The sequence below is a fragment of the Triticum aestivum genome, chromosome 7A (genome assembly GCF_018294505.1).
Source record: "Triticum aestivum cultivar Chinese Spring chromosome 7A, IWGSC CS RefSeq v2.1, whole genome shotgun sequence".
NCBI classification, from domain to species: domain Eukaryota; kingdom Viridiplantae; phylum Streptophyta; class Magnoliopsida; order Poales; family Poaceae; genus Triticum; species Triticum aestivum.
The window spans coordinates 158778170-158922348 of record NC_057812.1 but is presented as its reverse complement, the minus strand read 5'-3'; positions in this window follow the sequence as shown (position 1 = coordinate 158922348).

Genomic DNA, 144179 nt, shown 5'->3' with positions numbered 1-144179 from the left:
TTCCCAGTTAAAAAATGTTTTTAAATTCAACAAATGTTCCCCGGTTTAAAAAAAGTATACCAGTTTTCGCAATAAATGTTTACAATTTTTTTAAAATGTGCATGAATTCAACAAATGTTCACAATTTTGTAAAAAATATTCACGATTTGACAAAAACTTAAAAACCATTCAATAATCGAAAATATAACCAAAATAAAAAAAGGAACATGTAAAAAAGAACAACAATAGAAAAAGAACAAAAATGAAAAAAAGAACTAAAATATGAGCGCAATGAAGCTGGATGTGTTTGGAGACAAAGCGACGATGAGATCCTAGATTGCTTTGTGTTACACACCAGATGGTTAAAGATTGAAGGTCAATGGCCGAGGGCGTTGCAGCCACGTGGATGCTACCATCGAGCAGGCGATGCAATTAACGCCTCCTCTGTAGATCGACTCGGTGTTATGCATGTAGTTCCATGAATTCCGATGTCGTGATCCATCAGCTCTAGACACATGTAGGTTGGTATAAAGCCTGCCTTGAAGATCAATAGGGTGGTCGTGAGAGTTGAAGGGGAAGATGGCAACCTCCTTTTCGCCGGGAAGCACCCTGACTCTTCCATTGTCGTTTGCCTTCCCGCTGCCGGCCGTTACGTCCTTCTCATCGGCTTGTAAGGGCTCATTCTAGGTATGGCGGAGCTTGCTATTAGGGCCAAAAACTCGAAAAGCGGGGGAGCCGCGGTGGGTGATCATCGGAGGCGCAGAGGTAGCCACTGCAGTCGGGGTCATTAGGGATCGTGCGTGGAGTTGTGCACTCTTTCTTTTCGATTGTGGCCTTCTGGGTTATGTTAAGACAATAGGCGAGGTGTGTACATGAGGAACTCCTTTTCCCAAAAAAAAATATAAACAAGAAGGAAACGTGTCGGCGAGGTGGCTTATGAACGGGAGGTTGGGAAGGCTTATAGATGCAATGTATGAAAAATAGGCTCGTACGCATCGAGCATCATGCACGCACCATTTGCACGTACGGTCAAAAACAAAGAATATCACGAAAGCGGGACATTGTAAACATTGTGACGTCTTAATAGAGTTTACGAGATTTTGCCTAAAAACCCGCAAAAGCGGGATGAGATCAAGTGACATGAAACAAAGAATATTACCTTATTTTATTAGTAGGTATAGATATATAGATAAAAGAGAACAAAAGCGGGACGAAACCAATATTAACTCCCGTTATTAGTTGGTAGGGGTAGGTACATGTATAGATATGGGTTAATCCAAGAGTTGAAAAAAGTTTGGACTCGCTTGGGCGGAGAACACATTCACTATGGTTTGGTTTATCTTGTAGTTGGAGTTCTTTGGATTGATTTGCTTCGGGTGTTGCACGTTGATAACCCACAAGTATAGGGGATCAGTAATAGCCTCTTTCGATAAGTAAGAGTATCGAACCCAACGAGGAGCTAAAGATAGAACAAATATTCCCTCAAGTTCTATCGACCACCAATACAACTCTACGCACGCTTAATGTTCGCTTTACCTAGAACAAGTATGAAACTATAAGTACTTTGTAGGTGTTTTTGGATAGGTTTGCAAGATAATAAAGAGAGCGTAAATAAAAACTAGGGGCTGTTTAGATGAAGACACAACTAAGTTAGTTTTAGTAGAGAGCTTTTTGTCACGAGAAATTTATTTGTCCCTAGGCAATCGATAACTAGACCGGTAATCATTATTACAATTTTATTTGAGGAAGAGGCATAAGCTAACATATTTTTTCTACTTGGATCATATGCACTTATGATTGGAACTCTAGCAAGCATCCGCAACTACTAAAGGTCAATAAGGTAAAACCCAACCATAGAATTAAAGCATCAAGTCCTCTTTATCCCATACGCAACAACCCCCTTACCCGGGTTTGTGTTTCAGTCACTCACGCAACCCACTATAAGCGAATCATGAACGTATTGCAACACCCTACAGCGGGAATCCCTCACGCTTGGGCGACACGGAGAGCACCATAGGACAGCACCAATAATAAAAACATGCAACTCAAACCAATCATGATCATCAATTAACCCATAGGACAAAACAAATCTACTCAAACATCATAGGATAGCCATACATCATTGGGAAATAATATATAGCATTGAGCACCATGTTTAAGTAGAGAGTACAGCTAGTAAAAGAAGGGTTACACTGCTGCATAGAGGGGGGAAGAGTTGGTGATGATGGCGGTGATGTTGTTGGTGAAGATTGCGATGATGATGATGGCCACGGCAGAGTTCCGGCGCCACCGGAAGAGAAGGGGAGAGGGGGACCCTTCGTCTTCTTCTTCCTTGACCTCCTCCCTAGATGGGAGAAGGGTTTCCCCTCTGGTCCTTGGCCTCCATGGCGTGGGAGGGGCGAGAGCCCCTCCGAGATTGGATTTGTCTCTCTGTTTCTCTCTGTTTCTGCGTTCTCGTATTCTGCCCTTTCACCGTTTCGTATATATATGGAGATCCCTGACTCCGACTGGGTTGAAACCTTCGCCGAGATTTTTTTTCCGAAAATTAGCTTTCTTGCGGCCAAAGTAGAGTAGCAACCGCCTTACGGGGGGGCCCACGAGGGGGGCAGGCGCGCCCCCTGCCTCGTGGCCACCTCGGGCACCGTCTCGCGTTGATTCTTCCTCCCATATTCTCCAAATATTCCAAAAATATTCTCCGTCCGTTTTTGTCCCGTTTGGATTCCGTTTGATATGGGGTTTCTGCGAAACATAAAACATGCAACAAACAAGAATTGGCATTGGGCACTGGATCAATATGTTAGTCCTAAAAATAGTATAAAAAGTTGCCAAAAAGTATATGAAAGTTGTATAATATTGGCATGGAACAATCCAAAATTATAGATACGACGGAGACGTATCAGCATCCCAAGCTTAATTCCTGCTCGTCCTCGAGTAGGTAAATGATAAAAAAGATAATTTTTGATGCGGAATGCTACCTAGCATAATCTTGATCATGTATCTAATCACGGCATGAATATTAAGACACGAGTGATTCAAAGTAATAGTCTATCATTTGACACCAAAACAATAATACTTCAAGCCTACTAATAAAGCAAATCATGTCTTTTCAAAATAACAAGGCCAAAGAAAGTTATCCCTACAAAATCATATAGTCTGGCTATGCTCCATCTTCACCACATAAAATATTCACATAATGCACAACCCCAATGACAAGCCGATCAATTGGTTCATACTTTTTAACGCACTTCAGCTTATTCAACCCTCACGCAATACATGAGTGCAAGCCATGGATATAACACTATAGGTGGAATAGAATATGATGATGGGGGTTATGTGGAGAAGACAAAAAGGGAGAAAGTCTCACATCGACGCGGCTAATCAACAGGCTATGGAGATGCCCATCAATTGATGTCAATGTGAGGAGTAGGGATTGCCATGCAACGGATGAACTAGAGCTATAAGTATATGAAAGCTCAAACTGAAACTAAGTGGGTGTGCATCCAACTTGCTTGCTCATGAAGACCTAGGGCATTTGAGGAAGTCTATCGTTGGAATATACAAGCCAAGTTCTATAATGAAAATTCCCACTAGTATATGAAAGTGATAACCCAAGAGACTCTCTATACGAAGAACATGGTGCTACTCTGAAGCACAAGTGTGGTAAAAGGATAGTAACATTGCCCTCCCTTTTTTTGTGGGCTTCTTTGGCCCCCTTTTTTATTTAGGCTTCTTTGGCCTCTCTTTTTTTATTGGGTCAATGCTCTAATAATGATGATCATCACACTTTTATTTACTTACAACTCGATATTACAACTCGATACTAGAACAAAGATATGACTCTATATGAATGCCTCCGGCGGTGTACTGGGATGTGCAACGATCTAGCGTAGCAATGACATTAAAAAACGGACAAGCCATGAAAATATCATGCTAGCTATCTTACGATCATGCAAAGCAATATGACAATAAATGCTGAGGTCATGTATATGATGATGATGGAAGTTGCATGGCAATATATCTCGGAATGGCTATGGAAATGCCATGATAGGTAGGTATGGTGGCTGTTTTGAGGAAGATATAAGGAGGTTTATGTGTGATAGAGCGTATCGTATCACGGAGTTTGGATGCACCAGCGAAGTTTGCACCAACTCTCGAGGTGAGAAAGAGCAATGCACGATGCCGAAGAGGCTAGCAATGATGGAAGGGTGAGAGTGCGTATAATCCATGGACTCACATTAGTCATAAAAAACTCATATACTTACTGCAAAAGTTTATTAGCCCTCGAAGCAAAGTACTACTACACATGCCCCTAGGGGGATAGATTGGTAGGAAAAGACCATCGCTCGTCCCCGACCGCCACTCATAAGGAAGACAATCAATAAATACCTCATGCTCCGACTTCGTTACATAATGGTTCACCATACATGCATGCTACGGAAATCACAAACCTCAACACAAGTATTTCTACTAATCCACAACTACCCACTAGCATGACTCTAATATCACCATCTTTATATCGCAAAACTATTGCAAGGAATCAAACATATCATATTCAGTGGTCTACAAGTTTTATATAGGATTTTATGACTAACCATGTGAATGACCAGTTCCTGTTATCTCTCTAAATAGATATAAGTGAAACAAGAGAGTTTAATTCTTTCTACAAAAGATATGCCCACGCTCTAACAAATCTAAGTGAAGCAAAAGAGCATTCTACAAATGGCGGTTTTCTAGGTGAAGATAAACAGGCAATCCAAACTTCAAATGATATAAGCGAAGCACATGAAGCATTCTATAAAGCCATACTCAAAAGATATAAGTGAAGTGCAATGAGCATTCTATAAATCAACCAAGGACTACCTCATACCAGCATGGTGCATAAAAGAAAAGTGAAAACTAAAGCAAAAGACGCTCCAAGATTTGCACATATCGCATGAACGAAACGAAAAAACATACTGATACTTGTTGAAGAAAGAGGGGATGCCTTCCGGGGCATCCCCAAGCTTAGACACTTGAGTCTCCTTGAATATTTACTTGGGGTGCCTTGGGCATCCCCAAGCTTGAGCTCTTGCCTCTCTTCCTTCTTCTCACATCGAGACCTTCTCGATCATCGAACACCTCATCCACATAAAACTTCAACAAAAAACTCGGTAAGATCCGTTAGTATAATAAAGCAAATCACTACTCTAAGTACTGTTGCAAACCAATTCATAATTTTTTTGCATTATAGCTACTATAATATAACTTTTCCATGGCTTAATCCACTGATATAAATTGATAGTTTCATCAAAACAAGCAAACTATGCATCAAAAACAGAATCTGTCTAAAACAGAACAGTCTGTAATAATCTGAACATTCACCATACTTCTGATACTTGAAAAATTCTTCCAAAATTAGGAAAAATAAAAATTTGTATAGAAAGACAGTGCAAAAAGAATCAAAACCATTTGACATTCCAGTAAAAAAAATGTAAAATCGCACACTACAGTCAAAGTTTCTGTCCTACACCGTACAAACCAACAAGCATTGTAAACATCCTAAAGGCAAACCTTGGCACATTATTTTTATAATACAATGGAATTGTACAAGGGGATAATTAATGTTGTTGAAAAGTTTTTGTAATCAAGATTCACAAAGTGAAAGGACATGCGGTGCCCCCATGTGTGGTTTTGGTAATTAATGACATTCTCTATGGACTAATGGTTGCATTGAGTTATATTTGAAGGATTTGTCCATAGGCATTTCTTAAAGTCCATGTGTTGGTTTCAAGGTGTTTATGTGTTGACCAAGGTGCTATTAAGGAATTATCCAAAGATTGGTCATGTGAGTGTTGAGCTTATTGCAAGCATGTCTTGAAGAAGAAGATTGTGTGATCATTCATGTTTACCTTCAAGACATCATCCAAACGAAGAGAGTTGGAAAGATTCAAGGTTGGTCAAGACTAAGTCAAGAGTGAATCAAGTTGATCAACTCACAAAGCGTAAAGGATGTACCGAGAGGGATCAAGTGATCCCATGGTATGGTAAGCATTGTCCATTGCACTTTGTGTACTAACCCATGGTCTATGTGAGAGTTCTGTGTGGGGTTAGGTACGTGTCCATGGGTTTGCGTCAAGAGGAAGATATCATACAACCCATGGAAAGGATGACATCAAGTGGTGATCGTCATCAAGATTGCCGTGTGCAAGTTTAGGTGGAGCATCACGAAGAGATCAAGTGCTTCAAGCTTGTCGTCCATTATGGTGACAATGGACTTGTGAAGATGAGCCGAAGAGTGGCTCACCCATAATGGACTATGAGGGAGCAATCTTCTAGTCTTCATTGAGCCAACGCAATCAAGAAAGGTGGTCCAACTTGAGGGAGTCAAGATCGTCATCGTCTAGCTCAAGTGGACCATGTGCAAGGCAAAGGTTTGCCCTTGATAGGTTTTCTATTTTAACGGTCTCATGGTGGTAGTTGGGAGACCGGGTTATAGGATCGTTTGCCATACTATCAAGGGGGCTCTCAAGTTGGTAGCTTGATCATACCGTTAGTAGAGAGCTCAAACCATTGCATCCTTGCATCATGTTTCTTGGTTCTTGTTTGGTTCTCTTTGTGAGTCTTAGAGCTTATGGTCATCTTGATGACAGGCTTGAGTTCATCGAAAACGGAGTTCGCATGCGTCTTCTATGATGTTTTCGGTGTTGGAGGTTTTACCGGTCTTATCCGAGGAAGGGTTCTCACCATTTTCTTATGGTCCTTTTCTTATTTGCTTCTTATTGTTATTTCTATCAAGATTGTGTTAGCCCTTGTCTCTAGCTTTCCAACAAACTTGGTTTCATCGAATTCGGAGTCCGTTTTGCAGAAGTTGTGGTAGTTTTGGTGTTCTCGAAAGGCTGCAGCGGTACTACCTCGGACAGAAGCGGATGTAATTTTTTACTACCGCCCTTGGGAGCGGTACTACCGCGGCTACTTCCGTGGCTACTTCCGCTCCGGACCAAAAACTCGTCCCAAGTCCATCAGAAGTAGGCACACATGTATTTTTTTAGTACCGCTACCCCTAGCGGTAGTACCATGAGGACGAGCGGTAGTACCGCTCTGTGCGGGCTGTGAGTAACGTTTGGATTTTTTTCCCACCTATAAAATGGGGTCTTCTTCCCCAATGAACTTTATCTCTTGCGCTCGTGTTCTTCCCCCATTGTTGACCTTCTTCGAGCTTGCTAACTCTCAATCCCTCCATGGATTCTTGCTAGTTTTTGAGGGAAAAGAGAGAGGAGATCTAGATCCACACTTCCACCAATCACTTTCTCCTCTATGTGAGGGGGAACCCATTGGATCTAGATCTTGGAGTTCTTGGTGTTCTTCCTCTCATTTTGCTCCCTAGCATTAGTTGCTTCGGTGGGATTTGAGAGAGAATGACTTGGGCACTCTGTGTGCCCTTGACATTGCATTTGGTGCATCGGTTTGAGTTCCCCATGGTGATACGTGGAAGTTACAAGTTGAGAAGCTTATTACTCTTGGGTGCTTGGTGCCCTTGAGCTTGTTCCTCTTGGGTGTTTGGGCGTCCTAGACAGTTGGTAGCATTCGGAGCTCAATCATTGTGGTGTAAAGCTCTGGGCAAGCGTCGGGGTCTCCAATTAGGTTGTGGAGATCGCCCCGAGCAATTTGACGGGTACCGGTGACCGCCCCCAAGGGTTGCCAAAGTGTACGGGTTCGGTGACCGCCCCCAAGGGTTGCCATTTGTACGGGTTCGGTGACCGCCCTCAAGGGTCCCTTAGTGGAATCACGACATCTTGCATTGTGCGAGGGCGTGAGGAGATTATGGTGGCCCTAGTGGCTTCTTGGGGAGCATTGTGCCTCCACACCGCTCCAAACGGAGATTAGCATCCACAAGGTTGTGAACTTCGGGATACATCATCGTCTCCACGTGCCTCGGTTATCTCTTACCCAAGCTCTTTACTTATGCACTTTACCTTGTGATAGCCATATTGTTTCTTGTCATATATCTTGCTATCACCTACTCCCTCCGTCCCATAATGTAAGACATTTTCTGACACTAGTGTAGTGTCAAAAAACGTCTTACATTATGGGACGGAGGGAGTAGTAGTTTATCTTGCTTAGCATAAGTTGTTGGTGCACATAGGTGAGCCTAATTGTTGTAGGTTTTGTGCTTGACAAATTAACCGCTAGGTTTATTCCGCATTTGTTCAAGCCTAAACCGTAATTATTTTAAAGCGCCTATTCACCCACCTCTAGGCGACATTCACGATCTTTCACAAAGTTTCTGTGAGCATGAACAAAGTTCAAGGCTAGCTCCCACTTCAACAATGCTCGTCTATCTCACTTTCACTTTTCTTTTTGAAAAGTTTTGGGTTTCCCTCTTTATTTTTTTGTTTTTAAACTTTATAAAAGCACACAACAGAAATAAATGACTCTCTAAAACTTCCGGGTTGTCTCCCTAGCAGCGCTTTCTTTAAAGCCATTAAGCTAGGCATATAGTGCTCAAGTAGTGGATCCACCCGGATCCCAAGGTATATCAAAGCCAATTTTAATTAGCAATGATTTGGCATTTAGTAGTGAGCACAAGGCAACATATATCAGGCAACAACGAAGTCTAACTCTCTTCCTATGCATTGGCATGTCATAAAAGAACAATTCATGCACACAAAGTAAAGGCCAATGCATATTATAAACAGTTTCTTGCAATTTTATCATGTTGGAAACATAGAGAGGTGGAGATGTAGTTCCTATATCATAATAATTGCAAGTAGGAGCAGCAAGCACATGCATATTATATTCATCAAAATCATCATGTGCAACGGTAAAAGGCAACCCATCAATATAATCCTTAATAAAAACAAACTTCTCCGATATAGTGTAGTTGAGAGAATTCAAGAAGATAATAGGACTATCACGCGTGGGTGCAATAGCAACAATTTCATGTTTAACATAAGGAACTATAGCAAGTTCATCTCCATAAGCATAATTCATATTGGCATCTTGGTCACAAGCATAGCAAGCATCATCAAAAAGGGATATTTCAAAAGAATCAACGGGATCATAACAGTTATCATAGCAATCATCCTTCGGTAAGCGCGAAGGGAAATTAAATAATGTATGAGCTGGAGGGTTACTCTCATTAGAAGGTGGGAACGGGTGATCAATCCGCTCTTCCTCCTTTTGTTCTTCGCTCTCCTCCTCATCTTTTTCATCCAATGAGCTCACAGTTTCATCAATTTCTTCTTCCATAGATTCCTGCAAAATATTAGTCTCTTCTTGAACAATGGAGACTTTCTCAATAAATGCATCAATATCAGAATTGAATTCATAATTGGCATAGCAATATTTAAGGATAGCTAATTTTTCAGGTCTATAAACAACATCATAAAGATTTTCAAACTCTTTGAACATAGATTCAATTTCATAAGCACCCATAAAAGCAAGAAATTCTTCTATTTGTTCCACATCATAGTAATCATATATACCTCTAGCATAAGAAGCCAAGGTTTCATTATCATTAAATTCGCATGAAAAGGGAAGGTGTGGAGACTTCATCCGAGAGCAACAAGTATAATCATATCTCAAGCATAGTTGCCTAGCATACCACTTCAACATATGAATTTGATCCCATAATAGTTTCCCTTTTTGAGTCAAGCGATAATCCTTAAAGTATTAACGTTGATCCAACGTGTCTCCCATTACATAATTGAATGGGGTTTTCTCGGGATTATCAAAGTAGTACATAATATCTTTCACATAATGAGCATCGAGGGTTTTAGGAGGTTCCCCATCTCCAGGAGTAGCAAGTACACCTAATTTTTTGGTATTTCATGTTCCATATCCAGAACTAAAGATAAAGAACAACTAAGACCAACAAATAAAAATTACTTAGTGATAAAGCAAACAAGCACACACGAGAATATTCACCCCACGCTATTGATCCCCGGCAACGGTGCCAGAAAAAGGTCTTGATAATCCACAAGTATATGGGATCAGTTATAGCCGCTTTCGATAAGTAAGAGTGTCGAACCCAACGAGGAGCTAAAGGTAGAACAAATATTCCCTCAAGTTCTATCGACCACCGATACAACTCTATGCACGCTTAACGTTCGCTTTACCTAGAACAAGTATGAAACTAGAAGTACTTTGTAGGTGTTTTTGGATAGGTTTGCAAGATAATAAAGAGAGCGTAAATAAAAACTAGGGGCTGTTTAGATGAAGACACAACTAAGTTAGTTTTAGTAGAGAGCTTTTTGTCACGAGAAAGTTATTTGTCCCTAGGCAATCGATAACTAGACCGGTAATCATTATTGCAATTTTATTTAAGGGAGAGACATAAGCTAACATACTTTTTCTACATGGATCATATGCACTTATGATTGGAACTCTAGCAAATATCCGCAGCTACTAAAGATCATTAAGGTAAAACCCAACCATAGAATTAAAGCATCAAGTCCTCTTTATCCCATACGCAACAACCCCCTTACTTGGGTTTGTATTTCAGTCACTCACGCAACCCACTATAAGCGAATCATGAACGTATTGCAACACCCTACAGTGGTGATCCCTCACGCTTGCGTGACACAGAGAGCACCATAGGACAACACCAATAATAAAACATGCAACTCAAACCAATCACGATCATCAATTAACCCATAGGACAAAACAGATCTACTCAAACATCATAAGATAGCCATACATCATTGGGAAATAATATATAGCATTGAGCACCATGTTTAAGTAGAGAGTACAGCTGGTAAAAGAAGGGTTACACCGCTGCATAGAGGGGGGAAGAGTTGGTGATGATGACGGTGATGTTGTGGTGAAGATTGCGGTGATGATGATGGCCACAACAGCGTTTCGGCGCCACCGGAAGAGAAGGGGAGAGGGGGCCCCTTTGTCTTCTTCTTCCTTGACCTCCTCCCTAGATGGGAGAAGGGTTTCCTCTCTGGTCCTTGGCCTTTATGGCGTGGGAGGGGCGAGAGCCCCTCCGAGATTGGATCTGTCTCTCTGTTTCTCTCTGTTTCTGCGTTCTCGTATTCTGCCCTTTCATCGTTTCGTATATATATGGAGATCCCTGACTCCGACTGGGTTGAAACCTTCGCCGATATTTTTTCCCCGAAAATTAGCTTTCTTGCGGCCAAAGTAGAGTAGCAACCGCCTTACGGGGGGCCCACGAGGGGGGCAGGTGCGCCCCCTGCCTCATGGCCACCTCGGGCACCGTCTCACGTTGATTCTTCCTCCCATATTCTCCAAATATTCCAAAAATATTCTCCATCCATTTTTGTCCCGTTCGGATTCCGTTTGATATGGGGTTTCTGCGAAACATAAAACATGCAACAAACAGGAACTGACACTGGGCACTGGATCAATATGTTAGTCCTAAAAATAGTATAAAAAGTTGCCAAAAAGTATATGAAAGTTGTATAATATTGGCATGGAACAATCAAAAATTATAGATACGACGGAGACGTATCACACGTGTCGTCCTATCATCTAGGCTAGTTTTAGTTTGGACGTCGAATGTACCCATAGTAGCTAACTTTTTTAGGGGTTCGAGAGTAACTAGCTAGGTGGTTGCTCAACGACGTGGGCTCAATGTCGCCATCTAGTAGTACTAGCTTCGGCCACTTTTAAACATGGCGTGAGAGACATTCGAAACGGCCCAACGCAAGAGGTAATGACCTGAAGTTAAGTTTAGTCCCATATCGGCTGGGTGAGATGGTTTTGACCAGCTTATAAGGGATGACATGCACCTTTTGTTGAGTAGTGGAGCACATGCATGAAGAGACAACTAACACACGTGCACGTATAGCGCGTGCACTCACATGAATATTCGCGGATTGTACGCGATTGATATGCGACTTGAGACTTTGAAAATTTCAAAGAGGCGTTCAAATAGAACTTTCGGAGAAGAAGCAAAAAGAATGAGAAAATATTTACGCCATTTTCTTAGAGAACTTTGAAAGAGCAAAATAACTAACCAAAGAAGAACATGGTGTTTTCTTTTTGGAATGCAAATAGCATAAGAAACATAAGAAACGACAGCAAGCAAAACAAAAAGAAAAAAGAACACAAAAGAAGGCAATAAAAACCAAACAAACGAAGCGATAAAAACAATTTTTTTTGGTTTCTTGATTTTGAACGAATGAAACAAACAGAAACCAAATACGGATTTACAAATATCATCAAGCAACCATTGATGTTATTAATGTATATGAGAACATGAGTGAAATGTACCGAAATTTTATTATTGATAATTAATATTCCAGTAATTCTGAAACTAATAAACATTAAAATAGGAAGGACGCTAGGAATAACAGCATCCAAGGCTGGATGCCAGTACCAACAACGTCCAAGGCTGGACGCTCTTATAAACAGCGACCACTGTTTGGTTCGACCAGACCCCGCCTGGCTACCTCCGGCCTTCGACTTGTACCCTCAGCCACCTCCACATGATCAAAGCTAGACTCCGTCACCTCTAGTCCACCGAAAATGGCGCTCCAGCAACACACACCCTTCTTTCGCTCACTGTTATCCCTCTTTGCCAATTGCCATTGTCGTGCCTCTCTTGCAATGGTGATCCGTTGAACCCCCTTGCCGCCGGGGCCCCAGCTGTCCAACTCCGGCAGTTATATCCTCCTCAGGAAGGACCACCCCTACCTCTTCCCTATTATGCTCGGAGTCATCTCTAACAACACTGACTACTAACACATCATCATGAGCCCTCTCTCCACCCTTGTCGCTCTCCTACACTAGGCACGCGCAACGGTGTGGGTGGATGTGTTGTGAATTTGTGCGTGAATTTTTGTGCATGTTGCCGTGAACTCAAGTTGTTTTCTATCAAAAAAGGCTCGCACCCCGCTTTATAGATAAAGCAACTATCATACAACTCGATGCATACAACTCGCACCACACCACATACACCCGGGCAAGGACATAACAATGCAAAAAAAAACAGCGATACCACCACAACCCACTCCAAGCTCGCAACAAGAATACGAAGAGAGTTCCGCGAGAAGCTGTCGGAGTGCTCGACAGAGGCGTCACGAAGAAACGATGTTGCGCCCGACGAACCGTGGACTCCAAGACAGTGCCTTTAGGAAGGGTACGACACTAGAGCACCGGCACCGCTGATCCAAAAAGATCATGGTTTTCACCTGGAGCAAACGAAAGGAGGAGAGTAGCCACAACGCCGCCTTCAGGAAGGTAACGACGTCCATGGCTGCCGCCACCGCAGGCCTTGCGCAAGCCATACAATGATTACCCTCTGGCATGCACTCTCTGCCTCCGAGACCACCATTGGTCGCCGAACACCGGACACCATGCCTCCTGCATGCCCATGGCAGGGGGCGCCGTCTGTAGCCCGTGCCGCCATGCCCAGCAGCCCACGCCGCCCGCTAGCCGTCATGCCGCCGCCACGACACCGTTTCTGGCCGCTTCGGTGCACCACCGCGCCCGTTGTCCAATGGGGCGTCCATGCCTGCCCAAACTGGGCCGCGCCCGACCTCCTATGGATGGAACAGAAAACATCCCCGCCGCTGCCTACGCTGATGGGGCGAACATGCCCTCTGGCAACGACTATGGAGGAGGGAGAGGGGGAGGGGGAACCCCAATGACGATGGCTAGGGTTAGCCTCTGGTAGCTCGAGGGAGCGACCCATATGGGAGAGGGGAAAGAGGGGAGGTTTCCTGACTAGCTCACCGCTCGAGTTGTTTTCTTAGTTGCAAAGGAGTGTACCGGAGCACACTGTCCATGGTTGAATCGCTGGAGGCTTTCGCCCTCAAGGCAGCCCAGAAAGCAATTAAGTCACAAGTGTAGAATGCGCAACTAGACTTGCCTGCGACAATTTTGGTAGCTAATGAGTAAGAAATACATACATTCAAGTGTTGTAAGACGATTTTACGTCTAATTTGGCAAAAGCAAATTGTGCTAGAATGGTACAAATGGGTGTTTCAGTGATTAGTTATCGATGCCTTAAAACCATCACAAAATATCTAAAACTCACATATTAAATCTAAAATACTCTTAGTATAGTTAAATAAAAGCACCTGATCGAACCACATAATTGGACGCTGTTTATAATAGCACCCAGCTATGGACGTCATTGACAATAGCGTCCAGCCTGGACGCCGTTGTACATAGCGTCCTTCCTATTTCTCAAATTTTGGCCCACCCATTATCAATTTTCTAATTGTTGCAATACTAATTACTATCAATAAAAAAATCGGTGAAATGTTGGTAAGGAAATATACTTCCCCAAGCTTAGACTTTACACCTAAGTCTAGCTCATTCCTACGGGTGGATATCCTCATGGTCTCCATTGTATCGCGCAAAGGCCATATCTCGCCTTTTGTGAGACAGAGGCTCATCCAGCGCGAGCGGAAGTGGGTGGACATATGTACATGTTTGTGTAGAGTTTTGTGAATGTTTATCGAAACATCCTATGGACTAGTTCAGGCTGGTTTTAGAAGCTTCCGCGTGTTTTTCTGTTATTTCTATTTATGTTTTTTTTTCATTTTTCCGATGTTTGTAAATACAAACATTTTCCATGTACAGTTTTTGTTTCAATTATACATACATACATACATACATACATACATACATACATACATACATACATACATATATATATATATATATATATATATGCACACACACACATCGTATAAATATTTATTTTAAAAATTCTCAAACATATTTTTGTAACACGTGATTTTTTTAGAAAATGTCATAAACATTTTTAAACGATACGAAACATTTTTTACCTTATATATTTTTTCTGAATATGACTGACATTTGTTTTGAAATGCGTGCACATTTTTTTGAATGATACAAAACTTTTTCAAAACAACTATCCAAACTTTTTTCTACATGGTATAAACATTTATTCAAAATGTCGTGAACACATTTTAGATACACGTGTTTTAAAAATATGAAGAACATTTTTGTAAAATCTTGTGTTTTTTTTCACTCAGAAATTTCATGAAAATATTTTTAAAACTCATTAATTTGTTAATATTATTACAACATTTTTCCAATGGTACAAATATTATTCTGAAATTACGCGATTAAATAATCTACAATTAGGGAACCTATATTAAATGATCATAAACACATTTTAAAAATGAAATGAATCAATTTTTGTAATTATTTATTTACCATATTTTAAAATAAAAACAAAACTAAAAGAAGATAATAAAATATAAAAAGCCAAAAAATGACTCGAAAGAAAACTGAACGAAACGAACCCGAGATAGTGGGCCGGTTTACTTACATAGGCTGCCTGACCCAAACCAGTGCAATCTCTTCTTAATAGGGGCGCGAGGCAATCGGCAGCGGGAGAGTCGGGAGCAACTAGTTAACGAGCGCTCCTTCGAGAGCCTCGCAGCGATCAGCGCCACTTGGCGCGCTCTCAGCCATTTGCCACGTGTCGCGCTCTTTGAATAAACGGATCTACGAAAAAAGAGAAAACTCCCAGGTTGCGACAAGTGGCGCGCTGCATGTGCGCCACTTGTCGCGGCCTGGGAAAGTGGAGTTGATGTGGACATGGCCTTTATGGATACAACCGAAAATATTATCCTCATATAAAATAATCAGGTTATTTCTGTTAATAATTATTATATAAATTATTATTTTGTTACTTCCGAATAGGAATACGACACTTTCTTTTATTATATGCAGGATTACGGAAGACATGCACAAACCTTGCGTGAAGATGCGAGGACTAACTGAGCGATGTTCGAGGGAGTCAAACAACACCAATAGACATGCATATGTTCTCAAGTTTCAACATCCATGAGATGCTTATGTCAACCAACGGCAGTATCATAAGTCATTGCATGCATGGCTTCTACCACAACAACCAGCCATCCATCATGCATACTACGTGCACCTTGACAAAGGCACGAGGGTGACACAAGTTGGTTTTTACTTCATGGAGCAAGAGAAGCAACGTGATGGGCCTAAGGATTTTTTTTATTGATATGCTAGTAGTACAACTATGGGCTGACCCATATGTTTGGCCTCTATACGGCCGTCTATCCAAAGTAGCCACGACGTTCGCGAGATCAACAGATAAGGTGGCGGCCGTACTAATAAATAGCTATTCTAGATTAGGGTTTAGACTCGGGTTTTATTGTATTGTTTAGCCATCGCTACAATTTCGCATCTACGAGACATGTATGACTACCGCCTTGTCAGATCCACAGTGGAACCCCAACTTTTCATCTAGTTCGTGTGCTCAGTTTATTATCCGCAATTTCAGTTGCAATTCACATTTGTTCTTGCCGGTTCTTCAGTTGCTTGCAGGAACTCGAATCTCGTTGTTCAGCTTGATCGTGCCTACGGCAAGGTCAATAACCATCGGAGATTGGTTTAGCGATTGTCGAGGCGTATCGTTGGGTACGATATAGCCGGATCGTCAAGGTCAAAATCCACCAAATCGATAATTATCCCTACTCTCATCGAAAGATCGGGCCGCCGTCACATCAATTGGTATCAGTTTTCAGGTTCATCGATGAGAGATTTACAGTTTTATTAGATTAGTTGTTTTCTGTCCCATAAACCCACGAAAAAGCCAAAAAAAAATTAGATTAGTTCATTCATTACACCTACCTTTTTAGCCTTTAGCAATTTTTGCATCGCTTATTTGCGTAGTTGAATTTTTGGTTGCATACATCCTAGAATTAGTGCTGGTTTAGATTAGTTTGAAAGAAAATTGTCTACTAGATCGCACTTGTTTTTGTCCACCATATTTTCTGCCGCAAATTCATCGGTAATCTAGAGGAAGAAAAAAAAAACAAGTTTGCATCGTTTTGCACACGTACAGGCACTGCTCCACAACAGTACTTCGAACCAGGTCAACTTGCGCCTGTGTACGTGCATCCATACACACATCGCGTTTCGCGAGCTGCCAGACATCCCAGCACACACAGTCTGGTCCTTAGCGTGGCTTCACACCAAGCAAGACACAAACCATCAGACATCCAGCCGTGTCAGTCTGTCTCCACGCGCGACACGCCCACCGATTTCCATTAGGCTGTGCCTGTGTATTAGTACTAGTCCACGCTAATCTCCAGACTCAAGTGCTTGTAGCTAGCTCTCGTTGCACCTATCCAGTAGCCTTGCATCTTTTTTATCTCTTGTGACTTAAATTGTGTCTGTGATTTCTGCTAGCAATTGGCCTGTCAAAAAAAGGAAAAAAAAAGAAAAAAAGAAAAAAAAAGGAAAAAGAAGAAAAAAATAGAAAAAAGAAAGAAAAAAAACGTTGCAAAATTCAGGCCGGCTAGTATCTGCTTTGGGCTGTTTGCCATTGAGGATTTTCCTTTTGTTGCTACGCACTTGACACTTCACCATTTATCATCTGTTTCCAGACGTGTACCTCACTTATATTTAGCTATTTAGAGCTCTCAAATTTTCATCGGTTTCCATTCACTTGTTTCAGTATCTGGGCTTAGATTGTTTTATCTCTTACTAGTCGACTGCCAGCACTAGTTAGGAGTTTGAGCAATTATTCAACTTGCACTACTTTTTGCTAAATTGTGCCACTGATATTGTGAGTTGAGGAAACCTTAACCAAGCTCCACTTCCTATATTGTACCTTGTTCGGTCGACTTGGCAATCGCTACATCCAACGTTTGATAACTTTTGACAGCGCCAAAGGCCGACAACCACTGCAGCACGGTAAGAACTGGTAAGAGCTTGGTAATTACTAGAGTGTTGAGAGATTTTTTCCCACCACCTCCGAGTAGTACCATAGGAACATTACACTTGTGATTTTGTTTTTGTATGGTACTAACCATGGCAGATTCTAGAGCGGTCAACGGTTGGGTTGCGTCTATTGTGGGAGATGCATTGCCACATTTTGATACAAATCACTCTTACCCACCACAAAAGGTACAACGACTGTCACATGCTCTACATCATGGTAGAAACACACATCATCAGGTTACTTCTTTGCCAAATTTCGAGGGTAAATATGACCCTGATTCATATATTGATTGGGAAATTGAGGTAGAAGAAATATTTGGTAGCCATGATTTTTCTGAGCATAAGAAACTAAATGATGTCGCTAAAAGCTTTTTCGGTTTTGCTTCAGTTTGGTGGAGGAATTATTGCAGGGAAAATATTTGTAATAAACCTACTACTTGGAAAGCTTTAAAACTCGTTATGCGAAACCGATTTGTTCCTTCATACCATGCTAGTGATTTGCTTAGAAAATTGCAACGTTTAGCACAAGGCAATGACACCGTTGAAGACTATTATCATAATTTATGTATTGCTTTGTTTCGTTGTGGCATCGAAGAATGTGAAGAAGCTACCATGCATAGATTCTTAATGGGATTAAACCATGATGTTTATGATATACTTGTGCACAAAGAATATTATTCCATCAATGATTTGTTCCGTCTTGCTTGTAAAGTTGAACAAAATATTAATAGACACGTACTTGAGATAAAGAAACACACGGTGAAACACCCTACACGAAGTTTTGTTTCGGTTACTTCTTCTCATGCGAAAAATGCTATGGTTGTTGGACCAAATGCAACGAGAGCCACAACACTCCGAGCTTGTGGCATGATGCCACTGACAATACCTACATCTTCTGATATAGCCATCGAAGGTAATAAGAAAGGTATTGAATCTACCCTTCCACATGAGATTGTTCCATGTCATGCTAAATTAAAAGCTTCATGTGTTGAGTTGAATGAAATGCCATCTGTTTTGATCACGCAATTTGTGATGGATAATTGTGTTGCTACATTGGATAACTTGTGTGATCAAACAACCGACACACCCATTGATTTGAGTGCACGCAATGAATTAAAGGCCATTGATATTGAACCATGTGACTTACTAATTAAATCTAGTTTGGATCACGTACAATTATTGGTTAAACCTGATGAAGTATTAGCTAGAATTTCTCATGCTAATTCTTTGTATTATGTTTTATCGAATCCACCTATGTCTTTGTCACATGCGAGAAATAACATAGTTGAAATCACATGTTTGAGTTCCGTGAAAAGTATTGATGCACCTAATCTTACTTTTAACTTGATTGGTGAGGATTGTGTAGACAATGAATTTTTGGTGCATAGAATTTGCATCACATGTGATGATCTTGCTAGCTTGAAAGATAATATTAATAATCCAATGCTTGATCATTTTAATATGACCTCCAACATTGTTGTTGATTACATGTCAAATAGCATATTGCATGATTGCTTATCTACACATGCTAATTTCGATAAACCTAATAGTTATCTACCTATCTTGGGATGGTTTAATGATAAACATTACAAATTGGATGACATAAATATGTGCTTCACTTATATGTGCAAACTAAGTTGTAATACTTCACCTTGGTATATTTCTTGTGCTAATTATTTGGACTTTCATCTCATATCATATGCTAATTACTCATGTATCAAGACATTAATAGTGCAACAACAGAGAGAAGTTAAAATGGATGACTTATAAATATACCACCTATACACCTTGTCTCTTTTGTTAGTCTATTTTCAGATTATCCAAAGCCAAGGACAGCTTTGTTTTCAAGAAAGGGAGAATGATGTGGACATGGCCTTTATGGATACAACCGAAAATATTATCCTCATATAAAATAATCAGGTGATTTCTGTTAATAATTATTATATAAATTATTATTTTGTTACTCCGAATAGGAATACGACACTTTCTTTTATTATATGCAGGATTACAGAAGACATGCACAAACCTTGCGTGAAGATGCAAGGACTAACTGAGCGATGTTCGAGGGAGTCAAACAACACCAATAGACATGCATATGTTCTCAAGTTTCAACATCCATGAGATGCTTATGTCAACCAACGGCAGTATCGTAAGTCGTTGCATGCATGGCTTCTACCACAACAACCAGTCATCCATCATGCATACTACGTGCACCTTGACAAAGGCACGAGGGCGACACACGTTGGTTTTTACTTCATGGAGCAAGAGAAGCAACATGATGGGCCTAAGGATTTTTTTTATTAATACGCTAGTAGTACAACTATGGGTTGACCCATATGTTTGGCCTCTATACGACCGTGTATCCAAAGTAGCCACGGTGTTCGCGAGATCAACAGATAAGGCGGCGGCCGTACTAATAAATAGCTATTCTAGATTAGGGTTTAGACTCGGATTTTATTGTATTGTTTAGCCATCGCTACAATTTCGCATCTACGAGACGTGTAGGACTACCGCCTTGTCAGATCCACAGTGAAACCTCAACTTTTCATCTAGTTCGTGTGCTTAGTTTATTATCCGCAATTTCAGTTGTAATTCACCTTTATTCTTGCCGGTTCTTCGGTTGCTTGCAGGAATTCGAACCTCGTTGTTCAGGTTGATCGTGCCTACGGCAAGGTCAATAACCATCGGAGATTGGTTTAGCGATTGTCGAGGCGTATCGTCGGGTACGGTATAGCCGGATCGTCAAGATCAAAATCCACCAAATCGATAATTATCCCCACTCTCATCGAAAGATCGGGCCGCCGTCACATCAGGAGTGCTCTTTGCAACGAGTACTCCTTAATTAGTGATTTCGGGGAGAGTCAGCGCCTTCGGCGCGCCCACGCTGCTGCGTGGACGGGCCGACCCAACACGCGGGCTTGACCGAAAGGAATAAAACAGAAAAAAACATCGCGTGCTAGAAGAATCGAACAGCAACCACCTATTCTGCAGTACAACAGGTTAACCACTCGACCACTCAAGCAGAACTGCTAGATTGCATCTTTTTCTTCTTTTTATTGTTTCATTTTTCCTTATTTCCTCTTTCCTTTTTCCTTATTTCCACTTTTTTTCCTTTTTCCTTTTTTCCTTCTTTTGTTTTCTATTTCTTCCTTATCTGATGACATTTTTCAAATTTGTAAACTCTTTTCAAATCGATACACTTTTCAAATTCAAGGAAATTTGAAAAAAGTTCATCAGATTTGAAAAAAGATCATAAATTTGAAAAAAAGTTCATCAAGTTTGAAAATGTTCATAAATTTTGAAAAAAGTTCATCGGATTTGATAAAAAGTTAATCACATTTGAAAAAAGTTCATCGATTTTGAAAAAAAAATCATCGAACTTGAAAAATGTTCATCAAAATTGATATCTTTTTTACTGAAATTTAAAAAAGTTTGTCCAATTTGAAAAAAAGTTCATTGAATTTGGAAAAGGGTTCATCAAATTAGAAAAAATTTCATCAATTTTGGAAAAAAATCATAAATTTAAAAAAAGTTCATCGATTTTTTATACAGAAAACCATCAATTTAGAAAAACGAATTTAAAAAACGCACGTTTATAAAGAACAAAAAAGAAAAAAGAAAACCAAATTAAAACCGCCGAGGCAATGACCACGAACCAGGAAAAACCCGGTTTGGAAAGCTTCCCAAAACCAGGGTAGTCCCGCGGCTGTTCGGAACAAAGAAAAACAAATAAGTTATGTATCACTAGTACTCCTTCCGTCCGAAAATACTTGTCATTAAAATGGACAAAAATGATATATCTAAAACTAAAATATATGTAGATACATCCCCTTTTATTCATTTTGATGACAAGTATTTCCGAACAGAGGGAGTAGTTCGATGGCGAAGTGGTTACTGTCCCCGCAAGAAAAAGATGAAGATTTGCTCGCGATTTCGAGTTTTGCTGGGCGCGCACCAGTTTTGGACCTTTTTATTGTAAAGACAGATTTTGTAAAAACTCTATCTGGGCCGGCCCAGCACGAGAGCGCTGCAGGCGCCCGTTAGCAAAATGCTCTATAACTGGCGCCTGCAACCCCAAATATGGTTTGCCATCGGCAGCGTGCACTCCCTTCCCCACGCCCGCCCTTTCGGGCCATCCCTTGTGGGGGCGCCTCGTTTTCATTTGATTTTTTCGACTAATTTTCTTCTTTTTTCTTACTGAAATAATTGAGTAATGTTCATGCATTTCAAAAATGTTCGGGAAAATGTGATCGTGAATTTAAAAAATTGTTCCCCAGTTAAAAAAATGTTTTTTAATTGAACAAAATGTTCCCCGATTCAAAAAAAGTTTACCAGTTCCGCAATAAATGTTCACATTTTTTCTAAAATGTTCATGAATTCAAAAAATGTTTAAAAATTTGTAAAAAATAACCATAATTTAAAGAAAACTTAAAAAACGTTCAATAATAAAAATTATAACCAAAAGCAAAAACGAACATGTATAAAAGAACAACAACAAGAAAAGAACAGAAATGAGAAAAAAGAACTGAAATACAAGCGCAGTGAGGCTGGACGTGTTTGGAGACGCGACAACGATGAGATCCTAGATTGCTTTGTGTTATGCACGAGATGTTTAAAGATTGAAGGTCAATGGCTTAGGGAGTTGCAGCCATGTGGATGCTGTCGTCGAGCAGGCGACACAATTGATGCCTTCTCTGCAGATCGACTCGGTGTTATGCATGTAGTTCCATGAATTCCGACGCCGTGGTCTATCAGCTCTAGACACATGTAGGCTGGTATAGAGCTTGCCTTGAAGATTAATAGGTTGGCCATGAGAGTCGACAAAGGAGAAGATGGCAACCTCCTCTCCGCCGGGGAGCATCCCTACCTCTCTTTCTGTTGCCGCCTGCCTTCTGGCTGCTGGCCGCCACGTCCTTCTCGTCAGCTTGTGAGGGCTCATTCTAGGCATGGTGGAGCGAGCTATTAGGGCCAAAGACTCGAAAAGCGGGGGAGCCAGGGTGGTGATCACCGGAGGCACAGAGGTAGCCGTTGCAGTCGGGGTCATTAAGGATCGTGCGTGGGGTTACCCACTCTCTCTTTCCGATTGTGGACTTGTGGGTTAAGTTAAGACAATAGGCGAGGTGTGTAGGTGAGGAATTCCTTTTCCCAAAGAAAACATAAATGAGAAGGGAGGTGACTTACGAACGAGAGGTTGGGAAGGCTTATAGATGCGATGTATGAAAATAGGCTCGTACACACCAAACACCATGCACAGATCGTTTGCACGCACGGTCAAAACCAAAGAATATCATGAAAGCGGGACAGTGTAAACATTGTGGCATCTTGATAAAGTTCATGGGATGCCTAAAAACCCACAAAAGCGGGATGAAATCAAGTGACACGAAACCAAGAATATCACTTCATTTTTTAGATAAAAAAGAACAAAAGCTGGACAAAACCAAGAATGTTACCTCCCTTCGTTAGTAGGTAGGGCAGGTACAGGTATAGATATGGGTTAATCCAGGAGTTGGAAATAGTTTGGACTCGGTTTGGGCAGAGAATACATTCACTTTGGTTTGGCTTATCTTGTAGCCGAAATTCTTTGGATTGATTTGCTTTGGGTGTTGCACATGTCGTCCTATCATCTATGCTAGTTTTAGTTTGGAGATCGAACTTTCCCACCTTTAAACGTATCCATAGTAGCTAGTTTTTTGTTGAGGGGTTTCAGAGTAGCTAGTTAGGTGGTCACTCAATGACGTGGGCTCAATATTGCTAGCTAGTAGTATTAGCTTTGGCCACCTTTAAACGTGGCGTGGGCTACAAGAGACATTTGAAACGGCTCAACTCAAGAGGTATTGACTAGAAGTTAAGTTTAGTCCCACCTTGACTGGGTGAGGTAGTTTTGACCAGCTTATAAGGGATGGCATCCACCTTTTGTTGAGTAGTAGAGCACATGTATGGAGAGATAACTAACACAAATGCACATATCGCACGTGCACTCGCGTGAATATTCACGGATTATACGCGATTGATATGTGACTTAAGACTTTGAGGGCAACTTTAATTCGTAGGATTGCAAAAACACAGGAATAGAAAAACGTAGGATTGAAATGGCATGTCCATTAGATCCCTATAGGATTTGAGTTTGTTTGATTGTGTCATGGAAAAAGCAAAGGATTTCTTCCAAGAGATTGGAGTGGATGTTAGAATTATTGTGAAATGTAGTACAAATAAATCCTCTGGAAAAAATCCTACAAGATTCAATTCTACGAATCAAACGACCAACGTAGGAAAAATTTCTAAGAATTCTAATCCTTAAAAAATCCTATGGAGATCCTTTGAATCAAAGAGACCCTAAAAGTTTCAAAGAGGCGTTCAAATAGAACTTCCAAAGAAGAAGCAAAAAAGAATAAGGAAATATTTACATTGTTTTCTTAGAGAACTTCGAAAGAGCAAAATAACCAACCAAAGAAGAACACTGTGTTTCTTTTTCTGAATGCAAATAGCACAAGAAACATAATAAACGACAACAAACAAACTAAAAATAAGAAAGAACACTAAAGAAGGCAATAAAAGACCCAACAAAACAAAGCGACAAAATGAGAAATGTTTTTTGGTTTCTTGATTTTGAGTGAATCAAACAAACATAAACCAAATATGGATATACAAATATCATAAAGCAACCATTCATATAATTAATATATATGAGAACACGAGTGAAATGTAGGTAAGGAAATATACTTCCCCAAGCTTAGGCTTTACACCTAAGTTTGGCTCACTCCTACGGATGGAAATCTTCATGGTCTCCATTTTATCACGCCAGAGCTATATCTCAACCCTTTGTGAGACAGAAGCTCGTCTAGCGTGAGCGGAAGTAGATCGACATATATACATGTTTGTGTAAAGTTTTGTGAACGGTTTTTGGAAGCTTCTATGGACTGGTTCAGACCGGTTTTAGAAGCTTCCGCGTGTTTTTTCTGTTATTTCTTTTGTGTTTGATATTTTTTCAGATGTACGTGATGTATGTAAATACGGACATTTTCCGTGTACAATTTTTCTTTCAATTATACGAAGAATTTTGTATACATCTTATAATTTTTATTTAAATTTCACAAACATATTTTTGTAACGCGTGAACATTTTGTAAAATGTCCTGGTCATTTTTTAAATGGTATATTTTTTACATTTTATATTTTCTGAATATGATGGACAGTTGTTTCGAAATACGTGGACATTTTTCTGCATGGTATAAACATTTATTCAAAACGTCATGAACAAATCTTAGAAACACGTGATTAAAAAGTATGAAGAACAGTTTTATAAAATCATGTGATATTTTTTCACTCAAAAATTTCATGAACATATTTTTGAAAATCACGAATTTTGAAATATAGTTACAACATTTTTCTAATGGTACAAATATGATTTAGAAATTATGCGAACAAATATTCCACATTAGGGAACCTATTTTAAATGCGTCCTAAACACATTTTAAAAATGAAGTGAATTAATTTTGTAATATATTTGTTTGAATATTTCTAAATATAATTTTTAAAATAATATAATAAAATAGAGAAAACGAACAAATGACTGAAAATAAAACTGAACGAAACGAACCCGAGATAGTGGGCAGGTCCACTTACAGAGGCTGCCTGACGCAAACCCGTTGGCCCCTTAAGCGCCAGTGCGACCTCTTCTTTCTTATTCGGCGCGCTAGGCGTTCGGCAGCGCGCACTCCCTTCCCCACGCCCGCCCTTTCGGGCCGTCCAAAAATGTGCGGGGCGCCTTGTTTTTCATTTGATTTTTGGCCTAATTTTCTTCTTTTTCTTATTGATATAATTATGCATTTCAGAAGAGTTCCATATTTAATTTGTTTGCGAATTTCGAAAAAAATCTCAACATTATGTTTGAGGATTCAAAATAATGCTGGCATTCATGAATTTGAAAAAAATGCTTGCGAATTCAGAAAAAAATCATTAATTTGTAGAAAGTGTTCAAAGTTTTTTAAATGACCGTGAACGAAAAATATCATCATTTTTTTAAAATATAGCTGATTCAAGAAATGTTTATGAATATGAATAATCTTCATGCATTTAAACAATGTTCGGGCCAAACGTTTTCACAAATTTCAAAAATTATTCCCCAGTTAAAAAATGTTTTTTCATTCAACATATGTTCCCAATTCAAAATAAAGTTTACCAGTTTCGCAATAAATATTCACAATTTTTCTAAAATGTTCATGAATTCAACAATTGTTCAAAAATTTGTAAAAACAGATTCACTATTTGAAAACACTTTAAAAACATTCAATAATCGAAAAATATAAACAAAATAAAATGAACATGTAAAAAAGAACAACAATACAAAAAGAAGATAAATGAGAAAACTAGAACTAAAATATGAGCGCAGTGAAGCTGGACGTGTTTGGAGACGCGATAGCAATGAGATCCTAGATTGCTTTGTGTTACGCACGAGAGGTTTAAAGATTGAAGGTCAATGGCTTAGGAAGTTGCAGCCACGTGGATGTTGCCGTCGAGCAGGCGACGCAGTTGACGCCTTCTCTGTAGATCGACTCGGTGTTATGCATGTAGTTCCACGAATTCCGAAGTCATGGTCCATCAGCTCTAGACACATGTAGGCTGGTATAGAACCTGCCTTGAAAATCAATAGGGTGGTCGCGAGAGTTGAAGGGGAAGATAAGCACCCCTGCCTCTCTTTCCGTTGTCGCCTACCTTCCTGCTGTTGGCCGCCACGTCCTTCTCATCGATTTGTGATTTGCTTTGGGTGTTGCACATGTCGTCCTATCATCTAGGCTAGTTTTAGTTTGCACTTTAAACTTTCTCACCTTTAAACGTATCCAAAGTAGCTAGCTTTTCTTTAGGGGATCCAGAGTAGCTAGCTAGGTGGTCGCTCAACGACGCGTGCTCAATGTCGCTAGGTAGTAGTACTAGTTTTGGCCACCTACACGGCATGGGTTACAAGAGACATCCGGAACGGCCCAACGCAAGAGGTATTGCCCACAAGCTTAGTTTAGTCCCACCTCGGCCGAGTGAGGTGTTTTTTACCAGCTTATAAGGGATGGCATCCACCTTTTGCTAAGTAGTAGAGCACATGCATGATGAGACAACTAACACACATGCACGTATAACGCTTGCGCTTGATTGAATATTTATGGATTTTACATGATTGATATCGACTTGAGACTTTGAAAGTTTCAAAGAGGTGTTCAAATAGAACTTTCCCAAGCTTAGGCTTTTTACCTAAGTTTGGTTCACTCCTATGGGTGAAAATCTTCAAGGTCTCCATTGTATCGCGCTAGGGCTATATCTCGCCCTTTGTGAGACAGAAGCTCGTCTAGCGTCAGCGGAAGTGGGTGGAAATCTTCAAGGTCTCCATTGGTTCACTCCTAAGAATAATTTTTTATACATCTTATAATATTTATTTAAATTTCACAAACATATTTTTGTAACTCGTGAAAATTTTATAAAATGTCATGATCATTTTTTAAACGGTATATTTGTTTACATTATATATTTTTTTGAATATGACGGACATTTGCTTTGAAATGCGTGGACATTTTTCTGCATGGTAAAAAAATTTATTCAAAATTTCATGAACAAATTTTAAAACACATGCTTAAAAAATATGAAGAACAGTTTTGTAAAATCATGTGATATTTTTCACTCAAAATTTCATGAACATATTTTTGAATCTCATGAATTTTGAACTATAGTTACAATTTTTTTCTAATGGTACAAATATTATTCCGAAATTACGCGAACAAATATTCCAAATCAGTGAACTTATTTTAAATGTGTCATAAACACATTTTAAAAATAAAGTAAATTAATTTTGTAATATTTTTCAAATATTTCTAAATATAAATAAAATTAAAAGAAGATAATAAATAGAGAAAAACAAACAAATGACTGAAAAGAAAACTGAACGAACGAACCCGAGACACTGGGCCGGCCACTTACAGAGGCTGCCTGACCCAAACCAGTGCGACCTCTTCTTATTCGGTGCGCTAGGCGATCGGCAGCGCGCACTGCCTTCCCCACGCCGCCCTTTCGGGCTGCCCCATGTGCGGGTCGTCTTGTTTTTCATTTGATTTTTTGGCCTAATTTTCTTCTTTTCTCTTATTGAAATAATTCTACATTTCAGAAGAGCTCCACATTTAATCTGTTTTGTGAGTTTTGTAAAAAAATCCCAACATTAAATGTTTGAGGATTCAAAATAATGTTGGCATTCATGAATTTGAAAGAATGTTTGCGAATTCAGAAGCAATTAATTAATTTGTAGAAAGTGTTCAAAATAATTAAAAAATGCCCATGAATGAAAAATATATCTGATTCAAAAAATGTTTATGAATATGAATAATGTACATGCATTTCAAAAATGTTCGGCAAAACATGTTCATTAATTTCAAAATTGTTCCCCAATTAAAAAAATATTTTTTTAATTCAACAAATGTTCCCGGATTCAAAAAAAGTTCACCAGTTTCGCAATAAAAGTTTACTAGTTTTGCCATAAATGTTCACGAATTTGTAAAAAATATTTGCGATTTAAAAAAACTAAAAAACCGTTGAATAATTGAAAATATAACCAAAATCAAAAGCGAACATGTAAAAAGAACGACAGTAAGAAAAGAACATAAATGAAAAAAAGAACTAAAATATGAACGCAATGAGGCTGGACGTGCTTGGAGATGCGGCAACGATGATATCCTAGATTGCTTTGTGTTACGCACGAGATGGTTAAAGATTGGAGGTCAATGGCTTAGGGAATTGCAGCCACGTGGATGCTGCCGTCGAGCAGGCGTTGACGCCTTCTCTGTAGATTGACTCGGTGTTATGCATGAATTCCGACATCGTGGTCCATCAGCTCTAGACATATGTAGGCTGGTACAGAGCCTGCCTTGAAGATCAATAGGGTTGCCGCGAGAGTAGAAGGGGAAGATTGCAACCTCTGTTCCGCCGGTGAGCACCCCTGCCTCTCTTTCCGTTGCCACCTGCCTTCCCGCTGCCGGCCGCCGCGTCCTTCTCATCGACTTGTGAGGGGTCATTCTAGGTATGGTGGAGCTTGCTTTTAGGGCCAAAGACCCGAAAAGTGGGGGAGCCGGGGTGGGTGATCACCGAGGCGCGAGGTAGCTGTTGCAGTCGAAGTCATTAAGGATCTTGTGTGAAGTTTCCCACTTTCTCTTTTCGACTGTGGCCTTGTGGGTTAGGTTAAGACAATAGGCGAGGTGTATGCGTGAGAAACTCCTTTTCCCAAAGAAAACGGAAACGGGAAGGAAACGTGTCGGTGAGGTGACTTATGGACGGGAGGTAGGCAATGCTTATAGATGCGATGTATGAAAGATAGGCTCGTACACACCGAGCATCATGCATGTATCGTTTGCACGTACAGTCAAAACCAAAGAATATCACCGAAGCGGTACATTGTAAACATTGTGGCGTCTTATTAAAGTTCATGAGATTTTGCCTAAAAAACTGCAAAAGTGGGAGAAGTCAAGTGACATGAAACCAAGAATATTACCTAATTTTATTAGTAGGTATTAGATATATAGATAAAGAAGAATAAAAGCGGGACGAAACCAAGAATACTACCTCCCGTTATTAGTAGGTAGGGGTAGGTATAGGTATAGATACGGGTTAATCCAGGAGATAGTTTGGACGTAGTTGGGTGGAGAACACATTCACTTTGGTCTACTTTATCTTGTAGCTGAATTCTTTGGAGTGATTTGCATTGGGTGTTGCACATGTCATCCTATCATCTAGGTTAGTTTTAGTTTGGACATTGAACTTTCCCACCTTTAAACGTATGTAGAGTAGCTAGCTTTTTTAGGGGTTTCAGAGTAGTTGGCTAGGTGGTCGCTCAATGACGTGCGCTCAATGTCGCTAGCTAGTAGTACTAGCTTTGGCCGCCTTTAAACACGGCGTGGGCTACAAGAAACATCCGAAACGGCCCAATGTAAGAGGTATTGCCAGAAGTTAAATTGTCCCATCTCGGCTGGGTGAGGTGGTTTTGACCAGCTTATAAGGGATGGCATCCATCTTTTGTTGAGTAGTAGAGCACATGCATTGAGAGACAACTAACACACATGCACATATAGCGGCACTCGCATGAATATTCGCGGATTGTACGCGATTGATATGAGACTTGAGACTTTGGACGCTTGGCGCGCCACCACCCGTCTCTCTTGTTTTTATTTTTGCCTTGCTTCTGACAGGCCTACCAGCATCAACTCTGCGGTTTAGAACAATAACATGTGCATATAACTTATAGATATGATCAATCTCATATTTTTTATTTTTATCCTGGTTCTGTCAGGCTTCACTCTTTGTTGGACTCCACTATCGGGGTAGGGATGATTCTGGAGCTGTGCGGGCTATTGTTGGTTAGCTCTTGGATTTGTTGTTTCTATTCATGGCATCTAGATAGCCGACGGTTTGCATGCTGTCCGATGGCACAACGCAATTGCAAGCGTTTTTGTTCTGGGCATGCTTCACTTAAAATGCTACACTTACGGGCTGAATCCTATGGGATTAAGCCTACAGACTCATGTGGTATGCAGCCATGCAGCAGCGGGAGACAATTTCAAAGCGAAAGTTAAGTCTTCCAACTTTGATGACAAGTTTCATGGTTATCATTATTCTTTATAGCATACGTGTCATCATCATAATCATCATAGATAGCAACTTTATTATCATTGTCAATTGAAGCCTCATCCAAAATGGTGGATTCATCACTAAATAAAGTCATGACCTCTCCAAATCCACTTTCATCATTATAATCATCATAAATAGGAGGCATGCAATCATTATAACAAATCCGCACATCAAATCTTGGGGGACTAAAAATATCATCTTCATCAAACATAGCATCACCAAGCTTATGACTTTGCTTATCATTAGCATCATGGATATTCAAAGAATTCATACTAACAACATTGCAATCATGCTCATCATTTATACCAAACATTCTATTGAATTCTTCTTATATCAATTGAGCACAATTTTCCTTTCCATCATTTTCACGAAAGACATTATAAAGATGAATAATATGATGCAACCTCAATTCCATTTTTTGTAGTTTTGTTTTTATAAACCAACTAGTGATAAAACAAGAAACTAAAAGATTCAATTGCAAGATCTAAAGATATAACTTCATGCACTCACCTCCCCAACAACGGCGCCAGAAAAGAGCTTGATGTCTACTACGCAACTTTATTCTTGTAGACACGTGTTGGGCCTCCAAGCGTAGAGTTTTGTAGGACAGTAGCAATTTTCCCTCAAGTGGATGACCTAAGGTTTATCAATCCGTGAGAGGCGTAGGATGAAGATGGTCTCTCTCAAACAACCCTGCAACCAAATAATAAAAAGTCTCTTGTGTCCCCAACACACCAAATACAATGGTAATTTGTAATCTCATAGTCATAGGAACATGCATAAGTTATGAAGAAAGCAATAGCAATAAATTAGACGATCATAGTGCTAAGCTAACGGATGGGTCAAGTCAATCACATCATTCTCTAATGATGTGATCCCGTTGATCAAATGACAACTCATGTCTATGGCTAGGAAACTTAACCATCTTTGATTAACGAGCTAGTCAAGTAGAGGCATACTAGTGACACTCTGTTTGTCTATGTATTCACACATGTACTAAGTTTCCGGTTAATACAATTCTAGCATGAATAATAAACATTTATCATGATATAAGGAAATATAAATAACAACTTTATTATTGCCTTTAGGGCATATTTCCTTCAATTTGACATTAGCTCACTTGATGAATGGAGAACCCAAGCCTATGGGAATGCCAAGTTGTTTAAAGAAAAAGTTAAAAGATGGCATGATAAGCTACAACAGTGTAATGTAGGTGATCATGTTTTGCTATACAACTCTTGTTTAAGATTTTTGTAGGAAAACTTCTCTCTAAATGGGAAGGCCCTTACATTATCGAGGAGGTCTATCGTTCCGGTGCCATACAAATTAACAATGCTGAAGTCACAAATTTGAAGGTGGTAAACGATCAAAGAATCAAACATTAGATCTCAGGTACTCCCATAAATGTTGAGACCAATATAATTGACACCGTAACACCGGAGGAGTACATAAGGGACACTTTCCAGAATGTTTCAGACTCTGAAAAGGAATAGGTATGTGGTACGGTAAGTAAACCGACTCCAAGACGTTTCCACTAGCAAATTTTCTCCGTTTTGGAATATTTAAAAAAATAGGAAAATTAAAAGTAGTCCGAGAGAGACACAAGGCCACCACAAGGGTGGAGGGCATGCCCTACCCCCTGGGCGCGCCTCCCGACCTTGTGGTTGCCTCGTGTGCCTTCCGGACTCTGTTTTCTTGCACGATACTTCTTTTGGTCGGTAAAAATTCATTATATAATCTCCTGAAGGTTTTGACCACGGTACCATGACAAAACCCTCTGTTTTCGTTTGCATTGTTTCTGCAGCAGATTTGGAGCATGATGTCGTCACATGATTCGGAGGGAGAAAGTTACATGGATGACTACATCACAAACCCAAAAGCATATGGGGATGTGGAACATTATGGTTGGACCACGGAGGAAGAAGAAGACTATGATCCAAAAGGGAAGGAGGATACAAGCTCCGATGAAGAGGACGATCCACTACCTCAACCTGGCGATATGCATGTGGAGTTCAAGAAGTACAACCTCCCTAAGGTCCAATCCATCCCACCACGTTTTTCGCATGACAGCAAGGCGGCATTATGCAAAAAGATAATGAAACTCGAGCTCGAGAATGAGAATCCGAGGTAGGAAAATTTTAACCTCAAACGCAAGCTAGAGAAGAAGAATTCAACAACTCCATCATCACCCCCTTCGAAGATATAAAGCTAAATACATGGGTATGGGCACTCCCCTTGGCAACTGCCAAGCTTGGGGGAGTGCCCCGGTATCGTATCACCATCACATCTTTATCTTTATCGTTTTTCTTAGTTCGATCCTTTGGTTATATCTTGATCTAGTAGAGTAAAGTTTTTATATAGTATGATCTAGCCTTGAGTTTTGCTTTATGTTCCCTCTATGTAATCGAGTCCGTGAGTTATATAATAAAGAGTAGTTTTGAGCGAAGGGCTTTGCTTTCTTGCTATGATCTCGAGGGGATTAAATAAAATAAAGAATAAGAAGAAATAAAAAGATAATATATTGATCTTATGGAGAGTAATGACTTCACATATAAAGAGTATGATGAATACAATTTATTGATAGTTGACAAACATAGTTTTGGTCATTGTTGCAATTCATAGGAAGTAATAAAGAAAGAGAGGTTTACATACAAATATACTATCTTGGACATCTTTTGTAATTGTGAGCACTCATTAAAATATGACATGATAAAAAGATGATGTTGGACAAGGAAGACAACATATTGAGTTATGTTTTCTTATATCCGAATAGAAGTTATATTTTTTTGGATCATCCAACATGTTGAGCTTGCCTTTCCCCCTCATGCTAGCCAAATTCTTTGCACCAAGTAGAGATACTACTTGTGCTTCCAAACATCCCTAAACCCAGTTTTGCCATGAGAGTCCACCATACCTACCTATGGATTGAGTAAGATCCTTCAAGTAAGTTGTCATTGGTGCAAGCAATAAAAATTGCTCTCTCTAAATATGTATGATCTATTAGTGTGAAGAAAATAAGCTTTATACAAACTTGTGATATGGAAGAAATAAAAGCGGCAGACTGCATAATAAAGGTCTTTATCATAAGTGGAAATATAAAGTGACATTCTATTGCGCTAAGATTTTATACATCCAACCCTAAAAGCGCATGACAGCCTCTACTTCCCTCTGCGAAGGGCCTATCTTTTACCCTTATGCAAGAGTCATGGTGATCATCACCTTTCCTTTTTATACCTTTTCCTTTGGCAAGCTCTATATGTTGGAGAGAATCGGATATATATATATATATATATATATATATATATGTATATATATATATATATATATATATATCCACTCGGATGTAGGTTTTCATAAAGCATTACTGTTGACATTACCCTTGAGGTAAAAGGTTGGGAGGTGAAACTATAAGCCCCTATCTTTCTCTGTGTCCGATTGAAACTTTGAACCCACAAGTATCGCGTGAGTGTTAGCAATTGTGAAATATTATATGATAGTTGATTATGTGGACTTGCTGAAAAGCTCTTGTAAATTGACTCTTTCCAATGTTATGATAAATTGCAATTGCTTCAATGACTGGGATCATATTTGATAGTTTTCAATAAAGTTTCTGAATCATGCTCTACCTTGTGAGCGAATTGTTACTTTAGCATAAGAAAATTATATGACATTATATGTTGTTGTTCTAAAGATGATCATGATGCCCTCATGTCTGTATTTTACTTTATCGACACCTTTATCTCTAAACATGTGGACATATTTTCGATATCGGCTTTCGCTTAAGGACAAGCGAGGTCTAAGCTTGGGGGAGTTGATACGTCCATTTTGCATCATGTTTTTATATTGATATTTATTGCATTATGGGCTGTTATTACACATTATATCACAATACTTATGCCTATTCTCTCTTATTTTATAAGGTTTACATGACGAGGGAGAATGTCGGCAGCTAGAATTCTGGACTAGAAAATGAGCAAATATTAGAGACCTATTCTGCACAACTCCAAAAGTCCTGAAACTTCACGGAGCACATTTTTGGAATATATAAAAAATATTGAGCGAAGAAAGCACCAGAGGGGGCCACCAGCCAGCCACAAGGGTGGAGGCCGCGCCCTACCCCCCTGCGCGCGCCCGCTGACCTTGTGGGCCTCCTGGCAGGCCTCCGGCGCCCATATTTGGCTATATGGTGTCTTTTACCCTGGAAAAAAAATCAAGAAGAAGCTTTTGGGATGAAGCACCGCCGTCTCGAGGCGGAACCTGGGCAGAACCAATCTAGGGCTTCGGCGGAGCTGTTCTGCCGGGGAAACATCCCTCCGGGAGGGGGAAATCATCGCCATCGTCATCACCAACGATCCTCTCATCAAGAGGGGGTAAATATCCATCAACATATTCACTAACACCATCTCCTCTGAAACCCTAGTTCATCTCTTGTATTCGATCTTGGTCCCAAAACCTAAGATTGGTACCTGTGGGTTGCTAGTAGTGTTGATTACTCCTTGTAGTTGATGCTAGTTGGTTTATCCGGTAGAAGAATATATTTTCAGATCCTTAATGATAATTAATACTCCTCTGATCTTGATTATGATTATGCTTTGTGCGTAGTTACATTTGTTCCTGAGGACATGGGATAAGTCTTGTTATAAGTAATCATGCGAATTTGGTATTCGTTCGATATTTCGATGAGATGTATGTTGTCTCTCCTCTAGAGGTGTTATGTGAACATCGACTACAATGACACTTCACCACTATTTGGGCCCAGGGGAAGGCATTGGGAAGTAATAAGTAGATGATGGGTTGCTAGAGTGACATAAGCTTAAACTCCAGTTTATGCGTTGCTTCGTAAGGGGCTGATTTGGATCCATATGTTTCATGCTATGGTTAGGTTTACCTTAATTCTTCTTTCGTATTTGCGGATGCTTGCAGGGGGGTTAATCATAAGTGGGAGGCTTGTCTAAGAAAGGATAGCACCAAAGCACCGGTCCACCCACATATCAAATTATCAAAGTAACAAACGCGAATCATATGAGCATGATGAAAACTAGCTTGACAACAATTCCCATGTGTCCTTGGAAGTGCTTTTCTTTATACTAACAAAAATGCCCGTGCGTTGCAATGGAATAAAAAAATTGATGTGCTTTGCTGCCAAGCAAACGTCAATTATCATTAATCAGGTTGGCGATGTAAAGAATAAGTTTGATGATGACAAAAATGAAGGTTCAATTAATAATATGATTCTTTGGGGCTAAAACATGGGACATGAATCCTAGCCAACTAATCGAGTAAACAACCTTATATTTAGATTAACGTATTGATAATAAAAATATCGTACACGTAATGTTTATCTTGAGTTATCTTCAGAAAGTAAAAATGTGGTATACTTCGTCCAGCATCCAAGCGTGCATGTTTCTGTCGTGTATGCTAATCGATAAGTCTTATCATATAGATGTTCTACCTTATATGCAATATTCTCAATGTATTCATAAATTAATCTAATTATGCTACTGTAACATCCCCAAATTTTCAATTTGGAATGTTATACATAGGTTATTCATGCATATCATATTTTATTGCATTTTCGTTGGCGATTCTCAAAATTCTAAGCAACTCAAGGACCCGCAGGGAGAGTTGGGGATTTCACGATTTCCATATTTGAATTTTATCAAATATTGAAACAAGGATCACTTTGGTTTTAATTTATTTTCCCTTCGAAAATATTTCATATCAATATATATATATATATATATATATATATATATATATATCAAATATGAGAGGAGATATTGGAGGAAAAATATTAAAATCAAACATTTGATTTTATTCGGATTTTATTGCAATTTTATTTGAATTAGGAAAAATACGTGTTTTTAAAAATTGCATTATAGGCCCAAATAAATGTTCACTCTGTCCGGCATATTTTTAGAGGACGGGGAAAATTTATTTCAGGATTTTTGGAGTCCTTTAGTATTTCTTTTGTTCGTTTTTCTACGACACGTTTAAAAAAAAGTGAACCAACTCCAGGCCGTGTCCGGCTAGGACGCCTAGAACGGCTGGCTTTATAAGCCGAGCCCACGACCCCGAGGCCCATAGAGCCGCCAGCCCTGCCGAAACCCTAGCCCGCCGCAAGCTCCCCCCGCCGCCGTGCCGAGCCGCCGCCTTGCCGCCTTGCCGCGCCGTTGTCGCGTCCCCGCTGCCGCCCTGCCGTCTTGCCGCCCCGCCGCCGGAGCCAGCCGCCGCCACCGCCGACCTCGCCGAGGTAGCCGCCGCCGCCGTGCCGTTCGTCGGTTTTTTTCTCGAAAACCGTTCGGTTTTTTTGAAACCCTAGATCTCGTTTTTTTATTAGATCGAGTTTTCTGTCGGCTTATTTATTTTGCGGACGTTCGTTCGTTCGTTCGTTCGTTTAAACGAACGCCGTTCACCCGTTAGTCACAGACAGCGAACGTTCGTTCTTTAGCCTGTTCGTTAGTTTTCTTTTTCCAGGGTTTTTCGCGATTATTTCCGATCGCGATTTCTGACCTGATTTTCGTTTTACTTTATCTTTTCGCTCGTTTGTCGGAATCAGGCGATTCAAGCGCCTAGATCTTTGTCTCGAAGCCCTCTTTCTGTTTAACCAACTTGAACAAGATTTTGGTACTGTAAAATTTGACTTTAGTCCAGATTAGTAATCAGATCTTGTTTCTTTCGCAGTTTGAGTTTCGTTGCTCCGTTTGATTTGATTCTTTTTGCAAACCGGAGTTCTTAAGTTGAACTTTCTAGTTAGATCTTCTTATTTGAGTTTTACCTATGCATATTTGTTGATTGGTTATGTATGTTATTGTGTGTTTGCAATAGAATTCCAGGAGTGCGAAGCGTGCTACTACGAGTCACTAGGTTTTGCGGATCGTCAGCAAGGCAAGTAACACATTGATCATACTCTTTTATACCTAGTTTTTATGCATTAGTTCCAGTCCTCAAACACTGCATGATTAGGATGTGATTAACTTGTGGGTTTGGGAAGTAGATGATGAGGTAGAACCTATTGCCCTGTTTATTATCAAACCCTGGGAGTTACTTCTACGTTATGCTATTATTGCTATGCTATGCTCGTAGGATTGGGTGAGTGAATCCATGATAGATGTGAGGTTGTTAATTAATGGTTCAACTTAAGGTGGCAACTTTAATACACATCTGGGTGGATTGCTTGTTTGGGCACCTGGGAAATCGAGTGTTGTCCTAGGAGATCCCGGGGATATACCGTGTGATCCTCCTATGGCCCCCCACCCAGGCTCAAACGGATCATAAGATTGTTCATGCTAGAAACTTCCGTGTGCATCCACAATCCATTATGGGCTCTGGCATAGTTGAGTATGTTGTGTGACCTCTTTCAGTGGTGGGCTAGCAGATGTAGAGGGAAAGTAGGTGTAATTGTCCACCGGAGTAAAGAGTTAATGCTTCTGAAAGACTGTGTCTCGGTCATCCGTTTCTCAAACATCATGTAGTGCTAGAAATCCAACGGAGGAGATCGAGTCTTGTGGGGAAAAGTGTGCAAACCTCTGCAGAGTGTACAAACTAATCATGATTAGCCGTGTCCCCGATTATGGACATCTTGAGTATCTAGTACTTGGATTATCCTATTGTATCTCATCACTCTAATTTAATTTGTTGGGTCGATAATTACTTTTAATTAGGATTGAGTTAGAGGTACCTTCTCAATGATGTTTCAACCACCATGATAGTTAAATAAAACTTATTCCTTTGTTGTAGGGAAAAATTGGCTTTTCGCAAAATATATAACCATATAGCCTCCACCAGCCATATATGCATGTAGTGATAGCATTTATCTGTTCATTGCTCTACTGTGTTATATTGCCAGCATATTCCATGTGCTGACCCGTTTTCGGGCTGCAACGTATCATGTTGCAGACTTTTCAGACGAGGAGTAAGGTTCGCTAGGCTGTTGTCATGCACTTAGCTATGCCGTTGGAGTTGATGGACTCACTTCATCTTCCAAGCCTTCCGCTGTTATCGTGTTAGATGGCCTTAAGCCATATTTATTCTAATAAGTTCTCTTTTGAGACATCCGATGTAATAAGTGTGTGATTGCTACTCTGTTATAAATCCTTCGAGTACTGTGTGTGTCAGCATTACCGATCCAGGGATGACACTGAAGCACAGAGACTTGACCGCCTGAGGTCGGGTCGCTACAGCTACAAATAAGCATCAGAATATATGTGTTGTTTGTATAATGTTTTACTTCTTATCCACAACCTATTTTTAAAGTTGTGCAACCATTTTGACGTGTTGTTTCTATTCTAGTTTAAGTTGATATTAGCCAACTATAATATTCTGTCTATCTCCTTTTAGATGATTAACACTAAGTAAAGCTAAGCCTATCATACATAGATTCATTAATGTCTTAAATCATGGTGATAGAATATAACAATTTTTGTAATTACCTTTGTTTAAGAAAGTAAGTTGGTTCACTAAAGTAGGTTACTTTTGTTTACTACATTCTTTTGTTTAAAGAATATGTTTGTACTGTGGTATCCCTAAACATTTGAAATAAGCATGAGTGAGTTAATTAATACCAATACATGCATTGCTAGTATCGTGTTTTTCATGGATACAATTTAGGAAGCAGAAAAATGATGTTGAAGAGTATTGCTTCCTTACGACATTGTAGATCAGATTATCGATGCCTAGTGAAAGTGCATATCATATCACATCAACAGATTCATCATTGTACTGCCATTAGAAAATAAAAATGTTGTGCATGCAGTACTTCCAAAGTGATTTTACATGGATGTAGTTGTTGGTGTTTCTCCATAACATCAATGTTTGGGGCAAAATGGTGTATAAGTTAGTTGCCAAGTTTCTTCATACCACCTCCAACATGTCCTTCTTTAGTGAGATCAGGCATGGCATCCTTTTACTGGTCTGGAAAAACAGTTTCATTGAAATAAACTAAAGCCAGCATTGCGATGACATGTAAATGTCTGTGTTTTGGCGCCCATGATTTATTATGCACTCTATGAGACAATTAATTTTGTATTTACTTCATGGGACATACATGCAACATATATGTTTTCGCCGTGTGTGCCTTAACTTTTGTGTGTGTGTGTGTGTATGTTCGTACACCATTGCCTAATCCTTATCCAGTTGTGGATGATATTTGTCCCTTTTTCAGTTTTCACATCATAGTAGTAGCCAGTTAGTATGAGTTCTTGAAATAGAAATATGTAGCATAAAATCCGACGTGTGCATAGTTCCGAGGAAAAACACATACTAACACCACCACGTGATGGATTTGGAGCTAATTACCACGTACTGGTCCATGAAGAATCTCAACTTCAAGTAAAAACGGGATAAAAAATTGCCAGTCAAATGCGTGCATGCCTAACACGTCGGCTGATTGCTAGAAGAAACTGCCACACTAGCGCTCCAACATCGTGTGGTCCAGAAGAAACCACACGCGCTATGTTTGCTCGTGAATCACTCGTCGAACTCGCACCGCAGGATTAGCAAGGAAGAACCCAGCGCCGCCGACCACACTTCCCCTCTACGCTGGCCACTTCGCCGCTGCCGCCGTGTTTGCCGCTGCGATTGGGGCACCACGGCGGCATCCTCATGGCGTTGTTGGTGGAGCCCCTCTTCGATAGCTGGCTAGGCGACAAAGGCTGCGGGGCCGGTGTGCGGCGGATCCGGCGTGGTCGTTGTCCAGCCCCAGCCGGCGGCGCTTTGCTGCAGGGCTTCGAGCCCAGATCTGACCGGTGGGCCAGGGCGCGGGTGCGCGCCGGCTTGTCTTTGAGATTGTGGTGCTGCTTGGCTCTATGTGCAGTGCAGCTACCGGTGGCGTAACTTTTATTTCATGTTGTATTCATACACCTTTATACAAGTTTTCATACAGCGGCAATTTAGAGATTGTTTTTACATCATAATGAGTTATTACATCACAGGGTGAAAGAACCGCGGATTAGTTTCAAGTGGATGTCCATCCACTTGAAACTAATCCGCGGTTCTTTCACCCAATAATATAATAAATATCATCATCATCATCATCATCATCATCATATCATTAACAACTTATCATCATAATACATCATTGTCATATAACACCTCCTCATGATCATCGTTTTCATCAACGAGACATCACATAGCAAGTTGGACACTAGTCATAATCACAACTACTCCTCATCATCAACTCAACACATTGTACCACATAATAAACATATTGTACCTCATAGGACCTACTACATTCTATTAGGACCTACTATATTCTCTTAGGTAAAATAGCATAAAACAAGATAGCCCCTGACTCTTCATTATGGAGAATGGAGATTATCCTGTCTCCAATTCTTGCCTTTCGCTTAATGTTGCTTCCAAGAACCTACTTACGACTGTCCAAATATTTTTTCCATTCTTTGATTAGCATGTGTTCACCGATTTTAGAAATCCGATATGCACAGGTGAGATCCGTAGGATGACCTGGCTGTATGTTCAAAACATCAAGGCGACCATTCTGATACATCAGATGAGGCACACAATCCATCGGGATTTTCTGTTGAAAAACATAGTAATAACTTCATAGTTAGCAATGATGTACTAGTTTTAGAAGTATGCAAAAGATGCACGGATGTCGTAATAGTAAAAAATCTTACCAGGGTATCTCCATAGAAGTTACCGTGGTTCAACACGTGCACTAGTGGCACATATTCACCATAATTTGGAGGAGTTCGATAATAGGCATTGTAATTCTCAAGATCAGTACAGAAATGTGATCAGATGATTTTTCTCCTTATAAGTTAATTCGGAGCCATCGGTGTAGTGCGTTTTGTCTACCATCTTTCGCACATTGTTTGAAGAATGAAAATAAGCTGTCAACTATTTTGAAATAAACAATATAAATTAGTTAATAACTATGTTTGAGAAACTCACATAGCGGTAGAATCGGAAGCGTATCAACAAGGACCCAAATGTCTATATTGTCTTGCTCGATGTCAGGATCACCAAGATCCATGGTGACAATCATATCGTCATAAAAACCATACATCTTGCAAAGTGGTTCCCAATTTTGGCAACAAAAATGGGTTACGCTATGAGAATTGTACAGATTTACTTCAAAATCCATATCATGATGGGTCCTTAGGTGTATTTTCTTTGTTTGAAATTTTCATGGTCTTCAAAACCCATCCTCTCCAAGACATAGCGTCTTGCATGGCATGGGATAGGCTAGTTGAATTGTAAAAGATGAAAATTACACGTTGACATAGTTGAAGTCGTGCTTAATTATGAAAAAAACACTTGTCGTCAGTGCGTATCATTTCAACATCGAAGGTCTCCTCGAGCTTAATGCTGAAGCGCCGATCTTTGTCCAGATGAGGCCTGTCGCACATACCTCGATCGTCGTGGTACCAGCTGCACTCCCCCGGGAGACTTTCATCGTCCGAGTACGACATTTCCTACGTTCATAATTCAAAGATTAAACTTGTACAATTAAATATATGTACTAAAAAAACTAAATTAGATCATTATTATTCATCATGGGTTGACTATCGGTCTGTTGAGTCTTTTCTTGAAACTCTCAGCTCACGTGGTGTATATATTCGACCGTCGGTGATGGTAGCTTCTCCTTTCGTTCCTGAGTGCATTACACCAAATTGTCTAGCACACGGGAATGAAGGAGAAGCTGCCCCCACGACAACAGTCGGGATTCTTCGTCCTCTCATATATGGTAGAGACTCTCCCTCACTGATTCCTCTCTGACATTTGCGACCGTCGATGATGGTCGTTACGCCTCCTTCCCCTAGTGCATAACAAAGGTCTAGCAGAAGGAGAAGAAGGAGAAACGACCCCCACGACAACAGTCGGGATTCTTCGTCCTCTCATATATGGTGGAGCCTCGACAGACTTAAAGTCAACCCAAAATGTCGTTTAATTATTTTTCGAGAAAATCCAGGCCACCCGATATTTCCAACATATTCTAGCACAAGTCATGCTAGAATTCACAGAAAAATCCGGCATGACCTTTGCTAAAAAGGACATATCGAGCGCCTGAAATTTGTCGGAACGGAAATTAATCAACACTCCGGCAAAAAATAGGCCGCTCGGAGGTGTAACCTGAATATGACCGCCCACTTGGGCAACCATATATCCTATTTGAGCAACACAAGATATACATGTTTTTATCTACATCATATCTTATAGGACTCATATTGACATGGAGATTTGGCTAGTCTCACCTCAAGGTCGGAGGGGGTCGGTGACGGGACGACGGCGGGGATGATGGAGGGGCTCCCTGATTTCTGCAAAAACAAAAACCCTATAAGTTACCACTAATACATCCCGAATAGTATCATATATATAACATCACTAATACAACTAAAACCCTAGCGAACGACGGGTATCGACGACAAGGATGCGGGATAGGCATCGTCGACGTCGATGCGGGAATAATTGATTAAACTAAAAAAAAATAACAACAAATGTGACATGTTCAACCAGTTCTATTAATTCAACTAGTTCTTACTAAATATAAACTTACTATAAATAGAAATCAACTAGTTCTTTCTAAAAATAAACTACTTCAACTAGTTATATTAATTTTCTTACTAAAAATACATTAGTTCTATTAATTCAACTAGTTCTTACTAAAACTAAACTAGTTCAACTAGTTTATTAAATTTACTTACTAATTATTTTAAACACTTACTAAAAACAGTAAAAAAACTACATTATACAATAGTAAAAAACTACAGTGAAAAACAGAAAAAAAGAGATGGAGGGAGGAGGGGAAGGGAGGAGGAAGGAGAGAGGAGGAGGGGGAGGAGGCCGGTGGGATCGGAGGAGGGAGGGGGCGGCCGGAGAAGGAGGAGGGAGGGGGCGGGGGGTGGAGGGCAGGGGGCGGCCGGAGGAGGAGGAGGGAGGGGGCGACTGGAGGAGGAGGAGGGAGAGGGGTGGTGGGAGGAGGGCGGCCGGAGGAGAAGGAGGGGGAGGGAGTACCTCGACGAGGAGCAGCGGGGTGGCGGCGGACGACGTACAGGTTCGGCGCGGGCGAGAGCGAGTGAGAGAGAGCGTGAGAGGGTGAACAGCTCCAGGATAAGGTAAGTAAGTAGTAGCGCGTTTCAGAGAAACGTGCTACTGCTATGGGCCATAGCAGTAGCGCTGGTCATTGGTACACGCTACTGCTAAGTGGGGCTAGCCATCGGCGCCCTGTACAAATATAGCAGCAGCGCGGTTTCGCAGAACGCACTGCTGCTAAAGTAGTAGCAGTGGCGCGGTCTATTTAAAAATGCTACTACTAATTAGCAGTAGCACCCTGTTTTGTCCAGCGCTACTGCTAAGATGCTGTGTATAAGGTTTTCCCTAGTAGTGTGCTCTTCCTGCTCCTGCTTTCTTTGACTTTCAGGCAAAAGGGAGATATGCTATAACCAGGGAGGAGGCGAACGAGTATGAGAGGAGGTCGGAGGCAGCTTGCCTCCAAGCTGCAGCTCATTGGGCAATAGCCGCTGCATCTCAGTACGACCCCAGCTACAACTTTGGATATCCGCGAGGCCAGCCATGGCCATAAATCAACTTAGGCCAAAAGCCTAAGCTTGGGGGAGTACGTATTTCTCACTGACATTACATTCATGTTTGCACACTCATTCTAGTTGTCGGTGCTCATACTTTTTCATTGTACTATCCATGCTAGTTTACTTTCCTTTTTCTTGCTTTTTTCTTGTGTGCTTGAATAAACCTTAAGAAAAACAAAAACAAAATTAGTTGTAGCTTTTAGCTAGTTTACTTTTCATGCCTGTAGTAGTAATAATTAAAAGAAAACCCAAAAAGATTTCTCGTTCTTCTTTTGTTTGTTGGGAGCTTTCCCGTGTAAATAGTTTTAATTCCTTTCTTTGGGGGTTGAGAGGAGAAGACCATGATGAAAATGTGAAGTGGTTCTCATATGCATTATTGTAGATTTAACCAAGAGCCCATATTACCTTGTCTTCTCCTGTGTATTAAATGCTTGCAGATTCTAGCTTAGTCCAATGCATGTGCACTATTATTATTATCCACATCGTTCGGTCATGCAAGTGAAAGGCAATAATGACGATTTATGATGGACTGACTGAGATGAGAGAAGCTGGTATGAACTTGACCTCTCTTGTTTTTGTAAATATAATTAGTTCACCGTTCCTGATTCAGCCTATTATGAATGAAACATGTTTGCAATGAAAATTAGAGATCATAACTGCTCATGACATGCTTAATTACCTAGGAGTTTATAATGGTTTACCTTGTGTGCCAACGTGCTATTAAAATGATTGTGATGTGGTATGATAGGGTGGTATCCTCCTTTGAACGATTCGAGTGACTTGACTTGGCACATGTTTTCACATGTAGTTGAAACAAAATCAACATAGCCTCCACGATATTTATGTTCATGGTGAATTATATCCTACTCATGCTTGCACTCAGTGTTGATTAATTTTAATGCATGTTCATGACTGTTGTCGCTCTCTAGTTGGTCACTTCCCAGTCTTTTTCTAGCCTTCACTTGTACTAAGCGGGAATACTGCTTATGCATCCACTTCCATAAACCCCAAAGTTATTCCATATGAGTCCACCATACCTTCCTATATGCGTTATCTACCTACCGTTCCAAGTAAATTTGTATGTGCCAAACTCTAAACCTTCAAATGAAATTCTATTTTGTATGCTCGAATAACTCATGTATCAACTAGGGATGTCTGTATTTTCCATGCTAGGCGGGTTATTCTCAAGAGGAGTGGACTCCGCTCCTCACTCACCAGAAAATGGCTGGTCACCGGGATGCCTAGTCCCATGCTCAAATTAAATCAAAATAATTGCAAACAAAACTTCCCCAGGACTGTTGTTAGTTGGAGGCACCCGTTGTTTCGGGCCAGCCATGGATTGATGCTTGTTGGTGGTGGGGAAGTATAAACTTTACCATTCTGTTTGGGAACCGCCTATAATGTGTGTAGCATGGAAGATATCGAGATCTCTCGGTTGTTATGTTGACAATGAAAGCATGCCACTTGGAATATTATTTATCTCTGTTTCAAAAATCGAGCTCTGGCACATCTATAAATCCCTGCTTCCCTCTGCGAAGGGCCTATCTATTTACTTTTATGTTGAGTCATCATCCTCTTATTAAAAAGCACCAATTGGAGAGCACCACTGTCATTTACATCCATTACTATTAATTTATATTGAGCATGAGTATGAATGGATCTCTTTTACCATGATTACAATGTTTAGTCAGTCCTTGATCTTCAAAGGTGCTCTGCATTTATGTTTTGCGGTCTCAGAAAGGGCTAGCGAGATACCATCTTGTTATATCATTTTATGATTGTTTTGAGAAAGAGTTGTCATCCGAGATTTATTATTATTGCTCGCTAGTTGATTATGCCATTGATATGAGTAAATATGAGACCTAAGTGTTATTGTGAATATGGTTAGTTCATAATCTTTGCTGAAATCTTGAATGCTGGCTTTACATATTTACAACAACAAGAGCAAACAGAGTTTGTAAAAGTTTTTATTTATCACTTTCAGTTTGTCAACTAAATTGCTTGAGGACAAGCAAAGGTTTAAGCTTGGTGGAGTTGATACTTCTCCATCGTATCTACTTTGCAAAACACTTTTGCCCTTGTTTTGGACTCTAACTTGCATGATTTGAATGGAACTAACCCGGACTGACGTTGTTTTCAGCAGAATTGCCATGGTGTTATTTTTGTGCAGAAATAAAAGTTCTCGGAATGACCTGAAACTTCACGGAGAATATTCTTGGAATATATAAAAAATACTGGCGAAAGAATCAAGGACAGGGGGCCCACACCCTGTCCACGAGGGTGGGGGTGCGCCCCCCTGCCTCGTGGGCCCCCTGGTGCTCCACCGACCTCAACTCCAACTCTATATATTCACGTTCGGGGAGAAAAAAATCAGAGAGAAGGATTCATCACATTTTACGATACGGAGCCGCCGCCAAGCCCTAATCTCTCTTGGGAGGGCTGATCTAGAGTCCGTTCGGGGCTCCGGAGAGGGGAATCCGTCGCCGTCATCATCATCAACCTTCCTCCATCACCAATTTCATGATGCTCACCGTCGTGCGTGAGTAATTCCATCGTAGGCTTGCTGGACGGTGATGGGTTGGGTGAGATTTATCATGTAATCGAGTTAGTTTTGTTAGGATTTGGTCCCTAGTATCCACTATGTTCTGAGATTGATGTTGCTATGACTTTGCTATGCTTAATGCTTGTCACTAGGGCCCGAGTGCCATGATTTCAGATCTGAACCTATTATGTTTTCATGAATATATGTGAGTTCTTGACCCTATCTTGCAAGTCTATAGTCACCGATTATGTGTTATGATTCAGCAACCCCGAAGTGACAATAATCGGGACCACTCCTGGTGATGACCGTAGTTTGAGGAGTCCATGTATTCACTAAGTGTTAATGCTTTGGTCCGGTACTCTATTAAAAGGATGCCTTAATATCACTTAGTTTCCAATAGGACCCCGCTGCCACGGGAGGGTAGGACAAAAGATGTCATGCAAGTTCTTTTCCATAAGCACGTATGACTATATTCGGAATACATGCCTACATTACATTGATGAACTGGAGCTAGTTCTGTGTCACCCTATGTTATAACTATTGCATGAGGTATCGCATCCGACATAATTATCCATCACTGATCCAATGCCTACGAGCTTTTCACGTATTGATCTTTGCTTAGTTACTGTTACCTTTGCCACCGTTACCGTTACTTCCATACTACTTTGCTGCAGATATTAAGTTATCCAGGTGTGGTTGAATTGACAACTCAACTGCTAATACTTGAGAATATTCTTTGGCTCCCCTGTGTCGAATCAATAAATTTAGGTTGAATACTCTACCCCCGAAAACTATTGCGATCCCCTATACTTGTGGGCTATCAGTGACCGCGCCCGCTCGCATGAGCGGTCGTATGGCATGGAAACCAATGGTTCTCATCCACCTGAACAAACTTTGTAAAGCCTCACAATAGAGTCATCTTCATCATCAACCCTAGTTACTATCATTTCCCATCTCCATCTCCACCATAGTTCTTCCTCCTCTAATCATACTCGTAATCGTGTATCACACACGGCATCCAATGTAAGACATATTATCAATCAATCTACCTTCATGATGTCTGTGTTCTTCGTGTGATCTGATCTCCATGTGTGAGTAGTCCGGTAAGGTAAGGGTTGAGGAAATATCCTTGCAACCCGATATATTTGTTGGAGGAATCGATGGAAGTGCTTTGAATTAACGTCATGTATGTGTGAAATAGAATTGTTCTGTAGTTTTCGCTTGTTTCATTCACGTTCTTCATCCCCGCAGGTACCCAGGATCATGGAGAACGTGTTGGGAAACATAGTAGAGAATAAAAAAATAATCATACGATCACCAAGGAACAATATGAAGATGCATTAACGGTTAGGATAATGATCGTTACTGACTCCGAGTGGCAGCAGAAGTAGATGAGTTGGTGTATATCGTACTTGGAGTCCCTCGAACCATAGATGAATGATCCTGTGAACCACCCATGGAGGATCCCTCAAACGGAAGAACGAAAGCATGGCCTCTCTACTTGATTGCAAGCGTATGGTCTTCATGGTCCATCCAGAGCTAATCATCATTAGAGAATTAGAGGGAGGATATTAGAACCACACTGGGCTTCTAATTATGAGGATTAGAGGATCTATGTCAAGCTCTAATTGATCAACTAGGACCAACTAGAACTAGAGAACTAGAGGAGGCTCCAAAACTTGCATGTCCAAATAGTGCAAAAGCCTCTAGTATATATAGGTTGGAGGGAGAGGATGGGCACCACACAAGGAGGGGAGGAGCCCCTCCTTGGTGTGCCGTCCTAGGAGAGGGAGGAGTCCCTCCCCTAGTCCAATTCGGCCACCCCACTTGGAAAAGTGGGCGCCTCCCCTACACGGGTCCTTGTCGCCAAATTCTCCTTCCACCACTTGGCCTTTTTAGGCCTATTGATATTAAATTAAATATAAAAGCCTCATAATAATTACTAGAGCCTTTTGTTATTAAATAGGGATTTTTATTTTTGTGCCCCTGGTTCCTTAGCCCTACTCATTTTTTTGAAATATTTAGCTCTACTCATTCATCCCCACTCTGTTAACTTTTGCTCACTTTTCCCCACTCCCTTGCCCGAAACCCTCATAACTAGTTATAGCAGACGTTGCCGTTGGGTCAATGCCTTTGACCGTTAGCTGACGAGTGGGGCCGCCTATATGTGGGAGCATGCAAGACCGCAGTCGTGGGGTAGCACGGGTCCATGGACATGCCCGGAACGTCCCATCATATAAAGAGGGCAACCACCTCCATCGCCCCTACCATTTCCCCCCAAATCAACTCGTTGCCGCATCGTCTTCCTCTGCACGCCGTCGTCGTCTCGCTCTCCTCCACTGGCTCCACCGCACCGTCTCGCTCTCCCCCACCGCATTCTCTTCCTCACCTTCATTGCCTCCATCTGTCAGATGGCCGACGCTCGTGGCGACACCGGCGCAGCGGCCAGAGATGTGGTGGAGCTACAAGGTCAGGGCGCGGTGAACGGGGATGTCGGTGGCGTCCACGGTGGTGCGGGGAAACTCGCAACCATTGTGGATGTGGCGGGCTCCGCCTCATCGCTGCAGAAGGTGACGGCGTCGAGCGGCACAGTCCATCCCGATGCCCCCGTTGCGCCGCCTGCCGTGGAGGAGCAGGTATTTGCACTGGGCACCCATTTGCACTTGCTTAGCTTGTAGAGTTAGTTCGATTGTGATTCATACAGTAGTTCAGATGGTTAGAGTAGTTGCTTTGACGGATGGGCTAGGGTTTTTTTGTATGGGTTGGGGGATGGGGGTTTTTGGACTAGGGGTTGTTGGATAAATTGGTTGCAAAAATTCTAGCTAGATGTTGTGAACTATGATTTTAGGTGCTGCAATGATTGGGGTTTTTAGATTTGGATAAATTCGTTGCAAAAATGCTAGATGTTGTGAATAGATTGGGTTTTTTAAGGGATTTTTGTATTCGTGCCCCTAGTTGGGTCATGCTGGACTGATTTGCCCCTATTTTTTCAACAATTGTGGTTTTTCCCATCTCACTTCACTCGCCTTGTGTTTTTGCCCTTCCGGTGCGGTTCCGACCAGTGAGCAGTCGCTACGTGGCGAACCATGATTGGTTGGAACTGCCCCGAAAGGGCAAAAAACACAAGGCGAGTGAAGTGAGCTGGGCAAAACCACAATTGTTGAAAAAATAGGGGCAAATCAGTCGAGCATGACCCAACTAGGGGCACGAATACAATTGTTCCTTTTTTTAATGCTATGATGCTTATTAGATTTGTTTTTAGTGCTCACAGATTAGGGTTTTTAATGCTACTCAAGTTATTTGCTTCAAGTTATATTAGCTATGTTGTTCACAATATGTCCACATTATGTAGTTATATTAGCTCTGTTGTTCAATGTGTGTGCATGACAATGGAAAATGCAAATAGGATCATAGTATATTAGCCCTAAGATCAAGTGTGCATATCTAAATTTCAATATGTAGTTATATTAGCTATGTTGTTCAAATGACAATGGAAAATGCAAATAGGATCATAGTATATTAGCCCTATGATCAAAATGTCATATGTGCATATCTAAATTTTCAATTGGCTTATGTATTTACTAGTGATGGATGTAATTGTATATTCAGGAGGATGATTGTTGGGGGAAGAGGAGGAAGATAGACTATACTTTCGGCGACCCGTACGATCCAGCGTATGGTGACGATGAAGAGTATGAGGTAAGCCTACTTGAAATTTAGATTGTTCATTTAGTTTGTTTGACATGGTGTATTCCCATGAATCTATAATGTACTAATGTAATTCATTCGTGTGTGCAGTATGTCTCTGGGGAAGATGTGGATGTGGACCGCGGCAACTTCGCCTCCTTCAAAGAGAAGGAAGAGGAGAAGATCAGGGTGAAGGGCGTGGATTACTACTACAAGAGCAGGACCAAAACTTGGCGCTGCCCCTACTGCACCACCAAGCCAAAGCCAAAGTCCGGCCGCTTCGTTCACCTTCTAGCTCATGCAGAATATGTGGCCATCCACGGCGAGGACTACAAGATCATGGGGCAGCATGCTTCCCTAGCCAAAGTCTTGTCTCCCCTTCCCTGATGTTATGATGTCATGATGTGTTTTAAGTACTTTAGGTTGTTTGCTGAACTATGTGGGTGAACTATGTTTGTGAACAGGATGTGGGTTATCTTTTGGTGGTTGGAAGAATTTTATATGCATGTGGCTATCTATGTTGGGTATTTTTGTTTTTTAAATTTATCTGCTATGATTTGTTTCAGTGTTTTGAAAGTTCAGGTGCTGCAATGATCACACATATGCTGTAATCCATCATTTTATCAAGGGTTTCCTTTTATCAAATATTCCAATAACAGAGCAAAAAACAACATTTTAATGAAGATGTGTTATCAACTATCTATGTTTGTGTAGGAGATCATGTGTGCAAAATTTGAGGTGATTTAGAGGAGGTCAAAGAAATTTGAATTTGAGAAATGTGCTCCAAATAAGCTCCCAGGCTAGGGTAAACAGCCCATTTGTAATCAAGTTTTTTTGGACCTACTCTAAATGAGCCAAATGTTCCCTTTTTATTAACACCTATTCAATCTATATAGTGTAGATTCGAAGTCTCACTATTTTTTGAATTAATCTTCATATTTTTTTGAAATAAAGGTTTGGTGATTTTTTTGATTTTTTTAAAATTTTCAAAAACAGAAGGTAACCCTACCTCATCTCCTTGAACTCTATGAAATCTTGTAGGTGATAGCTCATATGTGTGAAGGTTTTCTCATGAAAATGACCATAGGACAAGTTTATGATTCTTGGTTGGTAACATGTCACATAAGATTTAATATAAAAACTATTAAAAACACGTTTTGAAATATGAAAATGGAAAACTAACTTCAGATCCTTCTTATTCACTTTAAAATAAAGCTTTAGTGATTTTTTGTTTTCTTTTTAATTTTTCAAAAATAGAAGGTAACACCACCTCCTCTCCTTGAACTCTATGAAATCATGTACATGATAGCTCATATGTGTGAAGGTTTTCTCATGAAAATGACCATAGATCAAGTTTATGATTTTTGGTTGGTAACATGTCACATAAGACAACATTGTGATCAGGTTTTATATTTTTTGATTTTTTTTAAATTAATGGTGCTCATTTGACCTCGATCGTGCCAGCTAGGGTTTTTTCATGAAAATGACCATAGACCATGTTTAGTATTTTTCCTTGTTAGTTTGTCTTATAAAACGACGAACGGCAAAGTTATGCTCAGTCAAAGCCTTCGAAACCCCGTTGACCAGCTCAAAACCCCTCTAAACCCCGCGGGGTTTCGCCTAACCCTAGCTCCCAACGCCAGCCGTCCGATCATACCCTCGCGCCAAGCGACAGCCCTCAGATCTGGCCTTCTAGAAGGAACTACGTGGACTGGCTGTGTGCAGGCTCCGCACCATTGGATCACAAGGATGGCTCCGCATCGTTGGATCGTGGGGCGATCCACGAGAGGCGATCCTATTGGTTGTGCTCGGCTGCTCGCCCACCACCGACCCCGCAAAAAAAAACGTTGTTATTGGGCCCAAAAGGAAACCAAGCTCTAGTTGGGCCGTCGAATTGCATCGTTTTTACATTGTTTGCTTTGTTTTTTGTGAACGTGCTCGCTCTGTATTTTTGCATCGTTTTTTGCATCGTTTGCTCTATTTTTTATGAACGTCCTGGCTCTGTATTTTTGCATCGTTTTTTGCATCGTTTGCTCTGTTTTTTGCACCGTTCTTTTTGTTCTATACAAATGCAAAATGACCAAATTTATAAGGGCTAAATTTATTTTTATCATGCAAAATGGCCACAAACTATCAAAAAATGGGTCATTTTGCAATGGCCACAAGCCCTCTATCTCTTTTTATCATGCAAAATGACCAAATGTTTAAGGGCCAAATTTATTTTTATCATTCAAAATGGCCACAAGCTCTTAAAAAATTGTCTCTTTTTGTTCATATAATATAGGGTTTGACCACGGATTCCCACGCGTGCAATTAGCTTTTTTTTCTTCTTCTTTTCAAACCACCGTTTCCCACGCATGTACACTCCCAATGCTGCGGTGGGTTTGAAAACGGGCTACTAACTTCACATTTGACCCCATTATTGCCACTTCCAAATAACACGTAGCACTACGGCTATTTAAGCCACCCTCTGCCTCTGCCATCCCTCATCCATATGCCCTTCTTGCTCTTCGACCCCTTCTCTGTCTTCTGCACATCCCTCAGCCATGTAGTACACCGGACCAACCTACCGCTTCCCACCCACCGTGCCATAGAGGCTCTACCCTACCGGCATGTACGTTGATTGCACACTACGTGTGTGGGCGATATCAAGGCTGAGGACCGCAAGGAACTTCACCGAGTTCTTCCTCACGTCCGGCTACCACCACCTCCTGAGGGGATATCCAACGATGTTTCGCGTCGAGGAGGTCATCGAAAACCGGGTGGTGGTTGCTCTTCTTGCCCACTTCACCAACACATTCGACGCCTTCTACCTCCTCGGTCGGGTGTTTTGGTGTGGCTCCGAGTTTATTGCTTTCACCACCCACAACAGGTTCACGGAGTACAACAACATCTTCCCCACCACAACGCGCATGCACACTCTTCCATACCCCATCCACAACACCCCGGAGGAGCAGTGAAAAGGGCGCCCGGAGGAGGAGCGAGGTGGAGAAGGCGGCGGCTAGGGTTCTAAATCCTCTATCTTTTTTAGTCTATGTTATGTTAAGTTGTAATTGAACTACGTTGGAGTTGCTATGAGCTTGTTAGCCCTTTTCTTAAATTCTATTATTAAGTTTTCTATCTATTCTATTATTAAGTTCTTCCTAGTTTGAGCTATGTGATCGTATTATGGGCTTGTTGGCCCTATCTACATATTGGGACTGCATATTTGTTGATTATTTTCTTAGAGAGCTCGGCTTGTTAGTAGGGTTCCCTTGTTAGTAACCACCTAGCTAGTGCATGCAAGCAAGCTTTGTTAGTAGGGATGAATGAGTACAACTAAGCAAGGGAGTGGCTCTTTTTTTACACAAGCCACAAATATATATGTAGCCACCTAGCTAGAAGAGAGAAACCAGCGGCAGTGACCGTTGCTGCATCCGTGGCGGCTGGCGTGCAAGAAAGCTGCTCGGTCAGTGCATCATGGTGGACGCATCGGCGCATGCAGGCTCGGTCGGCACATGCAGGCTCGGTCGGCACATGCAGGCTCGGTCGGTGCATCATGGGATCGTGGCATCGGCACATGCGGGCTCGATCGACGCATGTAGGCAGGGTTTGCTGGGTGCATGCATAGCAGGCTTCTGTCCTGGCGGTGCGCGTAGACGTTTAATGCAAGGGACGGCCCAACGAAACCACGACCCAATGGTCGAACAACAACACCACCCAACACGGCCCCACTTGTCAGGTCAAACGGACAACACAGTCCAGCATGGCCCCACTAGTCAGAGTTAACGATCAAGCCTTTGACCCGACGGCAACGTCCGTTGTGCCCAGTTATGAGGGTTTCTGGCAAGGGAGTGGGGAAAATTGAGCAAAAGTTAAGAGCGGGGGATGAATGAGTAGAGATAAGGAACCAGGGGCACAGATGTAAAAAAACCCTATTAAATAACACCACCAGAAACATTTTCCACCTATATACTATTTATCGGTAATACCCGATATTGCCCGATAAACTCTGAAACCCTTCCAGTCCCTCTCGAAACTATTTCGAATATTAATGAGATAATTCCACAAATAAATCCTCGATACTCTCATCCTACTAACACTCAGCAAATCGTGATTACCTTAAGCTTGCAACCTCGTAGGTTCAGCAAAACATAGACATGAACGAAACCCCTTCGATTACATGAATGACATTCGTGTGAACCTTTGGTTATCATGTGATGTTCCCTTTGCTTTACGTTAATTTACGAAACACGAGGTGAGATGTGTCGGTATCCTCTTGAGTCATACACATGCTAACTATACTGGTCTCCTCGTTTTTGGCTAAGTTCTTCTTTCTCGTTGACATGTTCTGGCATCCCCGTGACGCTGTCACTTGTGTCTGGCCAGACGATGATGGTTGTTGTCACACTGATAGGGCCCTAAAAATATCTCTCCATCATCGGAGGAGCAAATTCTACTCTCGAGCTATCGAGTCCCTTATCAAACTTCCCGATAAACCCTTAAGTTGTCGTTATGATCACCGTGTTACATATGACGTTTGAGCAACCCCAAAGCTCATCATACGGTAAGAAGTGACTATGATACTCATGGTCTAAGGAACAAAAACACACATTAACACTCCATGTTATAATAATGGACTTGTGACGATATCATCTCAAAGTTTAACAAACAAGTTTGAGTCGATTCAATATGCTTGTTTTTCTAACGTCACACTCTCAATGTTATTTTAGAACTATCGTTACACTTAACGATGTCCTAAGATCCAGGAAACATGGTCACTAACAACACTACAGCCAGTCTTAGAGGCGGGACTGGGAATCTTATTTTACTATTTATCGTTCTACATGTGCATATGAGTTTTCGACTAAATCGAATATTCTAGGATAATAACATTTATCGTTGGGGAACATTGCATGGAAAAACAAAAACAAAAATCTACGCACACGCGAGATCTATCCATGGAGATGCATAGCTCCGAGAGGGGAGAGTATGTCTATGTACCCTTGTAGACCGTTAAGCGGAAGCGTTTATCAATGCGGTTGATGTAGTCGTACACCTTCATGATCTGCCTGATCAAGTACAGAACGTACGACACCTCCGCGTTCAACACATGTTTAGCTCGATGACGTCCTCGCCTTCTTGATCCAGCAAGATGGGCGAAGTAGTTGATGAGTTTCGGCAGCACGATGACATGGTGACGGTGGTGATGCAACTATCTTCGCAGGGCTTCGCCGAGCACTACGGAAATATGACTGAGGATGAACTAGAGGGAGAGGGGCGCCGCACACGGCTAGGGAATCGTGGTGTGTGTTGCCCCTCTCCCTCTACACATATATATAGGTGGGGGGAGGAGGCAGCCAGGGTGCGCCCCAAGGGTGGCCGTCGGCCCCCTTGGGCGCCTGCCGTATGGTGCCCCCCTTACCTTCCTAGGGGGTGGAGGAGAAGGCGGGAGGGGGGCCGGCTGCTCCTTGCCTTAGCCCCCCTTCCTTCCCTATAGGGCCGGCGGCTAGGGAGAGGGCGCGCCAGCCCCTTGTGGGCTGGTGTGTTCCCCACCTTGGCCCATTAGGCCCATATACTGCCTGTAGGTCTCCTGGAATCCCTTTTGGTGACACAACGAATACCCGGTGCATTCCGAAACCTTTCCGGAGACCAAATACTATCGTCCTATATATCGATCTTTACCTTCGGAGCATTCCGGAGGTCCTCGTCATGTTCGTGATCTCATCCGGGACTCCGAACAACATTCGCTCACCAAATCACATAACTCATATTATACTATATCGTCAACGAACGTTAAGCGTGCGGACCCTATGAGTTCGAGAATGATGTAGACATGACCGAGATACCTCTCCGGTCAATAACCAATAGCGGGACCTGGATGTCCATATTGGTTCCTACATATTCTACTGAAGGAAATATGCCCCAGAGGCAATTATAACGTTATTTATTTATTTCCTTATTTCGTGACAAATGTTTATTATTCATGCTAGAATTGTATTAACCGGAAACATAATACTTGTGTGAATACATAGACAAACAGAGTGTCACTAGTATGCCTCTACTTGACTAGCTCGTTGATCAAAGATGGTTATGTTTTCTAGCCATAGACATGAGTTGTCATTTGATTATCGGGATCACATCATTAGGAGAATGATGTGATTGACTTGACCCATTCCGTTAGCTTAGCACTTGATCATTTAGTATTCTGCTATTGCTTTCTTCATGACTTATACATGTTCTTATGACTATGAGATTATGCAACTCCCGTTTACTGGAGGAACACTTTGTGTGCTACCAAACATCACAACGTAACTGAGTGATTATAAAGGTGCTCTATAGGTGTCTCCAAAGGTACTTGTTGGGTTGGCATATTTCGAGATTAGGATTTTTCACTCCGATCATCGGAGAGGTATCTCTGGGCCCACTCGGTAATGCACATAACTATAAGCCTTGCAAGAATTGCAACTAATGAGTTAGTTGCGGGATGATGTATTACGGAACGAGTAAAGAGACTTGCCGGCAACGAGATTGAACTAGGTATTGAGATACCGACAATCGAATCTCGGGCAAGTAACATACTGATGACAAAGGGAACAACGTATTTTGTTATGCGGCTTGACCGATAACGATCTTCATAGAATATGTAGAAGCCAATATGAGCATCCAGGTTCCGCTATTGGTTATTGACCGGAGACGTGTCTCGGTCATGTCTACATAGTTCTCGAACCCGTAGGGTCCGCACGCTTAAAGTTAGATGATGATCAGTATTATGAGTTTTGTGTTTTGATGTACCAAATGTAGTTCGGATTCCCGGATATGATCACAAACATAATGAGGAGTCTCGAAATGGTCGAGACATAAAGATTGATATATTGGAAGCCTATATTTGGATATCGGAAGTGTTCCGGGTGAACTCCCGGTCTATTCTCCGTTCTAGAAGTTTTAGGATACGTGGGTATATATGGGTGAAAAAAGTACGTCGGTGGAGCTTCGAGGGCCCCACGAGGTAGGGGGGCGCGCCTTAGGGGGGTGGGCGCGCCCCCACCCTCGTGGCCACCTCCGTCCTTTCCTGACGTGGGGTCCAAGTCCATCCGGTAGCTTTCCTTCCAAAAATAACTTCTCCAGTTGATTTTGTTCCGTTTCGACTCCGTTTGATATTCCTTTTCTTCGAAACACTGAAATAGGCAAAAAAACAGCAAATCTGGGCTGGGCCTCCGGTTAATAGGTTAGTCCCAAAAGTAATATAAAAGTGGAAAATAAATCTAAAGCCCAATATTGCCCAAAACAGTAGATAATATAGCATGGAGCAATAAAAAATTATAGATACGTTGGAGACGTATCAAGCATCCCCAAGCTTAATTCCTGCTCGTCCTCGAGTAGGTAAATGATAAAAAAAATTATTTTTGATGTGGAATGCTAGTTGGCATAATTTCAATGTAATTCTTCTTACTTGTGATATGAATATTCAGATCCGAAAGATTCAAGACAAAAGTTCATATTGACATAAAAATAATAATACTTCAAGCATACTAACTAAGCAATTATGTCCTCTCAAAATAACATGGCCAAAGAAAGTTCATCCCTACAAAATAATATAGTTTAGTCATGCTCCATTTTCGTCACACAAAAATGCTCTCATCATGCACAACCCCGATGACAAGCCAAGCAATTGTTTCATACTTTAATAATCTCAAACCTATAAACTTTCACGCAATATATGAGCGTGAGCCATGGATATAGCACAATGGGTGGAATAGAATATGATAATGGGGGTTATGTGGAGAAGACAAAAAAGGAGAAGATCTCACATCAACGAGGCTAATCAATGGGATATGGAGATGCCCATCGATTGATGTTAATGCAAGGAGTAGGGATTGCCATGCAACGGATGCACTAGAGCTATAAATGTATGAAAGCTCAACAAAAGAAACTAAGTGGGTGTGCATCCAACTTGCTTGCTCACAAAGACCTAGGGCACTTGAGGAGGCCCATCGTTGGAATATACAAGCCAAGTTCTATAATGAAAAATTCCCACTAGTACATGAAAATGACAAAACAAGAGACTCTCTATCATGAAGATTATGGTGCTACTTTGAAGCACAAGTGTGGAAAAAGGATAGTAGCATTGCCCCTTCTTATTTTTTATTATTTATTTATTTTTTGGGCCTTCCTTTTTTTCTGTTTGGCCTTTCTCTTTTTTTTCTTTTCCTTTTTTGGGACAATGCTCTATTAAATGATGATCATCACACTTCTTTCTATTTACAACTCAATGATTACAACTCTATACTAGAACAAAGTATGACTCTATATGAATGCCTCCGGCGGTGTACCGGGATATGCGATGAACCAAGAGTGACATTTATGAAATAATTATGAACGGTGGCTTTGCCACAAATACTATGTCAACTACATGATCATGCTAAGCAATATGACAATGATGAATATGTCATGATGAACGGAATGGTGGAAAGTTGCATGGCAATATATCTCGGAATGGCTATGGAAATGCCATAATAGGTAGGTATGGTGGCTGTTTTGAGGAAGATATAAGGAGGTTTATGTGTGAAAGAGCGTATCATATCACGGGGTTTGGATGCACCGGCGAAGTTTGCACCAACTCTCAATGTGAGAAAGGGCAATGCACGGTACCGAAGAGGCTAGCAATGATGGAAGGGTGAGAGTGCGTATAATCCATGGACTCAACATTAGTCATAAAGAACTCACATACTTATTGCAAAAATCTACAAGCCATCAAAAACCAAAGCACTACGCGCATGCTCCTAGGGGGATAGATTGGTAGGAAAAGACCATCGCTCATCCCCAACCGTCACTCATAAGGAGGACAATCAAATAACACCTCATGTTTCAAATTTGTTACATCATGTTTACCATACGTGCATGCTACGGGACTTGCAAACTTCAACACAAGAATTTCTCAAATTCACAACTACTCAACTAGCACGAATTTGATATTATCACCTCCATATCTCAAAACAATTATCAAGCATCAAACTTTTCTTTGTATTCAACGCACTCAAAAGAAGGTTTTACAAATCTCGAATACCAAGCATATTAAGATTTTTAAGCAGATTACCATGCTATTTAAGACTCTCAAAATGATCTAAGTGAAGAATGAGAGTTCATCTATTTCTTCAAAATAAAACTACCACCATGCTCTAAAAGATATAAGTGAAGCACTAGAGCAAATGACAAACTACTCCGAAAGATATAAGTGAAGATCAATGAGTAGTCGGATAATTATGCAACTATGTGAAGACTCTCTAACATTTAAGAATTTCAGATCTTGGTGCTTTATTCAAACAGCAAGCAAAGCTAAAGAAAATAAAATGATGCTCCAAGCAAAACACATATCATGTGGTGAATAAAAATATAGCTCCAAGTAAAGTTACCGATGAACGAAGACGAAAGAGGGGATGCCATCCGGGGCATCCCCAAGATTAGGTTCTTGGTTATCCTTGAATATTACCTTGGGGTGCCTTGGGCATCCCCAATCTTAGGCTCTTGCCACTCCTTATTCCATAGTCCATCGAATCTTTACCCAAAACTTGAAAACTTCACAACACAAAACTTAACAGAAAATCTCGTGAGCTCCGTTAGCGAAAGAAAACAAAACACCACTTCAAGGTACTGTAATGAACTAATTATTTATTTATATTGGTGTTAAACCTACTGTATTACAACTTCTCTATGGTTTATAAACTATTTTACTAGCCATTGAGTCATCAAAATAAGCAAACAACACACGAAAAACAGAATCTGTCAAAAACAGAACAGTCTGTAGTAATCTGTAACTAACGCAAACTTCTGGAACTCCAAAAACTAAGCCAAAATAGGAAGACCTAGGAAATTTGTTTATTGATCAGCAGCAATTGGAATCACTATTTTATCACGTTCTGGTAATTTTTAACAATTGTTTTCGTGAACAGAAAGTTTCTGGAAATTACAGCAAGATCAAATAACTATCATCCAAGAAGATCCTATAGGTTTAACTTGGCACAAACACTAATTAAAACATAAAACCACATCTAAACAGAAGGTATATGGATTATTTATTACTAAACAGAACCAAAAAGCAAGAAACTAAAATAAAATTGGGTTGCCTCCCAACAAGCGCTAACGTTTAATGCCCCTAGCTAGGCATGATGATTTCAATGATGCTCACATAAGAGATAAGAATTGAAACATAAAGGGAGCATCATGAAGAATATGAATAGCACATTTAAGTCTAACCCACTTTCTATGAATAGGGATTTTGTGAGCAAACAACTTATGGGAACAATAATCAACTAGCATAGGAAGGCAAAACAAGCATAACTTTGAAACTTTAAGCACATAGAGAGGAAACCTGGTATTATTGCAATTCCTACAAGCATATATTCCTCCCTCATAATAATTTTCAGTAGCATCATGAATGAATTCAACAATATAACCAGCACCTAAAGCATTTCTTTTCATGATCTACAAGCATAGAAAATTTACTACTCTGCATATAAGCAAAATTCTTCTCATTCGGGATAGTGGGAGTATCATAAGAGACTTGAATACTATAGATTGTTTCCACATTAAAAGAGTAGTGCTCAGAAAAAGGGTAATCATAATCATGACAAGTTTTATAAATATAATCATCACTACTTTTTATAGCATAAGTTTTATCACAATAATCATCATAAGTAGCAACTTTGTTCTCTTCATAATCAATTGAAACCTCTTCTGAAATAGTGGATACATCACTAAATAAAGTCATGACCTTTCCAAATCCACTTTCATAAATATTATAAGATTCAACATCCTCCAAAATAGTGGGATCATTACTTCCTAAAGTTTACACTCTTCCAAACCCACTTTCATAAATATGGATAGCAATTATCATATTCCTCCAAGCAAGTGCCAAAAAGATTTTCAAGATCATAAGGGGTATCATTATCTTCCCAATCATAATCATCACAACAAGCAATAGGCATAACGAGATCATCATCAAGTGCATCATCTTCCACAATTACTTTTGATTCATTTTCATGAGGCACAACAATAATAGGAGCAACATTATTTGGGAGAGATATCTTTTTACCTCTCTTCCTTTTCCTTTTCTTCTTCTTCACCACATCATGTGTGGGTTCAATCTTCTTTTTGGAGCTCCTTATTGATGAGATTGGTTGAAGAGAGGGCTCCTCCTCGTTACTTGATTCATCATAGGAAATAATAGGAGGATATTGGGAAGTCTCTTCCCTTTCATTAGTATTCTCTTCATCCTCTATTTGTTTTCTTTTCTTTATGTAGTTGGCAATATAAGGATTTTCAATGCAATTCACCGCACAATACATATAAATTTCTTCTAGATTAAAATGAAGAACTTTATCAAGGGCAAATTTTGGAATATCCTTAGTTATACGTTTCAGTTCTTCATAACCCAAGAGCAAACTAAGTTCATTATGATGTGCAAGGGAAATCAAGTCATCACAATTTTTGGACACGATACGACCATGAAACAATTGGCATTGGGTACTGAAATGATCATGTTCATTGCAAAGTTCACAAGTATGGCTAAGAAAAAATAAATTTTCAGCACAAGCATCTAGCCTTTCTTGCAACCATTTAGTTTCTAAGTACTTATGCCTCTTGCAGTATCTATCTTCCCTATTTGGTGTGTACTTGCAAACCCAATGCACTCCACAAAAATTGACATGTTTATAGGAGACATTTTCATCATAACTAGTGCAACATCATTAGTACTATGGATATTCAAGGAGTTCATACTAACAACATTGCAATCATGCTCATCATTTAAAGATTTAGTGCCAAACATTTTAATGCATTCTTCTTCTAACACTTTGGCACAATTTTCCTTTCCATCATACTCATGAAAGATATTAAAAAGATGAAGCATATGAGGCAAACTCAATTCCATTTTTTTGTAGTTTTCTTTTATAAACTAAACTAGTGCTAAAACAAGAAACAAAAAGATTCGATTGCAAGATCTAAAGATATACCTTCAAGAACTCACCTCCCCGGCAACGGCGCCAGAAAAGAGCTTAGTTGACGGGGTGTGAGTGCCGCTTACCTAGCCTCCCCAACAACGGCGCCCGAAAAGAGCTTGATGTCTACTACACAACCTTCTTCTTGTAGACGTTGTTGGGCCTCCAAGTGCAGAGGTTTGTAGGACAGTAGCAAATTTCCCTCAAGTGGATGACCTAAGGTTTATCAATCCGTGGGAGGTGTAGGATGAAGATGGTCTCTCTCAAACAACCCTGCAACCAAATAACAAAGAGTCTCTTGTGTCCCCAACACACCCAATACAATGGTAAATTGTATAGGTGCACTAGTTCGGCGAAGAGATGGTGATACAAGTGCAATATGGATGATAGATATATGTTTTTGTAATCTTAAAATATAAAAACAGCAAGGTAACTAATGATAAAAGTGAGCGTAAACGGTATTGCAATGCTAGGAAACAAGGCCTAGGGTTCATATTTTCACTAGTGTAAGTTCTCTCAACAATAATAACATAATTGGATCATATAACTATCCCTCAACATGCAACAAAGAGTCACTCCAAAGTCACTAATAGCTGAGAACAAACGAAGAGATTATCGTAGGGTACGAAACCACCTCAAAGTTATTCTTTCCAATCAATCCATTGGGCTATTCCTATAACTGTCACAAACTGCCCTAGAGTTCGTACTAGAATAACACCTTAAGACACAAATCAACCAAAACCCTAATGTCACCTAGATACTCCAATGTCACCTCAAGTATCCGTGGGTATGATTATACAATATGCATCACACAATCTCAGATTCATCTATTCAACCAACACATAGAACCTCAAAGAGTGCCCCAAAGTTTCTATCGGAGAATCACGACGAAAACGTGTGCCAACCCCTATGCATAGGTTCATGGGCGGAACCCGCAAGTTGATCACCAAAACATACATCAAGTGGATCACGTGATATCCCATTGTCACCACAGATACGCATGGCAAGACATACATCAAGTGTTCTCAAATCATTAAAGACTCAATCCAATAAGATAACTTCAAAGGGAAGACTCAATCCATTACAAGAGAGTAGAGGGGGAGAAGAAACATAAGATCCAACTATAATAGCAAAGCTCGCGATACATCAAGATCATGCCAAATCAAGAACACGAGAGAGAGAGAGAGATAAACCACATAACTACTGGTACATACCCTCAGCCCCGAGGGTGAACTACTCCCTCCTCATCATGGAGAGCGCTGGGATGATGAAGATGGCCACCGGTGAGGGTTCCCCCCTCCAGCAGGGTGCCGGAACAGGGTCCTGATTGACTTTTGGTGGCTACAGAGGCTTGCGGCGGCGGAACTCCCGATCTATTCTCCATTCTGAAAGTTTTAGGATACATGGGTATATATGGGTGAAAAAAGTACGTCGGTGGAGTTTCGGGGGCCTCACGAGGTAGGGGGCGCGCGGCCCCCACCCTCGTGGCCACCTCCTTTCTTTCCTGACGTGGGGTCCAAGTCCATCCGGTAGCTTTCCTTCCAAAAATAACTTCTCCAGTTGATTTCGTTCCGTTTCGACTCCATTTGATATTCCTTTTCTTCAAAACACTAAAATAGGCAAAAAAACAGCAAATCTGGGCTGGGCCTCCGGTTAATAGGTTAGTCCCAAAAGTAATATAAAAGTGGAAAATAAAGCCCAATATTGCCCAAAACAGTAGATAATATAGCATGGAGCAATAAAAAATTATAGATACGTTGGAGACGTATCAAAGCTCTGCTGGATCGGAGTTCGCGGGACGTCATCGAGCTGAACGTGTGCTGAACTCATAGGTGCCGTACGTTCGGTGCTTGGATCGGTCGGATCGTGAAGACGTACGACTACATCAACCGCGTTGTGCTAACGCTTCCGCTTTTGGTCTATGAGGGTACGTGGACACACTCTCTCCTCTCATTGCTATGCATCACCATGATCCTGTGTGTGCGTAGGAAAATCTTTGAAATTACTACGTTCCCTAACAGTGGCATCCAAGCCAGGTTTTATGGATAGATGTTATATGTACGAGTAGAACACAAGTGAGTTGTGGGCGATACAAGTCATACTGCTTACCAGCATGTCATACTTTGGTTCGGCGGTATTGTTGGATGAAGCGGCCCGGACCGACATTACGCATACGCTTATGGGAGACTGGTTCTACCGACGTGCTTTGCACATAGGTGGCTGGCGGGTGTTAGTTTCTCCAACTTTAGTTGAACCGAGTGTGGCTATGCCCGGTCCTTGAGAAGGTTAAAACAACACTAACTTGACGAACTATCATTGTGGGTTTGATGCGTAGGTAAGAACGATTCTTGCTAAGCCCGTAGCAGCCACGTAAAACTTGCAACAACAAAGTAGAGGACGTCTAACTTGTTTTTGCAGGGCATGTTTGTGATGTGATATGGTCAAGGCATGATGCTAAATTTTATTGTATGAGATGATCATGTTTTGTAACCGAGTTATCGGCAACTGGCAGGAGCCATATGGTTGTCGCTTTATTGTATGCAATGCAATTGCCTTGTAATGCTTTACTTTATCACTAAGCAGTAGCGATAGTCGTAGAAGCATAAGTTGGCGAGACGACAATGATGCTACGATGGAGATCAAGGTGTCGCGCCGGTGACGATGGTGATCATGACGGTGCTTCGGAGATGGAGATCACAAGAACAAGATGATGATGGCCATATCATATCACTTATATTGATTGCATGTGATGTTTATCTTTTATGCATCTTATTTTGCTTAGATCGATGGTAGCATTATAAGATGATCTCTCACTAAATTTCAAGGTATAAGTGTTCACTACAAAAAAAACACTTCCGTGATGATACGTGTTTGTCACAGTAGGTCGCATTTTTTGTCATGCATGTACATCCATGACGATTTTATGACAGAATCAAGATAATCATACCTGTGCTGTCGTAGAAGTGTTCCATGACATTACCAAAATTATCATCACGGAAGTGTCCACTTCCATGACGATAAATCGCGCGTCACAGAAGTGCTTTCGTCAAGGGTGACCGACACGTGGTATCCACCGTAACGGAACACCGTTAAGCTATCGGGTCGGATTTTGGATCCGATAACCCGTTAATAGCCCTGACCAATGGGAAATTTCCACGTGTAAAATTCTGATTGGCCGAAGGGAACACCTGTCAGCTCGTTAGTGGGCCAGATGTCGCCCCTCCATTGGAGGAGACATGCCTATGATACGTCGACACGTGGCTGGGCCCAACAGAGGCCCATATAGGTTAAAAAGGCCGGCCCAGTCAAAGGCCCGTAGAACTTAATCAGGTACTAGTGGGACAGCCCAATAACGACATGCTTAATAAAGGTCCATTTACGGCCCGAAGCCAGATCTGGCCCGTTAATTGTTTGCCCAATATTTGGGCCCATTTACGGCCCGAAGCCAGATCTGGCCCGTTAATTGTTCGCCCAATATTTGGACCCATTTGCGACCCGAAGCCAGATCTGGCCCGTTACTTGTTCGCCGAATATTTGGGCCCAACTACAACCCAGTGACTTTCGGCCTGTTAGAGGCCTGATGTAGACATGGGCCCATTTCAGCCCGGTGTGACTTTCGGCCTGGGAATGGCCCGTGCTGCCCATGGGCCATATATGGTCCGACAGGACATCGGGCCCACTAACGGCCCGTGCTAAAGGTGGCAACAGTTAAGCCCAACGTGACTTTGGGCCTGTTAAAGGCCTGTCGTGTAATTCGGCCCGTTGATGCCTGTGCTAAGCTTTCGGCCTCTTAAAGGCCCATGATATCAGTGGGCCAACTAAGGTCCGAGATATGTTTCGGCCTGGTAACGGCCCATGAGCTAACTGGGCCCAAAATGGCCCGGTCTACATTTCGGCCTGCTGAAGCCCCGTCGACGACTAGTGAAAATTGAGGCCCAACATGCATTTTGGCCTGCTAAAGGCCCGTGGTTTCATCTTGGCCGTAACAGGCCAGTACAATATTCATCCTGTTAATGGCCCAACGCTACCTGGGCCAAACTAAGCGCTAGGTCGACAAAAGGCCCAACTAAAATATAGGCCGGTGTAAGTTTGGGCCTAGCGCAATGTGTGAAGGCCCCAATCATTCGGGCCCAAGAAAGACGCAGGCCGGCCCAATTGTGGCCCGCTAAAAACCTGGGCCGTTAGAGTTGAATGTTTCGGTCCGATCGACTACATCTGATTTTTTTTCAGATAGCGAATGATGACAGTAACTAGTAGGAATTAAGAACAAACCTACTCTATACAATAAAGAAATTATGGCATAGTAACTAAGAATAAACCTACACTATACAATAAAGGATTTAAGGTATATTACATCCACTGGGCATCGAAGTTTGCCACCAATGATCATAAAGCGCAACGAAGAAGCAGATTACAAAAACTGGGCACCATTGCAGCGTAACAAAATAATACTGGACCGAGACCACTTCCAAGACAGTTCAAGAAAGGTTAGCCTTGCGGGGGAACTGCTGCGCAAGCTGCTGAGCAAGGCTGTGAGACGGCCTAGCATGTCGGCCATAGCTTCCAGGTGTAGCTGTTTAGCGATGAGGTTCTCATTGGTGTTCTCCGCAATCTTTCGTAGAGATAGGACTTCAAGTCGAAGTTGAGTTGTAGAATGCCTTTCTGCTAGAACTTGGGACTGAAGAAGTCGAACTGATTCAGACAATGAATTCTGTGAGCTTGTCTGACTGTTAGTATCAAGTAACTTGAACACTGCATCAAGACAAGACTTTGGGGTTGTCTCGCTATCTTCAAGATGTTTTGCCTTCTTTGCTGCAATATATGTTGGGTTTGTCTCACAGCCTTCAGCAGACTTGTGCATGCCATCAGGCATATCACCCTGAAACAAAGCAGAGAGATGACAGGTTTTGCACGTGTATAAACAAAGATGATAACTGTTCTGTCAATTCTATCCAATTTCAAATTAGAAAATAAAGAGTAAGTTCAAAATATCAATAGCATAATTTGGCATTGTTCATAATGCGGGAAGCTTCACCACACTACTGGATTACCATGTCAACATAACAAGCATAGATGAAGGGCAAAGAAAATCATTGTATCTATTTTGGATAATGTGCATGGCATGTTGTTCATATCATTAGCCACATCAGTAAGATAAAACAGGAGATGACAAGGTGCCCACACTGGGCTGCTTCACCACACACTGGATTATAGATCCACAAAAACAAGCATACATATAGGGAGTATTAAGTAATGTGCATGGTATGAATAAGGAATTTGGTTTTACAAGTAAAACTTAGAACTTATGGTTCTTACGAACATGCATTTTGATAGAAACAGCAAACTAAACAGCAGTAAATGATAGGGAGTATGAGCAAATTAAACATCAGTTGAGGGTAAAGGCTTTAGAAGGACTAACTTACATCAACAGTTAACACCGGCTTTATAATGCCCTTCTCCATGTCAAGGGAAGGATAACTCAAGAATTTCAGCACAAAATCTTCTTCATAAGCATTGCCTGTACTCTACATTTTGTAGAGAGTAATTATAGATATGATAATACTGGAAGGGATAGAGGATAATGAAGATAAGATGCAGATTGATGCTACATAATCAACTACCAATCCCTAGAAGTACAAGCGTTATAGGACAAAATGTACTGACAAGAGCAATGGGCTACACTTCTGCACTGGCATTGTCTGTGTATTCTACTTGTTGGTAAGACTAAATATAGATCTGATCTTTTTTAGTAAATGGTGGGCGAGGGAGATAAGATGCAGAATGCTACAAAATGAACCAATCCCTCTTCCCATAATACAAGAGTGTTTTGAACACTGGTGTACTGTACAAAACGTTCTTATATTATGGGACGGAGGGAGTAGCTGTTAATGTAAGTACAGTGATAGACCACGTCCAGTCCTTACAAGAGGACTGCAGAGCTAAACCTCTTCAAAAGCATTGGGTTGATTCTAAATTTATGTAAGAGTCCATACGGATCTTATAATGTCCACCAAATGGACGATTACGAGGCTAACATGTGCAGTGATGCTACATAATCAAACAGCTATGAAAGTAAGTATGGTCATACAGGTCAAGAGGTACTCACAAGAGCAATGTAGTGTGCAGTATAGTTGCAAGATTCTGTGGTCCCTTGAGAACGAATGTTCTTCTGCTAACAATTTTCGTACAAGTGAGACATTAAGGCAAATGCAGAAATGTAGTTCAAATTGTGATGTGATATCATAGACAGTACCTTACGCTGCAGCCGAGACCAATGTGTAACAAGATTATTCCAGTCACCATCGGATAAATGTAGCACCAGAGACTTTATAGAAATTTTGTTCAGAGGCTTGCCATCGAAGTGCGCTTGCCTCAGGTAGGAACGATACTTCATCAACGAGTGCTTGAAAAGTGCAACCAACCCTTGCTCGTCATCACAATCCAGTTTGCTCCTCGCCTATTTAAAAGAATGAAATCTTGTGTCTTCTGTCAGCAGAAACATATGCAGTAATGACCATGAATAACATTAGTACATTACTTACGCGTAAGTTGCGGAGGAAGACTGGAAATTGTTCTGTGTCTGCGGTATAATATTTCCATGAAGGAAAGATGCACACAAAGTTCCTGACAACAACATAAGCTTCGTCTTCTAAACTGGGAAGAAATGGAACAGGGGTCCTATTTGCTGCAATTGGGGCTCTCTCTGGTTCGAAAAGGGATTTGGCAACTGGATTTGGTGTACTCTTTGCTGGAATGGGGTTTTGCATCGTACAGTTGGTGCTATGTCAACTGGCATAATCATACTGTTTGCTGCAGTTGGGGTCTGCTGAGTTGGGGCATCAGAAATGACCAGTGTAGTAGGGCTAGAGTCTGCTAGAGTTGGGGTATTTTGTGGGTCAGGTGATATTGCAACTACACCTAATGGGCTATTTGATTTATCAGGTGCCACTACCTTTTCCAAATACTTTGCTTGTGCTCCTCCACGATCAGCAATCGCCCTCTTCCTTTTGAACGTCTGATACACAAGAACAACATTTGAATGGATAAATATGGTATGATGACAGATGGAATATGTACTGAAAATGGATAGGCAGGGCGTATTCACATACACGATGTGTAAACTAAGCTAATGGCAGTTCAACAAAGTAGAAGCAATGCAAAGCATCAGTTGCAAGATATGTGCGAGCAATGTAACCTTGGAAAGTTAGAGCAAGTACCTTGATGGGTGAATAAGATAGGGCATCTTCCTCTGACTCCTCCACTAGGGAGCTACATTGACTTAGGTCTCCCTCTAGCTCAGAATCACTGTTAGGATCATATTCTGAGCATGAATCTGTAGGTGGAGAGCATTTGCATTGCATTGCATCCAGACTTGATTTCAGTCCCTTAATGCCAAGTTTGACAGCCATGGCATTGTTCTGCTTTATTCTTTTCATGCGCGCAAGCTCATAATCATTATGATGCTGTTCAGAATCTGAGATTCATGAAAACATAAAAAGTAGTCAGATTATCTATGGAATGCATTGCGGATTCAACTCGGAGAGTGTCTCCCTATAAACCCCTGCATATGCAAAGTTCACCTCCCCAACCGTGCTGACCAGACCACACACAGAAATACAAACCCCTTATGTCTCTATAACAGGCAGGCACACATTTCAAAACTGAAGTAGGAACATTAGAATCATATGAAATTCGTATTTGAACAAATAAACTAAGCAATTATGAGTGGCGTAATGTTTAGCTTCAAGGGTGGAGTGTTGGTAGTGCGACACAAAGCAAGTAGGCAGATTGTATTCCATGTAAAAGATCGAAACCTATGTAAAAGCTGGAAATGACACTTTCTTTCTATACAATGCAGTGTTCGTTACCCACACATGATGGAAGAGATCACATAGAGAAATACTATTCACTCATGTCTACGGTTCCAGTATTTAGAAACAGGGTGGTCCACCCTAAAAGAATATTGACAACAAATATGACAAGGCAAGCATAGATGTAGTGAATCAATCATTTACTTGTGAGCTTACTAGGACAAGTATGCAGAATTGTAACTGCAGTAAGAGACCGTCCAAAATCTGAATGAAGAAGTTTGTCTAGCACTTATTGTTTGCAACTAATCGACGTGAATAATTGGATATTATATCGAATGAGTAAGAAAGACAAGTAAAATTGTCAACAAACCTGGCTTGCAGTAGTAATCTGGGTCAATGTCACTACGACCAACAATCCAAAATGACTAGTTTCTGTTCCGAGGGCCGGAATTTTGAAAACCCTGTGAACTTTAGAGGTACTAAAGATTACCGAAATACATCTGAACCATTAAGTGTAGGTAGCACTGAGCACACAACAAACCCTAATGACAGTCCTGCCTAATGAGTAATGAATCAATTAGAAAATGGGTGATGAGGAGTGGCTGCTGAGTGTTGAGGACGTATCTCAGGATAAATCGGGTTGGCTTGGTGGGTGCTGCACGCCTGAGCCCTGAACGGACTGGGAAGGTAGGCACGGCGGCGCGCCCGGGCAGCGGTGACGCTGTTGGGCGAGCGGCTCCTGGCCTCCTGTTAGTCCGGCGTCTCCTCCTAGAGTCATGCCGTCCGGGGACGGCAAGTCGCCGGTGAGGCAGGCGGCTGGGGGCGAGTAGAGATCGGAAGCGCGCAGCAGAACAGAGGGGAATCGGGGCCTGGGACGACCCAAAATCCCAGGGTGGGCCGGCCCACCGTGGGCACCCTGTAGAGATACACACCCGAGCGGCGAACATGCATTTTCGAAACTAATTTAGGAACATTTAGCTGACCAATTAAACAACTCTGTTTTAATAATATCAGATTCGTATTTGAACAACTAAGCTTGTTTAGCTTGATGGGTGGAGCAGTGTTATTATGACACGAAGCACGTATTCTGATCGTATAGTGATCATAAAAGGGGGAAACTCTAAGCATATTTTTTTAGCAAAAGAGGGTTTCCCCTCCGATTTCTATTAAAGAAACCACCACAGAACCAACATGATCAATTAAACCCTAAGCATGATCAATTAAACCGTATTATGGCTGTGCCATGGCAGATTTGAAGCCGCAAACCAGAGAAATGATATTTAGCATCCATTGTTTGCTTCGAACTAAGAACTAAATTCTAAGAGCTGAAAAGAAAGTAGAGTAACCAAGTTAAGATCTATTTTCTGGTTGAGATCAAAAAGTTGAGGAGATATGAAGTACCACCTCTCTTGCGGCGCCGTGTAGGCATCGGGGGTGCGATGGCTGTCGGTGGCGTTGAAGCAGATCTGCGACGGTAGACGGGTGCATCGGGGGATAAGTCCCGTTGCGGTGGAAGAGAAGGTCGTGTGAGCGGCCCCAGCAAAGAGGACGACAACACCGATGAAGCGAGAATACGCGATGCAAGGCTATTGGTCCGTCACCATGGATGAGAAACGTCCATCTCTAGCAGTGGACGATGCGGTCTTGGTAGGCGCTCCGGCATGGTGGAGGACGGTGGCGATGGATGTGGTGGAGGACGGCGGCGATGGATGGGGTGGCGGACGGAGGCTGGTGTGGGGATGGGGTGTTCTAGCGCGGACGGTGTATGAATGGGAAAATGGAGGGAGAGGTATGGGGAACCATGTTTTTGGGACGCGCCTGTCTGAAATATGGGGAAGTTATGAACTTAGCCCCCGTTTAAAATTTGGACGTCTCGTCGGTTGGGGATAGGACGGTAATCTCGCATCTCGCCAATATTTGCCCAGAGCGATTTCGGGCGAGGAGAGGGTGGTTGGCGCCCATGGTTGGCGCCCACGGTGTATGAACAAGGCTGACAGGTAGGGCGGTTGTGTCACGTCTGAGTGAAGTTACAAACCTGCCCCTATTGAAAATATTTGCCTACATCGATTTCGGCCGAGTCGAGTTTGTTTTGCCGCCCACCGTGTATGAATGGGGAATGGAGGGAGAAACAGAGGTCTTTCGGACGAGCTTGAATCAAATGAGTTTTGCCGCCCATGTTTGACGCCCACCGTGTCGGAATGGGCTCAGAGGCGGTCGTGTCACGTCTAATTGAAGTTACTAACCTACCCCTATTTAGAGCAGTGGAAATCGGGCCGATGGATTGTCCGTGTAATGGGTAGACAGTAATTTCCATCTCCCAAACACTTGGCTTCGGGCAGCCGACGTGGGAGTGGACATTTTGCTGCTTCTTTCGAATTTTGGGACAATAAGCATCCACGTTTACCCTGGCAACTAAATTCGAATCCATTTTGTATTCCTATATGAATCTTTATAAACCATTCTATGTGTTTTTATATATCTTCTAAAGGACGACAAAGATGTATTCCACTGTCATATATGAATATGATTTACAAATGCTGATACTCAAATTCAAAAACTAGAATCCAGTTTAAGGTGAATTCGAATATTTGGAACACTTCATGTCCAACTCAAATATCACACACAGCATAATGTGTACTCCCATTTAGATATGTACACAAGCGATGTATCAAGATTCAAATACTGAGTCAATCAACCAAGAATGTATAGAACTAACAGACATATAAACACTTATAGAGTATATGGATCAATAATATGAACTAACATACATAAGCCAGGCCATTGTACATTTTTTGGCTACAATAGCATCCTTTTTTAGCCATCATCTTGGCCCTTTCCGATGCGTGCCACTTATGGTCCATCTATACTACTACTATTGCTGAATGCACATTCAGCCCGATTGGCATATTTGTAGGTCTGGCACAGCAATCCAAATGAAATGTCTCCGAGTCTTATCAATTAATACAGACTTGTGCTCAAATAAAATTACAAACAAACAAAAAACAATTATTACATGATCTCTAAAACAAATGGTTTGATTGATTACATGAACAGACAACACAAAGGTTATTCAACTATGGAAAGAACATTTCACCTATGATTTACCAAGTAGGAATTTAATTTCCTTTTTTCCTTCAGGACCTTAACAATCTGGTCAGTCTCAGCTTGCTTCGTTTTGAAATCCACCAAATATTTAATGGTTGTCTTGAGTACTGCTTGTGATTGTGCTGTTTGCTTCCTCAACATGTCAACTTCATCTCTAAGTGCAGAAGCAGAATCTCTTTCTACCACTAGTTTAGCCTCTAGAGCATCAGCAGTTGGCAATTCATAATGCACGATTGGGCCGGTGCCACTGCTGTGGGATGATGCAACGTCCATGGGGACCTCGCTCTTTGATCTTGGGCTAACCTGTTTTGCCATTAAAGTTCCGATTGGATTCAGAAAAGTTGAAGTTAGCAAAACATCTCAACTGGGAGTTATAACAGCAAACCAGTTAAACAAACAAGGAATTAAAGAGTTTCAATTGGATGCTGAAAAGTAGTTATTAACATCATTGTAACCCGCTGTTGCAGCAGCAAAGCAGTTAAACAAACAAGTAGATATTTAAGTTAAGGCAAACAGGTAATTCTTAACAGTAAGTATCAAACACATAGATAGGCGCAGTCTACAATATGATTAACAGGCTGTGCCATTATGTAATCAGTAGCAAACTAAATTAAGCCAAGCAACGTAATTGAACAATTTTGCAATAAGTGGCTAACTAAAATTCCGAGAAGCAGGTAACTGAACTTACGCTAGTTCTTTGTACAGGCACACTGCAACTTCTTTTTCGCTTACAAGGTTGTACGAAGGAGTCCATGGCATCAATTGCTTGGATACGCAGTCCCAATACTTCTTTCTTCCCACACTGCATGGGTAAGTCGAATGGTTAATCTGGTAAGATGGTGCGTCCTTGATATGTTATATGAGGACGTGTAGTCAGACTAGTTGTAGCCAAACACATCACACTGGCTTTTACTGTATATTTCATGCGATTACTTTTGGCATATCGAGATCTAAGCAATCTACAATAGGATGAAAAGACTGGCATCCTTCACATTATTGGCGAACTCAGTTCATAGAAACAAGCAATTCAACCATTCTGTGGGTAAATCAAAAGCGCCACTGGAATATTTTTCACTATCCAATCATACACGCAAAAAGGGGCGACGCCACCATAGGGGCTGGTATGGGCGGCCGCCTCAGGTGGCTGGAAAGTGTGCACCTAGTTTGAGTCGTCCAGGTTGGCCCATGCTAGTTTTGTTCGTCCCAACGCACGAGCAGGCAATGTAAAAAATGAAGAAAAATGTTTCAATTTGGATGGGCCAATAACATAAGTGCAAGGCAGGCCCTATAGCAGGCTCGCGGCCCAAACGAGCGCCTCCCATATCGATCGACAGCAGGAAAAATCCCAATTCATTCGCTCCAGCCTCCAGTCTGGTTCGCTCCTAACCTAGCCGCCGCTGGACAGACCGACACAACACTTCCTCGCGCCCTCGTTGGAGGGCGGTCGCCGGGCTTCAAGCGAACGGAAGGACAAGAAGATGAAGATCCAACCCTGGGTGTAGCCTGCGTGGGAGGCAGCGGCGGCAGCACGGGCATGGCATCGAGCTTGCGCAAACGGACAGTCGCAGCTTGCAAGAGTAGCATGCGCAACGAGCAGGTACATCACATCCCTGATTATATCTAATTCAACTCTTCAATTTCTGGCCAATAGTTAAACCTGACGGTGTTGTAAAACTGCTTGTATGTAGGGAATCTATGAGAAAATGAAACCAATTTCTACTTATTTTATAACTCCCCCAATCAATACTGAACTGACTGAATCTGATGTATCTAATCAAGTTTCCGGTGCAAACATACAAGCTCATGTTGTTCTTGAGCCTGAAGTGTCTAATGAACAGACTGCTAATGAAGGATTTGATGCAAACATTTTACATGCTCCTGGTGATGAACATATAGTGTCTAATGAGGGATCTAATGCAAGCATTTTGCAAGCTCATTGAAGGATTTAGTGTCTAATGATGATCTACTATGTTGAGAGAGACAGAGATTTGCAGGCATTGATGACAAGCAAATTATAGTGCATTTTCATAGCTTGAGGAAACGTCGAGGCCATCTACCAGAAAGTCCCCGTATCATGACAACATAGCATAAATACTTTTCTAATCTGTTGTTTGAAACTATTGGCATACTTGTGCAGGATAGATATATTGATATGCAGTTTGCGCACTGGTTATACGTGCAATTACACTTCGATATTTTCAGCCAGAGAACGAATAATTCAAGCAGGTACAGACCATGTTTGTAGTCCTTGTACACCATGTTGCATTTTGTGTTTTTGGTGCTTGCATCATTTAGTGTTTATAATCTGAACTACTTTGGATCATTAGCTGGTTTTCAAAGTGCATGTAGCTTCACATTTCTCAAGTTATGTTGATTTCCGGAGTGCAAGTGCCTTCGTATTTTTTAAGTTAAATGTTCGCCCCTGGTAACTTGAATTCGTGGATCAGCCACTGCACACAAATCATACACGAATGCCAGTACGAATTAAATGAAATGCAGGGACTTACGCTAGCTCGTTGTACAGGCTCACTGCAGCTCTGCTTGCGCTTGGGATGTTCCATGTACAAGTCCATGTTACCACTTGCTTGGATGTGCAGGCCTTGTGCTCCTTGCATCCCCCTCTGCATTTTTGACACGGCGAATGGTTGATCAAATAAGAGGAATCGACCTTGATGTTGTACCGGAGGACAGATACTTACAAGGTTATACGGGTGTGCAGGATGTGTACCAGATCCCGTAGCGCCGTCATGCTTCGCTAAAAAATGGATTTGCTTGTTTCAGATGATATCTCCAGAAGAAATAAGAGTTAAAGTCAGAGTTGCATAGGCGTGTAAGCTAAGAGAGCAGTGAAAGGATATCCAAACATCGTCGGAACAGTGCACAAGGGAGTGATGTGTGGATACCTAGTTCGGGCCGGCGTTTGGGCATGCTCACCTAGCTAGAGTGTGGGTCACTTTAGAGCCATTGAGGGTGATGCGCTGGCGTTGGCTGGCCGTGCACGGATGCAGATCTTGAGTGGCAGCGGAGCGCTACGATGCGGTGGACGAGACCGTTGGTGAAGCCCCAACGGCCTCGGGGGGCGGAGGTGCGACGATGTGCTCGGTGAAGTAGCCCCGGTGAGCTGGGAGACGGCGTCGGTGAAGCGCACCTGATGCGGTGGAACTCGGTGTCTATGAGGCACGTCGGTTGCGGCGGCCGACGTTGTCGGTGGACCACCCGATGCGGTGGACGAGGGCGTAGATGAGGTAGCCGTGCGGGGAGCGCGACCGTCGTCTTCGTCGTCGTCGTCCGACACAGAGGTGGGGAACGGTGGGGAAAGAGACGAGACGAGGGGCGATTCGAGGGTTGGCGGCGAATTAGGGATTTGAGCAATCTGGGCGCGGAAGGGGACGGTGGAGAAGAGAGATTTTGCAGGGCTGGAATTGGGGCCGCCAGATATTTCAATCCGAAACGTGGAAGCGCGAACTTATATTGTCGTCGTCCTTTTTTTGGGGGGGAGGGGGGTGGGTGGCTGGGTGCTACGCGTCCGTCCGACACACGCGACCACCCCGACAGGACTATGCTTCGGTGCCTTAAGGCACCTGCCTTTGTGTCCATGACATGTGGGCCCAACAGGTGGCTGGCCCACATGTCAGTGACCCAAAGGCAGTTGCCTTTAAGGCACCGAAGCAGCGTCCACCCCGACACGACCCTGGTCTGCCTGGTGCGCCTACATTTGAGAATGCAAACGAATCTTCTTTCATTTGCAAACGAATCTGTATGTATTACCATGCCCGTGTTTTCCTTGCAATAATTAGTCATTCGAAACGAGATACTCCATCCGTTCACTTTTGTAAGTCGTTTCAGACAACTTAAAATGAACTGTTTTGCACATTGTCTGAAATGTCTTCAAGGTCTTATAAAAGTGAACAGAGGGAGTACTATAAATTAATTAATGAGGAGTTATTTGAAAAAAATCGAAACGGTACCCACGCTAACGTGGATTAGAGTGTGTGTCACATAATTAGTTATTTGAATTAGAGTGTGTGTCACGTAGTTAGTTATTTGAATTAGAGTGTGTGTCACGTAGCGATCTCCAATTCTAACGTGGATTTCGCATTTCACTGTATCCACGCTACTTTTTTAATACAAATTCATATGTATATGATGAACACCATGGTAGTGAGAAAACTTTTGGATGGATTCAAACATATGACCTACAAAATAGCACAACAAACTGAGTCAATGTCAACTTTTCGAAACTTAGTATGGCACGAATTCGAAATAATTACCCGTATGCCTGGTCCTCGGTTCAAATCTTACAATGTACACCGAATTGAAACATCGATATTAAGTCTCGTACTATGTACATTCAAATGTTGTTTTTAGCCCCCCCCCCCCCCGCACAAACGCTACATACTTCCTGTATCGGTCAATCTTCCTCTCCTAACCACCTTAGGAAGCTATCGGTTTCCAACACACGTTCATTCTTTCTCTCCATGTTTCGATCTCTAAGTCTCTCAACTACACAACCCCTTTTTCCACTCTGTTACCAAATGTATTTACCTCACACACCCGCCATTGCACCCCATGCCGAGCTCTCTCTCTCCCCCCTCTCCCTCTCACCCTCTCGCGCTAAATACATGCATTGCCTATCTAGCCCCCCAACCTCTCGTGCGCACGCACGCACGTTGTATATCTAGGTCACTCCCTCGAGACTGTCTCACTCTTTCTTCCGCACGGCGGGCCACACTCGCTCAATCTCGCTCTCTTTATCTGAGTCTCGTTTAACCTCGTTTTCTTTCACACACAAATGATATATCTCCCTGTTCGGGCCTCGATCGACACACTCTATACTCTCTCACGCAGATTGTCTATCTAGGTCAGTCCATCCAAGCCGCCGCCACTCTTTCGACCTCATGGTGGGCCACGCTCACTCAATCTCTCTCTCTCTCTCCGTATGTCTCGATTGACCTCGCTCTTTCTCGGACAAAAACGATATATCACCATGTTTGAGCCCAATTCGACCTATTCACATTGTATACTCTCTCACGCACATCGTCTATCTAGGTCACTCTCTCCAACCCGTCTCACTCTTTCGATCGCACGGCGACCCTATGTGATCGGTTGACCTTGCTTCCTCCCACGCACAAAATATATCTACACGTCTGTGACTGGATCATCTCTCAAGCTCTATCTTACAGCCCTCACCCTTGCCAAAAAGCTCAATCGGACAATATCTCTCCAGAGCATATATATTTGTTCAATGAATGTCGGACCACACTCACTTTGTCTCTCTATCTATATGTCTCTCGATTGACCTCGCTTTCTCACACCGTATCTTCCACGCGTTGAAGCTACTACCTCTCCATCCCTCGCAAAGCCGGAGCTATTTACATTGCGAGGGGCACTCCAACCTTGGATTAATTTGTGTAGGCATTTATTCCGGTCGGTTTAGATTATATTTTCGTAGCATTCGGCCCACAACTACTCCAAACACCGTTGCAACCCACGCAACTCCCCTAGTTGATTTCCCTCTGGCTCGGTCATCGCTCTCTCGCACGTCCTTTCTCGCCTTCAACGTCGCACCATGGTATTATTGAAAAAACTATGTTGTTCTCTTTAATTATTATAAATAAGCTACAAAACTACACACCGATAGTCCACTTGGAATGGAACAAATTTCGACCCACAAATTAAAGTGCTACAAACTACACACCGAGGGGCCCACATGTCATGAAACAAATTTGGACCCATATACAAATTAAAAAATAAAGGACGAGGATCGAACATGCGACCGGGCCTTCAAGCCGCACGTCAATAGGCAACATACGTAGAATAGCAATGTTTGTTGTACCCCCTTTGTTCACATAATGTTTTTATATTACCACAGCCTAATTAATGGATAACATGTAATATTATTTTTAGTACTATTCGCCTTCACTTACTGGTGGGTTCCATGTGTGCTCTCTCTCTCTCCTCCCCTTCTGCGTTTAGACGCACGGGCAAACAGGAAGAACTCGCGGGCGATGTTGCCGTTGACCATATCTGGACGCGTTCACAAGTCACGGCACCAGTTTCACGTACTAGCAGCACTAGTCAGTGTGTACGTGCAATGCACGTTAATTTGGAAGTATATTAAGTGCATGCGGATATTAACTACTAGGATATTATTTGCGTGTTGTCATGTGATTAGCACTATTTTTGGCATGAAATTAACTGCACGCTAAACGTGTTGAGCGCTCGACATTGAAGCAGTCTAGGTCGTTGGATGACAAGGAATACATGTGGCTTGATGACGTTTTATATTTAATTTGATACGGCTCTAGCAGAACATTCAATCGATCAAACCATACATTTCGTTCAGTCTGACTCCGACTTTAAATTATACGACGATCGATATAAAATAAACGGAAATGATAAACGTTCGGATTTTAAGCATGGCAATCCGAACGTTTTTCATGGCAAATTTAGATTACGCGGCGGCGGCGGGGCGTCTCGCGGTGGGAAGCGGCTCCTCTGCCGTGCTCTGTGTGTCGTCGGGCCACTGACCGACGGCGACGGCGGCGTCTTGCGCCGTTGTTGGCGTACTCCTGGACGTTGGCCTAGCTTCAAGGAAGGCCAAAATGTTCTGGACTTCGGAGCGAGTCAACTGGCGGGAGGAGGCGACTGGCGTTGGTGCAAGGAAGCGGTCGACGGCGGCCATCCATGCCGCTGAGGGGGGCACTGGCACCCGCGCGGGGACAGGCGCTGTCAACGGCGCGGCGGAGACATTCGTGTGCACGGGCACCGGCACGGGCGCGCACGTCAGTGCACGCGCAGGCGCATGCGCTGGCAGGTGCACGGGCACCGGCACGGGCGTGCGCGTCAGTGCACGCGCAGGCGCATGCGCTGGCAGGTGCACGGGCGCGTGAAAGTCGGCGGGGACCTCGTGGAACCCCGTGGGATCAAGCTCGGCGACAATGTGCGGCTCCCAGCCCATCAATGCCACGGGGATGGGCGCTGGCGCAGTCGGGGCGACGGGAGCCGGAACGGGAGCGGGGACAGGCGCGGCGTCTTCCCGCAAGGCCAGTTCAAGCTCGTCCCAAAGCGCCTTATGTTCTTGAGACTCCGGCTGGGTGTCTTCCTCAGGAAACTGGAACACTAAGGGCAGACCATCGTGATGCGGCATGGCGTACGTTTAGGTCAGGCTAGTTGGAGGTAGACGACAGGAGAATCGGAGAGGAAGAGAGAGGATTGTAGCGATACCGGGTAGTGCGGGGTTGATTTTAAACTGCGGCGCCGGCGACATTAAAAGTGGGAGCAGTTGGGACGACGGTGGGCGGCGGAGCCTGGTCAAAGGGCTCGCCTCCCGGTGAGCCTGCACAGCGGTCTGCTCGCACGCCTCCCTGACAGCCGGCGCAGCGGTCTGCTCGCACGCCTCCCGTCGACTCACACGCTTGCTCGGACGGCACCTGCCGATGAGAAGCGGGGACTCGTGGCGGCACGTAAACGCCCACGGTTTCAATAGTGAAAGCGTTCGCCTTAACGTGACAGGTCTTTGTTCCAAAATACCTTGGCTCTTCATTTGTGCAACTTGTCATAAGCAGCTTGTCTCAAATTGAAGAAAAAACTTACGAAGTAATATTTGTGCCATATCACGTGACCATGCTTAGTTTCAAGAATTTATGCTCACTTTTGGATTTTCTGAAATTTAAGATCCAGGATTCGAAACAATATCATAACCTGCATCATGCAATAAATTTTCAAGCCGTACATCTGTCCTGTTGTATTTCTTAAGAAAGGATTTGGTCAAATATTTTGCTTAGTTAGACTTCAGACAAGTTATATATGCAGAGTAAAAGGATAATCCCTCCGTACCAGTGCATTGCCTGATATATTAACTCAAGTACTAGACACAAACAAATAGGCTCAATTATGTGCTCATCCTGGTGTAGTAGTAGTAGTACTAGGCAATGTAGTTGACGGGTGACCTTGACGAGCGGCGACCGAGGGAATTGAACCGTGCTCGACACGGTAGGCAACGTTGTCTAGTTACTAAAGCATCCCTCTGTTGTTCATCGGTAGTCATTATGGACCGGGGACATGAGGGGAATTTCCTAGGGATGGAATTCTGGCCGCCAGATATTTCGACTTGAAACGCTGAGGCTCGACTGGTTGGGGTTTCCTAATGTGCGTACCACGCACGCCACCGAAGGACACGGGCCTGGTTTTTTTAGGATCAACACGAGCCAAGGTCTGGCTGGTACGCCGTTGGGCCCTACCATTCGAGAATACGAAAGGAACCTTTTAAATTGCTGAACGAATCTATGTGTATTACAATACCCGCATTTTCCTTGCAAATACTAATCTCAACGTGGTAATTGATTTATGACGAGTTGCTGAATTAGAGTGAGTTTGTGATATAGTGATCTCAATGTGGATTTCACATTTCATGGTATCCCTAGTAAGTTTTCCAATGCAAATTCAAATTTAAAATATGAAAAATATGGAGGTGAGAAAACTTTGTATGTATCAAGCATATGACCACACACACACATGAACACAACAATCCAATAAGTATAGTGCATCTATTTTTCCAAACCATGCATGTATGACTCGAATTCAAAAATACTCCTTCTATTCCTAAATATTAGTATTTTAGAGAGTTCAACAAGTGACTACACACGGAGCAAAATGAGTGAATCTAGACTCTAAAATATGTCTATATACATCCGTATGTGCCAGTCCATTTGAAGCCTTTAAAAGGACTAATATTTAGGAACAAAGGGAGTAAAATGTAAGACATCCATGGTCCTCAGTTCAATATTTAAAATGAACATGAAACTGAAACATGAATATTAAGTCTAGTACTACAGTACATGCAAATGTTGTGTTTAGGCGGAGCCATGATTGTCGGGGGTCAACCCCTCGACCTTAGATAAAATTGTGGAGCTTTGTTTAGGGTTGTTTAGATTATATTTGTCCCCACCCTCCCAACCACCGATTGGTTGTGCACCCCCACCCCTCCTCCCCGGGAGAATATCATGTGCCCCCATACCTTAGATGCTATATGCCGATACGAGTTGCTTGGAGCTTGTAGATCTAAGATATAGCAACTCACATGATGTGTCTTAATATTTTTGCAGGAAACCTTGATGAGTTTGAGAATTGCACACAATTTGTACAAAAACTACTTAGATGCCCTTTGATCCCATATCCAACGACCTCGAAGCTCGTATCACCGTAGCATCTAAGATGAAGGAGGACATCATATTCTCCTGTATATAAGAATATCATGTGCTACCACACCTTAGATGCTTTGGTGATACAAGCTCTTCGGAGGCGTTGGATTTGTGACCCAACACCTCCTCGGTGGTTCGAATGGTTTTTTGCAGAAAAGCCCCAAAAGAGTTCGGCCAGTGCTTACAAGCACAAAGACTGCTCAGATGCCATTGGTTCTCAGATCAAATGACCTCCAAGCTCGTATCACCGTAGCATCCAAGCTGCGATAGCACCTTATGTTTTCTCGCACGGGAGAGTATGAGGTGCTCCCGCACCATAGATTCTATGGTGATACGAGTTCACTGAGATCTAACGGCCCACAGTAGGAGGTTTGAATGTTTTTGCAATATACGGCTGATAGAGTTTGGGAAATGCGCAGAAAGTACAAGTACTATGCATGTGCCATCTGATCACTGATCATACGACCTAGATGCTCATATCACCGTAGCGGGTAATTAAGCTACGGGGAGCACCTAATATGAGCACCGGGGAGCCGTTGGATCGAAGATGCAGCGGCACACACGAGGCCTGAATGTTTTATTTGCAAAAAAACCTTTGGAGAGTTTGGAAATTGCGCATAATTACAAAGACTACTCCCAAGCCATTGGATCTCACTTCCAACGGTGTAAAAACTCGTATCACCATAGTATCTAAGCTGCGGGGTGGATGTGATATTCTATGCCGCTGTCATTTTTGTTCGTAAACGTGCAAAATACGTGTAACTCGTGCCGTTACTTTTCTAACCGCGCAAAGTGTTTGTTCAAGAAAACCATCCTACACTGAAATATCGGAACAACACACGGGGGTCCCACTTGTCATTAATCAAATTTGGACCTAAAACTAACAAATCTCAAATACGAGATTCGAACTGGCAACCTGGACTACAAAGCGTAAGTCGATAGCCTGAAAAAATGAACGGTTGTTGGCTTTGTCCCATAACTTGATTTTATACAGTACTTGCGTTGAGTAGAGTAGAGGTAGTGCCTCATCAACACGTGCATGACCGTTGTCTCACTTACTGGTGGGTCCCAGGTCTGTGATCTCAATCTCTCTTCTCTCCATCGTCTAACCTTTGCACGGGCACACACGAAGAGCGGCGCTAGCTTGCCGTGGTGTTATTACAACTAAAAAAAGATTGGAAAATAGAAGAATCGCCTAGAACAAGAGACGTTGTGGCTGGTCGAGACGGAGCTAACCACATCTATCCTCCGTGCCATGTTTGCATGATGAAGCCGTGTGGCTAGTGGAGTGTTTTCGACCGACTGGCTGGGTCCCGAGGTCGAACCATAGGTACTACGTCTGATACAGTATATTTTTACACGCACATATTTCCTCCGTGCCGAGACGTGGCACACCCTACTGCGCGGTTTTGGGGTCCTCCCAGGTGGTGCACGCATATATTCTTCCTGATGTGGGACGCCCTACCGTGCGTTTTCTAGGTCCTCCTCGGTCGTAGCACCGAAGCAAGTAAATGAGTCGTCAAATCACGAAAGACCACCTTTCCCGCCGAGTACATCAGTGAAGCACGGTGGCTAGCTAGTTGGGCTAGTTCGACCAATTAGCTAGGCCGCCGCCACATTTGTTTTTTCACCCCTTTTTTATCTACTTGCCGGCAAGTAAATTTAAATATCCACCGCAGCGTTGCTCTGGTGTTTGGGTGCGGCAGGATTTTTAATTTTTTGATTGACGGGAGCAGGCGCAACAGCAATTAGTCATGATGACTCCGCCTGTAAAAACCCACTGCTCCCTGATGTGAGAAGTCATCGACTGGTGTTTTACTGTGGTGAAAACCAAAAGATTCCCCGCTCCCTCCGCCTCCCGTAGATTGCATTGCCTTTCAGCCGTTTCGCCCCCTTTGCTTCCTCTCCCCATTGCTTCTACCTGGTGCCATGGCGGCGCAGCAGATCACGGAGTCCGAGGTGAGGCGCCTGACACAGGAGCTCCATGCCAAGGATGCGGAGCTCAGGGCCAAGGACGTGGAGCTCCATGAGCTCAAGGAGGAGAGGAGTGCCATGCTCCTCCGTTATGTGTGGGAGTTCACGGAGCTTCAAAAGTAGCAGGCGTCCACCACAAAGATGCTCGCAGCGTCGGCGGCGTTGCTGCAGAAAGCGGGAGATACGATAGGCCGTTACGGGAGCCGGCTGGAGCACGAGCGGGCCGATCGTGCCGAGGTCCAGGATCGCCTCAGCCACTTGGTGAACCAAGTTGCCACGCACGTGTTGCGGCTGCGTGATGCCTACCGTCGTGCCAGCGCGACGATGCCGGCCGTCGGGCTAAACCCGTTCGACCACCCGGTCGACTTCAACGAGCTGCGGCTTCCTGACCTGGTCTCCTTCTTCACCTATATCTCCGAGGAGCTGAGCTGTCTCCGCGCGATGGTGGGGGCTGAGCTGGACAAGGAGGGGTTGCGGGCTGCCGTCGCCATTGCCGGGCGAATCCTTTCAGGGCTCTGTCACCGGAATCCATTCGTGCCATTGGACGCCGTCTTTGACGAGCTGGCTCCCGTCGACCGGGAGCGGGCTCTGCGGGCAGTTGCACCCTGCATCACCAACGTCGTGCGCCTCGAGAAGCAGAGGGACTTCGGTGGTGTTTAGGCGCCCTCTGCATGGGCATGTCCATGTCTCGGCGCAACATGACCGTTGGATCAAACTCAGACGGTGCAGATCAGTCACTGTAGCACAAAGCGTGTGGGTGTGTTTGGTTGCATTCTCATCTCAATATAGTTGTTTCCTCTTCGTGTATTTTTGTCAACCTACTAGTGTGGACTCATGCACCCTTCATGCACTCTGCCAAACACCCAAAAGTGGGTCGAGAAGGGAACTTTTGCTCCCATCCCGTGCACCCTTCATACACCCTGCCTAACACTATTCGTGCTTCATATGGTTCATGTTTCATGGAGTACTGTAGCACCGTACTCTCCGTGCGCTGTGGACCTAGTTCTGTTAACATTGATCTCACCGTTCATTCTCGACCGGACAGTCGAAAAAGCGGTACTATGTTACATATAGGAGTAGTTGACATGCGCACAACATCATTTGTTATCGTCATATCTTACTACACTAGCAACAAGATTGTGTAGTACTGACGTATGAACCACTGCACATGCCTAGTAGTAGGAGCACTGTGTATGTTCAAGTGGCTGCCGTGTTTCGCACTCCTCCATTGTAAGAGTGGAAACGCTTGCTGTAATCATTTTTTTCTTCAGAAAAACAGTGGACACGCTCTACCGTGCGGATCCTCCTCCAGCCATGCACTAAATTACTCACTTTCGCCGACGTGTGGGACAGCCAGCACCTGGGTCCACCAGCCATGCACTAAATTACTCCGTAGTAGAGTGACGGTAGACTACCCCGATCGAACCGCCGCAGTAATGCCCAATGAGCCGTCAAATCACAAAACCCCCTCCTTTCCAGCAGTAAGTTGGACGGACGAAGCAACCATCATTTCACTCTTCTCTCTCAGCTTCCTCTCTTGAAGAAAACCCCCACTCGCTTCGCTTCTCCCTCATCTCGTTCCTCCTTTCACTCTTCTCTCTCAGCTTCCTCTCTGGATGGACGCCGGAGCACCGGCCGACGTGATGTCTATGGCTCTGGCCAAAACCGTCGAGGCTCATGGTACGAAGAAGCGCAAGCACCCCGCCGAGACTACCGCAGACAAGCTCAAAGCCATCGCCCTGTCCAAGCCCCCCTCTCCGGGATCCCTCATTAAGCAAGTCCAGGTAATGTCTCTTGTTGACGATCTTTTTCTCGATCTTGATCGTGTTTTTTCATCTAACACGCAGTACTAGTACTGGTAGTACAACTTTCTGGGTGATCTTGCATGTGATTTTAGTGTGCCAAATGACGGTTCTAAATTCCTCTTTTGACCAAAACATGCGAGAGGTTGACACTGATTTCTTATAGATTACTTTCAACTACTCCCTCTGTCCCAAATTTCTTGTCTTAGATTTGTCTAGATACGGATGTATCTAATACTAAAATGTGACTTGATACATCCGTATCTAGACAAATCTAAGACAAGAATTTTGGGACGGAGGGAGTACTTTATGAACATCAATGCTACCTTTTAAGAGGGTATATTTGCCTCAGTAACTTGTGTTATGGATATTGCATGTAATCCCTCTGCTCTCATGCCTTTGAAGACATGTTCTAGTGTCTTTGTTCACTCATTTCTGTGTGTATATGTAGTCATATATGGAGTATAATATCGAAAATCATCTTATATTTCTGAACGGAGGTAGTAATAAAATATGGTTTCTGTTTGAATTAGAACCAGGTCCGCGGTGGAGATGAAGTTCTCAAAGTCATGCCGTGTGAACTGGAAGACCTGATGATGAGTTCTACTGCTGAACTATCCAGCTGTTGTGTCCTTGTCGCCACGTGTCCTGAACTAGTGTTTTCCTGTAGCATTGTTGTCAGGCGTGTTCTCGAGGCTGTACTTGACCACAACAATTTCCTGGCTGTGCCTTCGATTACGAAGGGTGTGGTTCTTGTAAAGCTTCCCAACAAATCTGATGCGGCCTGTCTTCATCATCATGTTTATGAGTGGAAAGACCACTCTGTTAGGTTCTCCAAGGTTGACAAGATGGTGATGGTGCATGTAGACATCTCACACGAAGTCCATGGCCTAGTCAGTTATGCGGGGTTCATCCCGTAGGTCGGTGGCAAGAAATAGTCTGCAGAGTTTAGTTAGTGCAACTTTGCTTGTCTGTAGTAAGTACTATTGTTCAGTACTTGATTTGTGTTTGTGAACCCTGTATTGTTTATTAGTACTGCCGCTTTTGGTGTGTGAACGGTCCTATGTAATGTCTATGTTAATGTCTGTCCACTCAATTCAGTCTGTATATTTTGAAGTATCCAGATCATATTTTTTGTGAGGACGGTTTATCAATTATGGTTACACTCCAATATCTGTATGCATTGCAGGGTTTATCGCACCCACCAGGATTTCCAGTCCCATGGATGTTCGGTCCATACGATTTGTCACGACCTTTGGACTGTCCTGCTTGTGGGAGTAGGCGGGGCCCCTGCATGCCACGCGTAGTTGGACGATCAATATTCTGTTTAGTACTTCAACATAGTGATTTCCTGGTAAGGATTCACTCGTGTCACATCAAGTAAATCTTATTGATTTACTGTCTAAATCTTATTGATTCAATGTCATGTTTTCTTTCTTTTCCTGCAATTTTACAATGCAGGTTTTGCCATGTGACATTCATCACAGAATAAACCGTTTGGTTTGCTCTACGATGGCTATTTTTGCAGGTTTCACTTCTTATGTCGTGTCAGTAACGAAGGCACTGTCCATCACTTATATTACTGGAAAAATTGGATCAGTCTGTTATCTGAGTACAAGCTGAATCCCTATGATGAACTGCAGTTTGGTTTAACAAAAACGCCACAATTAGTCTTTCTCGCGTTTAAAAGAAATGAAGAAAAAAACTGGATCACAGTCACGGATCCTAGTCAAGTTAGAAAGCTGATCATAGCATACCATACACGAGCACCGCTATCTCGCACAGATCGAGCACCGACAGTTGCTCTAGCACTGACAGCGGCAACAGCTCAGTCTGATCCAGCTGAGGATTGGGCACCGACCGCGTCAGTGGATCAGTCTGATCTACCGGAGGATCGGGCATCGACACCGACACCTGCTCCGACACCGGCACCAGCTCTACAAGGAGCACCATCTCCGGCAGCAGCAACGGCTTCAACACCTGCACCAACACTTGCACTTGCATCTGCTCCGGCCCATGCAGTTGCACCGGCAACATACTGGGCTGCAGTTCGCACTTCATATACCAAAGTCCTTACAAAAACCGACATGTCCACCTTCTTGGTAAGCATTGGCCGCCCAAGTGCTTCGTTCTTTTTTCTTTCCTTGTTGTTTCACATGATTCACTGTGTTGATCTAACTGTTTGGGTATGTCTTCTTGTTTGCAAATAGAGAATTCCTAGAGCAACGAGGGAGTCGTTCAACAATCCGGGCGACCGTGGCCAAGTTTCTCTTACCACGCGCAGCCTTGGTGTGAATGAACCTGCTCAATATACCGTAAGTACAAAGGATGGTCGCATGATGATTGATGCTAAAGGATGGTCAAGGTTCAAATCTAAATCATATCTTGCGGTAGGGGATGATGTCAAAATCGAACTTTCTCGGCAAGGAGAGCTGGTCCAAATCAACTTTGAAATTCTTCAGTAGCAGCACGCAACTGCCGAACTGATCTATCCTCCGAGAGATTTTGATGTAATAATCTGGCATGGTGAAACAAGTGTCCTGTGTGTATAAGTAGTACGACAGTATTATTTATCACATGGTATATCGTTGATAGAATTGCAACTCTGATTGCTGGTTAGGAACTGTCGTTCGATTTCATTCCAACAGCTGTCGTGCTTTATTCAATTTTGTGTATTCGCCTTGCGACAGCATCTAAAACCAGCGCCGTACCGATCGCTTGCAATATGAAAAGCGCTGAGGTAGAACACATGGGCCCCCAAACATGCAGGGTCGGCCTGCGGCCCAAAGTCCAGAACCGTGAGCCTATCTGAGTATTATATTCTCAGCTGAACCCCCATAAAAAAGCTGAACCCCCATAATGCTCGTGCGTTGCAGAGGGAGTATATTTCTCGGCAAGGTGAGCCTGTGATATAAAAGATTTGTATATTTCTTTACAGAGGGAGTATCTCTCTGTCAAAAATATATTTATGTGTAACTAGTTACTCCTGTCTTTCTACTTCCTTTCGCTGATATGTGGGGCAACCGGCAACGGGGTCCACGTGCCATATGCACAAATTAGAGTGCACAACTTCATGGTAGACACACCCCGGTCGTAGCGCCGCAGTAATGCCCAATGAGCCGTCAAATCACAACCCCCCTTTCCAGCTTTAGCAGTAAGCTGGACGGACGAAGCGGCAATATTTCACTGGGCCTGAATCCCCTTCTCCCTCGTCTGCTTGTTCAGAGAAAACCCCCTCTCGGCGATTGCATAGGGTTTTCTCATGGAGAACCAGGTACGAATTCTTCATCCATCCCCGATAAATCCAAGTCCCTTGGTCGCAGGTAATCCTAGGATGGCAGCCGCCGCCGTTGATGCATTTTTCTTCCTACTGAATCTAGTGTGTTTCATTTGCAGTGCCCAAAGTGCGAGTACCCTACAGGTTTCTGCGCCCTCGGCGAGACGCCACACTTGTTCCTTCTCATCCTAACACAACATTTTGAAACGCGCACAGTATGTTCCTAGAATCCTCTTTTCTATCCGGGAGGGTGGGTTTTTTTGAACATGCTGTGTTCTCATATTATTTTTCCTGCAGTGTATTATTTGCTCTGCCAGAACACATGTACTCAAGATGCTCGGCCTTGCCATAACTGAATACACTAGTTTAATGGTCACAGTGAAGACAAGCCATGGATATAAGTTCCGAGTTGGGTTCATGAACCAAGAAGATCGCTGCTTTTTTATGGCCGAACTTGGATAAACTTTCTCAAGTGTTACGGACTGAAAGTTAGCGCACGAATGTTGATGGAAATAGCAGAACCCGGTCTCATCTTCACTGCGATCTTCCACCCCGACGTCATTCCAATTGTTCATCCATGTTAGTTTTGTATCTGGTTCTTGCTTGTTGCCTCGATTACTTCTTAATCCACCTATTCTGTCTAACTAATCACAATTTAACTTTAGAAGTAGCAACGAATCTCTCACGAAGATGCTACTTCTAACTAATATTTTCTTATAATTGGTGGCACGTGTAGGTTTTTTCAGAGTTAAGCAGTCTGCTCGTTTGTTACTCTGTAATAACTTGGCTGTTACTAATGGCACTGAAGTTGACTGGATCGACATCCACAAGTTCCTACACTTTATTGATCGTCTTGAGGTCCTTGTGGGGCGTTTCAATGGTGGAAGGCCACGTGGGATATGTGTGCCACTGCTGCACTCGTTGAATAGGTCCAACTGTGTCGAGAAACTTATGGTACGAGCTGTTTTCTGTTATATATGTTGTTCATAAACTATTGCTTATACACAGTTTTACAGCTGTGATCTTCTTGAAACAGGAACTGCCGAGTTCTATTGTTCCTATACAGATGCCTGACCATAGTCGGGTCAGACTTGCGCTTGGTCACAACATGATGTTTATGTCGACCTACTCAATTCCCCTTGGAGGTGAAAAGATACTTATTCATGGGTAGTCTCAAATAATGAAGGCCCGTCCATCTTGGAGAATAGGACAGAAGATTATGTTCATGATTTTCCATGGCTCTAAAGCGAATATCCTGTTTATTGACCACGTTGCGAGATGAAGCCGCTTTTAGAAGGTTGTGGATGCGCGGGGTGGCGCCTGGGCCTTGTCCTGGGGCTTGGCGGCCTCACCCTTGGTTAACTGTAGGCAAAGTAGCACTGTTCGAGGCGTGCTTTGTACGGTTGAACCTGTATAAGTACTCATATTGCTTTCAGCTTTGGTTGTTAAGTGCCCTGCTGGTTTTAGTTAAGGTTGTTAAGTACTCCTGCTGCTTTTACAGTCTGTCGTGTTTCTTCAGTACTGTCTTCCTCCAGCCGCCAAAACCAAACCAACGCCGACGGGGCCGCCTACTTCCGCCTCCCACGGCTGGCTGCGCCTCAGCGCACGCATCGCCGCCCACCGTCTCCTAAATCGTTAACGCCGACGTCCTCTGCGCGCTTTGGTGCGCTCGCCGCGGCGCCGCCCTCTCGCGTTGTCAACATGGTCAACAAACAACAGGAATCGGCAGAAGTACATGGAGAGGATGACAGTAGGGGCCCACCACGTCAGCGTATGGAAAAATAAAATGCTTCCTCCTAGTGTTTTCCTAACATCTGGGACCCACGACATTGTGAGCGTATATAGTCAATAGACAAGAGAACAGCACAAGATCGGCTGACACCTGGGACGTAGCTACTCGAGCAGTATTTTTTTTGTTTGGTATTGTTGAGACGGAGCAGGGTTTGAACTGGGCTGTGGCCCGTCTAGCCCAGGCTTATATTTTATGTTCACCATGTGACCAGCCCAGCTATTTTTTCTTTGTGAAAATGAGCCCAGTTTATTTTTTCTGAAGAATACCCAATCCAGGCCTACTTATTTTTCTATGCCCTGATGGGCTGAAACTCTTTCAAGACGCCTGCAAATCTTGAAAGTAATATGAAATGGGTTGTAAATATAAAAACAGATGACAAATTGGCAATTACTTTATAATTTCTGAACTTTTTCACATTTTCAGATTCCTATTTCACTGGGCATTAACCTAATTTAAATATATCTTCAAAGTACTTTAAATCTGGCTCGACATTTCGGTATTAAAAATAGTTTGGAACCCACAGAAATATGCGAAATTGGCCCTGGCCAACCAAAAAAAACGACTGCAATAAATTGCATAAGAAGTTACCATGAGCTATATATAAATTATTAAAAAAAGAGGGAGTTGTTTGACTTGTGGGCCTGTTTAGTTGACATGTATGCAAGATTTTTTAGTTATTATATACGTCAACAAACGATTCTAGCAGACGTAACCGTTGGATGTCAATCCAACGGCCGTCATGTTTCTTCAATCTCTGATCTTCTTGCTCCAGCGGCCAAAGCAGCGCCGGCGGGACCACCAGAAGATCAAGCCTGAGAGTCGATCTAGCACTATGCATTTTCTAGGAACTTTTTGGTAACTTGTTGCCAAAGGGGGAGAAAAATGTATAGATCATAGGCTTAGAGAGAGAGAGTGTGTGTTGCCTTTATTCTCTCTTGCTTTATTTGGTGGTTTTTCAAACTTTGTTTGCTTTTGGTTAAGATATTATGATATGCTTGTGAGACATTGATGATCATGTGTTTGATCATAAGCTACACTTATGCATGCTTGATATTATCCTATCTATCTTATGTGATCATTCACTTTTCTTGGTGATGAGTGCATGTATTCAATTCTTATCATTTTGAGCGCTCCACCAAGATGTATGTGACATGGAAGAGTAACCTATGATTCTAACTCTTTGTGCATTTGCAGTCCAAAGCAAATTTTAAAATATGCACAAATTTAGGGGGAGCTCTTGCTTTTCACATACTTCTCAAAGCGATGATGTTCTAAAATCTTATTATCATTTATCGAAGCTTTGATCTATATGTTGTCATCAATTACCAAAAAGGGGGAGATTGAAAGTGCAACTATCCCTAGGTGGTTTTGGTAATTCATAACAACATATAGCTCATTGAGCTAATGCTATTCCAAGATGAATATTTCAAGAAAGCTCAATGATTGGCATGGCATGGATGATGAAAGTGGATCCCTCAAAATGCTAAGGACAAAGGATTGGCTCAAGCTCAAAAGCTCAAGACTCTTCATTTTATATTTTAGTGATCCAAGATCACATTGAGTCTTTAGGAAAAGCCAATACTATCAAGGAGGGATGAGGTGTTGCTTAATGAGCCTCTTGCTTCATGTGCTTAGTGATATGCTCCAAAACCCTCAACTACTTTCCCACATCCAAACTTGACCTAAACCCAAAGCCAAACTCGGATCTACCGATTCTTTCAATCCGGCGCCACCGAGTTTCACATGTCATAACCACTGCCAAACCCTAAGCAAATTGGTTCTACCGATAGGGATCTCGGTCTCACCGAGATGGGATTGCAATTTCTTTGTTTCCTTTTTGTAACTTTTCGGTCTCACCGAAAGAGCGGATCGGTCCCACCGAGATTGCAATGTAAACTCTTTGTTTCCTTTTTGTAACATTTCGGTCTCATCGAAAGAGCAAATCGGTCCCACCGAGTTTACCTGACCAACTCTCTGGTTAGCTTATTACCAAATCGGTCTCACCGAGTTTGTGTAATCGGTCTCACCGAGATTACGTTATGCCCTAACCCTAACCATATCGGTCCTACCGAGTTGCATGTCAGTCCCACCGAAAATCACTAACGGTCACTAGGTTTACTAAATCGGTCTGACCGAGTTTGTTGATTCGGTCCCACCGAGATTGGTAAATTGTGTGTAACGGTTAGATTTTGTGTGGAGGCTATATATACCCCTCCACCTCCTCTTCACTCGTGGAGAGAGCCATCAGAACACATCTACACTTCCAACTCACATGTTCTGAGAAAGAACCACCTACCCTTGTGTTGAGCTCAAGATATTCCATTCCTACCATATGAATCTTGATCTCTAGCCTTCCCCAAGTTGCTTTGCACTCAAATCTTCTTTCCACCAGATCCAAATCCTATGAGAGAGAGTTGAGTGTTGGGGAGACTATCATTTGAAGCACAAGAGCAAGGAGTTCATCATCAACACACCATTTGTTACTTCTTGGAGAGTGGTGTCTCCTAGATTGGCTAGGTGTCACTTGGGAGCCTCCGACAAGATTGTGGAGTTGAACCAAGGAGTTTGTAAGGGCAAGGAGATCACCTACTTTGTGAAGATCTACCACTAGTGAGGCAAGTCCTTCGTGGGCGACGACCATGGTGGGATAGACAAGGTTGCTTCTTCGTGGACCCTTCGTGGGTGGAGCCCTCCGTGGACTCGCGCAACCGTTACCCTTCGTGGGTTGAAGTCTCCATCAAAGTGGATGTAGGATAACACCACCTATCCGAACCACGCCAAAAACATCCGTGTCTCCAATTGCGTTTGAATTCTCCAAACCCTTCCCTTTACATTCTTGCAAGTTGCATGCTTTACTTTCCGCTGCCTATATACTCTTTGCATGCTTGCTTGAATTGTGTGATGATTGCTTGACTTGTCCTAAAGTAGCTAAAATCTGCCAAACTATAAAATTGGGAAAAGGTTAAGTTTTTATTGGTCAAGTAGTCTAATCACCCCCCCTCTAGATATCTTCAAGGTCCTACAAGTGGTATCAGAGCTTTGGTCTCCCTTTGCTTTGATTTCCATAGCTTTTGGTGGTCATAGCCTTGGTTTCACAACCTAGGAGAGTATGGCGTCTAGCGAGGGAAATTATCACCGTAGAGGTCCTTACTTTGATGGTACTAATTTTGCTAGTTGGAAGCATAAGATGAAAATGCATATTCTCGGACATAACCCCGCCGTTTGGGCTATTGTGTGTGTTGGTTTGCAAGGTGACTTCTTTGATGGGAAAGAACCAAACCGTGAAGCTACCGCGGAAGAGTTGAAGATGCTGCAATACAACGCTCAAGCTTGTGATATTCTCTTCAGCGGATTGTGCCCCGAAGAATTCAACAAAATCAGCCGTCTTGAGAATGCAAAGGAAATTTGGGATACTTTGATTGATATGCACGAAGGTACCGACTCCGTCAAGGAATCCAAATTGGATGTGCTTCAAAGTCAACTTGACAAGTTCAAAATGAAGGATGGTGAAGGTGTCGCTGAAATGTACTCTAGGCTTGCTCTCATCACAAATGAGATTGCCGGCTTAGGGAGTGAAGAGATGACCGATAGATTCATCATCAAGAAGATCCTAAGAGCCTTGGATGGAAAATATGATACCGTGTGCACATTGATCCAAATGATGCCCAATTACAAAGATCTCAAGCCAACGGAGGTCATTGGAAGAATTGTTGCTCATGAGATGTCACTCAAGGATAAAGAGGAACTTCACAACAAATCAAGTGGAGCTTATAAAGCCTCATGTGAAGCCCCCACATCATCAAGTGAGAAACAAACCTTCAATGAAGAATTGAGCTTAATGGTGAAGAACTTCAACAAGTTCTACAAGAGTAGAAGCAAAGATAGAAGCTCCAAGTCAAGGTCCTACAATGACAAAAGATCTTCTAGTCGAGAGCGAGACTGCTACAATTGTGGAAGACTCGGACACTACTCCAATGAGTGTACGACACCCTACAAAAGAAGAGAAGATTCTCCAAAAAGAAGAAGCAAAAGAGAAGAATCACCATCTAGAGAGAGAAGGAGTAGAGATGATCGTTATGAACGAAGATACTCACGGAGAAGCAAGGATTCGGAAAGAAAGGAAAAGTCATCAAGGAGCTACACAAAACGAAGACATCAAGCTCATGTTGGTGAATGGGTATCCGGCTCCGACTCCGACAACCACTTCGAGAGAAGTTATCACTCTGATTCTGAATATACTCAAGATGAAGGTGTTGCCGGTCTAGCACTTGTGTCAACCGACTCCTATCACATATTTGACTCACTAAATGAAGGAGTTGGAAGATGCTTCATGGCCAAAGGTCCTAAGGTAACACACCCCGAGTATGTTGATTTCAATAGTGATGAAGATGACTTGTTAGGTGATGATGATTTACTTGTTGACAACTCTAGTGATGAATACTATGATGAAACGTCAATTAATCATGCTAATCAAGATAAAACAAATGACAATGATAAGGAGAAGATTGAGGCTCTAACTAAAGAACTAAACACTCTTAAGTTAGCTCATGAAACTATCTTCGAAGATCATCGAGAACTTTTAAGGGCTCATGAGAAGTTACGCTTTGAAAAGCTCAATCTTGAGCAAGAGCATGAGTTCTTAAAAGCAATCAATGATGATCTCCGCAAGAAAAGTTCTTCTTACATTGCCAAGCGTTTACTCTTATCCACTTACATGCCTCAAGTCAAATCTAGTAACAATAACAAGAAAGATTGTTCCTCTAGTAGTAACAATGATCATACTAAATCCAATATTGTTGCTTCTAGTAGTTCTCTTGATTCCACTAATGATTCTCTTAGCCAAGTTACACTTGAGCAAGAAAATAGCTTATTGAAGGGAATTATAGAGAAAGGAGTCTACAAGAGCCTTGCCGGAAGTAAGCAATTCGAGGAAATTGTACGCAAGCAAGGAAGGCACCGGAAGAATCAAGGTGTTGGTTTTGAACGAAAGTTCAACGCCAATGGAGTTGAGTGGGAAGAAGATCAATACCCCAAGACGAAGTTTGTTCCTCAACAAGAGAAGTATGATCCTACTTCCTTCAAGGGAACACAAGCTCAAGATGATCTTCCACCACAAGACTACAAGCAAAAAGGCAAGGACAAGCTTCAAGAGGAAATTGATGCATTTGAAGAAGCTCCTAAGACCTTAGTCAAGTGGATTCCCAAGACTACTTCAAGTTCCACTTCATCAAGTACGACTACAACTCCAAGGATTCCCATCAAGATGGTGTGGATCCAAAAGAAGAAGAACTAGAGAGTTCTTGAGGGTGACTCCGCCAACATACTTCACTCTTATCATTTTGGCAAGAACAAGTGCAATCAACTTCCACATCTTGCACTAGTTCAAGGAGTCACAAACCCTCGTGTTGGTAAGTCAAGGGACAAGGTAACCTAAAAAGCTTTCATAGACATCATCTTGTGTGTGCATCACTCTATGTCTATGGATATCCTTGTTTGTTCCTTGTGGGACTAACCCGTGTAGGTATTGAAAGTGCAATTCACTCCAATGGATAGCTCCAAGTGATCTACATCAACATTGAGCATCCACATCTTCAACATCTACATGAAGTCATCATCGACAAAACCCAAGGTTAGTTCATCCCTCTTAGGGGGGGTATCACATCTAGGGGGAGCTTTACTCTAAGACTTGAGCTAAAGCAACTCTAATGATGTGAACACAACAATGCTTTATGTAAAAGTGGTAACCCCACTTGTGCTTAAACGATGAGTATGACCTATGATCAAATGTTCTCATTTGACTCCTATGTCAATATACTCATATATAGATGACCTAGTCATCACAAATTGCTTGACAGATGCTAGAATTGGTTGTGCATGCTTTGCCACATATTTCAATTGCCATTTTATTGTGTGAGCATGTTGGTTGCATATTTTACTCATTCGAGGACATCCACTTGTTGTTTTGATTGATTGGTTTTCTTTTCTCTTGCCAAGTGGATGGACAAGAATGCCTAAGAACCTCCTCTAGCTATCTATGCTTTTCTCGTCTCAAACTCTATTCATGCTACATCATAAAATTTGATCAAGTCAGATTCGAACCACTCTGTGTGAGGAGCACTCGGAGTCCCCGATTCGTCATAGACTTAAACTTCCAAAACTTCTTTGTGATTCTCGATCTGACCGATATCTCCTTTTCGGTCTTACCGAGATCATCAAGTCGATCTATGTTTTCGATCTCGGTGCAACCGATTTGAACCATTTGGTTCACACCGAGTTGCAATAATTGTATACAGTTTTGCATCTCGGTGCCACCGAGTTGTTCCACTCGGTCACACCGACAGGGTCGGGCTATATATAGACACGGGCAAAAAATTGGAAATTTCTCCGAACTCCTTCGCCCGCGCGATAGCTCGCTCTGCCTACGTGGTCTCGGGATCGTCTTCTCGCCGCCAGCCACCTCCAGTCGCTGGTCTCCATCGCCGTCAACGGAATTCAACCCCGCCGTTGCCGCCGTAGCGAGTCTCCGCCGAACTAGGGTATGGACTCGATCTTTGTGCTATTCCCCATCTGATTCCTAGCACATTGTGATCTTATTGATTCTAGCCACGATTGAAACACTCCTATCCAGTCAATGCAATTCGTAGAATAGGTTTGATTTGAAAATTTTAGGGTTAGGTTTCCGCCGAAACCATCTCGGACCCACCGAGTTGAAAAACTCGGTCCCACCAATTTGGCTCATGCCATTGCACAAGTGAGACTCGGTCTGACCGAGAATTACTAATCGGTGTGACCGATTTTGGAACTTTGTGAAACCCTAACAGTCTCGGTGCCACCGAACTGTGACTCGGTCTGACCGAGTTCACTAGTTTGGGTTCCAAAACTATTTCGGTATCACCGAGTTTAAAAATCGGTAGATCCGAAATGATTTTTGTGGGAAACTAAAACTAAGATTTTGAATCATTCTTTTGCAAAAATCTCTGCATTTTGTGATGCTCATCTACTCTACCTCATCTATAAACTCTTCACAGGGTTAGCAGTCAGTTTTTACATCATGTCTGATCAGAGTGACAGCCAGAACATGTCAGAAGAGAAAGTGCACATGAGTGAGGGCACTAGTCCCTCCAGTTCTTTAGATGAAGGCAGCAGGAGCACCCCTAGCAATTTGCCAAAAGCTGCCACCAGACAAAGAAAGAAGAGAACCTCAGACTCAGAGGATGAGGATTATGTGGCAGAGGAAGAGGAAGCTACTTCCAAGAAAGTAGTGCTCAAGAAGGAGTATGGCTCAGCATAGAGCACAAAGCCAGGCTTGAAAGTCAAAAGGCCAGCAGGTAGGCAGCCTATGCCAAAGGCCAGAGCTTCAACTCAGATTCCTGAAAAGCCTGCACCCAAAGGGCCAGTTGCTGCTGAAGGGAAGAAGGAAAGGAAAAGGGGCAGATGGTGCAAGAAAGTTGATCCAATGGCTGAGTTTGAAAAGCATTCTTCTAAAGAAGATGAAGAAGAAGAGGTTGCTGAACCAGCACCTAACGCACCAAAGCTTATGGGTGATGCTATAAAATCAGGGGCTACTGCATCCAAGCCCAAAGAAGCACCCAAAGCTACCTCCAAGGCCAAGTCAGCTCCAAAGAGAAATACAAGGAGCATACCAGCTGCTGAAAAGAACAAGGCCCCAGTGCCTGACATTGCTGAAGAAGAAGAAGGTCAAGTTCTGAGAAAGCTTAAGCCCAAGATTCCAGACCACAATGATGCTCATCCTGTGGCTGAGAACATGAAAATCAGAAAAGACTCAGGGTTAAGAAAGTGGAGAGAAGCAGATCCATATGCTTCAAGGAGAAGAACTGCTGTTGACTACAGGTTCCACACAAAGGAACAACATGACTTCTAATAGACAGTTTTGCTTGATAAGAAGCCTATCGTTTGTGACATGAGGTGGGTCGACTGGACCTACATCAAGGACAATGAGCAGCACTATCCTGGAGTGCAAGACAGCTTCAAGGGTTGTGGAGTTGCTGACTTTGTTGGGCAGAAGCTCACAAAGTGGAATGAAGAGCTGATCATGCAATTATACTCCACAGCACACTTCTACCCAGATGGAAGGATAACATGGATGTCTGAAGGTACAAGGTACCAATCAACTGTTGAGGAATGGGCAAAATTGATCAATGCCCCAGAGGAAAATGAAGATGACTTGGATGTCTATGCCAAGAAAAAGATGGATCATAACTCAATGGCAAATATGTACAAGGAGATTCCAGTAGATGATCTTGACACTCACCAGCTTGGGTCCGTAAAACACTTGTTGTCAGGACTGCCTACGATCAACTGGATCCTTAGGCACACACTCTTGCCCAAGTCTAGAGATCACAGAATGATCAGAGGTCATGCCATTAACTTGCTACATATATTTGATGTGCCTCAGAAATTCAAGGTCATGAGCCTCATAGTAGAGACTATCAAGAGGACTGCAGCAGATCAGAAGAGGAGCTGTGGTTATGCCCCTCAGATCCAAGTGTTGATTAACTCAAAGATGGGCACAGACACATACTTGTTGGACAAGGAACACTTGCCTATTCATCTAGATTTCAAGGACAATCAAGTTGTGATGAATGAGAATGAACCATCATCAGCTCAAGCTCAAGCAAAGAAGGAGAAGGCAAGGAAGGAGAAAGCTGCCAAGATGCCAACTCAAGAGGAGGCATCTGAGTATTTCTTGAAAACCAAGCAGGAGCAGCTTAGTTACTTGATTGCATCTACACTGAGGATTGAGAAAGGACTGGCCACCCTCACTCAGAATCAGGAGAGCTTAGAGAGAATCGTGGAACAAAAGTTCTATGACTTGGATGTAAAAGTAACAGAGATTCAGTCTGAAGTGGAGCAACTTCAAGATGACATGCAGGAGAGGAAAGGGAAGACTACAACTGATGCATTTGCTAGAGTGCCACGAGCTCAGAGGTCAACTGCAGTGCCAGTTCCTAACACCAGAGCCACCACCTCAGCCCCAGCTACAGCACCAACTCAACCAGCTCCAGCATTCACCTCAGCTCCAGCTCCAACCACTTCTACAGAAGCCTTCATCCTTGGAGTGATCTAGACTCCACCACCACCAGAAGATCAAGCCTGAGAGTCGATCTAGCACTATGCATTTTCTAGGAACTTTTTGGTAACTTGTTGCCAAAGGGGGAGAAAAATGTATAGATCATAGGCTTCGAGAGAGAGAGAGTGTGTTGCCTTTATTCTCTCTTGCTTTATTTGGTGGTTTTTCAAACTTTATTTGCTTTTGGTTGAGATACTATGATATGCTTGTGAGACATTGATGATCATGTGTTTGATCATAAGCTACACTTATGCATGCTTGATATTATCCTATCTATCTTATGTGATCATTCACTTTTCTTGGTGATGAGTGCATGTATTCAATTCTTATCATTTTGAGCGCTCCACCAAGATGTATGTGACATGGAAGAGTAACCTATGATTCTAACTCTTTGTGCATTTGCAGTCCAAAGCAAATTTTAAAACATGCACAAATTTAGGGGGAGCTCTTGCTTTTCACATACTTCTCAAAGCGACGATGTTCTAAAATCTTATTATCATTTATCGAAGCTTTGATCTATATGTTGTCATCAATTACCAAAAAGGGGGAGATTGAAAGTGCAACTATCCCTAGGTGGTTTTGGTAATTTATAACAACATATAGCTCATTGAGCTAATGCTATTCCAAGATGATTATTTCCGGAAAGCTCAATGATTGGGATGGCATGGATGATGAAAGTGGATCCCTCAAAATGCTAAGGACAAAGGATTGGCTCAAGCTCAAAAGCTCAAGACTCTTCATTTTATATTTTAGTGATCCAAGATCACATTGAGTCTTTAGGAAAAGCCAATACTATCAAGGAGGGATGAGGTGTTGCTTAATGAGCCTCTTGCTTCATGTGCTTAGTGATATGCTCCAAAACCCTCAGCTACTTTCCCACATCCACACTTGACCTAAACCCAAAGCCAAACTCGGATCTACCGATTCTTTCAATCCGGCGCCACCGAGTTTCACATGTCATAACCACTGCCAAACCCTAAGCAAATTGGTTCTACCGATAGGGATCTCGGTCTCACCGAGATGGGATTGCAATTTCTCTGTTTCCTTTTCGTAACTTTTCGGTCTCACCGAAAGAGCGGATCGGTCCCACCGAGATTGCAATGTAAACTCTCTGTTTCCTTTTTGTAACATTTCGGTCTCACCGAAAGAGCAAATCGGTCCCACCGAGTTTACCTGACCAACTCTCTGGTTAGCTTATTACCAAATCGGTCTCACTGAGTTTGTGTAATCGGTCTCACCGAGATTACGTTATGCCCTAACCCTAACCATATCGGTCCTACCGAGTTGCATGTCAGTCCCACCAAAAATCACTAACGGTCACTAGGTTTACTAAGTCGGTCCGACCGAGTTTGTTGATTCGGTCCCACCGAGATTGGTAAATTGTGTGTAACGGTTAGATTTTGTGTGGAGGCTATATATACCCCTCCACCTCCTCTTCACTCGTGGAGAGAGCCATCAGAACACATCTACACTTCCAACTCACATGTTCTGAGAAAGAACCACCTACCCTTGTGTTGAGCTCAAGATATTCCATTCCTACCATATGAATCTTGATCTCTAGCCTTCCCCAAGTTGCTTTCCACTCAAATCTTCTTTCCACCAGATCCAAATCCTATGAGAGAGAGTTGAGTGTTGGGGAGACTATCATTTGAAGCACAAGAGCAAGGAATTCATCATCAACACACCATTTGTTACTTCTTGGAGAGTGGTGTCTCCTAGATTGGCTAGGTGTCACTTGGGAGCCTCCGACAAGATTGTGGAGTTGAACCAAGGAGTTTGTAAGGGCAAGGAGATCGCCTACTTCGTGAAGATCTACCGCTAGTGAGGCAAGTCCTTCGTGGGCGACGGCCATGGTGGGATAGACAAGGTTGCTTCTTCGTGGACCCTTCGTGGGTGGAGCCCTCCGTGGACTCGTGCAACCGTTACCCTTCGTGGGTTGAAGTCTCCATCAACGTGGATGTAGGATAGCACCACCTATCCGAACCACGCCAAAAACATCTGTGTCTCCAATTGCATTTGAATTCTCCAAACCCTTCCCTTTACATTCTTGCAAGTTGCATGCTTTACTTTCCGCTGCCTATATACTCTTTGCATGCTTGCTTGAATTGTGTGATGATTGCTTGACTTGTCCTAAAGTAGCTAAAATCTGCCAAACTATAAAATTGGGAAAAGGTTAAGTTTTTATTGGTCAAGTAGTCTAATCACCGCCCCCCTCTAGACATACTTCAAGGTCCTACAACTGGCCAGGGCATCCCTCTACTCACCCACACCCCCTGTTATTCTGCGGCGACGGCAGCCTCACACTGCAGCCGAACCGGTGAACCCTCATACTCCTCTCCGCGCGGGCTTCTACTGCTGCGTCTTCCCTGGCTCCGCGTCGTCCACTTCCTAGGCCTCGCCATCATCCACTGCCGTGGTGCTCTCGGCGCGGCATGGTCAATGTGGTCAACGACCGACTTCCATCGGAAGAGTATTGTACGTGGAGAGGCTGATAGCTGGGTCCACGGCAGCCGCAAGGAAGTGCCTCCTTATTATGCGGAAAATAATTATTCCTCCACCTGACAGCAGGGACCCACCGGACGGGCCACTAGTATTTCGCGAAAAAAACGTTTCCCCCTGACTACTGGGACCCACAGTACGGGCCACCGTATTTTGTGAAAAAAACATTCCCCCCGCTGTCAGCTCGGACCCACCGGAAGTGCCTCCTTATTACGCACAAAAAAAATACCCCCATGCTAGCTGGGACCCACCTTGGTGGGAGGCTGACTTGTGGGCCTACTAAGTTGACTGGGACGGAGGCCTTTGTCAACTTTATCAATATATGAACGATTGTAGCTCCAGTGACTGTACGATGTCCATCCAACGGCCGTAGTGCTTCTTCAACCTCTGGTCTTCTTGCTCCAGCCGCCCAAAGCAGCGCCGGTCGTGCCGCCTGCTCCTGCTGCCCGTGGCCGGCTGTGATGCCGCAGAGGCCTCACCGCCCCTACTACTCCCACCGCTGGCCAGGCCATCCCTCTACGCACCCACACCCCCTGTTATTCTGCGGCGACGACAGCCTCACACCGTAGCCGAACGAGTGAACCCTCATACTCCTCTACACGTGGGCACCCACTGCCACGTCTTCCCTGGCTCCACGTCGTCCCCTTCCTAGGCCTCGCCGTCGTCCACCGCCCTAGTGCTCTCGGCGCGGCGTGGTCAATGTGGTCAAGGAATGGCTTCCATCGGACATGGACTATACATGGAGAGGCTGACAGCTGGGTCCACGGCCGCAGCAAGGAAGTGCCTCCTTATTACGCGCAAAATAATTATTCCTCCACCTGACAGTGGGGACCCACTGGACGGGCCATCGTATTTCACGAAATTTTTTCCCCCTGACTGTTGGGACCCACCAGCTAAATCTTCACACGCAAGGAAGTGTGTCCGAAAAAAGAAACGATTCGCCCCCTGACTGCTGGGACCCACCAGCTACATCTTCGCACGCAAGGAAGTGCGTTCGAAAAAAATGATTCGCCCCCCTGACTGTTGGGACCCACCAGCTACATCTTCGCACGCAAGGAAGTGCGTCCGGGACAAAAATAACAAAACGATTCCCCCTGAGGGAGTCCTGGATTAGGGGGTATCCAGATAGCCGGACTGTTGGACTATGAAGATACAAGATTGAAGACTTCGTCCCGTGTCCGGATAGGACTTTCCTTGGCGTGGAAGGCAAGCTTGGCAATACGGATATGTAGATCTCCTTCCTTGTAACCGACTCTGTGTAACCCTAGCCCCCTCCGGTGTCTATATAAACCGGAGGGTTTAGTCCGTAGTACCAAGAACAACAACAATCATACCATAGGCTAGCTTCTAGGGTTTAGCCTCTCCGATCTCACGGTAGATCAACTCTTGTAATACCCATATCATCAATATTAATCAAGCAGGAGTAGGGTTTTACCTCCATCGAGAGGGCCCCCGCAAACAAAGCGTCTACGCGGATGACGAAGAAATTCGCTGCCCACCCACCACCCACTTAGTAGCCACTGTCGATGATTTGACCGACATGCTCGACTCCGAAGACATCGACGGTATGGACGACGATGCAGTAGACGAACAGGAACCACTGCCCACAGGGCACTGGATAGCCACCTCATCCTATGATGTATACATGGTGGACACACCCAAAGAAAATGACGACGAGGACGCAACGAAGGATCGTTCCCTTGAAAAGCAGTCAAAGCGGCGGCATAAGAGCCACCCCAAACCCCGCCTCGACAGAAAAAGCGGGCTTATAGGCCCAGCAATAGAGCAGGGTGAGCCAGTGGACGATGAAAACGGCATTGAACAACCGTCCGACGATGGCAACACGGAGAATCGAACCGAACAAACCGTCTCCGGCGAAGATAACAGTCCAGAAGACATCACGCCGGATATGCTCCTGGAGCAGAAGAGCCTCCATAAAAGGCTCGTCGCCACTGCGCAGAGCCTGAAAAAGCAGAAGCAGAAGCTCAATACTGCAGAAGATGCACTCCGAATCAGATGGAGTAAAGTACTCAACACCGCAGATAAGTACGGCGGCAGCCGCCACACGAAGAGCTACCCGAAGCGAAGGCTACTACCGGAATTCGATGAGGAGGCCTTAGAGCCCCCACAATCAAAAAACAAAACAGCCATCCGGTCGGATAGGCGACCTCATGGCCAACATAGAGCGGTAAACGACACCGCACACAAGCCAGTACGCGATCCACACGAGAACTCGCACCAAAAGGATGGCCCAACTAGATCCATCTACGGGCCAAGAAAGCGCGCTCAAACACGCAATGCAATACAACAAAATTCCGAACACCATGGCACACCCAAGTACAGGGGTGCCGCACACCCCCTGTGTTTCACCGATGAGGTGCTGGACCATGAATTTCCAGAGGGATTCAAACCCGTAAACATAGAGGCATATGACGGAATGACAGACCCTGGGGTCTGGATTGAGGACTATATCCTCCATATCCACATGGCTAGAGGAGACGATCTCCACGCCATCAAGTACTTACCCCTCAAGCTCAAAGGGCCAGCCCGGCATTGGCTTAAAGGCCTTTCCGAAAACACCATTGGAAGTTGGGAAGAGCTCAAGGACGCTTTTCGGGCAAATTTTCAAGGGACCTATGTCCGACCACCGGATGCAGACGATTTAAGTCATATAACTCAACAGCCCGGAGAGTCAGCCCGAAAACTTTGGAACATGGTTCTTACTAAGAAGAATCAAATAGTAGACTGTCCGGACGCCGAAGCCTTAGCAGCTTTCAAACACAGCGTTCGAGACGAATGGCTCGCCAGACACCTCGGCCAAGAAAAGCCGAGAACAATGGCTGAATTAACAAGCCTCATGACCCGCTTTTGCGCGGGCGAGGACAGCTGGTTAGCCCGATGTAGCACTAGCGACCCAAGTACATCCGAAGTCAGGGACGGAAACAGGAAGCCACGACGCAGCACAAACAAGCGCCGGAATAAAGAAGACAACCCGAAGAGCATGGCGGTAAACGCCGGATTCAAAAGCTCTCAGCGGGGTCAGCAAAAGTTGCCTCTCAAAGGCAATAGGGACGAACTGTCCAGCCTAAACAAGATTCTAGACAAGATATGTCAAATCCACAGCACCCCTGATAAACCTGCAAATCATACCCATAGAGAATGTTGGGTCTTCAAGCAATCCGGCAAACTCAACGCCGAACACAAGGGGCTGGATACACCAAGCGAAGACGATGATGAACCCCGCAAACAAAGCACTGGGGAACAGAAGAAATTCCCACCAGAAGTCAAAACAGTAAACGTGTTACACGTGACAAAGGGGAGAAACAAAGCGGCACCCATAGAGATATGTGCCCCAGGGCCTATCACAACAGAGTTCCGCCACTGGTCGTCCACACCGATCACCTTCGACCATCGGGATTACTCTGCAAGTATCCGACACGCAGGATGGGCTGCCTTGGTGTTAGACCCGATAGTTGACGGATACCACTTTACACGAGTTCCGATGGACGGCGGCAGTAGTTTAAACCGGATATATCAGGACACAGTCCGAAAAATGGGGATGGACCCAACAAAAATTAGCCATAGCAATACTTCCCTTAAAGGAGTAACGCCAGGCCCAGAAGCCCATTGCACGGGCTCCCTCCTACTAGAGGTTATATTCGGCTTCCCCGATAACTTCCGTAGCGAAAAGCTAACCTTCCACATCGCTCCGTTTAAAAGTGGTTATCAAGCACTACTGGGACGCGAAGCTTTCGCTCGCTTTAATGCAATACCGCATTATGCGTCTCTCATGCTTAAGATGCCCGGTCCACGTGGCATCATTTCAGTAAAGGGAAATATTGAGCGCTCCTTGCACGCGGAAGACTGTGCGGCTGCCTTGGCAGCCACACACTAAACGGCCTCACCAACCAGAGCATCTAACAGGTCGTTAAGACCGCGGACACGGCTAGACGAGTCCGGCATAACAATATAATTGATAAAGGTTTGATGACTATACAAGGGGCTCCGCGGATGTAAACAAGCGACAATAAGGCTCAATTTTACCCATCTTGAATTATACTTTGTTTATTTAGTATAACATACATTTTGCATGACTACTTTTTCAACTAAGTTCCTCTCTTCTACATATGACCATCGTGCTACACCCATCCAGGATACGGCACAACAGAGACACAGGCGCAGACGTGCAGCAGGGACCCATTCCAAGGATTCTTTTTAGATTAAGACCCTGCGTAAACCTTTTTTACTGTCTCTTGTTGATACACATCCCCCGGATTCTCAGCACAACTGAGAAGGAGGCTGGCGCCTTGGCATGTGGCCACGTCAGAATATTGCACGTACCTGGACACCAGGGGCTTATTACAAAGGGCACTGTTCAGCCCGTTTAAAATCACAAAGACCGAATACCTTAGGGAGTGTTCGGCGTCGTGAGTTTCGCCTTATATGCATCAGCTCCGAATCATGTCTTTGGTCAAATGTGGGTTTGCCCGGCTCCTGTGTTTTGCTGCCTTACGTTCCGCTCTATTGGCTAAGCCGGCACCAGGAGAACTACTGCGATTGTGCCCCGGTTCAGCCAGGCGAGCACCTCAGTAGAGAAAGCCGAAAACTGACTATCATGATATAGCGTGAGACTGGTCAACCACTCGATGACCTAGCGGAATCTTCGGGATTCCTCCGCCTTAACAAAGGGCCGCTTCCCGGCCAGGCATGTACGTGCCCCGAATTCGGATGAGCGTGGAGCCACCAGGGGCTATATAGTAGCCCCACTGTCAAACTCCTATGGCTAAGTGAAAGTGATAAAGCATTATAGTCCGATTGCCTAGTTTGCTGCGCTATCACCTCCTTAATGGACCAAGACGTTGGATCAAGTGTGAATACGCGTCTTCTGCGAACACCCCCGCATTATATGCGTGGGGGCTGAAGCCGATGACTGCCATCTTTCAGGTTATATACATATATACATAAACGGCCGCACAGGAGGTATTATAATTCTTGCAGGCACAAGTATAAAATAGCCTTTACATTTCAGCAAAACATTGTTTTCAATGGGAATACATGTCATTAGAACATAATATTCTTCGAGCACTGCGCCTCTATTGAACGAGCGCCCTCAAGAACTTCTTGAAAGTAGTGCTCGGCAGGTACCCGGCTTTCGTCTGAATCTTGGGCTGCAACAACGGTGGCCTCCATCTCCGCCCAGTATGTCTTCACACGGGCAAGGGCCATCCGCGCACCCTCTACGCATGCCGACCTCTTCATCGCGTTGATATGTGGCACTGCACCAAGGAACTGCTGCACCAAGCTAAAATAACTGTTCGACTTTGGTCTTTCCGGCCATAGATGATCCGCGACATACCTCATGGCAAGTCCGGACAGCCTATTCAGCTCAGCCCATTCGGCCAGCCGATCAGTCAATGGAAGCGGACGCTCTGGATCGTTAAATTGTGACCAGAACAACTTTTCCACCTCGCAATCTTTTTGATCTCGGAAGTGGTCGGCCGCATCATCCGCACTCGCTGCTGAATCCAGATATTCGTCCGCAGAACTCCACAGCCGGTCCAAAGGAGCATATTTAGGATCTCTGAACTTCATCCGCAGCATAAAAGACTTCCCAGCCGCGATATCTCCGGCTTGACGCAGCTCCTCCTTCATCGCTCTCATTACAGAGCGAGTATCCTTGGCTGCCATCGTGGCCTTCTCCAGGTTTGTCCTCTTCGCTTGATCTTCCTTTTCAAGAAGCTTGCAACGGTCAGCGGCGTTCTTCAATTCCACAGCCATCTTGGCCATTTCCTCCTTGCTTTGGCAGTGAGCAGCCTGTTCGGCTTTCAACTCCTCGATTGCCTTTAGGGCAGCCGCATCGCTTTTTCTAGCTCGTTCCTTGGCTCTGGCAAGTTCTGCCCGCAGGTTCTCCACGGCCGCAGCTCCATCTGCATTAAACACACATGTTATAGATACTGGCATCATGCTCCTCTTACCATGTGTCTCCGGAGAAATCACATACCTTGTGCCTCGTCAAGCCGCTTGTTGACAAGCACGATGTTGGCATCTGCCACCTCAAGTTGCCGCTTTAACTTAGCAAATTTAGCAGTCTGGCTGGCCACCGGACACTTCGCCACCTGCACATGAAGGCGGCAAAATTATACCTGGGACTATGATCCTCTGCGTGCCGTCGTCTACGACAACACCCAGAGTGTCAGGGGCTACTATCTATACAGGGCGCATCTTAAACATATGCGGTACTGTCAAAAAGGTGCATCACTTCGCGTACCTCAAAACCCGTCAGTAGACTCATGACAGCTTCATGCAACCCGCTTTCTGCGGACGAAATCCTTTCAACTACCGTACCCATTAACGTGCGGTGCTCCTCTGAGATAACTGCTCGCCCTAGCAGATCCCTCAGCACGTCTGACCGCACACCAGGCGGTGCCGAACTCTTTTGATTGCTCTTTTCAAAAGCCGGATTCTGAGGGCTTCGGGTGGCCATATGACTACCTTCTGGCCTTGCCGGATCAGGAGAAACCCTCCGCAACGACACTTCGGGGTCGCCCGCCCCATGAGGCGGTATGGCAGGGGGAGGCGTTCTGCTCTCTATCATCTCCAAAAGAAGACCCCCCGAAGACGAGCTCTGCTGGGAAGGGCTAAGATCCGAACTGCAAAGATAAAGGCTTCGGTTATTTTCCTCAAAGGTAAAGCAAGGTTCTCTCTCATTATTAAGTACCCTTTACTTACAACTCGGTAGAGGGCTGATCCCCTTGAGGGCATAGTGCGGCCGGGGTATCCCCCGGTGCAGGACCCTCTGGCGAAGATTTCTTCCCCCGTTTTGAGACCATTGTCTCCGGGTCCTCAGAGGCGGTCCTCTTCTTTCCCTAGGGAGAGGAAGTTTCGATTCCCCCCTTCCGGCTAACCTCCTCCTCAGAGGCGGTAGCTTCCTTGTTTCCCCCTTTATCTTCTGCCGAAGGCGCTGGATAAGGCACGATCTCCAGCATCCTGGTTAACACAGGGTCTGGTGAGGTCTCAGGGAGGGGGGTCGGACACCTGATCAACTTTTCCTTCGCTATCCACTCCTGGTTAGAGAGTGGCTTTTTTAAAGGGCGATGTTGCGATAAATAAGCAGATGGAGTGTTCAGATGCGGGGCTACTTACTTGAGTATCCGGACGATTGCAGCTCAGACCTGCATCCTCAATGGAATCCTGACACATTGCTTGTGGTCCGAAGAACAATTTATACATCTCCACGGGCGTCATGCCAAGGAAATGTTGAAGAGCTCGCAGTCCCTCGGGGTTAAACTCCCACAGGCGGAGGGGGTGACATTTGCAGGGCAGGACTCGGCGAAGTAACATAACTTGCATCACCATGACCAGACTGACATTTCTCTCTAGGAGATCTCGGATGCGGCTCTGCAATACGGGCACATCCTTTACTGGCCCCCAGTCTAGCCCCTTGTTGACCCATGATGTTAGTCGTGGCGGGGGACCCGAGTGAAAGACGGGTGGAGCCACCCACTTGGTACCCCTGGGAGCCGTGATATAAAACCACTCCTTTTGCCATAGGCTGGGCTCCTCCTGGAAAGAGCCCTCGGGCCATGGGGCGTCAGCATTTTTGCTTATTGTAGCGCCTCCACACTCTGCGTGCTGCCCCTCGATCATCTTCGGCTCCACTTTGAAGGTCTTGAGCCACAGTCCGAAGTGAGGGGTAATGCGGAGGAAAGCTTCGCACACGGCGATGAACGATGAGATGTGGAGGATAGACTCTGGAGCTAAGTCGTGGAAGTCCAGCCCATAATATAACATGATCCCCCTCACGAAGGGATCCGGCGCGAAGCCTAGCCCTTGGAGGAAGTGAGATACGAACACGACGCTCTCACCGGGCTTAGGAGTGGGAATAACCTGCCCTTGAGCAGGCAGCCTATGCAGGATTTCGCCGGTCAAGTACCTGGCCTCCCTTAGCTTTATTATGTCTTCCTCCGTGACGGAGGAAGGCATCCATCAACCTTGAAGGTTGGATCCGGACATAATCGAAGGTCCGAAGCGCCTAAATCTGAAGCTTCGGGTGTCGGAACTCGAGGCGGGAGGCGGATTCGATTGAGATCGAAAGAAAAGAGTAAGGCCTTGGTCTCTTTATAAAGAGGTTGAATACCGAGAGCCCTCCTTATGACCGTTTGGGACTTACCTTCGATCGAGGGGACATACCAACGGGCACGATTGGGTTACCCGCATCCGCGTTGATGAGAATCCCGTAAATAAAGGGGACACAATCTCTGCTTTGACAAGACGTGCCAAGGAAACCACCTCGCGAAACACGCTGAGGTGGGGTGTAAAAAACGATTCGACTAAAGGCTTGGCTATGGTGTGGTGTCACGCTACGGAATACGTCAGCAGATTAGACTTGTGAAAATATTATTCTCTCTACGGTGGTATGTGGAACTTGTTTTGCAGAGCCGGACACGATCCTCGTGCTCAAAATCTTCTATGAAGTATTCGGAGGAGGAACCCGCCTTGCAATGCTGAAGACAATATGCGCGCCGGACTCATCGTCATTGAAGCCTGGTTCAGGGGATACTGAGGGAGTCCTGGATTAGGGGGTATCCGGATAGCCGGACTATAACCTTTGGCCGGACTATTGGACTATGAAGATACAAGATTGAAGACTTCGTCTCGTGTCCGGCTAGGACTTTCCTTGGCATGGAAGGCAAGCTTGGCAATACGGATATGTAGATCTCCTTCCTTGTAACTGACTCTGTGTAACCCTAGCCCCCTCTGGTGTCTATATAAACCGGAGGGTTTAGTCCGTAGGACCAAGAACAACAACAATCATACCATAGGCTAGCTTCTAGGGTTTAGCCTCTCCGATCTCGCGGTAGATCAACTCTTGTAATACCCATATCATCAATATTAATCAAGCAAGAGTAGGGTTTTACCTCCATCGAGAGGGCCCGAACCTGGGTAAAAACATAATTTCCCTTGTCTCCTGTTACCATCCGCCTAGACGCACAGTTCGGGACCCCCTACCTGAGATCCACCGGTTTTGACACCGACATCCCCCCTGATTGCTGGGACCCAGCAGCTACACCTTCGCACGCAAGGAAGTGCGTCCGGGCAAAAAAATTGATTTGCCCCCCTGACTGCTGGGACCCACCAGCTACATCTTCGCAGGCAAGGAAGTGCCTGACAGTCGGGACCCACCTAGTCGAAGCGTACGTAGCGTTGTCATTCTGGTCGCGAACGTGTACGTACATATATACTAGTCGATGTAGAGGCGCGCACGTGTCGTAGTAGAGGCGCGTACGTGTCGTAGTAGAGGCGCGCATGTAGCATGTACATGTATGTACAGCGGCCAGGGTGCAAGAAAGAAAATACAGCCACGTACGTACATACGGGCAGGGTCTCAAATGCCTACTCGCGCATACGTATGGCCAGGGCTCGTGTACATGGCTGGGTCGGAACGGAGAAACAACGCTGTCATCGTGTTCATGGGGAGGCAACGGAATGCGTCGTGTTCATGGGAAGGCAACGAAATGCGTCGTGTTCATGGGGAGGCAACAGAATGTGTCGTGTTCATTGGGAGGCAACGGAACGTGTGGGAGCCAACTGGCTGGGTCGGACCAGAATGCGTGGTCGTGTTCATCGGGAGGGCTTGGACGGAACAGGCGATGGAAACGAGGCCTGGCGTACCGCAAAACGGAGGAAACGGCCTTGTGTTCAACCGACCATGTTCGAAACGGGATCCTGTTCATCGGGAGGGGTCTGGCGTACCACAAAACGGAGGAAACGGACCTCCTATGGTCGAAATGGGGGTCCTGTTGATCGGGAGGGGTGGTGTACCACAAACGGATGAAACAGACCTCCTACGGTCGAAACGGGGGTCCTGTTGATCGGGAGGGGTGTGGCGTACCGCAAAACGGACGAAACGGACCTCCTACGGTCGAAACGGGGGTCGTGTTCATCGGGAGGGGTGTGGCGTACCGCAAAACGAGACTCCACGGGATACTGTTCATCTCCACCATCGACCTCCTCCAGCCTCCACGGGCTCCTATTCATCCAGCCTCCACCGCGCGCTACTCCACCGGCTACTATTCAACCACTCCTCCACGGGCACCCCTCCACCTTCTACTGTTCATCCAGCCCTACACACCACGGGGTCCTGTTCAACCACCCCTCCACGGGCACCCCTCCATCGTCTACTGTTCATCCAGCCCTCCACACCATGGGGTCCTATTCATCCAGAGGCAACGCCACCGCTCACTGTTCATCCAACCCCCCTGCAACACACACTGTTCATCCAATCGATCGGCTTCAGTTAGCAGCAGTAGCGAAGGAATCGCTCGATCGGGTTCAGTTAATAGCCATCGATCGATCGCTCGGGTTCAGTAATGCGTAGCCTGCAGTGCAATCGCTCGGGTTCAGTTAGAGCCAACGCCTTGCACACACGCGCGTACGTGTACGAGAGAAACACGCATCGCTCGGCCCCCGACCTCCCACCGAAACCGGGAACTCCCCGAAATTTTCCTCGCCCTCGCTTCTACCACAGTTTTTTCCGTCATAGACGTCCCAAAGAATGTCATGCAGCTGCGTCTCCGGCCCGCCCAGGACGAAAAGCCCATTTTCTGTCATGATTTTTTGTCATAGAAGTAGGAGCCCACCACATCTATGATGATACCGGGTTTTGTCACAATTATTGTCATAGAAGTGTCATATGCATGACAGAAAAAAATTTCGTTCGGCCCAAAATGTCACAGATGTGTCTTTTTTTGTAGTGGTTCTCCCTGAGTATGCACCATTGTGAAAGTTCTTCGTGCTGAGACACCATGTGATGATCGGGTGTGATAGGCTCTACATTCAAATACAACGGGTGCAAAACAGTTGCACACGCGAATACTCAGGTTAAACTTGACAAGCATAGCATATGCAGATATGGCCTCGGAACACTGAGACCGAAAGGTCGAGCGTGAATCATATAGTAGATATGATCAACATAGTGATGTTCACCATTGAAACTACTCCATCTCACGTGATGATCGGACATGGTTTAGTTGATTTGGATCACGTGATCACTTAGATGATTAGAGGAATGTCTATCTAAGTGGGAGTTCTTAAGTAATATGATTAATTGAACTTAAATTTATCATGAACTTAGTACCTGATAGTATTTTGCTTGTCTATGTTGATTGTAGATAGATGGCCCGTGTTGTTGTTCCGTTGAATTTTAATGCGTTCCTTGAGAAAGCAAAGTTGAAAGATGATGGTAGCAATTACACGGACTGGGTCCTTAACTTGAGGATTATCCTCATTGCTGCATGCTACCTCTTGAGCACTGCGTTGGATTTCCCCGAAGAGGAGAGGATGATGCAGCAAAGTAGCGTAAGTATTTCCCTCAGTTTTGAGAACCAAGGTATCAATCCAGTAGGAGGCTACGCGCAAGTCCCTCGTACCTACACAAAACAATAGCTCAACGCAACCAACGTGATTAGGGGTTGTCAATCCCTTCACGTTCACTTACGAGAGTGAGATATGATAGAGATGATAGATAATATTTTTGGTATTTTTGGTATAGAGATGCAAAGTGAAAAGTAATAGGCAAAGTAAAAACCAAAGCAATAATAAAGTGACGGAGATTGATATGATGAGAAAGACCCGGGGGCCATAGGTTTCACTAGTGGCTTCTCTCAAGAGCATAAGTATTTTACGGTGGGTGAACAAATTACTGTTGAGCAATTGACAGAATTGAGCATAGTTATGAGAATATCTAGGTATGATCATGTATGTAGGCATCACGTCCGAGACAAGTAGACCGACTCCTGCCTGCATCTACTACTGTTACTCCACTCATCGACCACTATCCAGCATGCATCTAGAGTATTAAGTTAAAAACAGAGTAATGCCTTAAGCAAGATGACATGATGTAGAGGGATAGTTTCATGCAATATGATAAAAAACCCATCTTGTTATCCTCGATGGCAACAATACAATACGTGCCTTGCTGCCCCTTCTATCACTGGGAAAGGACACCGCAAGATTGAACCCAAAGATAAACACTTCTCCCATGGCAAGAAAAACCAATCTAGTAGGCCAAACCAAACTGATAATTCAAAGAGACTTGCAAAGATAACCAATCATACATAAAAGAATTCAGAGATGATTCAAATATTATTCATACATAGACTTGATCATAAACCCACAATTCATCGGTCTCAACAAACACACCGCAAAAAGAAGATTACATCGGATAGATCTCCACAAGAGAGGGGGAGAACATTGTATTGAGATCCAAAAAGAGAGAAGAATCCATCTAGCTAATAACTATGGACCCGAAGGTCTGAGGTAAACTACTCACACTTCATCGGAGAGGCTATGATGATGTAGAAGCCCTTCGTGATGACGGCCCTCTCCGGCGGAGCTCCGGAACAGTCCCCAAGATGGGATCTCGTGGATATAGAAAGTTGCGGCGGTGGAATTAGGTTTTTGGCTCCGTTTCTGATCATTTGGGGGTACGTAGGTATATATAGGAGGAAGGAGTACGTTGGCGGAGCAACAGGGGGCCCACGAGGCAGGGGGGCGTGCCCTAGGGGGGCGCCCCCCACCCTCGTGACTGCCTCTTTTGTTCCTTGGCGTAGGGTCCAAGTCTCCTGGATCACGTTCGGTGAGAAAATCACGTTCCCAAAGGTTTCATTCCGTTTGGACTCCGTTTGATATTCCGTTTCTTCAAAATACTGAAATAGGCAAAAAACAACAATTCTGGGCTGGGCCTCCAGTTAATAGGTTAGTCCCAAAAATAATATAGAAGTGGAAAATAAAGCCCAATATATTCCAAAACAATAGATAATATAGCATGGAGCAATAAAAAATTATAGATACGTTGGAGACGTATCAGGCATCCCCAAGCTTAATTCCTGCTCGTCCTCGAGTAGGTAAATGATAAAAAGAGAATTTTTGATGTGGAGTGCTACTTGGCATAATCTCAATGCAAATCTTCTTAATTTTGGTATGAATATTCAGATCCAAAAGATTCAAGACAAAAGTTCATATTGACATAAAAAATAATAATACTTCAAGCATACTAACAAAGCAATTATGTCTTCTCAAAATAACATGGCCAAAGAAAGTTATCCCTACAAAATCATATAGTTTGGCTATGCTCTATCTTCACCACACAAAGTATTTAAATCATGCACAACCCCTATGACAAGCCAAGCAATTGTTTCATACTTTAACATTTTCAAAAAAAATCCGATCTTCACGCAATACATGAGCGTGAGCCATGGACATAGCACTATATGTGGAATAGAATGGTGGTTGTCGAGAAGACAAAAAAGGGAAGATAGTCTCACATCAACTAGGCGTATCAACGGGCTATGGAGATGCCCATCAATAGATATCAATGTGAGTGAGTAGGGATTACCACGCAACGGATGCACTAGAGCTATAAGTATGTGAAAGCTCAACAAAAGAAACTAAGTGGGTGTGCATCCAACTCGCTTGCTCACGAAGACCTAGGGCAATTTGAGGAAGCCCATCATTGGAATATACAAGCCAAGTTCTATAATGAAAACTTCCCACTAGTATATGAAAGTGACAAAATGAGAGACTCTCTATCATGAAGATCATGGTGCTACTTTGAAGCACAAGTGTGGTGAAAGGATAGTAACATTGTCCCATCTCTCTTTTTCTCTCATTTTTTATTTGGGCCTTTTTTTATGGCCTATTTTTTTATTTTTTTTATTTTTCGTCCAGAGTCTCATCCCGACTTGTGGGGGAATCATAGTCTCCATCATCCTTTCCTCACTTGGGACAATGCTCTAAAAATGACGATCATCACACTTTTATTTTTCTTACAACTCAACAATTACAACTCAATACTTAGAACAAAATATGACTCTATATGAATGCCTCCGGCGGTGTACCGGGATATGCAATGAATCAAGAGTGATATGTATGAAAGAATTATGAACGGTGGCTTTGCCACAAATACGATGTCAACTACATGATCATGCTAGCAATATGACAATGATGGATCGTGTCATAATAAACGAAATGGTGGCAAGTTGCATGGCAATATATCTTCGAATGGCTATGGAAATGCCATGATAGGTAGGTATGGTGGCTGTTTTGAGGAAGGTATATGGTGGGTGTATGATACTGGCGAAAAGTGTGGGGTATTTGAGAGGCTAGCAATGGTGGAAGGATGGGAAAAAGTGCATATAATCCATGGACTCAACATTAGTCATAAAGAACTCATATACTTATTGCAAAAATCTAGAAGTTATTAAAGCACGCATGCTCCTAGGGGGATAGATTGGTAGGAAAAGACTATCGCTCGTCCCCGACCGCCACTCATAAGGAAGACAATCAATAAATAAATCATGCTCCGACTTCATCACATAACAGTTCACCATACGTGCATGCTATGGGAATCTCAAACTTTAACACAAGTATTTCTCAAATTCACAACTACTCAACTAGCATGACTCTAATATCACCATCTTCATATCTCAAAACAATTATCAAGCATCAATCTTTTCTTAGTATTCAACACACTCAAAAGAAAGTTTCACAAATCTTGAATACCAAGCATATTATTATTAAGCAATTACCATGCTATTAAAGACTCTCAAAATAATCTAAGTGAAGCATGAGAGATCAATAGTTTCTTTAAAACAAATCCACCACCGTTCTCTAAAATATATTAGTGAAGCACATAGAGCAAAATTATAAGGCTCAAAAGATATAAGTGAAGCACATAGAGCAAGCTACATAGCTCAAAAGATATAAGTGAAGCACATAGAGTATTCTATCAAATTCCAATTCATGTATGGATCTCTCAAAAGGTGTGTACAGCAAGGATGATTGTGGCACACTAACAAACAAAGACACAAATAATACAAGACTCTCCAAGCAAAACACATATCATGTGGTGAATAAAAATATAGCTCCAAGTAAAATTACCGATGGAAGTAGACGAAAGAGGGGGTGCCTTCCAGGGCATCCCCAAGCTTTGACTTTTTGGTGTCCTTGGATTATCTTGGGGGTGCCATGGTCATCCCAAAGCTTAGGCTTTTTCCACTCCTTGTTCCATAATCCATCAAAAGATTTCACCCAAAACTTAAAAACTTCACAACACAAAACTCAATAGAAATCTCGTGAGCTCCGTTAGAGAAAGAAAACAAAAGACCACTTCAAGGTACTGTAATAAACTCATTCTTTATTTATATTGGTGTTAAACCTACTGTATTCCAACTTCTCTATGGATTATAAACTATTTTACTAGCCATAGATTCATCAAAATAAGCAAACAACACACGAAAAACAGAATCTGTCAAAAACAGAACAGTCTGTAGTAATCTGTAACTAACGCAAACTTCTGGAACACAAAAACTTCTAATAAAATAGGAAGACCTAGACAATTTGTTTATTGATCAGCAGCAATTGGAATCAGTATTTTATCACGTTCTGGTGATTTTTAACAATTCAGGCACTGAGCGTAAAGTTTCTGGAAATTACAGCAAGATCAAATAACTAACATCCAAGAAGATCCTATAGGTCTAACTTGGCACAAACACTAATTAAAACACAAAACCACATCTAAACATAAGGTAGATGGATTATTTATTCCTAAACAGAAACAAAAACAAAAAACAAAAATAAAATTGGGTTGCCTCCCAACAAGCGCTATCGTTTAACACCCCTAGCTAGGCATTGATAATTCTAACGATGCTCACATAAAAGATAAGAATTGAAGCGCAAAGAGAGCATCATGAAACACATGACAAACACATCTAAGTCTAACATACTTCCTATGCATAGGCATCTTATAGGCAAACAAACGATCATAGCAAGCAAAAACTAGCATATGCAAGGAAGAGGAAAGAAACAATAGCAATCTCGACATGACGAGAGGTAATTTAGTAACATGAAAATTTCTCCAACCATATTTTCCTCTCTCATAATAATTACATGTAGGATCATAAGAAAATTCAACAATATAGCTATCACAAAACATATTCTTAACACAATTCACATGCATGCAAAGTTGACACTCTTCCAAAATAGTGGGATTAACATTAACTAAAGTCATGACCTCTCCAAACCCACTTTTATCAAAAATTTCATGAGATTGAACATTCTCCAAATATGTGGGATATAAAGTTGACACTCTTCCAAGCCCACTTTCATATTATTGCAAACAATATTATCAATCTCATATTCATCATGGGGATTAAATAAATTTTCAGGATCATAAGAAGAATCACCCCAATCATGATCATTGCAACAAGTAGTAGACATAGCAAAATTAGCATCCCCAAGCTTAGGGTTTTGCATATTATTAGCACAATTGACATCAAGAGAACTTATAGTAAAATCATTGCGATCATGCTTTTCATCGAAGGAACTATCAAGTGTGGGTGCAATAGCAACGATCCCATGTTTAACATAAGGAACTATAGCAAATTCATCTTCACAAATATTGGCATCATGGCCACAAGAATAGCAAGCATCATGTTCATCAAGGGATATTTCAACCAAATCACCGAAATCATCATTATCTATAGATTCATGCATATCATTATTTTCTTCCAAAGCAACGGTCATTCTTTCAATAAATTCTTGGACATAGACATTATGAGCAAGGTTTTCATTGCAATATTTAAGTATGACGGAATTTTCAGATTTGTTGAGAGTAAAATCGTACTTTTCAATCAAAGAAGCAACTTCATGAGCACCCTTAAAAATGACAATTTCTTCAATTTGTTCGATATCATAGTAACTATAAACACCCTTTGCATAAGAAGATAAGATTTCATTATCATTAAACTCACATAGGTAGGGAAGGTGTTTTTAGGGTTCTTAGAGCAACAAGTAAAATCACAAATTTCACAAAGATTCCAAGCATAACATAGCAATCTGTTTATTTGACTCCATAAGAGTTTCCCTTTTTCGTATAAATGGTGACACACAAAATGAGCATGCTCATCTAAAGATTTCCCATCAACTAGGCTAGTTGGGGTTTCAGCACGAGCGCATAAGGATCGAAGATGATCCAAGTAGAACACTTTAAGTGGATCCATATCAATAGATTTTTAGCAAGCAAAGATGCAAGCAAATAGAAGGCACATGGAAACACAAACAAAAGGACATATGGGAAGAAGGCGAAGAAAAGGCAAATAAAACAACAAGGGTGAAGTGGGGGAGAGGAAAACGAGAGGCAAATGACAACTAATGTAATGCGAGAGATAGGGATTGTGATGGGTACTTGGTATGTTGACTTTTGTGCAGACTCCCCGGCAACGGCGCCAGAAATTCTTCTTGCTACCTCTTGAGCACTGCGTTGGATTTCCCCGAAGAGGAGAGGATGATGCAGCAAAGTAGCGTAAGTATTTCCCTCAATTTTGAGAACCAAGGTATCAATCCAGTAGGAGGCTACGCGCGAGTCCCTCGTACCTACACAAAACAATAGCTCAACGCAACCAACGCGATTAGGGGTTGTCAATCCCTTCACGGTCACTTACGAGAGTGAGATCTGATAGAGATGATAGATAATATTTTTGGTATTTTTGGTATAGGGATGCAAAGTGAAAAGTAAAAAGCAAAGTAAAAAAAGCAAAGCAATAATAAAGTGATGGAGATTGATATGATGAGAATAGACCCGGGGGCCATAGGTTTCACTAGTGGCTTCTCTCAAGAGCATAAGTATTTTACGGTGGGTGAACAAATTACTGTTGAGCAATTGACAGAATTGAGCATAGTTATGAGAATATCTAGGTATGATCATGTATATAGACATCACGTCTGAGACAAGTAGACCGACACCTGCCTGCATCTACTACTATTACTCCACTCATCGACTGCTATCCAGCATGCATCTAGAGTATTAAGTTAAAATAGAGTAACGCCTTAAGCAAGATGGCATGATGTAGAGGGATAGTTTCATGCAATATGATAAAAACCCCATCTTGTTATCCTCGATGGCAACAATACAATATGTGCTTTGCTGCCCCTTCTGTCACTGGGAAAGGACACCGCAAGATTGAACCCAATGCTAAACACTTCTCCCATGGCAAGAAAAACCAATCTAGTAGGCCAAACCAAACTGATAATTCGAAGAGACTTGCAAAGATAACCAATCATACATAATAGAATTCAGAGAAGATTCAAATATTATTCATAGATAGACTTGATCATAAACCCACAATTCATTGATCTCAACAAACACACCGCAGAAAGAAGATTACATCGAATAGATCTCCACAAGAGAGGGGGAGAACATTGTATTGAGATCCAAAAAGAGAGAAGAAGCCATCTAGCTAATAACTATGGACCCGAAGGTCTGAGGTAAACTACTCACACTTCATCGGAGAGGCTATGATGATGTAGAAGCCCTCCGTGATGACGGCCCTCTCCGGCGGAGCTCCGGAACAGGCCCCAAGATGGGATCTCATGGATACAGAAAGTTGCGGCGGTGGAATTAGGTTTTTGGCTCCTTCTCTGATCGTTTGGGGGTACATAGGTATATATAGGAGGAAGGAGTACGTCGGTGGAGCAATAGGGGGCCCACGAGGCAGGGGGCGCGCCCTAGGGGGGGGCGCCCCCCACCCTCGTGACCGCCTCTTTTGTTCCTTGGCGTAGGATCCAAGTTTCCTGGATCATGTTCGGTGAGAAAATCACGTTCCCGAAGGTTTCATTCCGTTTGGACTCCATTTGATATTCCGTTTCTTTGAAATACTGAAATAGGCAAAAAAACAGCAATTCTGGGCTGGCCTCCGGTTAATAGGTTAGTCCCAAAAATAATATAAAAGTGGAAAATAAAGCCCAATATAGTCCAAAACAGTAGATAATATAGCATGGAGCAATCAAAAATTATAGATACGTTGGGGACGTATCACTACACAGAAGAATTACGTCCTGGAAGCACGGCTAGGTGCTAGACCTACTGCAGGAGCAACACCAGATGTTATGAACGTCTGGCAGAGCAAAGCTGATGACTACTCGATAGTTCAGTGTGCCATGCTTTACGTCTTAGAACCGGGACTTCAATGACGTTTTGAACGTCATGGAGTATATGAGATGTTCCAGGAGTTGAAGTTAATATTTCAAGCAAATGCCCGGATTAAGAGATTTGAAGTCTCCAATAAGTTCTACAGCTGCAAGATGGAGGAGAATAGTTCTGTCAGTGAGCATATACTCAGAATGTCTGGGTATAACAATCACTTGATTCAACTGGGAGTTAATCTTCCAGATGATAGCGTCATTGACATAATTCTTCAATCACTGCCACCAAGCTACAAGAGCTTCGTGCTGAACTATAATATGAAAGGGATGGATAAGACAATTCCCGAGCTCTTCGCAATGCTAAAGGCTGTGGAGGTAGAAATCAAGAAGGAGCATCAAGTGTTGATGGTCAACAAGACCACCAGTTTTAAGAAAAGGGCAAAGGGAAGAAGAAGGGGAACTTCAACAAGAACGGCAAGCAAGTTGCTGCTCAGGTGAAGAAGCCCAAGTTTGGACCTAAGCCTGATACTGAGTGCTTCTACTTCAAAAAGGACTGGTCACTGGAAGCGAAACTACCCCAAATAATTGGCGGATAAGAAGGATGGAAAAGTGAACAAAAGTATATTTGATATACATGTTATTGATGTGTACTTTACTAGTGTTTATAGCAACCCCTCGGTACTTGATACTGGTTCAGTTGATAAAGAGTAGTAACTCGAAACGGGAGTTGCATAATGAACAGAAACTAGTTAAGGATGAAGTGACGATGTGTATTGGAAGTGATTCCAAGATTGATATGATCATCATCGCACACTCCCTATACTTTCGGGATTAGTGTTGAACCTAAATAAGTGTTAGTTGGTGTTTGCGTTGAGCATGAATATGATTTGATCATGTTTATTGCAATACGGTTATTCATTTAAGTTAGAGAATAATTGTTGTTCTGTTTACATTAATAAAACCTTATATGGTTACACACCCAATGAAAATGGTTCGTTGGATCTGGATCGTAGTGATACACATATTCATAATATTGAAGCCAAAAGATGCAAAATTAATAATGATAGTGCAACTTATTTGTGGAACTGCCGTTTAGGTCATATTGGTGTAAAGCGCATGAAGAAACTCCATGCCGATGGGCTTTTGGAATCACTTGATTACGAATCACTTGATGCTTGCGAACCATGCCTCTTGGGCAAGATGACTAAAACGCCGTTCTCCGGAACGATGGAGAGAGCAACAGATTTGTTGGAAATCATACATACTGATGTATGTGGTCCGATGAATATTGAGGCTCATGGTAGGTGTCGGGGATATACCCCGCGGCGTAAACCGGCCGGAAGTTAACCCGGCCGGACTTGGCAGTTTATCTGAAGACCCCGCTGACACTTGGCGAGTTACTAGCGACCCACCCTAACCTGGCGGTTTACAAGCAACCCGCCTGGTCATTATGACTCACTGGTAACCCGGCGGGCGGGTCATACGGATGACAAGGCCCAAGGCCCAGAAGGCCGATTCATACTATGGTGGGCCGGTTTAAGAGGAAAGGCATGAGGAATATTTACCTTACAAGGAGTTAAGACCAGGACTTGTATCTAGTTTGTATTAGAGATAGACTAGTCCTAATCCTAATAGGACTCCACATGTAACCCGCCCCTTCAACATATATAAGGAGGGGCAGGGCTCCCCAAAGGGGGAAAGCGAAAAACAAGAAGAAACAATCTTAGGGCTAGACACAAAGAGGAGAGCCGGTTTACGGCGACTCCCTCATGAGCATAATGAGACCTAGCCTCAAACATCATGTAGGGTTATTACCGGATGATGTTTCCCAGGGCCCGAAGCTGTCTAAATCCCTGTCTTTTGTTGCGTTTATCGATTCCACTCAACCCCTCTCAAGCTACCACATAGAAGCGTTGGCCTTACGACTAAGTCCTTACCCTAGGACATCTGTCGTGACAAATCCGCGACAGTTGGCACCCACCGTGGGGCCTGCGCACGGTGGTGTTGAGTTCTTGGAGGGCGCTATCCTAGGGATCAAGAAGTTCTGGTCGGTTTGTCGGAGAGTTCCAGCCAGCTCGCCGAAAAAAGTTCCATCAGGCTCATCGAAAGGTTCCGCTGGTTCGTCGGAAAGTTCCGTCCGGATCATTGGAAAGTTCTGACCGTCTCGATGCAAGGTTCTGTCTGAATTACCAAAAAGTTCCGACCGTCTCGACGAAAGGTTCTGTCTGAATCATCAAAAAGCTCCGATCGCCTCAACAAAAAGTTCGCTCCAAATCGTCGAAGGGTTCCAGCCGCATCACCGAAAGGTTCTGTCCGAGTCGTCAAAGAGTTCCGACTTAGGCTACATAAAAGTTCCGGATTATCAAATACTTCCGGATTAGCAAAACGTTCCGGCTGGGTTATCAAGAGGTTCCGGTTCAAAAGTTTCGGATTATCAAAAGTTCCGGCCGGATGATCAAGAGGTTCCGGTTCAAAAGTTCCGGATTATCAAAAGTTCCGGCCAGATGATCAAGAGGTTCTGGTTCAAAAGTTCCGGATTATCAAGAAGTTCTGGTTCCAGAAATTCCGGCTCAAAAAGTACCGACCGGGTTATGTGGAGAACTCAGGAACTAGAAGACGCAGAACCAATCAACTATTTTGTCAAAAAACAAAAGCAGCACTATGCATTATCCAGCGCCAGCATTCGGCAAAAAATACCAGGTGCTATCCTTTCTGTGTATTTTATCAACACATATTAAATTCTTTGAGAACAATTACTCCGGTCTGTGGTATTTTTTCGCAGGACCATTATTTGTTAAAAAGGGTGTCGCAAGGGGGTGCGCCAATATTTATTTATTTTGCATTAGCGCTTGCCCGTGCCGTGCTTCTAGACGGATACGTGAGCAAGTCGCCGCCCCGGTCTACATCCACTAGCCAGGACTGCACCTGTGATTGACTCGCCCGTCCGCTTTCGCGGCCGATTCACGCGTCCACACCGGCTTACAACACAGAAGGGCAACTTGCTCGTCTGCACCGGCTTATAACGCCGCGGCCGGTTCATTCGTTTGCGCCCGCGGCCGACTCGCCCGTGGTGATCATCAACTCCGCGGTGAATAAACTCCGGTTTAACGTATCAGGTGATATCCATCCGGTTTACTTTTATCAATATTTATTAATTTTTTGAAAACAACCACTCTGCCCTATAGTATTGTTATATACAGCCGTCACCCCTGCGGTCCGGCTTACAAACGCGGAGGACAACTTGCTCGTCCGCACCGGCTTACAAACGCCGTGGCCGGTTTATCTGTCTGCTCCTGCGGCCGATTTACCCGTGAGGGATTTCAGTTTCACCTAGTGATTATCAACTTCATGGCGGATTATTTTCGGCGTAAACACATCAGGTGATATCCATCTAAAATATATTTTAGCACATATTATTTTTTGTCAAAGAACAGTTTACCTTTGCCTTGGTCTGCAATATTGTTTATGCAGGACAATTGTTCACTGCAAAAGCTATGGCTATGTCATGGGTGTATAAACTCGCGCCACCATTATAAATGCGCTAAGTATCTTATCGTGCCATCAAGCTCGATGAATATAGGTGCAAACCGCCATTCCGCAGACCGGTTTACATCAATATGACATGGCTAATTCGCCCGTCCACACCGGTTTACAACGCCATGGCCGACTCATCTGTCTGTGCCGCCTCTGAAGCTGCGGTCATCTTGGCTGTCCTTCTGTCGTGGCCTGGTCTACATCAACATACCGGGCCACACCTGTCTGCATGAGCTGTTTATTAAGTATGAGCAAGTCAGCTTGGGTAGCCCGGTTTTCTTTCAACAAAATGGAGGCAAATTATCATATACTATGAACCGCCGTCTGCACTGGATGGCTCAATGGACATGCGCACAAGTCGCCATCACTACAGCTTGGTTAAGCTTCAAACAGCCAGTTGGAAGGGACCGTTGGCCGAGTTGCTGACACGGCTCATACGGGATAATTTATAACCCACCGTAGTCACCTCAACCTTCTGTGGATATACATCGTGCTATCAACACCAATGATATACAAGTTATGCCGGTTTATATCACGGTCAAAAATGGAGAATCTCAAGCCAACTCCTTGAGTCACCTTGAGACTCGGGGGCTATGATGACATGATTAAGCAAATCTTGCCAGTTTCAAGAAAATTTAAGGACCCAGGACGATGGAGGGAAAAGATAACCCGGTCCCGGAGGCTACTGTTATATGGATGAAAATTTAAAGGTTGTCAGAAAATTTCCGGCTTAGAAATATATAACAGTTACAAAATCCCGGCTTAATGAAGAAGTTCCGGGTCATCAGAAAGGATTCCGGTTTAGAATCTGGTTCCAGGGAAATATGTTCTCCCGCAAAGCTCTGAAGCTCTCAAATCCGGTTTAAGAAATTCCGATTCAAAAAGGAATTAACTTCTCACAAGTTTGAGTTTAAAGGCCGTCAGAAAATTTCCGGCTTAAAATGAAGATTCCAGTTTAAAATCTGGTTCAAGGGAAAGATGTCTCCCATGAATCTTTGAAGCTCTCAACATCCAGTTCAAGAAGGGTTTATCTCTTGCAAAAAGTTAAAGGGTGCCAAAGAGGACCTGCTGCCATGATGCGCGGTTCAAACATGGGTATCATGCATTATTGGCTTATCATATTATTGATCACTTGGGGGCTTGGTCGTATCCGAACCATAGCTACACCTCTTGATCGGCTCAATGCCACAGCATCACTTGGGGGCTTTGGTCGTATCCGAACCATAGTCACGCCTCTTGATCGGCGCAATGCCACAGCATCACTTGGGGACTTGGTCAAGTCTGAACCATAGTCACGCCTCTTGATCGGCCTAGTGCCACAACATCACTTGGGGGCTTTGGTCGAACTTGAACCATCGCTACACCTCTTGATCGGCGTAATGCCAATGCATCATTTGGGGACCTGGCTGACCTGAACCATAGCTACGCCTTTTCTGGGGCATGGTCTTGTCCGACCATGGTAATGCCACTTGATCAGCCCAAAGCCTCATTTGCAAATGGTTTTATCTTTGCCTTTGCTTGAATTATGTTCTTCTTTGCTAAAGACCTTTTTTGTTACGTTTTTAAACCAACATTATTAAACTGGTTCAACTCTCAATTACAAATTGATAGAACACGGTCAAATCATAATCCGGAGACTATCAGCCCGGTCTGGTTTGACTACAAGTCACCAGTATTATATATGGTTAATCCGGTGTTTATCACAACCCGGTACGGTTTTATCATAAACCGGCACAGTATGAAAGGAGTTATCATTACTCAAGATTGGGGTTATCACTCTTACTACAAAAAGTTGGTAAACCAACGATGTGATTCAATGTCATAGGTATATTTCCTATTTGATTATTCTTAAGTGCAGCCTTGGTTATCGACCCAGGTTATATGTTGGGCATTATGACCCGTCTGGCGGTAAACCGCTAGGACACTTTAAACTTGTTGTATGCAGAAACAGGTTGAATAAAGCATGATTATAAGTCACTGATGTTTATTAAACCGGCCTGGCTTTCGATTATATGTTGCCAGTATGATGATAAATTATCCGGTGTTTATTAAACCGACCTGGCTTTAAGACGATAAATCACTAGTATATGATGAGAAATTATCCGGTGTTTATTAAACCGGCCTGGCTTTGGACTATAAGTCGCCAGTATATATTTGGATTGCGCCATTGGAATCATGCGCTTATAAATCATTGGGTTATATTATTCAAATAGCCAAACTTGGCTGAATTTTCATTATGATGTTGAATGAATAAGGTTTTCATACCGGATTATATTATCTTGAATAGCCAACATGGCTGGATTTTATTATGGTTATTAATAACCGGTATTATTGAGATTTTCAAAGTCGCTTTAGCGCAATGGCTATTTTTTTCATGGGATATGATTTATTCTACAATGGAAGGAATAGTCCCGTGTCGCTGCAGGCTTACGACCCGGCACTTGGGGGCTACGTTATTCAAGTTGAGATTATATCAAATATGCAAGTCTCATGTCACTGCAAGCAGGCACCATGACACTTGGGGGCTAATGCACAGTCATTTTTTATCATCTTACTAAAGACCCGACTCATCATATCATAATGAGACGGCCCTTGGGGGCTACCAATTGCTCCTGTCAAACATTCAAGGTATACAAGCCTTAATCCATTATATTAAAGGGTTTATTGCTCGGTTGGTAAAGCACAAAGCTCTTAACCTTGTGGACGTGGGTTCAAGCCCTATGATGGAAGCTACATTATGAGATGTTATTTTCATTGAAGTATATATCAAGTCCCGGTTCAGTATTATCTTACTAAGTCGGCCCTTGGGGGCTACACATCACTGCTCAAGTCTACATGATCAGATTTATAAAATCCCTGCTCATTATTGCATAATAAACCGACACTTGGGGGCTACATATATGGAGTATTCAGTTTTTACTAGTGACTAAGATGAACAACATGGATTTCTTCAAAGTGGCAGTAATTATATGGAAATAAGTCTTAAGCCATCACTTTGTTCTGCTCAAGACTTGGGGGCTACAAGTAATATGGATATAAGGGAGAAAAATCTTCAGATTCTCAGTTTTGAGCAAACCAGATTGACCCGGCATCACCAACAATTATTGACCCGGCATCACCAATCATTATGACCCGGTGTCTGCAACAATCTTGAACCGGCATTGGCAAAAATTATGAACCGGCGTTGGAAACAATCATGACCCGAAATTATCAGTGTTTATAACCCGACAATTTTGGTAATATTAAACCGGCAAGTTTTACATCTTCAAACCTGCTGAATATCAGATGAGTATTTCAAGACCCATATTTCTTAAACCGGCGCTTTGGAAACCGACTCAAGTGGATTATTCTTCACAATATTTCTCTATGAGAAACCAACGTCAGCAAATTGAGTATGAAGCTGGCTTATTGACCTGGATTTTCTAGAAGGAAATGGCAAGGAATTAAGGATGATCAGATGCCGGTTTACAAGAATTCTTAACCCGGAGCATAATCTATCAAATTTGTTCTTGTATTTGTTTTACAGGATCAGTTTAACATGGATAAATCCAAATTAAACTAGGGGCTAATATCGGGGATATACCCCGCGGCGTAAACCGGCCGAAAGTTAACCCGACCGGACTTGGCGGTTTATCTGAAGACCCCGCTGACACTTGGCGAGTTACTGGCGACCCGCCCTGACCTGGCGGTTTACAAGCAACCCGCCTGGTCATTATGACTCACTGGTAACCCGGCGGGCGGGTCAGACGGATGACAAGGCCCAAGGCCCAGAAGGCCGATTCATACTATGGTGGGCCGGTTTAAGAGGAAAGGCATGAGGAATATTTACCTTAGAAGGAGTTAAGACCAGGACTTGTATCCAGTTTGTATTAGAGATAGACTAGTCCTAATCCTAATAGGACTCCACATGTAACCCGCCCCTTCAACATATATAAGGAGGGGCAGGGCTCCCCAAAGGGGGGAAGCGAAAAACAAGAAGAAACAATCTTTGGGCTAGACACAAAGAGGAGAGCCGGTTTACGGCGACTCCCTCATGAGCATAATGAGACCTAGCCTCAAACAGCATGTAGGGTTGTTACCGGATGATGTTTCCCGGGGCCCGAAGCTGTCTAAATCCCTGTCTTTTGTTGCGTTTCTCGATTCCACTCAACCCCTCTCAAGCTACCACATAGAAGCGTTGGCCTCACGACTAAGTCCTTACCCTAGGACATCTGTCGTGACAAATCCGCGACAGTAGGTATCGTTATTTTCTGACCTTCACAGATGATTTGAGCAGATATGGGTATATCTACTTGATGAACATAAAGTCTGAAACATTTGAAAAGTTCATATAATTTCAGAGTGTGAAGTGGAAAATCATCGTAACAAGAAAATAAAGTTTCTATGATTTGATCATGGAGGAGAATATTTGAGTTACGAGTTTGGTCTTCATTTGAAACAATGCGGAATAGTTTCGCAACTCACGCCACCTAGAACACCACCGCGTAATGGTGTGTCCGGACGTCATAACCGTACTTTATTAGATATGGTGCGATCTATGATGTTTCTTACCAATCTACCACTATCGTTTTGGGGTTATGTATTAGAGACAGGTGCATTCACGTTAAAAAGGGCACCATCTAAATCCGTTGAGATGACACCTTATGAGCTGTGGTTTGGCAAGAAACCAAAGTTGTTGTTTCTTAAAGTTTGGGGTTGCGATGCTTATGTGAAGAAGTTTCAACATGATAAGCTTGAACCCAAATCGGAGAAATGCGTCTTCATAGGATACCCAAAGGAGACTATTGGGTATATCTTCTATCAAAGATCCGAAGGCAAATTCGTTGCTAAGAATGGACCCTTTCTAGAGAAGGAGTTTCTCTTGAAAGAAGTGAGTAGGAGGAAAGTAGAACTTGATGAGGTAACTGTACCTGATCCCTTATTGGAAAGTAGTTCATCATAGAAATCGGTTCCTGTGATACCTACACAAATTAGTGAGGAAGCTAATGATAATGATCATGAAATTCAGATCAAGTTAATACCGAACCTCATAGGTCAACCAGAGTAAGATCCGCACCAGAGTGGTATGGTAATCCTGTTCTAGAGGTCATGTTACTTTACCATGATGAACCTACGAACTATGAGGAAGCGATGATGAGCCCAGATTCCGCAAAATGGCTTGAGGCCATGAAATCTGAGATGGGATCCATGTATGAGAACAAAGTATGGACTTTGATTGACTTGCCCGATGATTGGTGAGCCATTCAGATTAAATGGATCCTCAAGAGGAAGACAGACGCTAATAGTATTGTTACTATCTACAAAGCTAAAATTGTCGCAAAAAGGTTTTCGACAAGTTCAAGGTGTTGACTACGATGAGAGTTTCTCATTCGTATCTATGCTTAAGTCTGTCCGAATCATGTTAGCAATTGCCGCATTTTCTAAAATCTAGCAAATGGATAAACAAAACTGCATTCCTTAATGGATTTATTAAAGAAGAGTTGTACATGATGCAACAAGAAGGTTTTGTCAATCCTAAAGGTGCTAACAAAATATGCAAGCTCCAGCGATCCATCTATGGACTAGGGCAAGCATCTCGGAGTTGGAATATATGCTTTGATAAATTGATCAAAGCATATAGTTTTATACAGACTTGAGGTGAAGCCTGTATTTACAAGAAAGTGAGTGGGAGCACTGCAACATTTCTGATAAGTATATGTGAATGACATATTGTTGATCGGAAATAATGTAGAATTATTCCACAAAGCATAAAGGAGTGTTTGAAATGAGTTTTTTCAAAGAAAGACCTCGGTGAAGCTGCTTACAAATTGAGCATCAAGATCTATAGAGATAGATCAATACACTTGATAAGTTTTTTTCAATGAGTACATACCTTGACAAGATTTTGAAGTAGTTCAAAATAGAACAGTCAAAGAAAGAGTTCTTGCCTGTGTTACAAGGTGTGAAATTGAGTAAGACTCAAAGCCCGACCACGGCAGAAGATAGAAAGAGAATGAAAGTCATTTCCTATGCCTCAGCCATAGGTTCTATAAAGTATGCCATGCTGTGTACCAGATCTATTGTATACTCTACACTGATTTTAGCAAGGGAGTACAATAGTGATCAAGGAATAGATCACTGAACAACGGTCAAAATTATCCTTAGTGGAATAAGGATATGTTTCTCGATTAAGGAGGTGACAAAAGGTTCGTCGTCAAGGGTTACGTCGATGCAAGTTTTGGCACTGATCCAGATGACTCTAAGTCTCAATCTGGATACATATTGAAAGTGGGAGCTATTAGCTAGAGTAGCTCCGTGCAGAGCATTGTAGACATAGAAATTTGCAAAATACTTACGGATCTGAATGTGACAGACCCGTTGACTAAAATTATCTCATAAGCAAAACATGATCACACCTTAATACTCTTTGGGTGTTAATCACATAGCGATGCGAACTAGATTACTGACTCTAGTAAACACTTTGGGTGTTGGTCACATGTCGATGTGAACTATGGGTGTTAACCACATAAAGATGTGAACCATTGATGTTAAATCACATGGCGATGTGAACTAGATTATTGACTCTAGTGCAAGTGGGAGACTGAAGGAAATATGCCCTAGAGGCAATAATTAAGTTATTATTTATTTCCTTATTTCATGATAAATGTTTATTATTCATGCTATAATTGTATTAACCGGAAACATAATACTTGTGTGAATACATAGACAAACAGAGTGTCACTAGTATGCCTCTACTTGACTAGCTCGTTGATCAAAGATGGTTATGTTTCCTAGCCATAGACATGAGTTGTCATTTGATTAACGGGATCACAACATTAGGAGAATGATGTGATTGACTTGACCCATTCCGTTAGCTCAGCACTTGATCATTTAGTATTCTGCTATTGCTTTCTTCATGACTTATACATGTTCCTATGACTATGAGATTATGCAACTCCCGTTTACCGGAGGAACACTTTGTGTGCTACCAAACATCACAAGTAACTGGGTGATTATAAAGGTGCTCTACAGGTGTCTCCAAAGGTACTTGTTGGGTTGGCATATTTCGAGATTAGGATTTGTCACTCCGATCATCGGAGAGGTATCTCTGGGCCCACTCGGTAATGCACATCACTATAAGCCTTGCAAGCATTGCAACTAATGAGTTACTTGCAGGATGATGTATTACGGAACGAGTAAAGAGACTTGCTGGTAACGAGATTGAACTAGGTAATGAGATACCGATGATCGGATCTCGGGAAAGTAACATACCGATGACAAAGGGAACAACGTATGTTGTTATGCGGTTTGACCGATAAAGATCTTGTAGAATATGTAGGAGCCAATATGAGCATCCAGGTTCCGCTATTGTTTATTGACCGAAGACGTGTCTCGGTCATGTCTACATAGTTTTCGAACCCGTAGGGTCCGCACGCTTAAAGTTAGTTGACGATCGGTATTATGAGTTTTGTGTTTTGATGTACCAAAGGTAGTTCAGAGTCCCGGATATGATCACGGACATAACGAGGAGTCTCGAAATGGTCGAGACATAAAGATTGATATATCGGAAGTCTATATTTGGATATCGGAAGTATTCCGGGTGAAACCGGGATTTTAGCGGACTACCGGGGTTACCGGAACCCCCCCCATGGAAATAATGGGCCTATTGGGCCTTAGTGGAGAAGAGGAGGGGCGTCTAGGGCTGGTCGCGCCCCCCTCCCCCTCTAGTCCGAATTGGACAAGGGGGGAGGGCGGCGCCCCCTTTCCTTCCCCCTCTCTCCTTCCCTTCCTTTCCCCCTCCTACTCCAACTAGGAAAAGAGGGAGTCCTTCTCCCGATGGGAGTAGGACTCCTCCCTGGCGCGCCCTCCTCCTGGCCGGCCTCCTCCTCCCCTTGCTCCTTTATATACGGGGGCAGGGGGCACCTCTAGACACACAAGTTGATCTGTTGATCTCTCCCAGCCGTGTGCGGTGCCCCCTCCACCATATTCCACCTCGGTCATATCATAGTAGTGCTTAGGCAAAGCGCTGCGTCGGTAGCAACATCATCACCATCACCACGCCGTCGTGCTGACTGAACTCTCCCGTGAAGCTCTGCTGGATCGGAGTTCGCGGGACGTCATCGAGCTGAACGTGTGCTTGGATCGGTCGGATCGTGAAGACGTACGACTACATCAACCGCGTTGTGCTAACGCTTCCGCTTTCGGTCTACGAGGGTACGTGGACACACTCTCCCCTCTCGTTGCTATGCATCACCATGATCCTGTGTGTGCGTAGGAAAATCTTTGAAATTACTATGTTCCCCAACATCTACGAGGATCTTTATTGGTCGAACTTTATGACAACATACGTAATTCCCTTTGTCTGTCGGTACGTTACTTGCCCGAGATTCGACCGTCGGTGTCAGGACCCCGATTCCAAGTCACATCGATCTAGCCGGTAACACCTCATATCACTTTGCGGCCTCACGCACGGTATTCCCACGGGTGTCGCCTTACCATGGCCCGGGACCGTTTGCGCCTTTTGGCTCACGTATATGATAGTGTCGCTAGCATCCATATGACAGAGAACCCGGGCCGACATGGCTAGTCGTGAACCCAAAGTGGCACTAACCTGTGGGGACATGCATACATGAATCAACCTCGAGCATGTCGGTCAGTAGCGTGTGAATCCGGGCTGTAGCACTGGGCTAACAGGACTCCGGGAACCCGGGCTGTAGCAGGCTAGGCAGGACTCCGGATGTCACCACGTGACATTTCCCCGAAGGGACAGACACAGGAACAAAGTGAAACACATGCCTGCCAGTCAAGTGTCCTGAGCAGTAGTGCTGGGCTAGCAGGACTCCGGTGAACCGGGCTGTAGCGGACTACTATGGCTCAAGGAGGCACTAGACTAGATTTCCCCATAAGAGAGGCTGCCAAGGATAAACAACTTGATTGTCGGATCCCACACATAGCAAGCATTTCAATCATACACACAATATGCTCGATATGTGTAAATACAACATGGCATCACAACATAACTCTACGACTCCAATATTTATTCATTAGGCTCCGAGGAGCGAGATATTACAAACATGAGTCTCATGACCCAACATTCAGAGCATACAAGTCAAAACACATGCGGAAGCTTAACATGTCTGAGTACAGACATCTACAAATGAAAAAGGCTGAGAAGCCTGACTATCTACCAGATCCTGCCAAGGGCACAAGATCGTAGCTGAGGTATCAAGCTAAACGTCGAAGTCCACGCGGGACTACTAGCGAGACTGACGTCTCTCTGCAAAAACATAAAATTGGGAAACGTGAGTACAAATGTACCCAGCAAGACTTACATCAGAACTAACTACATATGCATCAGTATCAATAAAGGGGGTGGTGGAGTTTGACTGCAGCAAGCCAGCTTTGACTCAGTGGCTAACCTAAACTATGACTGCAAGTAACTCTTTTGAGGTGGCGCACACGAGTCCACATATTCACCATATCAATACACCACTATGGATCCACTTCCGTCTCCCTACGAGAAGGCCATCCATAGCACTCACCCTTATCTTGCGAGTTTTAGAGTATCCACTTTCACTTGTCTATGAACTGTTATAGGCAACCCAGAAGTCCTTTACCGCAGACACGGCTATTCGAATAGATCAAATTAACCCTGCAGGGGTGTACTTCTTCACACACTCTCTCACCACTTATCGCCGTTTACACGACCTGTACTCGGCAACCTTCAAGCGGAAGCCTAGCGAGGGTGTCGGCCACAGCCTACCTAAACACTCAAGTCTCTAGTCCAGGTTTATCGCCTATTCAGGTTCCATCCGCAGGGAGTCCGGCCGATGTTTCCACATACGGCCCCGAACGATGTGTACAGGGTTCCGAGACACCAAACGAGCGGCCGGCATGCCCGGCCACGTGCCTACCGCAACACAGCCCACCCCTACGGTCAGCGCTGCGTGCGGCCCCCAGCATACTACAAACACCAGAAACTACTTTGCAACTCCTGGACAGAGGACAAGGGTGATCAAGAAGCCGAGAGGGTCCATTGGTTTCGGGCCCAATGCATGGTAGTAACTGTTTCATGGATCACAAACACAGAACTCAGTTCCTGAGGACGGCTTCAATGAGACAACCCACCATGTACTCCTACATGGCCTCTCACCGCTACCTTTACCAAATCGTGTTCACACACTTAGCTCACACACAGTAGGACATGTTTACACACCTCCAATTCATCCCCGATGAATAAGACCTGACTCAACTCTAAGCAGTAGCAGGCATGACAAGCAAGCATGAATGAGTAGGTACATCAGGGCTCAAACAACTCCTACTCATGCTAGTGGGTTTCATCTATTTACTGTGGCAATGACAGGTCATGCAGAGGATAAGGGGTTCAACTACCGCAACATGTAACAGTTGAATCGTTATTGTCCTAATGCAGTAAAAGAGAGCAGGAGCAAGAGAGTGGGTTTGTATCAGAATGAAGGCAATAAAGACCCAACAAAACGAAGCGAAAAAATGAGAAATATTTTTTGGTTTCTTGATTTTGAGTGAATGAAACAAACATAAACCAAATATGGATATACAAATATCAGCAAGCAACCATTCATGTAATTAATATATATGAGAACACGAGTGAAATGTAGGTAAGAAAATATACTTCCCCAAGCTTACGCTTTACACCTAAGTTTGGCTCACTCCTACAGGTGGAAATCTTCATGGTATCCATTTTATCGCGCCAGAGCTATATCTCACCCTTTGTGAGACAGAAGCTCGTCTAGCGTGAGCGGAAGTGGATCGACATATATACATGTTTGTGTAAAGTTTTGTGAACGGTTTTCGGAAGCTTCTATGGACTGGTTCAGACCGGTTTTAGAAGCTTCCGCGTGTTTTTTCTGTTATTTCTTTTTGTGTTTGATATTTTTTTCAGATGTACGTGATGTATGTAAATACGGACATTTTCCGTGTACAAATTTTCTTTCAATTATACGAAGAATTTTGTATACATCTTATAATTTTTATTTAAATTTCATAAACATATTTTTGTAACGCGTGAACATTTTGTAAAATGTCCTGGTCATTTTTTAAATGGTATATTTATTTACATTTTATATTTTCTGAATATGATGGACAGTTGTTTCGAAATACGTGGACATTTTTCTGCATGGTATAAACATTTATTCAAAACGTCATGAACAAATCTTAGAAACACGTGATTAAAAAGTATGAAGAACAGTTTTATAAAATCATGTGATATTTTTTCACTCAAAAATTTCATGAACATATTTTTGAAAATCACGAATTTTGAAATATAGTTACAACATTTTTCTAATGGTACAAATATTATATAGAAATTACATGAACAAATATTCCACATTAGGGAACCTATTTTAAATGCGTCCTAAACACATTTTAAAAATGAAGTGAATTAATTTTTGTAATATATTTGTTTGGAATATTTCTAAATATAATTTTTAAAAGAATATAATAAAATAGAGAAAACGAACAAATGACTGAAAATAAAACTGAACGAAACGAACTCGAGATAGTGGGCAGGTCCACTTACAGAGGCTGCCTGACGCAAACCCTGTTTGGCCCCTTAAGCGCCAGTGCGACCTCTTCTTTCTTATTCGGCGCGCTAGGCGTTCGGCAGCGCACACTCCCTTCCCCACGCCCGCCCTTTCGGGCCGTCCCATGTGCGGGGCGCCTTGTTTTTCATTTGATTTTTGAGCCTAATTTTCTTCTTTTTTCTTATTGATATAATTATGCTTTCAGAAGAGTTCTATATTTAATTTGTTTGGCGAATTTCGAAAAAAATCTCAACATTATGTTTGAGGATTCAAAATAATGCTGGCATTCATGAATTTGAAAAAATGCTTGCGAATTCAGAAAAAAATCATTAATTTGTAGAAAGTGTTCAAAGTTTTTTAAATGACCGTGAACGAAAAATATCATCATTTTTTTTAAAATATAGCTGATCCAAGAAATGTTTATGAATATGAATAATCTTCATGCATTTAAACAATGTTCGGCCAAACGTTTTCACAAATTTCAAAAATTATTCCCCAGTTAAAAAATGTTTTTTCATTCAACATATGTTCCCAATTCAAAAATAAAGTTTACCAGTTTCGCAATAAATATTCACAATTTTTCTAAAATGTTCATGAATTCAACAATTGTTCAAAAATTTGTAAAAACAGATTCACTATTTGAAAACACTTTAAAAACATTCAATAATAAAAAATATAAGCAAAATAAAAATGAACATGTAAAAAAGAACAACAATACAAAAAGAAGATAAATGAGAAAACTAGAACTAAAATATGAGCGCAGTGAAGCTGGACGTGTTTGGAGACGCGATAGCGATGAGATCCTAGATTGCTTTGTGTTACGCACGAGAGGGTTAAAGATTGAAGGTCAATGGCTTAGGGAGTTGCAGCCACGTGGATGTTGCCGTCGAGTAGGCGACGCAGTTGACGCCTTCTCTGTAGATCGACTCGGTGTTATGCATGTAGTTCCACGAATTCCGAAGTTGTGGTCCATCAGCTCTAGACACATGTAGGCTGGTATAGAACCTGCCTTGAAAATCAATAGGGTGGTCGTGAGAGTTGAAGGGGAAGATAAGCACCCCTGCCTCTCTTTCCGTTGCCGCCTACCTTCCCGCTGTTGGCCGCCACGTCCTTCTCATCGATTTGTGATTTGCTTTGGGTGTTGCACATGTCGTCCTATCATCTAGGCTAGTTTTAGTTTGCACTTTGAACTTTCCCACCTTTAAACGTATCCAAAGTAGCTAGCTTTTCTTTAGGGGATCCAGAGTAGCTAGCTAGGTGGTCGCTCAACGACGCATGCTCAATGTCGCTAGGTAGTAGTACTAGTTTTGGCCACCTACACGGCATGGGCTACAAGAGACATCCGGAACGGCCCAACGCAAGAGGTATTGCCCACAAGCTTAGTTTAGCCCCACCTCGGCCGAGTGAGGTGGTTTTTACCAGCTTATAAGGGATGACATCCACCTTTTGCTAAGTAGTAGAGCACATGCATGATGAGACAACTAACACACATGCACGTATAGCGCTTGCGCTTGATTGAATATTTATGGATTTTACATGATTGATATCGACTTGAGACTTTGAAAGTTTCAAAGAGGTGTTCAAATAGAACTTCCCCAAGCTTAGGCTTTTTACCTAAGTTTGGTTCACTCCTATGGGTGAAAATCTTCAAGGTCTCCATTGTATCGCGCTAGGGCTATATCTCGCCCTTTGTGAGACAGAAGCTCGTCTAGCGTCAGCGGAAGTGGGTGGAAATCTTCAAGGTCTCCATTGGTTCACTCCTAAGAATAATTTTTTATACATCTTATAATATTTATTTAAATTTCACAAACATATTTTTGTAACTCGTGAAAATTTTATAAAATGTCATGATCATTTTTTAAACGGTATATTTGTTTACATTATATATTTTTCTGAATATGACGGACATTTGCTTTGAAATGCGTGGACATTTTTCTGCATGGTAAAAAAATTTATTCAAAATTTCATGAACAAATTTTAAAAACACATGCTTAAAAAATATGAAGAACAGTTTTGTAAAATCATGTGATATTTTTCACTCAAAATTTCATGAACATATTTTTGAATCTCATGAATTTTGAACTATAGTTACAAATTTTTTCTAATGGTACAAATTTTTTCTAATGGTACAAATATTCCAAATTAGCGAACTTATTTTAAATGTGTCATAAACACATTTTAAAAATAAAGTAAATTAATTTTGTAATATTTTTTCAAATATTTCTAAATATAAATAAAATTAAAAGAAGATAATAAATAGAGAAAAACAAACAAATGACTGAAAAGAAAACTGAACGAACGAACCCGAGACACTGGGCCGGCCACTTACAGAGGCTGCCTGACCCAAACCAGTGCGACCTCTTCTTATTCGGTGCGCTAGGCGATCGGCAGCGCGCACTGCCTTCCCCACGCCGCCCTTTCGGGCTGCCCCGTGTGCGGGTCGTCTTGTTTTTCATTTGATTTTTTGGCCTAATTTTCTTCTTTTCTCTTATTGAAATAATTCTACATTTCAGAAGAGCTCCACATTTAATCTGTTTTGTGAGTTTTGTAAAAAATCCCAACATTAAATGTTTGAGGATTCAAAATAATGTTGGCATTCATGAATTTGAAAGAATGTTTGCGAATTCAGAAACAATTCATTAATTTGTAGAAAGTGTTCAAAATAATTAAAAAATGCCCATGAATGAAAAATATATCTGATTCAAAAAATGTTTATGAATATGAATAATGTACATGCATTTCAAAAATGTTTGGCAAAACATGTTCATTAATTTCAAAATTGTTCCCCAATTAAAAAAATATTTTTTTAATTCAACAAATGTTCCCGGATTCAAAAAAAGTTCACCAGTTTCGCAATAAAAGTTTACTAGTTTTGCCATAAATGTTCAGGAATTTGTAGAAAATATTTGCGATTTAAAAAAACTAAAAAACCGTTGAATAATTGAAAATATAACCAAAATCAAAAGCGAACATGTAAAAAGAACGATAGTAAGAAAAGAACATAAATGAAAAAAAGAACTAAAATATGAACGCAATGAGGCTGGACGTGCTTGGAGATGCGTCAACGATGATATCCTAGATTGCTTTGTGTTACGCACGAGATAGTTAAAGATTGGAGGTCAATGGCTTAGGGAATTGCAGCCACGTGGATGCTGCCGTCGAGCAGGCGTTGACGCCTTCTCTGTAGATTGACTCGGTGTTATGCATGAATTCTAACGTCGTGGTCCATCAACTCTAGACATATGTAGGCTGGTACAGAGCCTGCCATGAAGATCAATACGGTTGCCGCGAGAGTAGAAGGGGAAGATTGCAACCTCTGTTCCGCCGGTGAGCACCCCTGCCTCTCTTTCCTTTGCCACCTGCCTTCCCGCTGCCGGCCGCCACGTCCTTCTCATCGACTTGTGAGGGGTCATTCTAGGTATGGTGGAGCTTGCTTTTAGGGCCAAAGACCCGAAAAGTGGGGGAGCCGGGGTGGGTGATCACCGAGGCGCGAGGTAGCTGTTGCAGTCGAAGTCATTAAGGATCTTGTGTGAAGTTTCCCACTTTCTCTTTTCGACTGTGGCCTTGTGGGTTAGGTTAAGACAATAGGCGAGGTGTATGCGTGAGAAACTCCTTTTCCCAAAGAAAACGGAAACGGGAAGGAAACGTGTCGGTGAGGTGACTTATGGACGGGAGGTAGGCAATGCTTATAGATGCGATGTATGAAAGATAGGCTCGTACACACCGAGCATCATGCATGTATCGTTTGCACGTACAGTCAAAACCAAAGAATATCACCGAAGCGGTACATTGTAAACATTGTGGCGTCTTATTAAAGTTCATGAGATTTTGCCTAAAAAACTGCAAAAGTGGGAGAAGTCAAGTGACATGAAACCAAGAATATTACCTAATTTTATTAGTAGGTATTAGATATATAGATAAAGAAGAATAAAAGCGGGACGAAACCAAGAATACTACCTCCCGTTATTAGTAGGTAGGGGTAGGTATAGGTATAGATACGGGTTAATCCAGGAGATAGTTTGGACGTAGTTGGGTGGAGAACACATTCACTTTGGTCTACTTTATCTTGTAGCTGAATTCTTTGGAGTGATTTGCATTGGGTGTTGCACATGTCATCCTATCATCTAGGTTAGTTTTAGTTTGGACATTGAACTTTCCCACCTTTAAACGTATGTAGAGTAGCTAGCTTTTTTAGGGGTTTCAGAGTAGTTGGCTAGGTGGTCGCTCAATGACGTGCGCTCAATGTCGCTAGCTAGTAGTACTAGCTTTGGCCGCCTTTAAACACGGCGTGGGCTACAAGAAACATCCGAAACGGCCCAATGTAAGAGGTATTGCCAGAAGTTAAATTGTCCCATCTCGGCTGGGTGAGGTGGTTTTGACCAGCTTATAAGGGATGGCATCCATCTTTTGTTGAGTAGTAGAGCACATGCATTGAGAGACAACTAACACACATGCACATATAGCGGCACTCGCATGAATATTCGCGGATTGTACGCGATTGATATGAGACTTGAGACTTTGGACGCTTGGCGCGCCACCACCCGTCTCTCTTGTTTTTATTTTTGCCTTGCTTCTGACAGGCCTACCAGCATCAACTCTGCGGTTTAGAACAATAACATGTGCATATAACTTATAGATATGATCAATCTCATATTTTTTATTTTTATCCTGGTTCTGTCAGGCTTCACTCTTTGTTGGACTCCACTATCGGGGTAGGGATGATTCTGGAGCTGTGCGGGCTATTGTTGGTTAGCTCTTGGATTTGTTGTTTCTATTCATGGCATCTAGATAGCCGACGGTTTGCATGCTGTCCGATGGCACAACGCAATTGCAAGCGTTTTTGTTCTGGGCATGCTTCACTTAAAATGCTACACTTACGGGCTGAATCCTATGGGATTAAGCCTACAGACTCATGTGGTATGCAGCCATGCAGCAGCGGGAGACAATTTCAAAGCGAAAGTTAAGTCTTCCAACTTTGATGACAAGTTTCATGGTTATCATTATTCTTTATAGCATACATGTCATCATCATAATCATCATAGATAGCAACTTTATTATCATTGTCAATTGAAGCCTCATCCAAAATGGTGGATTCATCACTAAATAAAGTCATGACCTCTCCAAATCCACTTTCATCATTATAATCATCATAAATAGGAGGCATGCAATCATTATAACAAATCCGCACATCAAATCTTGGGGGACTAAAAGTATCATCTTCATCAAACATAGCATCACTAAGCTTATGACTTTGCTTATCATTAGCATCATGGATATTCAAAGAATTCATACTAACAACATTGCAATCATGCTCATCATTTATACCAAACATTCTATTGAATTCTTCTTATATCAATTGAGCACAATTTTCCTTTCCATCATTTTCACGAAAGACATTATAAAGATGAATAATATGATGCAACCTCAATTCCATTTTTTGTAGTTTTGTTTTTATAAACCAACTAGTGATAAAACAAGAAACTAAAAGATTCAATTGCAAGATCTAAAGATATAACTTCATGCACTCACCTCCCCAACAACGGCGCCAGAAAAGAGCTTGATGTCTACTACGCAACTTTATTCTTGTAGACACGTGTTGGGCCTCCAAGCGTAGAGTTTTGTAGGACAGTAGCAATTTTCCCTCAAGTGGATGACCTAAGGTTTATCAATCCGTGAGAGGCGTAGGATGAAGATGGTCTCTCTCAAACAACCCTGCAACCAAATAATAAAAAGTCTCTTGTGTCCCCAACACACCAAATACAATGGTAATTTGTAATCTCATAGTCATAGGAACATGCATAAGTTATGAAGAAAGCAATAGCAATAAATTAGACGATCATAGTGCTAAGCTAACGGATGGGTCAAGTCAATCACATCATTCTCTAATGATGTGATCCCGTTGATCAAATGACAACTCATGTCTATGGCTAGGAAACTTAACCATCTTTGATTAACGAGCTAGTCAAGTAGAGGCATACTAGTGACACTCTGTTTGTCTATGTATTCACACATGTACTAAGTTTCCGGTTAATACAATTCTAGCATGAATAATAAACATTTATCATGATATAAGGAAATATAAATAACAACTTTATTATTGCCTTTAGGGCATATTTCCTTCAATTTGACATTAGCTCACTTGATGAATGGAGAACCCAAGCCTATGGGAATGCCAAGTTGTTTAAAGAAAAAGTTAAAAGATGGCATGATAAGCTACAACAGTGTAATGTAGGTGATCATGTTTTGCTATACAACTCTTGTTTAAGATTTTTGTAGGAAAACTTCTCTCTAAATGGGAAGGCCCTTACATTATCGAGGAGGTCTATCGTTCCGGTGCCATACAAATTAACAATGCTGAAGTCACAAATTTGAAGGTGGTAAACGATCAAAGAATCAAACATTAGATCTCAGGTACTCCCATAAATGTTGAGACCAATATAATTGACACCGTAACACCGGAGGAGTACATAAGGGACACTTTCCAGAATGTTTCAGACTCTGAAAAGGAATAGGTATGTGGTACGGTAAGTAAACCGACTCCAAGACGTTTCCACTAGCAAATTTTCTCCGTTTTGGAATATTTAAAAAAATAGGAAAATTAAAAGTAGTCCGAGAGAGACACAAGGCCACCACAAGGGTGGAGGGCATGCCCTACCCCCTGGGCGCGCCTCCCGACCTTGTGGTTGCCTCGTGTGCCTTCCGGACTCTGTTTTCTTGCACGATACTTCTTTTGGTCGGTAAAAATTCATTATATAATCTCCTGAAGGTTTTGACCACGGTACCATGACAAAACCCTCTGTTTTCGTTTGCATTGTTTCTGCAGCAGATTTGGAGCATGATGTCGTCACATGATTCGGAGGGAGAAAGTTACATGGATGACTACATCACAAACCCAAAAGCATATGGGGATGTGGAACATTATGGTTGGACCACGGAGGAAGAAGAAGACTATGATCCAAAAGGGAAGGAGGATACAAGCTCCGATGAAGAGGACGATCCACTACCTCAACCTGGCGATATGCATGTGGAGTTCAAGAAGTACAACCTCCCTAAGGTCCAATCCATCCCACCACGTTTTTCGCATGACAGCAAGGCGGCATTATGCAAAAAGATAATGAAACTCGAGCTCGAGAATGAGAATCCGAGGTAGGAAAATTTTAACCTCAAACGCAAGCTAGAGAAGAAGAATTCAACAACTCCATCATCACCCCCTTCGAAGATATAAAGCTAAATACATGGGTATGGGCACTCCCCTTGGCAACTGCCAAGCTTGGGGGAGTGCCCCGGTATCGTATCACCATCACATCTTTATCTTTATCGTTTTTCTTAGTTCGATCCTTTTGGTTATATCTTGATCTAGTAGAGTAAAGTTTTTATATAGTATGATCTAGCCTTGAGTTTTGCTTTATGTTCCCTCTATGTAATCGAGTCCGTGAGTTATATAATAAAGAGTAGTTTTGAGCGAAGGGCTTTGCTTTCTTGCTATGATCTCGAGGGGA